At 36.9% G+C, this 144,179-nt stretch overlaps 5 protein-coding genes, 6 long non-coding RNA genes and 5 pseudogenes across 21 annotated transcripts; 10 read left to right on the plus strand and 6 right to left on the minus strand.

Annotated features, from left to right (window-relative positions):
- Positions 1–35,177: 35,177 nt before the first annotated feature.
- LOC147491848 (zinc finger BED domain-containing protein RICESLEEPER 1-like) lies at positions 35,178–35,648 on the plus strand. The gene has a single exon (XM_086567346.1). The coding sequence runs from the start codon at positions 35,178–35,180 to the stop codon at positions 35,646–35,648; it is 471 nt and encodes a 156-aa protein (XP_086423472.1).
- Positions 35,649–35,684: 36 nt separating this feature from the next.
- LOC147491849 (uncharacterized) lies at positions 35,685–36,532 on the plus strand. Its single transcript, XR_015197616.1, has 3 exons — positions 35,685–36,040; positions 36,139–36,209; positions 36,364–36,532. It is a non-coding gene; the product is annotated as an uncharacterized LOC147491849 (long non-coding RNA).
- Positions 36,533–49,822: 13,290 nt separating this feature from the next.
- Positions 49,823–54,401, plus strand: LOC147491850 (Pectin lyase-like superfamily protein). The gene is made up of 6 exons (XM_086569228.1): positions 49,823–50,961; positions 51,520–51,837; positions 52,065–52,185; positions 52,273–52,447; positions 52,591–52,661; positions 53,411–54,401. The coding sequence occupies exons 1-6, from the start codon at positions 50,944–50,946 to the stop codon at positions 54,100–54,102; spliced, it is 1,395 nt and encodes a 464-aa protein (XP_086425354.1). The 5' UTR covers positions 49,823–50,943; the 3' UTR covers positions 54,103–54,401.
- A 1,204-nt stretch (positions 54,402–55,605) lies between these two features.
- Positions 55,606–61,313, minus strand: LOC147491851 (40S ribosomal protein). The gene is made up of 3 exons (XM_086569231.1): positions 61,194–61,313; positions 60,957–61,110; positions 55,606–56,171 (listed from the first exon to the last, which is right to left on the minus strand). The coding sequence occupies exons 2-3, from the start codon at positions 61,102–61,104 to the stop codon at positions 56,029–56,031; spliced, it is 291 nt and encodes a 96-aa protein (XP_086425357.1). The 5' UTR covers positions 61,105–61,110; positions 61,194–61,313; the 3' UTR covers positions 55,606–56,028.
- A 1,599-nt stretch (positions 61,314–62,912) lies between these two features.
- On the minus strand, positions 62,913–71,078 carry LOC147491852 (uncharacterized). Of its 4 annotated transcripts, XR_015200177.1 has the most exons (6): positions 70,643–71,078; positions 70,273–70,428; positions 69,233–69,449; positions 68,218–68,331; positions 63,355–68,138; positions 62,913–63,132 (listed from the first exon to the last, which is right to left on the minus strand). XR_015200177.1 is itself a non-coding variant. In XM_086569230.1 (3 exons), exons 1-3 carry the CDS (start codon positions 69,517–69,519, stop codon positions 67,771–67,773), a joined length of 420 nt encoding a protein of 139 aa, XP_086425356.1. In that variant the 5' UTR covers positions 69,520–69,658; the 3' UTR covers positions 64,581–67,770. The 4 variants fall into 4 exon arrangements, 2 of the variants coding, with proteins under 2 accessions (XP_086425356.1, XP_086425355.1); XR_015200176.1 differs by having other exon boundaries at positions 70,273–71,076; XM_086569230.1 differs by lacking the exons at positions 62,913–63,132; positions 70,273–70,428; positions 70,643–71,078 and having other exon boundaries at positions 64,581–67,789; positions 69,233–69,658.
- Positions 71,079–71,888: 810 nt separating this feature from the next.
- LOC147491853 (uncharacterized) lies at positions 71,889–72,783 on the plus strand. The gene is made up of 2 exons (XR_015200437.1): positions 71,889–72,020; positions 72,400–72,783. It is a non-coding gene; the product is annotated as an uncharacterized LOC147491853 (long non-coding RNA).
- A 64-nt stretch (positions 72,784–72,847) lies between these two features.
- Positions 72,848–74,094, minus strand: LOC147491854 (putative cullin-like protein 2 pseudogene; annotated as a pseudogene).
- A 1,113-nt stretch (positions 74,095–75,207) lies between these two features.
- Positions 75,208–103,612, minus strand: LOC147491855 (pentatricopeptide repeat-containing protein At1g56690, mitochondrial pseudogene; annotated as a pseudogene). The gene is made up of 5 exons (XR_015198910.1): positions 103,582–103,612; positions 79,341–79,435; positions 78,640–78,734; positions 78,119–78,244; positions 75,208–77,946 (listed from the first exon to the last, which is right to left on the minus strand). The product of XR_015198910.1 is annotated as a pentatricopeptide repeat-containing protein At1g56690, mitochondrial pseudogene (transcript).
- Positions 80,056–83,698, plus strand: LOC147491856 (uncharacterized). 2 transcript variants are annotated; one of them, XM_086566332.1, is made up of 5 exons: positions 80,056–80,421; positions 80,868–80,941; positions 82,007–82,109; positions 83,172–83,271; positions 83,363–83,698. In XM_086566332.1, the coding sequence occupies exons 2-5, from the start codon at positions 80,904–80,906 to the stop codon at positions 83,494–83,496; spliced, it is 375 nt and encodes a 124-aa protein (XP_086422458.1). In that variant the 5' UTR covers positions 80,056–80,421; positions 80,868–80,903; the 3' UTR covers positions 83,497–83,698. The 2 variants fall into 2 exon arrangements, with proteins under 2 accessions (XP_086422458.1, XP_086422459.1); XM_086566333.1 differs by having other exon boundaries at positions 80,873–80,941.
- On the plus strand, positions 84,133–87,698 carry LOC147491857 (uncharacterized). 5 transcript variants are annotated; one of them, XR_015199771.1, is made up of 6 exons: positions 84,133–84,325; positions 84,809–85,112; positions 85,204–85,331; positions 85,706–85,897; positions 86,251–87,284; positions 87,607–87,698. It is a non-coding gene; the product is annotated as an uncharacterized LOC147491857 (long non-coding RNA). The 5 variants fall into 5 exon arrangements; XR_015199770.1 differs by having other exon boundaries at positions 86,251–86,372; positions 86,729–87,692; XR_015199769.1 differs by having other exon boundaries at positions 86,251–86,372; positions 87,041–87,692.
- On the plus strand, positions 87,739–88,939 carry LOC147491858 (uncharacterized; annotated as a pseudogene).
- LOC147491859 (uncharacterized) lies at positions 95,125–96,862 on the plus strand. The gene is made up of 2 exons (XR_015198713.1): positions 95,125–95,687; positions 95,768–96,862. It is a non-coding gene; the product is annotated as an uncharacterized LOC147491859 (long non-coding RNA).
- A 4,480-nt stretch (positions 103,613–108,092) lies between the features above and the next one.
- On the plus strand, positions 108,093–108,968 carry LOC147491860 (uncharacterized). Its single transcript, XR_015199162.1, has 2 exons — positions 108,093–108,683; positions 108,758–108,968. It is a non-coding gene; the product is annotated as an uncharacterized LOC147491860 (long non-coding RNA).
- A 658-nt stretch (positions 108,969–109,626) lies between these two features.
- LOC147491861 (uncharacterized) lies at positions 109,627–112,665 on the plus strand. 2 transcript variants are annotated; one of them, XR_015199164.1, is made up of 2 exons: positions 109,627–110,035; positions 112,254–112,665. It is a non-coding gene; the product is annotated as an uncharacterized LOC147491861 (long non-coding RNA). The 2 variants fall into 2 exon arrangements; XR_015199163.1 differs by having other exon boundaries at positions 109,627–109,751.
- Positions 112,666–131,879: 19,214 nt separating this feature from the next.
- Positions 131,880–132,851, minus strand: LOC147491862 (large ribosomal subunit protein uL18z pseudogene; annotated as a pseudogene).
- A 3,010-nt stretch (positions 132,852–135,861) lies between these two features.
- On the minus strand, positions 135,862–140,528 carry LOC147491863 (uncharacterized; annotated as a pseudogene).
- Between the last annotated feature and the right edge of the window lie 3,651 nt (positions 140,529–144,179).

Genomic DNA, 144,179 nt, shown 5'->3' on the forward strand with positions numbered 1-144,179 from the left:
GTTGGATATGAGGAGTTGCTTCATCAAGTCACCTTTCTCTCTTGTGAATTTATCCACTTCATCCTGATTCTTATGCAACAGAGCATAAGTCGTGGACACATCCATGCTAGCCTGCAGTGCCAGAAGAATTACAATTTATGTTTCAGGAGCTAGTGTATATAAACAAAAAGACAACCAGAAACGATGTAAGGAATTGAAGTACAAAATGGTTACTTTCAACATATGTCGACACATTCGTTCCAGGCCTGCCATTGCGCGAAGTACTCTTTTATGTTTTACTTTCTCTTTGGGAAGCCTCATAGATTCAACCAATCCCAAAGCAACTCTAGGGTCCTTAAGCGTATCTTGGTCAGTAATCAAGGGATTCTCTGGTAATCCAAGCACTCTCGGAACTGGAACAAATGGGTTTGGAGTAAGTTTAGAGTTCAAAGATGTCGATTTACTCTTTTTCCTTAAGCGAATGTCCTCATCTTGGGAAATTAGAGAAGGAGATTTCCTTTTATTCGACTCAATGGATGGAACACGGTTATTGTCAGATACAATACTGGTAGAGTAGGTTTGTTCCACATTTTCTAGGTTCGTTATCAATTCCGGATCGGATTGCATGAAATCCACATTTTCAATATCAGTCAAAGGGAACTCGACATTACTATCTAACCCCATAGTGTCACCACCCACTTCAACATTTGACTTATTTGTATCATAAACAGAAAGTTGAAGGTTCAATGTTTCCACTGTACTCTTGATTCCTGAGGATTGAACGCACTCTAGACTTTCAGTTCTAATGGGATTTTCATCTTCATCGAGAATGATAGCGTTGGAAGCTTGCCCAATTCCTCGTTCGGTATGTTTTTTTGTTATAGCCTTACTCACCTTCGGCTTACTCACCTTCAAGAAACGACGACAACCGGGGAGGAGGTTTATTTGATTTGCTTTCGGAGCTCCCCTTTTTAGATAGAATTTGACTTGGAAATAAGACCAAGGACCTTCTTTGCCATAAAGGCCTCCCTTGGGTACGAAGTTGTAGCAGTTTCGGGGTTCCCACCCATATACCCAACTCCGGGCTCCAAAGCTTGCAACTCCATTGGTGACATAGTCAGATACTCTGAGATTAATAATGGGTCTGGAACTATGGACGCAGGGCATTTCTCGGAGTTTGGGAGTGCAATAAGGGCTATCACAGCATCTCGTTCCATAGTAGTTAGAGACAGGAGTCCCACGTCCACTCTCTCCTTTGACAAAGAAAAGCCGGACCGGATCCTCTTTCGATTATTATCAAAGGTGACATCACCCCATTCACCACCTGTTACACGGATAGCATATTTACGCCAAGGTAGTCATCGTTGTTTTACCTTCATTATAATATGACGCGTTCAACTCCTGGTTTAGCAGAAAGAGTGCAGTCTCCATTATTTAGTATCATCAGTTTATAGAAGTATGATATCACTCCGCAAGTCACCAATATATTGTGCTTTCGTCCCAATATGTGCATGTATATGACATTGCGAACAAACCAAGGCATTACTCTGTTGATCGAGACTTGGAAGTACTCAAGGGCATCCGCCATATAACGAAGGCAAGGAGAGTTCGAGTCCGGCTTTCGCCAGCGATCAAGGAATATCAAAGGGATTTTCATCGGTTCTAAGGTTAAAAATCCATGGATATTCAATTTTGATTTCTTTTGGAATTGCAAATGTTTACAGATCTTTTCCAAATCTGAAATATCACCGAATGGGATAATATTCCAGTCAAAAGTGGGGATTTTAGTTTTCGGCGCAGTCGAAAGAGAAACATCGGTAATTGCTTTATAACCTGGAACTGCTATAGCAATTGAACCTGAAACGGCATTCCGAAACGCCTTGCTATTTAAAGGACCCGAAGCTGATGGGTGAGACATTGAAAGTAAAACTTTAGAAAGAAAAACGTGGCTGTTGACACCTTGACACCCAAAACTTCAAGTTCTTCTACACAAACCTTAGCACACTTTGGACTCAATCTCTCAATCAATCAAAGAAAGTACAGGTTCAACACCTTGTGTCTGGCAGTCTGCTAACTAACCAAACTCAAATTTATTGTGTTTGCTTCTAAAGATATTATCAATGGCGGAGACAAATTCAAACTGTTATGAATATTTTAGGTGCTTGTTTTCTTTATTTCGACGGAATCGATAAACGGCGCGGTAAACAAGATGCTTTCGAAAACACCTTGACCATTTAAGTGGTGGCCGCAAGCAAGCGTGTATGTATGAGATTGGATTTCGAAAGTAAAGTTTATTTGGAGAAATTATTACAGAAAAGTCTACCTATAAATTTGAGATGGTAATGGAGGCTAACAGGAGGTTTATATAGTGTTCAGAACTATAAAAGAGCTATACAAATAGAAAGAGAAAAGGAGTTCAGCGAAGAAATGAATTCTAGAAAGAGAAAAGGAGTTCAGCAAGGAAGCGAATCCTTCCACAAGTATAAAGATTCTTCCTTTATTCTCTCTTCCGGATGACTCAATTCCGGATGAGTAGTGGGCATCACATCTCCTGCTCAAGTATTCCCAACTCCGGATGAATGAGTGTGGTTTTGAGTTATTGCAAGTTGTTGCTTCATGTGCCGATTCACTGCCTAGCTTGTTCAGAACTAACTTTGAGTTTGTTAACTATGATTCATCTTCCACTGAGAATGACTTTGCGAGCCTCGTACTGCTCTTGTTGGAAGAGTTTCTTCAGTTGTTATGTTCAAATTATTTGATTCATCCATTATTTGAGTGGGGGCAGCAAGAGAATTGGCGAGAATTCGCGTTGGGCAAAACTCAAAGGATGAAGGAAGAAGTTAGCGAAGGGTATCTTTTTGTTATGTTCAACAGCTCAATTTCGCAAGGCCCAGCTCAAGTTTCGCAAGGCCCAGTTCCGGGTTTCACTTCCAGTTCCGGGTTGCACTTCCGAGTCAAGGTGATTTGATGAAATCTACCTACGTCCGGACCATCGACCATGTTAGGTCCCTTACATGAGCTAGTATTCTAGGTGCGGGTAATCACAAAGCATGGCAGTCCAGTTCCACAAGTTCCTAATGTCCAAGTCGGATCATTATAATATTTGGGATGTCCGGACTTGACAAATTTCAATTTCTTGAGCTAGCTCCTCATATACTAGGTTCGGCCTAATATGCAAGGTTCGGGGGGCATGGTCATGGCAGGTCTAAATTTACAATTCCTTGCACTGAAGTAATGTGAAATTTTGCCGATACATTCCACAGAGAAAGTCAAGGCGTAAGACATCGCGTACATTTTTACCCGGCCTTTTTCCTTAAGGGTTTGATTCACAACCCATGAATAAAAAAGGGGGCATCTGTGTGTGCATATTTTAGAAAATAAATATGTAACACGTGACAACATCTTCTTAAACGCTCGGGTATGGTCTTAGTGTGGGTAGGAAGTATCAGAACACACTTTAAGTCCAGTCCTGACTAACTCACCTCATAGGTTCGGGGAGTGAAATAAGAAGAGGAGGTTCGAATTGGTTGGAATAGGCTCTGGAGGTTTGAACCGGTTGGAGGTTGGAGAACCTGGAGGTTCGGAACCGGTTAGAGTAGTAGGCTCGGAAAACTGGAGGTTCGGATCTAGTTCGAGTAGTAGGCTCGGAGAACCAAGGCTCGGAGAACCAACTCCTGACTAGGAACACCAAATCCGGAACTACTAAGTTTGAAACTCCAACTCCCAATCCGAACCTAAAACATGTTTTTCTGTTGTTTAAGTCAATAAAGGAGACCTATTTGACTTGGGAAACATGGGGCTTCTAGAAAAGTCAAGATGAGACTTAATAAGAGACGGTCTCCTAGTTAAACACTAATTGGGAAACCTCATCTATTCATCAAGATGATACTTAACAAGAGACGGTCTCCTAGTTCAACACTAATTGGGAAACCTCATCTATTCATCAAGATGATACTTAACAAGAGACGGTCTCCTAGTTAAACACTAATTGGGAAACCTCATCTATTCTTATAAATAGAATAGCTGAACTACGCTTTGAGTTTGATTCCTATACACAAGATACGTAGGCAGCCATTAAAGAACGTGGTTCAACTCATCATCTTCTAAATCTCTTCTTCTTATTGATTCAATACTTCTAGTTGTTCTTTGATCATCAACAAAATATTTGTGTTTCTTGATTAGGAAAAATCATCACACAATTGTGTGATGATTTTTCCTAATCAAGAAACACAAATATTTTGTTGATGATCAAAGAACAATGTGAAGTATTGGATCAAGAAGAAGATCGAAGAGATGTAGAAGATGATGAGTCGAACCACGTTCTTTAATGGCTGCCTACGTATCCTGTGAATAGGAATCCAACTCAAAGCGTAGTTCAACTATTATATTTATAAAAATAGATGAGGTTTCCCAATTAGTGTTTAACTAGGAGACCGTCTCTTGTTAAGTATCATCTTGATGAATAGATGAGGTTTCCCGGCCAATTAGTGTTTAACTAGGAGACCGTCTCTTGTTAAGTATCATCTTGATGAATAGATGAGGTTTCCCGGCCAATTAGTGTTTAACTAGGAGACCGTCTCTTGTTAAGTCTCATCTTGACTTTTCTAGAAGCCCTATGTTTCCCAAGTTAAATAGGTCTCCTTTATTGACTTAAACAACAGAAAAACATGTTTAGGCTCGGAGTAGTAGTTAGAGCTTTGAGCCTAGTAGTTGAGCTCCGGATTTGGAGTTCATAGTTAGGAGTTGGTTATACGAACCTACTACTCCAACTAGTTCCAAAGCCAAAACCTCGCCGAACCTAGTAGTCGAACCTAGTTCCAAAGTTGAGTTTCGGAACCTTTTGAGTTTCGGATTTTGAGTTCACAGTTAGGAGTTTGTTATACAAACCTACTACTCCAACTAGTTCCAAAGCCCACGAACCTGCTTTGAACCTAGTAGTTGAGTTCCGGATTTGGAGTTCATAGTCAGGAATTGGTTCTCCGAGCCTACTATTCCGGCCAACCAGTTCCGAACCTTCAGTTCTCCGAGCCTACTCCAACCAATTCCGAACCTCCTCTTCTTATTTCACTCCCGAACCTAGGAGGTGAGTTAGTCAAGACCTAGACTTAAAGTGTGTTCTGTTCTGGTACTTCCTATCCACACTAAGACCATACCCGAGCGTTAAGAAGATGTTGTCACGTGTCACATATTTATTTGCTAAAATATGTACACACAGATGCCCCTTTTTTTCTTCATGGGTTGTAATTTAAACTCTTAAGGAAAAAGGGTAAAAAGGTAGACGCTTGTCACATCGCGCAATCATATAAAAAGCAGTGAGCAATATACCTCTATCTGTTCCTTGAAATTTTTATACAAAATTGACCATTATCGCAGCTAAAGGAACAAGTCCAAACATACGATAACCACGACTCAGACTGGTTTTATAATAAACTGAACTTGAACATATGAGGACTTTTCCAAATCATCATGACCCGGACTTGGATAGATAAACTCCATCTATATAGCACGCAAATATAGATCATTTATATCAAGCATAGGAACTGTAACTCTTTTTTTTTTTACTACCCGGACTTGGGTAAATCCAAACCAGCCTCATGATAACCCGGACCAGAGCACATGCCGCGTAAGACCCGGACTTGAGATTAAAAAGGAAATCACTAAATCAGCACATGTGATTTGACCCAGAACTAATTATCTTTGTTTTCATTTACGCACATCCGGACATGGGCTCACATCCCATAAGCCCATAACTGTTCACCTCCACTCCTGTTGGTAGGAGCTCTGCTAGTCATTATAATGATAGGAAGTCAGAGGAACCATAGTCGGAGCACAAGTTAGTCGACAGGAATTCTTATCAAGATAAGTCCAAGAGACAGAAGACTTGTGACACGTTTGGAAGTAATAAATTACCCCCACAGGATAAGGACTTTACCACTTTAACTTATCCTTATGAGGACATCTTTGAAGTTAACCAAGAACAAGATGTTCATGAAAGATCCTCCAGCGGTGAATCTCGATGCTAACATGTACTGTTTCCAAGTAATGTTACACTACTCTTAGCTTCTAAGAGACAAAATTTTCACAAATTTGGATCTGCTTCCACTATACTTGGGGCATGATCTATGCCAATCAATTCTCAATAAAAGTTATATTTCTCTTTTCAGAGCATTGTTTCTTTTATAATTTTCTGTTGGGATACTTTTTGGATGTTGGGTGAGAGATCCCATATGTTGGCCAAAGTTGTATCAGAACCTTTAGAAAGCTTTCTCGGGATGATGAGTGAAAGATCTCACGTGTTGTTCCACGTGTGATGGAGAAAGTTTAACTTAGCTTGGATTTTAATTTATCCTCCTAAGAGCAGTTCTAATGCCTTATGCTTATAAGTGTCGTTTTATGCATTAGATATCAGATCATTTAAGGGCTCTACATGAAATAATATAGGGGCACACCCTACGTTCCTACAAAGTCTTATTTCTTAACAAAACTAAAGGTATTTACAGGAATTGACACAGGGACAAACCCTATTTTCCTACAAAACCTTGTTTTTCTAAGATTCAGAATATGAATTTGTATAAAATATAATTCAACACTTTTATCATTTTCCCTCAACGGTTGAATGTGCAACCATCGTATGACAGAAAAGTAGGGCATCTGTGTATACATATTTATGCAAATAAGGAGAAAAGAACACCACTTCCTAGCTAGTCTGGAACTTCACGTTTGGAACTTGACCAAGTTCCAAACTCCACTTCCTAGCTAGTTAGGAACTCCACGTTCGAAACTCTACTTCCTAACTAGTCTGGAACTCCACGTTCGAAACTTGTCCAAGTTCAGAATTTCACTTCCTAGCTAGTTAGGAACTCCATGTTCGGAACTTGTCCAAGTTCGAAACTCCACTTCCTAGCTAGTTAGGAAGGAACTCCACTTCCTAGCTAGTCTAGAACTCCACGTTCGGAACTTGTCCAAGTTCGGAACACCACTTCCTAGCTTACCTGGAACTCCACTTTCTTATAAAATCATCACACAAATATTTTGTTGATGATCAAAGAACAACTAGAAGTATTGAATCAATAAGAAGAAGAGATTTAGAAGATGATGAGTTGAACCATGTTCTTTAATGGCTGCCTACGTATCCTGTGTATAGGAATCAAACTCAAAGCGTAGTTCAACTATTCTATTTATAAGAATAGATGAGGTTTCCCAATTAGTGTTTAACTAGGAGACCGTCTCTTGTTAAGTATCATCTTGATGAATAGATGAGGTTTCCCAATTAGTGTTTAACTAGGAGACCGTCTCTTGTTAAGTCTCATCTTGACTTTTCTAGAAGCCCCATGTTTCCCAAGTCAAATAGGTCTCCTTTATTGACTTAAACAACAGAAAAACATGTTTTAGGTTTGGATTGGGAGTTGGAGTTTAAAACTTAGTAGTTCCGGATTTGGTGTTCCTAGTCAGGAGTTGGTTCTCCGAGCCTACCACTCGAACTAGATCTGAACCTCCAGTTTTCCGAGCCTACTACTCTAACCGATTCCAAACCTCCAGTTCTCCGAGCCTACTACTCCAACCGGTTCCAAACCTCCAGTTCTCCGAGCCTATTCCAACCAATTCCGAACCTCCTCTTCTTATTTCACTCCTGAACCTATGAGGTGAGTTAGTCAGGACCTGGACTTAAAGTGTGTTCTGATACTTCCTACCCACACTAAGACCATACCCGAGCGTTTAAGAAGATGTTGTCACGTTTTACATATTTATTTTCTAAAATATGCACACACAGTAGTGTATCATTTATATGTAATGGCACTTTATGCAATTATATGTAATGACACTTTATGCAATACAGTGAAGGCGAGAGCAAAAGATGTATAAAAGAAACATATAATGCTTTTTCTTTTTCTTTTTTGAATAAGTTTTTGGGGTTAGGCAGACCCCTACCTGTATTAAACTCTTATATAAACTTGACCTCTTTTATCCTCCTCCACAATACATGTCAGTCTGTTGTCTAGAGGAGGAACAAAATAGAGGACATCATTTACATTTGAAAGTCTTTGCTAGAAAGTCTCTTTGCCCTATTACATTATCTATAGACATGTATGAACCTAATGACAGAAAAGTTAGCGAAAACCGCTTTAATCTCTTTGACTAGATTGACACAAGCAGTACCATGGTATTTTCTCCTTACCCAAGAGAATCTTGATAGACCTAAGAGAGTCTGATGCTACCTCCACCTTCAGAATGTTAATACTCTGACAACCATAGAGACCTTGCAATATTGCCTTTAGTTCTTGAAATAAGACAGACTTCATCCCTCCTGAACCCGAGAAGTACATTGTAATATTTCCCTCACAATCTCTTATTGTTCCTCCTGTTCCACACCGATCATCAGACACTGCACCATCAGTATTCAATTTGAACATATCTTGTTCTGGCTTTAACCATTTGCAAAACTTCTGAGCATAGTTTCGATATCTCACCATTATACCAAGTCTGTCCAAGAACATTCTATCACTATAGATATTCTTGACTTCATCCAATTGACTTTGTGCATACACTTTCATATCTTGAAGGAGCCTCTGTTTTACAACCTGAGCTGGTTGCCTTTTGTTTTGGAATCTTCTCTGGTTTCTCTCAATCCACACATAGTAGATCGTAGCACAGATATAGATTTTGGTGATCTCTGCTTGTAAAGAATTCGTGCTACAGTTACCTATAAGGTACCACTATTCTTCATTTGAGCTCAAAGCAGCAGGTTGACATCCTAGTAGCAATTTTACTTCCTCCCAAATGGTTTTACTGTATACACATTCAAAGAACAGTTGCTTTGAATTCTCCCTCGAGTTGTTGCACAAACAACATGAAGAGTTATTCAACACCTTTTTCTTGACAAGTCTGTCTTGAGTTGGTAAATTACCAGCAAACAATTGCCATGCAGTAAACGAGTGCTTAGGCATAACCATTTTCCCCCAAACCAGATTATACCATCTTACCCTCTCCCTAGGGACTCTCAAAGCATTGTAGGTAGATATAGATCTGTATGTACCTCTAGGATCTGGCGTCCAGATAATTCTATCTGAGTCGAGGAATGTGTTAATCTCAATGTTTAAGATTCTGTTTCTCAGTTCAGAATTCTGCAAATTATGCACAAGGGCATTCCATGTACCCGAGCTGATCAACTCATTTACCTTGGACTCCAAAGGCAGATGGATTTCATTCCTGGCATTTAGGTTTTCAATGAGAGGGCGTTGTGAGCACCATAGGTCATACCAGAGAGAAGTTTCATTACCTGTTGAAATACTATACTTAATGAACTTTGAAGCCACCTTTCTCAACTCAAGTAAGTTCCTCCACACCCACGAGCACTCCTTTGGGCATGGCATTGACCAGAAGTTCTTATCCTTAATATGGTGACTCCAAGTCCATTTGACCCATAAACTTTCCTCTTTAGTAACTATCTTGAATATGAGCCCACAATAGGCTGCCTTATTCCATAGTCCTAGATTCATGATTCCCAACCCACCTTCTTTCTTTGTTAGTGCCAAACATTCTTTACTTGCGTGATGCATTTTTCTTTCCATATCTGGGCAACTCCAAAGAAACTTCGCACAAATTTTTGAAACTTGAGATATAACTGTCTCTGGCAAGACAAAGGTTCTTGCCCAATACACATGGAAAGAGGAGAGAACTAAGTGAATCAATTGCAACCTTCCCGCATGAGATAAAACTCTTGTTTTCCAACTTTTGATTCTTGTAGTTATTCTCTCTATAAGAGGCTGGCAGTCTTTAATCCCCAATCTTGAGGAAATGAGAGGGAGACCAAGATAAGTTATATGCTCTTGAGTTAACTACGCTCCCAAGTTTGATGACATGAGTGTTCCTTCTTCGATTGTTAAACCCCAGTGATCAAGGAAGTCTTCTGCAAGTTTACCTTAAGGCCAGTTCCTTCTGAAAATTTCATGAGGATACCCTTTACAGCTAGTGCAGATTCCATATCACCTTTAAAGAAAACTAACAGGTCATCTGCAAAACATAGGTTCACGACCTTGAGCTTTTTACATTTTGGGTTAGCTTTTATAGAAGAATTAGTTAATCCCTCCAATAAAAGTTTGCTCAATCCTTCCATGACTATAACAAACAAGTAAGGTGACAAGGGGTCTCCTTGTCGGGCCTCTTTCCTTTAAAGTAGCTCTCGGGCTTCCCATTGATGATGAGGGGGGAGTAGCATAACTGTAGCCATAGAATGACTTGTTGGGGTATTCTCATCTTTTGAAGCATGACATGTAAAGCATCCCAATGAACAGAGTCATAGGCTTTACTAATATCCACCTTCAAACCATATCTTGGTGATGTATATCTTCTCTTATAGTTTCTTAGCAACTCATGAGAGAGGAGGAGATTGTCTTGTATAGATCTTGAAGGTACAAATGCTGACTGGTTGAAACCAATAAGGTCAGGTAATATAGGCTTCAATCTGTTGACCAGGACCTTTGCCACACATTTATAGGTAACATTGCAATAGGCAATAGGCCTATAATCATTCACCTTTCCAGGGTTTGGTACTTTAGGAACCAGCGATATAAAAGTAGAGTTAAACCCACTTGGCATGGTGTGAGAGCTTAGTACAAACTTTACTGCATTCATTAGATCTACCCCAACAATGGACCAACACTTCTTATAAAAGAAAACATTATATCCATCTGGCCCTGGGGCCTTATAGTTGTCCATCGAGAAGAGTGCTTCTCTAATCTCTTCTTTTTCAATCTGTACTTCTAATTGTGCAGCTTGAGCTTCAGTTACTGTTGGCACATTTGTGATATCTTGAATAACTCGAATATCAGCTTGAGAAGTATCACCTAGTAGAGATTTATAGTGTTCGACTATTAAATCCACTACTTTATCATGTTCTGAGATCAATAGACCTTCACCATCAGAAATTGTCCAGACTTTATTCCTTTGTTTTCTTTCCTTGAGAATGTTATGAAAAAAAGCAGTGCATCTGGCACCTTGAACCATCCACGTACAACCTGCTCTCTGTCTTAATTCCTCATACTCCATCTTCATGAGCTCTATATAAACCTCTCTTACTACCCTTTCTTCTTGAATAAGAGAATTATTCGCCTGGTCAGTTTGTAGTTTTTCTTGGACAGTGAACATCTTAATTCTAGCTTCTTCAGCTTTCTTACCCACATCTAAAAAGTTCTCTTGACCAGCTCTTTAGGATCCCCTTGAGAGTTTTCTGCTTTTGAGCTAAGATATAGACTGGATTGCCTATCACTTGCATGTTCCAGGCCTCAGAAACAGTTTGCATAAAAGAATTGTGAAGTGCCCAAGCATTGCAAAACCTAAAAGGGTAAACAAAATTAGGGGTTTCATACCAATTTAGTACCATCGATGAGTGATCAGAAACTCCTTTGAGTAGAAACTTTGCTTGGGCAGCTGGGAAGGAGTTGTACCACTCTTGGTTTACTAGGCATCTATCGATTTTGGAGCTTCTTCTTTCTCTACCCTTTGAATTGTTAGTCCAGGTAAAGAAGCTTCCTGTGTACTGTAGATCATGCACCTCAAGAGTGTTTACACATTCTAAGAAATCGTCAACTTCTCTTGGGTGAACTAATCTTCCATATCTTTCGGAAGAGGAAAGCACACTATTAAAATCACCGCTGATGCACCAAGGTTCATTAATAGTGTAGCTACATGACTTGCAATCACTCCACAAAACATTTCTTTCTCTCCTTGAGTTGCTAGCATAGACAATAGATAAAAAGAAACTGTTGTTAGTGGGAAGACAAGTGACTTTGCAGTGAATCATTTAGGCTGTTGTTTGCAGATGAACAACAGATACCATCCCAGTATCCCAACAAAACCATACTCTTCCAGACGGGTCAGAGCAGTAGTTATTTAAGTGAGCCCAAAACGGGCAACATAAGCTTCTAATCTAGTCATATCTACCTTGCCTCACTTTGGTTTCTAGTAGTCCAAACATACATAATTTATTCTCTAATCTTACTTTATTCACTTCCTTAGCCTTATTAGCTTCGTTTATCCCTCTTACATTCCATACTCCTAAACTACACATTTAAAGAACCAATGGAAGTTATTTCTTACTTGAGCCTCTTGCTCTATCTTATCTTCTGCCACCACCCCTTCCACTGTGAGTTGGTACTTGTTGTTTATTTTTTGTGGAATCGTGTGGCCTTTGCTGATCAGGGTATAAGTTCAGCACCGATTTCATCTTTTTACTCCTTATTTCAGTTACAGAGGTAGGAGCTAATTTTGCAATGGGAGTAATGACAAGTATCTCCTCATCTAGATGGTCCTCAAACACTTCATTAGATGTGTCTTGTATAGCTGGTTCCTTTAACACCGAGTTAGTTAACAAGTCATGTTGCATTGCAAGGAAGTCTTGTTTTTCGAAGAGTTATCGGGTCAAGATCAACACTAGAGTCTTGAGTGTCTACCCCTTCAGAAAATTCTATCTGTGGAAGGTTTTCTATATGCAGGGGTGGCCACATCGGACAAGTCCCCTCCGTCGAAGCATAAAGGCAATATTGTTGCTTGGGATGCATCAATCTCACTATTTATAGTAATTCTTTGAAGCAAAAGGCTCCACAAAAGTTACTAATGCATTATGAATTCCTTGCATTGTAAGCGTTCACACTTGTAACTTGAGTAACTTGAACATTTGCGGAGGTTGTTTTTAGCCCTTTCCTTTGGAGTTTCTTGAGTATCATCGCTGACATTGTAGTTTCTCCCTGCATTGGTATTCTCCCTATCCCGGTCTTCCATTTCTTCTACATCAGTAGACAATGCTTGGAATTGGTTTGAAATTAAGACTTCACATCTATTTTCAGTTCCAGTTATCCCTTCCTGATTCACATTCACTACACTCTCTATAGGGTTTGGATTTGTGTTCTCAAGCATGGTACTGTTTTCATTTCCAACTGGTAAACCTCCTTCAAGTGGTCGTTCCTCACCTTGAGCTTCCAGTTCCACAATATTTGTGGTTCTCCTTACCCAAGTTGTATTACTCTGTCTTGGCTGTCTTTGTTGTCTCACTTCATTCTTAGAACCATTTACAGTCCTCCTTACTGCAGTAGTAGTTTGTGTAGTAACGGAGTGACAATTTATGTCTTTGTGCCCCTTTCTTTTGCATAGTGAACAGGTAGAAGGAATCCATAGATATTCTATTCTAACTTCTGCTATGTTACCATTTCTCATATTAAATCTTAGAACATCAGGGTATTTAGCAGTAATTAATTGGCACCTCAATACAGACCTTTGCATAGTCCAATCTTTGTTTCTTTTGAGTTGCAGCATCCCAACAATGTGGTTTGCCTATCATGCTTGCTATAAGGCTGATACCTCTCTTTGTCCACATTTGTTTTGGAATATCCCAGAGTTTCACCCAAATCGGTAATGTATTCATATTCTTCCTTTGCGTTTCAAGTTCTTCAGTCCATGGTTTCACCATGAAAACTCTCCCTGCAATGAACAGTGGTCCCATCTCAAAAGCTTTTTGGCGATCCTCTTCTTCTCAAAACTTAAAGTAGAACACATCTTTATCTGTAGAAATCTCATAATCAGCTTTTGTTTTCCATGATTTTTCTAGCATCTGCTTTACCAAAGGATATGGTAGTCTCTTTTCTACAAAGAACCCCACCAAATGGTCTTTCCAAATATCTGCTCCCTCATCCAGAATATCTGTCGGGACGTCTACTACTTCAGCATTAGTATCCATCTCAATCCATTCTAGAGAGCTATCTGAGCATTCATGGCTCTGTAAACCAAACAGCGAGCTCCAAGAGGGTGGAGCATTGCTTGCGGTAGCCTAAGCGGCTTGATTCACAAGGACTCTATCATATCTACTACAACTAAACTAACCGATCATTTAAAGATCCCGATCGTACTAGCGAGGAGAACAACACTTTGTACCCGAACTCACACCTAAGAAGATGTGAAATTGTGCACAAATGTGGGATTCTCTCTGCTAGGGAAAAGGTATTACTTCACAAAGATGGCAGGGATTCTCACTCCCACGTTGTTAGCTTAACTAACAGTTGGTAGAAGGTAGAATCGAAGCTGTCTTTAATGGAGTAACGGGAAAAAAATGCTTTAAAAGGCAAAGAAATAAATGCGGTGAAAAAGATCTGTAAAACCTAGAAAAAACTTGCCATAAAAGGGAGGGAAATTTAAGTGATAGAATCGCCCTTTTTATCGCCCATGACGTCACTAAAGAGAATATTGGAAACGACACATAAGGACTACTACTACAAGCACTCTTAATATCTTGTTTGTAGATGGGATGCCATTATGTTCTAGCTGTGCAGTTGGGATATAATGCTTCTTATTTGGGCAATATATCACCTTTGCTAATGTGTTGATCTTCTTCCCCCTATCTGTTGGATGTGAATAAAAAAAACAATAAAGAGAGAAGGACAAAAGTAACAGGTAACAACCAAGGCGCGGATTAGGCTGTTCTTAAGGAAATATTTCGCCCCTTCTAGTGGTGCAGAAAGGCAACAGTGACGTCTTCCTCACAGAATTCAATGGTTAACAGCAGTCTGACTTTGCACTAGAACAGACTACCCTCTAGAACAACAATATAACTCTCTCTGGCGGCTACAGGAAGAAGAAAAGAAGAATATGACAAGTTATAGTTTCTATTTCTTTGAGATGTGGGTTTCTAATGAACTGTATAACCTCTATGGACGCATAGTCCTATATATAGAGCCTTGGTCAGTCATAGCAGTCCAACTCGCACAAGGACTTGGTCGGTCAAGAGACCAACTCACACTAGGACATTGAAACCGAAACTTGCAGCAAATTAAAAGCAAAACCAATTTTAGGCTTTTGGTTAATCCACTACCCACTAGACACAACAGTAAGCCCAAGCTCAAGCCCAAACCCGACCCGACTCGATGCGCACGCGTGTGGCTTTGGGTGAGTCCTCCCTCCTAACACAAAAGCATTTGTACCCTAAGGGCACGCCCTTATGGTAGAGGAATGTCTCTTATACTTTACTTGCTAGTGGTGGATAACCAATGTGGGGCTATCTACAATGCACTAAAGTGGAGAGAACACACTTTGTTCATCTCCACCACTTTGCACACACACACTAGTATTTAGAAATACTCATAGAGATTCCAACAATTCCCCACTATTTCAAAATACTAATAGTCCCCCACTATTTTGGAATAGGATATTACAAAAGAAATGGATTAACGAAATGTCAGAGATAATCGAAAAAATAATGCATAAGATGCTGGTGCTTTACGGGATTGAACTAGTCATAGGATAACATATCTTATAATACGTGAAAGTGGCGGATTAAAAAATTTTTGAACCAACATTCCTTTTTAGTAAAATAGATCACATGCACCCACACTGCTCTTTCATTATATGCCTGTTCTGCGGTGTTGCGCTTTTTGGCCCCTGCGCTATCTGTGTTCCATGAATGCTCTAGAGTACTTATCCGAATACTTATAAGAACCGACCCAATTCTACATTTATGTAGGTGGATATCCATCAAGTGTACATTGCAGTTAAAATACACTATCTCATAAAAAATAATGGACTATAGATTCCAATAAGAGTAAAATAACTCATCCTTTCTCATTGCAATTCAAGTTATACAAAGTAACAAAAAATGCTATCTAGTCATAGGGTGGGACATCTCAAAGAAAGACGATAGCATACCAGAGCGACGAGGTGACTTGTTTTTCCTTTTGAACCTACTTCATGGGATCTCCAATCACATAGGTGGGGTTACCGTCAGTGTCGCCCTCTATCTAAGGCAAAAGTCCCATCCCCCTTGATGTTTCAACCACTTGTCTCCTGTTAAGCGGTTTTGTTAGAGGATCGGCCAAATTTAACTCTGACCTCATATAATTTAGAGCCACAACTCCAGATTCCAACAGCTGCTTTATAGACTGTAGTCTCAAACGGATATGTCTACTTTTCCCATTATACAATTTGCTCTTTGCCTTTGCTATTGCGGCCTGATAGTCACAATGCATAGGTACAGTTGGAGGCGGTTTTGTACCAATAGAAAGATCTGCCAAGAGGTTTCTAAGCCACTCAGCCTCTGCACTTGTTTTATTTAAAGCAATAAGCTCGGACTCCATGATTGAATGAGCTATCAAGGTCTGCTTAGAAGATTTCCAAGCGACTGCACCTCCACCAAGAGTGAAAATATAACCACTAGTGGACTTGATTATCACGAGAATTAGATATCTAGTTTGCATCACAATAACCCTCTATCACAGGTGGAGTTTGTCTAAGACCTATGCCGTAATCTATTGTTCTCTCAAGTACTTGGCTAGTCTCTCTAACGCACTCCAATGTTCCTTGCTAGGACAATGAGTGTATCTGCTCAACCTGCTAACTGCATAAGCAATGTCAGGTCTAGTGCAATTCATCAAGTACATGAGACTACCAATAATTTGGGCATATCTAGACTGAAGGACACTATGTTGATCATTTGTCTGAAGTTCACTAGTTGCCTCATAAGGTGTCGACACAGGCTTACTATCATAATAGTGAAACTTCTTCAAATACTTCTCAACATAATACTCTTGTGAAAGTGTATAGCCATCACGGTTTTTGATGATTTTGATTCCAAGAATCACATCAGCTTCTCCCAAATCCTTCATTTAAAATTAGGAGGATAAGAACATCTTGGTGTTTCTCATAACATCAAGGCTAAGGCTAATGATTAACATGTCATCCACATATAGACAGATAATCACATATCTATTCACATCAAAAGATTTAAAGTAAATACATTTATCAGCATCATTTATGTGATATCCATTGGACATCATGACACTGTCAAACTTTTCATGTCATTGTTTTGGCACTTGTTTCAACCCATATAAAGACTTAACTAATTTGCATACCTTTTGCTCATTCCCTTGTACTATAGTACCCTCAAACTGCATCATATATATTTCTTCATCAAGATCACCATTCAAAAATACAGTTTTTCCATCCATTTGATGAATAAATAAATTATGAATAGCAGCTAGAGCCATTAGAACTCTTATAGAAGAAATCCTAGTTACAGGAGCATAAGTATCAAAATAGTCAATGCCTTTTTTCTGAGAGAATCCTTTGACTACTAGTCTAGCCTTATATTTCTCAATGGAACCATCTAGCTTCAGTTTCTTTTTGAAGATCCACTTGTAACGTATATGTATCACCCCAGGGGGTAGATCAACTATCTCCCATGTGTGATTAGATATAATCGAATTTAGTTATGAGTTTATAGCATCTTTCAAGAAAGGTGCATCTCGAAAACTGATTGCCTCATTATACGTCATATGATCATCATTTAGAAGAAACATGTAAAAGTCATCACCAAAATTGGTGGATTTTCTATCTCTTTTACCCTTCCGAATTTCTTGTTCAGAAATTTCAGGATCTGTTGATTGTTGTTCACTAGGAGCAACTAACCTCTCAATGCCAATTTTCAAAGAAAACAAATTCTCAAAGAAATTAGCATTTTTACTCTCTATAATAGTGTTAGCATCGACAAGGTTATTATCAAATTTTACTACTAAAAATCTATACGCAACACTATTATAAGCATAACCAATGAACATACAATCAACAGTTCTAGGTCCCAATTTTTTCTTTTTAGGTTCGTTCACTAGAACCTTTGCAAGACACCCCCACATTTTGAAGTATTTTAGGTTAGGTATATGACCTTTCCATAATTCATATGGTGTCTTATTCCTTGTTTTCTTGTTAGGTATCCTATTCTGTATATGGCAAGCAGATAAGATTGCTTTCCCCCATAAGTTCAGGGAAGCTCCAGAACTTACAAGCATAGCATTCATCATCTCTATTAGTGTTCTATTTTTCCGTTCGGCTACTCCATTAGACTCAGGAGAGTATGGCGGAGTAGTCTCATGAATAATGCCATTCTTGTCACAAAAGTCCTGGAAGGGGTTAGACTCATATTCTCCACCCATGTCAGACCGAAGTCTTTTAATCTTACAGTTAAGCTGGTTTTCAACTTCAACTTTGTACTTGAGAAACATCTCACCTACCTCATGCTTGTTTCTAAGTAAATATACCATGGTGTACCTAGAGAAGTCATCTATGAATGTAATATAATAAAACTTCCCCCCTCTAGACATGGTACTTCTGAATTCACCCAAATCCGTATGAATAAGAGTTAGTAATCCAGTTTTATCTCTAGAAATAGTTCTGCAGGGTTTCTTTGTGGCTTTAGTCTCATCACATATCTCACATTTGTCATTAGAAAAATCAGAAATATCAAACAATAAACCATATGCTTTCATCCTTTTCATATACTGAACATTCACATGTCGTAGTCTGCCATGTCATATATTAAAAGAGTCAAGCAAGTAAGCAGAAGCAGATTCATTCTTATTAATAATAATGTTGTTAAGTACATTCAACATGAAAAGACCACTGTTATTACAATAACCTTTCCTAACAAAACCCTCATTCTTCGTCAGAACGAACTTGTCACTCTCAAAAGTCACCTTGACACCAGCTTTTCCCAGTAAGGACACATAAATTAGATTCTGACAAATCTCAGGAACATGAAGAACATTACTAAGTGAAAGGGTTTTCCTTGAAGTTAACTTTAAAAGAATCTTGCATGTTCCCTCAACATGAACAGACCTTAAGTCACCCATATAGACATTTTCATCTTTCACTAGTATGTAGTCTGAGAAGGTTTCAACATCACCACAGACGTGGCGGGTGGAACCATAATCTAGTACCCAGTTCTTCTTCCCAGTGGCCATGAACACTTGTGACACCACAGAAGCAATAATATCATCTCCCTCAACTATATTAGCATTGGGAGGATCATCAGTGTCTTTCTTGTGCATGCACTGAAAAGCCCTATGTCCCGGTTTACCACAAACATAACAATTTCCATTGCCAGTACCACTCCTTTTCAAAGAAGTGCATTTGACCTTGAAATTCTTATTTTTGTTGTACTTCTGCTTTTTAAAGGTTTTGTTTGATTTGCTGGAATTACCTTCAATGATATTGGCTTTAGAATGGAATTCCTTAGACAACACATCATCTCGAGTCTTGTTATTTTCCTCTATGTGAATGTGAATGTGAATGATCACATCCTCAAGAGTCATCTGCTTGCGCTTATGCTTCATACTATTTTTATAGTGTTTCCAAGACTCGCGGAGTTTCTCAATCAAACATCCAACAAGAAAGGTTTTGGATAAATTAATACCCTCAGTTTTCAAATCATTAATCATCACATGAAAATCATGGATTTGAGACGTTACATGTCTATCCTCTCTCATCTGGAACTTTAGAAAAGTCCCAATAGAATATTTCTGAGTACCAGCATCCTCTATTATGTATTTTTTGTTCAAACTCTCCCATATATCATGTGCGTTATTATTTGAACAATAAATATCAAAAATTTCATTGGACAAGGTACTCAAAATAGCATGACAACATGCCTTATTCCCATTGAGCCAGGCAGCTTGATTTCTTTAGAAATCATTAGAACCCTCCACGGGTGTTGTATCAGTGAGATACTTTGCATAGTTGAGTACATCCAGTGCTGTGAACACCCTTTCTCTCCATCGCTTGAAGTGTGAACCATTGAAGGATTCAATCTTTGACACATTAGATAAGTTGCAAGCATTCAGTAGAGGTGCAACATCTCTCATAGTCGAAGTAACTTCCAAGACTCCAGAATTATTGGTTTCTTTGTTCGGCGTGTCAACTGGTGTAGACATCTTGATTCTTTCCTTAAGATTGTTGGATGTGAATAAAGAAAACAATAAAGAGACAAGGACAGAAGTAACAGGTAACAACCAAGGCGCGGATTAGGCTGTCCTTAAGAAAAGATTTTGCCCCTTCCAGTGGTGCAGAAAGGCAACAGTGGCATTTTCCTCACAGGATTCAATGGTTAACAGCAGTCTGACTTTGCACTAGAACAGACTACCCTCTAGAACAACAATATAACTCTCTCTGGCGGCTACAGGAAGAAGAAAAGAAAAATAGGGCATGTTATAGTTCCGGTTCTTTGAGATGTGGGTTTCTAATGAACTGTATAACCTCTATGGACGCACAGTCCTATATATAGAGGCTTGGTTGGTCATAGAGACCAACTCACACTAGGACACTGAAATCGAAACTTGCAGCAAAAGCAAAACCAAGTTTAGGCTTTTGGTTAATCCACTACCCACAACAGTAAACCCAAGCCCGAATCCGACCCGACCCGACTCAGCACGGGTAGGTGCGTGTGTGGCTTTGGGTGAGTCCTCCCTCCTAACACAAAAGCATTTGTACCTTAAGGGCACGCCCTTATAGTAGAGGAATGTCTCTTATACTTTACTTGCTAGTGGTGGATAACCAATGTGGGACTATCTACAATGCACTAAAGTGGAGAGAACACACTTTGTTCATCTCATCCACTTTGCACACACACACTAGTATTTAGAAATACTCATAGAGATTCCAACACTATCTTCGTCTGGATCTTCTGATGATTTAGATAACCTGGTTTTTTGTATCTATCTCTTCCATAACAGGTGAGGATTCCATATTGGGTATGGGTGACTCTTTCAGATCATCGGTATCATCCTGTTAGAGATGTTAAGAAAGACAATAGACCAAAAGGAACTGGATACGAAATCAGTGGATGATTAAAAACAAAAGCTGTTAGCAAAGAAACCATGCTTAAGGATTCAGAGGAATTTATTTCAGCATTTACACCAGAAGAACCTCGTTTGGATTTCTGCAGAGTCCGCAAGTTGTGCAAACCTTTCGTCACAAATCTTCTCTCATATGGTACATCAGGACTCTGAACACCCTATTCCTTTTGTATGATTTTTGGTGATGTGTTGAGAAAAGACTCTTTCATGGTTGCTTTCATTCTTAAGGTCGGACTCTCAGCACCATATTGGGGGTTTGGATTATTTTTCCAGGAACCACTCCAAAAACCTGTTAGAGGACTTGTATCTTTTGGTAACTCTGGAGTCTGGACTGCTCAATTCTTCCAGTTGATTCGCCTTCTTGCTTTGTGAGGAATGATGAAGCTGCTCTTCATCTCTGATTCCCTTTGTCGGTTGCAGATTCTCTCTGTCGATTACTTTACCACTATGTGATTGTGTTTTACTGGATGCTGGCTGTGTTTCATCACTGTCAGTGTCCCTCCTTATCTTTTTTGAATTAGGCTTTCCTCTGTGGCTCAACTCTTGTATCTACATCAAGCTCCTTAGACTCTGAACTCTTCTCCTTCTGTGAAGATGCAGTTTCTAATACTTCCCAAAGCCTCTGTCTCAAACTCGTGTTGGCTCGGTTTACTCTTCTTCTCTTTCTTTATCTGATACATGAGTTTCTTGTGCAGCTGCAAAGACAAATTCTTCTGTCTTTTCAGTGTCTCCTTGTTTCTCTTTTCTCCTCCCATATACAACACCATCAAATTTCTTCGTCTTTTCCGTGTTTCCTTCTTTCTCTTCTCTCCTTCCAGAAATTTGTTGGAATCTCTATGAGTATTTCGAAATACTAATGTGTGTGTGTGCAAAGTGGAGGAGATGAACAAAGTGTGTTCTCTCCACTTTAGTGCATTGTAGATAGTCCCACATTGGTTAACCACCACTAGCAAGTGAGGTATATGAGGAATTCCTCTACCATAAGGGCGTGCCCTTAGGGTACAAATGCTTTTATGTTAGGATGGAGGACTCACCCAAAGCCACACACGCGTGCGCGCCCGCCCACACCGCACCAAGCCGAGTCGCATCGCGTCGTGTCGGGTCGGGTCGGGTTCGGGCTTGGGCTTACTATCTAGTGGGTAGTGGCTATCCAAAAGCCAAAACTTGTTTTGTTTTTGCAGCAAGTTTCGGTGTCCTATCTCTAGTTGGTTTCTTCTTACTTATCTGTTTGCGAAACCGACTTAGAGTTTGAGGATGAGTCCTTCTCCCATCTGGAAACCGACTACCTTCCTCTATATATTGAGGGTTGTACGTTCATAGAGAGGTATCCAAATCCAGATGCAGAGAAACACTTTTCACTTCATCAGAACTCGTGAATTCCAGAGACAGACCTTCACACCACACGAAATCAGAGAAACAGAACTCGACCTCATCCTATTCTTTTTCTCTTCTTCCTGTCAGCCGCCAGAGAGAGTTATATTATTGTTCTAGAGGGTAGTCTGTTCTAGTGCAAAGTCAGACTGCTGTTAACCATTGAATCCTGTGAGGAAGACGTCACTGCTACCTTTCTGCATAATTAGAAGGGGCAAAATCTTTCCTTAAGGACAGCCTAATCCGTGCCTTGGTTATTACATATTAATTCTGTCCTTGTCTCTTTATTGTTTTCTTTATTCACAACCATCAATCTTAAGGAAAGATCAAGATGTCTACACCAGCAGACACCCCGCCGATCAAAGAAACCAATTCTGGAGTCATGGAAGTTACTTCGACTATGAGAGATGTTGCACCTCTATTGAATGCTTGCAACTTACCCAATGTGTCAAAGATTGAATCCTTCAACGGTTCACACTTCAAGCGATGGAGAGAAAGGGTGTTCACAGCCCTAGATGTACTCAACTATGCAAAGTATCTCACTGATACAGCACCCGTGGAGGGTTCTAATGATTTCAAAAGAAATCAAGCTGCTTGGCTCAATGGGAATAAGGTATGTCGTCTTGCTATTTTGAGTACCTTGTCCAATGAATTTTTTTATATTTATTGTTCAAATAAGAATGCACATGATATATGGGAGAGTTTGAACAAAAAATACATAATAGAGGATGCTGATACTCAAAAATATGCTGTTGGGACTTTTCTAAAGTTCCAGATGAGAGAGTATAGAGATGTAACGTCTCAAATCCATAATTATCCACTACAAGAATACTGAGCATTAGCCACGGCCATAGACTGTGGCTAAAGTCCTTTTGTCACGGCTATAGGAACATTTGACGACCGTTGCTAATAACTTTTGTGGCTAACCTTTTGCCACGACTATGGGCTGGGCAAAACCTGTTTTTGCCCACGGTTTTGGACCGTTCCATGGCCGTGGCTAATAACCCTTATACCACAAAGATTCAACCGCGGCCAATCTTTGCTATGGACCGTGGGATATGTTTTTTATCTAGATCTATAGTTTGGCCACGGTTCTAGGCCGTGGCAAAATGACTTGAATTGGGTAAAAAAAATCGGTTCGAACGCCTTTTTATATCACACACACACCTCGCCGTTCATATAAAATTCTACCATTCCAATCAAACCCAGCAAAGAATAATTGAGAATTATCCACAATTCAACATTTCATACATAATATGTACTTAACATAAGACTTTTTACATAATAGATCCAATTAGGAATGCTAACCTATATAAAAAGAACAAATATAGTACTCTTTTAAAATTTTACAAATACTATTGAAAATGACTCTAAAAACCACGAAATAGCCTAAACATCACCATTCCTAGCATCTAAACAACACCTCAACTTTTTCGAATCAAAGTTTGCATATTCTTGTTCGCTCTCTTGTACCTTTTCATGTAACTGCCTTAGAGTAGGCTTTGAAGATATAGCTACAACTGTTAAAAACCAATCATTAGAACTAAAAATTGTCAAATATAGCAAATATCAAATTAAAGAGAAACTACTAACCATTACATGTTGTAAATGTATATAGAATGTTTTTCTAATTAATCCCTGCCAATGTCTGCATCATAATCACTCATCGCCTCTAACTTCTTTTCTTAATTTATATTTCGAACAACCTGAGAGAGTAAATATCCGAATGAGATATAATAAAGGCCATAATCACGAAGAGTAGAAGTCATTCTAATTTATGATTCGTAGGGTTTCGTGGTGCATGGGGGTAATTTTGTATTTGCAGGATACAAACCAGACTCTACTATAATAAATACCAAACAAGGGGGTGTGCTTTGTAGACATTAGCATGTGTACTTCATCCAAACAAAGGCTACAAAACTTACATTAATTCTATTGCAAACAACACTCAAGGTTTATATAAGAACTCCTAAAGCAAGATTGACTCCTTTCTTGATCGGTGTTTGACTCGATATATTACCGTAAAAAACAGACATCAAGTCTTCAAACAGGAATTAGAATTTGAGTGGCAAAACCCCCTTGCTCCAATTCTAATTTGTTTTTTTAGTATAAAGAAACCCTGGAATTAACATTGGCACAATAATAAAAAAATAGAAAAATAGAAGAAACAAAACTATAAAAACTCTTTAAGGCCAAAATGATAGTTGAGCCTAAAGTGAACATTTTAATCCTTTATCTGAAAAGAAACAAAAGAAACAAGAGATTATAAAGATAATTCTAATTTCCCCGACACAAAATTAACAACTATTTTCCAGAATTTGAATTCTATTTTTACCAACTCAAAGATCGCTCACATATCTAGCAAAGAAAGATATCATATATAAAGGAGACCTAGTCAATGGAGTATCCAGAATTGGAACACTTGTAGCTTCGGTCCAATCCCTTCATTGAAGTCCTTAACACACTTTGTTTACATACTTCCAAGCACTTCCACCAATAGTGAAAACTCCACAAAATAATTTTCAGCGATAAAAAGTAAAAAACGCTTAATCAACCCAAGGAATTGAGTTCTTATGACATATGCAAGTGAACAAGTGACTTGGTCCAAAAGGACCTCAGTCAATGGCCAATATGAAACCAAAAATACTGGACTTGAGAATAAAAAAGAACTTACAAAGAGCAAAATAGTGTGAGTTATTATGCACAACATATAAATGACACAATCATAAAAGTCAAGCAAAAGTCTACAAGTACTTTCTGTTAAATCGAAGTCCCACTAGAACACCAACCAATTAGTCAAGCTCACTTCTTTTCGTGATTGAAGTAGGGGTTAACTTGGAATAGTCAAATTCTACAAAAAGATGCATTTTACTTTTAGGCGCAAGTGCGCAACTGTGTAGCGGAAATCTAAAATTAGACGTGTATAAGGGTTCAGCAATGGAATCAGATATTATTATCTTGGCCTAGGCTAATTGAGAAGTTAAACGGTGGATTGGTATTGACACTTCTTGAAGGATATTCCAAATTGGTTAGTGTGATGGCAACAATCACTTGCAAGAGCATCGAATAATGTGCTTGCTTGTAAGTCATAACATATAACTAGTGAACACAAAGATAATAATATACATTTAATATAAATGAAGGGCGTATGTTGAAGGAAAACCGCTGTACGCAAAACATTATCTAAAAGCTCAATGGGACTACAAAATATCGCTAACTAAAGGAGTGGACTAAAGCCTACAGCTAAGTTAGCCATAAGAACAACTGCATAACATTTCTAATGGTTTTTTTTTATCCGTTATCACAAAACCCGCCAAAAAATTTGGTAGACAGAGAAATGATAAAAAAAAAGAGATTGAGCAATTAAAAGGTACCCGCAAATGATCGAATTCATCTTTGGAATCGCGCGTAAAGGCCCGACAAGTTAGCGAAGAAATTTACCAGATGATGTCCCGAGCATCTACTTTTACAGATTCTGGTCTCGCAATGCTAAGAAAAAGGCGCAGTCTAGGTCATTCTTAAATGTCATTGAGTTGTGATAACTCAATCTCTATGAAACCGAGAAGATTGTTTTAACATAAATAAAACCACCATGGTCAACTCAAAATAGAACATCGAGGAGAAAACATAAAAAATTCTCATACTTGACTTGTTATGAAGCATTTTTCCATTAAGGACATCTTCAAGAAGGAAAAATGCGAGCATGAGAACTAAAAAGCCGAGAAATGGGTAGAGGATAAAAAATTAAGAGATTATACTCGGCCAAGGAAAGAAGGTACACGGCTAAAGGAGAACAAACCTACATGGCTAAAGGGGAACAAACCCATCATGGCTAAATTATCGAAATTTGGTGGCTAAAGGGGATCAAACCTAAAGGATACATAATCACATTTGTTGGCTAAAAAGGGACCAAACCTTAACATTGGTGTGATGAAAAGCATTGGTGGAGCATACTCAAGGCTAGATAGTACCTAAACCTACATAACAGTTCATGTGTTAGTAATTCAATCACTAATTGTTCTTTGGAATAACAAGGTGACAAGGATGCCTAAATATGAAATAAACATAAGATCTTAATGTTGATAAATTCTATGCTAGACTTTGAGCGGGTCATTTGAATACCATCACACTGGGTCAACTTCTTCTAAATCAGCCTACATGGCTTTGAAGAATATTGGAAATGAAGTAAGATGGAGTAATCTTGTAGCATATAAACTTCTTGTGCCTAGTCACTCCTGCAGGGTTAGCAAGAGCTGTCCGGGAGTCTTCCCACTCAAAAAAATACTGGTCAAAAAAAAGGTGTTCTGACACATTCTATATGCTGCTTTGGTAACAATGAAAGGGAACTCAGAACACCTATATTTTGATCATCCTTTCTCTTAACAGTTTCAAAGTTCTGGGTTTGGGTAGACGCAACGCAACGCAATTAATGAACCGATCTAATTCACTCACATTGCTCGAACGAGAGGTCAACTAAAGCTGGAGAATGGCGTTTCTATGTGCCACTATAGCAATCTAAAAGATTCAAGAAAGGAGACGGCTTTCTCATAGTAAGGTGGAAGTTTTAGAAGAACCAACAAAGCTGCGGATTATACGGCTAAAAACTCTGGTTTAGGTGATGAATGTAATATGTACTACACAATTCCTCTAGATTCTAATTTTGTATCTTCCAGGAAGACGCAAAGGGAACTAAAATGTTTACATACTTCCAAGCACTTCCACCACTAGTGAAAACTCCACAAAATAACTTTGAGCAATAAAAAAGCAAAAGAAACGCTAACCAACCCAAGAAATTGAGTTCTTATGACATATACAAGTGAGTTGAAGCTGCGCAGCTTGATCAAACGGCCTCAGTCCAATGGCCAGTATGAAACCAAAACTACAGGACTTGAGAATCAAAAAGAACTTACAAAGAGCAAAATGGTGTCAGTTACTATGCACAAGCACAACATATAAATGTCATAATCATAAAAGTCAAGCAAAAGTATACAATTTGTTAAAAGCGAAGTCCTACTAGAACACCAAACACTGTTTACATACTTCCAAGCACTTCCACCAAGATGTAATTGGAACACTTGTAGCTTTGGGTCCAATCCCTTCATTGAAACACGACCAGTAGTACTTTGCTTTTTTGCTTTTTTTACACCTGAATATGTAAATAGAAGGTTTCCCTGCATCCAGAATTTCAGCCACCACCTCCTTCCTTGCATACATGCATGGCCACCTCTTACTAATATACTAGCATGAGGTGTTCGCACACCACATAGCCCCATACCCATGTCACTTTATCAACTATCCCTTATACTTATCAAGGCCCATCACACGTGCTTGCACACCAAGCAAACCAACTATTTACTACTAAACACAAGCACAAGTAGATCTGAGTGTACCACAATCATGCAACTTAACAAAATTTTACCAAATTAACAATAAACCAAGTGAACCAAACAAAATTGTTATACATCTAAAAGAGCTAATAACCAATACCCACCAAAAACGAGACTTGGAATAAAACGATTTTCATTCTAAAATGATGCGGCTCTAGTCAAAAAAATAAAAATACTACAATACCCTAATCACACATAGAAAATTGTCAATTTCCTTTAATTAATTTCTAGATTACTATAAGCTCCTCCTTAGCAGAATTTATAAATTAAAATGATTATGAATTTGCAAATAAAACAATGTATCAAGAGAAAGGATGCCTCATTAGAAATAAACAATTGATATTCTTATAATTGAGGTCTTAAAACGCGATTAATGACCAAACCTTAAGCAAAACATACTTCTTTACAACAATTAAAATCAAAGAACCCTAAATTAGCACCTAACATCAAAATAAGTAAAAAAAAAAAAAAAAAAAAAAAAAAAACAGATATAAGAGTGCAATCAAACCCGGGTCAATTGACTCTAGCGTAAGACAGAGAGTGTGAGGGAAAAAAATTAATGTTTTTCCTTGATCTTCAACCTTGGTGAGAGACAAAGAGAGGGGAGGAGGAAAGTTCTATTACATGAGAGAAGTGAATAAAAGAGAAGTATTGTTTATAGAAGAGAGAGAAGGAAGACAAACCTTGTTATTGCTTTAATATCGAGTTTTCTTTCAAACAACTCGAGTCTTCTTCTTCGATTGTTGTTGCTACTCTTTATTTTCACGATGGCTTCATGAGATCTTAACGGACATCAAAATCCAAGTCTAATCCAACGATGGACGAAACAAATGGACATAGCCGTAGCCAAAATGGAAACTAAACCCAACTACCCAAACAATACCCCATGGCCACTTAAAAATTTTTTGGGCCGTTGGACCCTGGCAACAGCTGATGACTGTGGCTAAAGCAAGATTGTACCTGTGGCAAAAGCTCAATTTTCTTGTAGTGATCATGTGCTAATTAATGATTTGAAAACTGAGGGTATTAATTTACCCGAGACCTTTGTTGCTGGATGTTTGATTGAGAAACTCCGCGAGTCTTGGAAACACTATAAAAATAGTATGAAGCATAAGCGCAAGCAGATGACTCTTGAGGATGTGATCATTCACATTCACATAGAGTGAGGAAAAAACAAGACTCGGGATGATGTGTTGTCTAAGGAATTCCATTCTAAAGCTAATATCATTGAAGGTAATCCCAACAAATCTAACAAAACCTCTAAAAGCAGAAGTACAACAAAAATAAGAATTTCAAGGTCAAAGGAACTTCTTTTAAAAGAAGTGGTACTGGCAATGGAAATTGTTATGTTTGTGGTAAACCGGGACATAGGGCTTTTCAATGCATGCACAAGAAAGACACTGATGATCCTCTTAATGCTAATATAGTTGAGGGAGATGATATTATTGTTGTTGTGGTGTCACAAGTGTTTATGGCCACTAGGAAGAAGAACTGGGTACTAGATTCTGGTGCCACCCGCCACGTCTGTGGTGATGTTGAAGCCTTCTCAGACTACATACTAGTGAAAGATGAAAAGGTCTATATGGGTGACTCAAGGTCTGTTCCTGTTGAGGGAACAGGCAAGATTCTTTTGAAGTTAACTTCAGGGAAAACCCTTTCACTTAGTAATATTCTTCATGTTCCTGAGATTCATCAGAATCTGATTTCTGTGTCCTTACTGGGAAAAGCTGGTGTCAAGGTGACTTTTGAGAGTGACAAGTTCGTTCTGACGAAGAATGAGGGTTTTGTTAGGAAAGGTTATTGTAATAACAGTGGTATTTTCATGTTGAATGTACTTGACAACATTATTATTAATATGAATGAATCTGCTTCTGCTTACTTGCTTGACTCTTTAAATATATGGCATGGTAGACTAGGACATGTGAATGTTCAGTATATGAAAAGAATGAAAGGATGTGGTTTATTGTCTGATATTTCTGATTTTTCTAATGACAAATGTGAGATATGTGCTGAGACTAAAGCCACAAAGAAACCTTGCAGAACTATTTCTAGAGATAAAAATGGATTGCTAACTCTTATTCATACGAATTTGGGTGAATTCAGAAGTATCATGTCTAAAGGGGGAAAGTTTTATTATATTACATTCATAGATGACTTCTCTAGGTACACCATGGTATATTTACTTAGAAACAAGCATGAGGCAGGTGAGATGTTTCTCAAGTACAAAGTTGAAGTTGAAAACCAGCTTAATTGTAAGATTAAAACACTTCAGTCTGATAGTGGTGGAGAATATGAGTCTAACCCCTTCCAAGACTTTTGTGACAAGAATGACATTATTCATGAGACTACTCCACCATACTCTCCTGAGTCAAATGGAGTAGCCGAATGGAAAAACATAACACTAAAAGAGATGATGAATGCTATGCTTGTAAGTTCTGGAGCTTCCCTGAACTTGTGGGGGGAAGCAATCCTATCTGCTTGCCATATACAGAATATGATACCCAACAAGAAAACAAAGAATAAGACACTATATGAATTATAGAACGGTCATGTACCTAACCTGAAATACTTCAAAATGTGGGGGTGTTTTGCAAAGGTTCTAGTGAACGAACCTAAAAAGAGAAAATTAGGACCTAGAATTGTTGATTGTATGTTCATTGGTTATGCTCATAATAGTGCTGCATATAGATTCTTAGTAGTAAAATCTGATAATAACCTTGTCGATGCTAACACTATTATAGAGAGTAAAAATGCTAATTTCTTTGAGAATTTGTTTCCTTTGAAAATTGGCATTGAGTGGTTGGTTGCTCCTAGTGAACAACAATCAATAGATCCTAAAATTTCTGAACAAGAAATTCAAAAGAGTAAAAGAGACAGAAAATCCACCAATTTTGGTGATGACTTTTACACATTTCTTCTTGATGATGATCATGTGACGTATAATGAGGCAATCAGTTCTCGAGATGCACCTTTCTGGAAGGATGCTATAAACTCAGAACTAGATTCGATTATAGCTAATCACACATGGGAGATAGTTGATCTCCCTCCTGGGGCAAAACCTATATGTTACAAGTGGATCTTCAAAACGAAACTGAAGCTAGATGGTTCCATTGAGAAATATAAGGCTAAACTAGTAGTCAAGGGATTCTCCCAGAAAAAAGGCATTGATTATTTTGATACTTATGCTCCTGTAACTAGGATTTCTTCTATAAGAGTTCTAATGGCTCTCACTGCTATTCATAATTTATTTATTCATCAAATGGATGTAAAAACTGCATTTTTGAATGGTGATCTTGATGAAGAAATATATATGATGCGACGGTGGTACTTATAGTACCAGGGAATGAGCAAAAAGTATGCAAATTGGTTAAGTCTTTATATGGGTTGAAACAAGTGCCAAAACAATGGCATGAAAAGTTTGACAATGTCATGATATCTAATGGATATCAAATAAATGATGCTGATAAATATATTTACTTTAAATCTTTTGATGTGAATACATATGTGATTATTTGTCTATATGTGGATGACATGTTAATCATGAGTCCTAGCCATAATGTTGTGAGAAACACCAAGATGTTCTTATCCTCCCAATTTGAAATGAAGGATTTGGGAGAAGCTAATGTGATTCTTGAAATCAAAATTATCAGAAACAGTAATGGCTATACGCTTTCACAAGAGCATTATGTTGAGAAGTTTTTGAAAAAGTTTAACTTTTGTGATAGTAAGCCTGTGTCGACACCTTATGAGGCAACTAGTGAACTTCAGAAAAATGATCAACATAGTGTCCTTCAATCTAGATATGCCCAAATTATTGGTAGTCTCATGTACTTGATGAATTGCACTAGACCTGACATTGCTTATGCAGTTAGCAGGTTAAGCAGTTACACTCATTGTCCTAGCAAGAAACATTGGAGTGCGTTAAAGAGACTAGCCAAGTACTTGAGAGGAACAATGAATTACGACATACGTTTTAGGAAAACTCCACCTGTGATAGAGGGTTATTGTGATGCAAACTGGATATTTTATTCTCATGATATCAAGTCCACTAGTGGTTATATTTTCACTCTTGGTGGAGGTGCAGTCGCTTGGAAATCTTCTAAGCAGACCTTGATAGCTCATTCAACCATGGAGTCCGAGCTTATTACTTTAGATAAAGCAAGTGCTGAGGCTGAGTGGCTTAGAAACCTCTTGGCAGATCTTCCTATTTGTACCAAACCGCCTCCAGCTGTACCTATACATTGTGAGTGTCAGGCCATAATAGCAAAGGCAAAGAGCAAATTGTACAATGGGAAAAGCAGACATATTCATTGGAGACTACAGTCTATAAAGCAGCTGTTGGAATCTGGAGTTGTGGCTCTAGATTATGTGAGGTCAGAGTTAAATTTGGCCGATCCTTTGACAAAACCGCTTAACAGGAGAGAAGTGGTTGAAACGTCGAGGGGGATGGGACTTTTGCCTTAGATAGAGGGCGACACTGACGGCAACCCCACCTATATGATTGGAGATCCCATGAAGTAGGTTCAAAGGGAAAAACAAGTTACCTCATTGCTCTGGTATGCTATTGTCTTTCTTTGAGACGTCCCACCCTATGACTAGATATCATTTTTTGTATACTTTGTATAACTTGAATTGCAATGAGAAAGGATGAGTTATTTTACTCTTATTGGAATCCATAGTCCATTATTTTTATGAGATAGTGTATTTTAACTGCAATGTACACTTGATGGATATCCACCTACGTGAATGTAGAACTGGGTCGGTTCTTATAAGTATTCAGGCAAGTACTCTAGAGCATTTATGGAACATAAGCAACACAGGGGCCAAAAAGCGCAACACCGCATAACAGGCATATAATGAAAGAGTAGTGTGGGTGCATGTGATCTATTTTACTACAAGGGAATGTTAGTTCAAAGATTTTTTAATCCACCACTTTTACGTATTATAAGACATGTTACCCTATGACTGGTTCAAGCCCGTAAAGCACCAGTATCTTATGCATTGTTTTTTTTTATTCTCTTTGACATTTTGTTAACCCATTTCTTTTGTAATATTCTATTCCAAAATAGTAGGGGACTATTAGTATTTTGAAATAGTGGGGGATTGTTGGAATCTCTATGAGTATTTCGAAATACTAGTGTGTTTGTGCAAAGTGGAGGAGATGAACAAAATGTGTTCTCTCCATTAGGGGTGCAGATGGATAGCCAAATATCTTAATCCGATTCGTATTCGTATTCGAAAAATAGGATATTATCCGAAATTTTTGGATATCGGATTCGGATAAATTTTCACATCCGAACAGATTTCGAATACGGATATGGATGCTGGTACTATCCGTCAGATAATATCCAAATCCGATTTAATTAATATAAATATATTATTATATTAAAACTATAAAATATAAATACAAATTTAATTTAGTTTAGGGTTTTTTTTCTTTCTCAAAGACTCAAGCCTAATCTCAACGCCGCAACCACCACTCCTCTTCTCAAATCCCAAATTTTCAAATCTCAAATTCTCAACGCACCACTAGACACCACCGCTCCTCTTCTTCTTCCTCAAAGCACCACCACGCAAAGGTATGTCAAATTCGCAAATCTTTTCCAATCTTCTTTCTTTTTAAAACAACATTCATCTGTGTCTTTAATCACCCACACTTCGAAAGTTCGAATACACTCAAGTAAATGAAAAGCTAGACTGTGCTCCCAAATCAAACATGTGAACCACTCCCAGATTTTGAGTTTTGACCCAACAAGTGCTTTCTTTACACGAAAGCATTAGTGCCCAGTCGCATAAGAGTATAAGACCACAATTTTCATCTATGGTTCCATCAATTTTTGCTTTTCCTCTATGATTCGGTCTCTTCTTCAACAATATAAACTTATGAAGTCTGCAATTAGCAAAAAACTGCATTTAACATTAAATTTGACTACAAATTTGAGTATTTTTCTGAATTCTCGGACAAGGTAAACATACTCATAGTGGTAGTTCACCTTAAATGATGAGATATTTGACGTCGGCTTTTTTTTTTTTTTTTTTTTTAAATATACAGGAGTCCCGAATTGAATCACAATCATGCACAATTAGGGACGTACTTATTCTGTGTTATGATCTACTCACATTTTTTTTTTTTTTAAATTTGGAATGAGTCCAAGAATTATTAACCATGAGAGAAAGTGTTCAGTGTTCACTATCTCACAGTGTTAAGACATTTTCGAGTGATTTTTGTTTTGATGATGGTCCCTAGTAAGTTGGCTATATATACAAGACTATACACAATTATATCATCAGAAAAAGGGTATGCTACTGTTACTAAACATATCATCAAATCTGTGATATTGTTAGTCATCTTACAATATCAATTGGAAGGTCCACTCTAAATTGTATAAAGTTACTATCACAATATGCATTTGATCAATTGTCGAAGATGGTTGTGCACTTGGGCTTCTTTAGCATTGTTCTGGAATTAGATGTGTTGATAGAATTGTCCCTAGGAGTTACCTACTTACCTCAACTTGTTTTATTAGTTGTCTGGTACTGAAAAAAGTGAATGGCATTTTTGGCGATACTCATTTGTAATTTGTACAATTGAACAGTTTTTCTCAAGATGTTTCTAGAAATGTTATCCATCACCGAGTCTTTAATATTGACTCTATTTATTGTATTATGTAGGCGGAAATGGCTACCCCAACTGGCGATCTTTGCATCAGCTCCTTCACCTAGTGGTAGTGTGAGCCATACGCCTATCAACGAGCCTACGCCTATTGATGCCGATATTGAGGCTGCTAGTATATCATCGGATGAAGAAATAGCTCCTGCTGAAAGTCCTGATCCATTGAAAGGTAAACGTTCAAAAGTGTGGCTAGAGTTTGAAATTAAAAAATTAGGAGATGGAACCTCTAAAGCTTATTGTAAACATTGCAAAAAGAGTTTTGATCCTAGTAGTAAGTTGGGTACTACGCATTTGAGAAATCATTTGAAAGCTTGCAAGATAAAGAAACTTTCTACTTCGGGTCAAAAGCTTTTGTGTAATTCATTTAGCGCAAATGAAGCTCCAAAATTAGCAAGTTGGAAATATAACCCACGTACAAGTAGACTTGACTTTGCACGTATGGTTGCTAAGCATGATTACCCTTTTCTTATGGCTGAGCATGAATACTTTAGAGTTTTCATAAATGGTATTTGTCCTATGTTCAAATGGGTCTCAAGAACCACTGTTCGAGAGGATGTCATGCAACTTTACAATGAGTCAAGAACTGAGTTACAAGATTTTTTTGATAAGTTACCATCAAAAGTTAGTTTTACAACTGATATGTGGACCCCTGACTATCAAAATATTGGTTATTGTTGCGTTACTTGTCATTATATTGATGATGAGTGGGTGTTGCGAAAAAAAATCATTGCTTATCTTACTGTCCCTACACCACATAGTGGTGTTGTTCTTAGTGAGGTTATCAAGGCTCAAGCGTTGGCATGGAATGTTGATAGAAAGTTATTTGCCATAACCGTTGATAATGCTTCTAACAATAATACTAAGGTAGTGGAGCTCAAGGATTGGCTTAAGAGGAAAGGGGTTTTATGTCTTGATGGTAGTTTGTTTCATATAAGATGTAGTGCCCATATTTTAAATCTTATTGTGCAAGATGGATTGAATGTGATTGCTCCTTTTATTGTTAAGATTTGAGAGAGTGCTAGGTATGGCAAGAATTCTCAGAGTAGGCATGAAAAGTTTTTGAATGCATTAGCTCAGACAAGGTTAACTGGGAAAGGGGTTTCTATGGATATTCTTACAAGATGGAACTCTACTTATGACATGCTCTGTAGTGCCATCCGATTGCGTAGAGCCTTTGAGCCCTTGGCAGAGTTAGCTTCTGACTATAAGCATTTACCTTCTCCTGAAGAGTGGGAAATGGGAACTAAAATTTGTGAATGTTTGAAAGTTTTCAATGATGCTACACTTCATTTCTCTGGCGTCCAATACCCAACTGCAAATTTGCATTTTAAATATGTTTGTGATATTCATCATGATATTCTTGAGTGGTTAGACTCTGATTTTTATTATATCCGTGATATAGCAAAGGCTATGAAAGAAAATTTTGATAAATATTGGAGCGAATGTAATTTATTGATGCGTTTTGGTGTTATACTTGATCCTTGCTATAAGATGGAGTTTATTGAGTATGCTTTTACTATGATTTATGGTAAGGAGTCTAAAGAAGAAGAAGATGTGAAAATCTTCTATGGTTGATGTCGGATCATCTTCTAGTATGTTGAATTCATTTTCTGGTGACCAAGGGAGTTCTAAGATGGATGAAGGTTTTCAAAATTTCACGAAACAACGTTCGGAAAGTTCAAAAGTTCCGAAAACAGAGTTGGAGAAGTATCTAGAAGAAGATTTATTTCCATTTGATGCTAATGGGAAAGGTTGTGACATATTGGTTTGGTGAAAAAACAATGGTCCGAAGTTTCCTATATTAGCAAGGATGGCACGTGACATTCTAGCAGTTCCTGTGTCGAGTGTTGCTTCAGAATCTACATTTAGTTCTGGTGGTAGAATAATTACCGACTCTCGTTCATCATTGGGTGTTGATTCTGTGGAGGCGTTGGTATGTTTGAAGGATTGGTTGCCTAAACTTAATGGTAACTTCCTTCTTTTGAACTTTATTTAAGAATATATTTATATTCAAGAATTACATCATGTCTAACTTTCTTTATATCTTAATTCATTTATGCATTAGTACCGATTGTTGTTGGCTTGGATGCTTGACTTGTGATAGAACAACTTTTAGTCTCGACACTATGAAACAAGGTAAGAATAAGACTAGTAAGGTTAATTTATATCTTGTCTACCTTTTTAAGTAATTAGTGATACATATGTTTCTTTATGTTTTCGTGAAGTATTTAATTATTTATTTTCAAATATAATCTCTAAATGAGTTGGTCGTGATTTTACCTCTATGCAGGTGTTAATGTGTTAATTGATTGGAACCATTTTGGATGCGAAAAGTGTTGTATGGGTAGGGGCCAGATTTCTATGTTTATGTAATAGAGATTATCTCTAGTTTGTAATAGATTTCTATGTTTGTAATAGGTTATGAGTGTATTTTCTTTAGTTAGAAGTATTTTCTTAATTAAGAGGTTAAACTGTTGAAGTTTGTTTAACAGGTTGATGTGGTGAATGAACTCAATGAAGCATGAACTGATAAACTGCTGCTATGTTAATGTTAATTTAGCTTTTGACAGGTGGTTTGTTTAACAGCTTTTGACAGGTGGTTTGTTACTTTGTTTAACAGGTTAATTTAGAACATGATTTGGACCTTATCAGGCGATAAGGTCCATGAAATCACGAAAGCCCATCACGAAATCATGAAATCCCAGAAAGCCCATGTTTAGTGATCGATATCGGATATTATCCAATATCCGAATCGGATATCGGATTCGGATATTATTTTATACATCCAGTCGGATTCGGATTCGGATTTGGATTCGGATTCGGATGTAGGCATATCCGAATCCGAAACTATCCGTCTGCAGCCCTACTCTCCACTTTAGTGCATTGTGGATAGTCCCACATTGGTTAACAACCACTAGCAAGTGAGGTATATGAGGAATTCCTCTACCATAAGGGCGTGCCCTTAGGGTACAAATGCTTTTGTGTTAGGAGGGAGGACTCACCCAAAGCAACACGCGCGCGCGCCCGCACCGCACCGAGGTGAGTCGTGTCGCGTCGTGTCATGTCGAGTCGGGTTCGAGCTTAGGCTTGGGCTTGTTGTCTAGTGGGTAGTGGCTATCTAAAAGCCTAAACTTGTTTTATTTTTGCAGCAAGTTTCGGTGTCCTATCTCTAGTTGGTTTCTTCTTACTTATCTGTTTGCGAAACCAACTTAGAGTTTGAGGATGAGTCCTTCTCCCATCTGGAAACCGACTACCTTCCTCTATATATTGAGGGTTGTACGTCCATAGAGAGGTATCCAAATCCAGACACAGAGAAACACTTTTCACTTCATTAGAATTGGTGAATTCCAGAGACAGACCTTCACACCACACGAAATCAGAGAAATAGAACTCGACCTCATCCTATTCTTCTTCTCTTCTTCTTGTTAGCCGCCAGAGAGAGTTATATTGTTGTTCTAGTGGGTAGTCTATTCTAGTGCAAAGTCAGACTGCTGTTAACCATTGAATCCTATGAGAAAGACGCCACTGCTATCTTTCTGCACTATTGGAAAGAGCGAAATCTTTCCTTAAAGACAGCCTAATCCGCGCCTTGGTTATTACCTATTAATTCTGTCCTTGTCTCTTTATTGTTTTCTTTATTCACAACCATCAAAATCCACTACCCAAATTCACACAAACATTACCCAGGTCCTAAAAATACATATCCAAGTAGAAAAAGTAACAATTAACTTGAGATCAAATCGAAACTCAATATATAACAAATTTAACCTAAAAAAAAAAGTTTTGAGATAAGTCCACTTACTTGTTGACTTAATCGCCTATCGATCTCCATTGAGTCAACAATCAGTCGACACTAGAACAATCTAGATCAAAAACATTAAATTCCATTAGATAAAACAGTTGAAACATTTAATTTAACAAGCAATTCAGATGAAATTTCACGAATTATCACATTAAATACTAAACTAAACAAGTACCCATTTTATATAAAAATTTACAGATCTAGTAATAAACAGCTCAAATTTTTTATCTAAACAGAAAAAATCGATTAATTATAATTGATTAATCAGAATGAAGAATACGTAACGGATGTGATCCCCGTTTCAAATTGAAGCAAATGAAAAAAGAAAATGAGGAGAGACAAGTTTTTTTCAGGGAGGATTGAGAAGCGAGAATAATTGGCGGGAAATTTTCATTTTTCATATCCGCACTCTTTTTCGTCCACTGTCTTCTACATGGGCCCATAATAAGAAGCCCATACATTACAACACAAAATACCTGTCATACCCTCATACTTCGGCTCTCGTGTGTCTTGGCGAGTTGGCAGCATAAATTCGTGTTTGGTAACATCTAACATGAGCCATGCCCAATGCATTGGGAGACATAATTATAATAATATACTACGCAATTGCAAATACCAAACACATGTATCTTATGCAGGCTCACATAGCTTAGTTCTCACCCAATGGCCGCCGGTGCCCCAGTAGGAACTTCAATGCAGCTTTAAGAAAAAAATTCCTTGGACTTGGTGTTATTACTTGTCGTTGATGGAGTCATGGAGAGCTGGTTCACCTTGACTTGAGGGTACTTATTTGATTTTGCAAATCAAGGTTGGTGCCTTACAAGCCCTATGGAGGACCACTTCTTGGTGCATGTAAAATCTCAATTAGTTCTTAGTTTCACGGGGATTTTAGGTTTTATGAGATTTAAATTTTTTTATTATCTGTTAAACTATAAATAATTACCCGTTGCAAATGCATATACACCCCACATAATATCTTGGAATAAAAACATCATGATTTGACACAAAACAACATTTCAAAAAAGGGGTTTATGATGCATTATTTCTCTTAAGGGACTTCAACATTTTTTGTTTGTTTGGTCTAGAACAAAACCCGCAGTTTTGCATATATATTATCGTCGGAAGCACTCCAAAGTGGCTCTTCCACTCTTGATGAAATCTTGATGGATTATCCTGGTCAAATATGCAGAAGATGAGTCGTTACACGTACTGTTAAAGGTTAGTTTGTTTAGGTCTATTTTCTTTTGAACAAAGCAGACGCAATATAAAAGACAAAATGGATTTACATGACATACGCGCGTCTCACTTTCAAACCTCCATGAGAAATGCTTTATGACGTTATGAGAATGTTTATTATTAGTGTGATGCCCCTGCTTGAGTAGTTCACATGAAGGCTCGTTGTGAGATAATGAGGTTGTTGGATTAATATGCAAAATGGTCACAGAATTTTATAAAAAGCCAGTGACCAACAGCTTTTAGGATCGACTACAAAGCCAGTAACCAACAGCTTTTAGGATCGACTACAAAGCCAGTAACCAACAGCTTTTAGGATCGACTACAGTACGTTCAGAAACTATACATATTGTTGGAGTTATCCTTCACATGAGGAGAAAAGGAATTCTGTTTGCGTGCACAAGCCTCAGCGTGACCCGCGCTCAGAATAGGCTTGCCCAAAGTGCGACCCGCACTCATGCCTTGGTCGACCTCCAAGACCTCTTAGCGCGACCAGCTCGGCTTTGCGCGTAGCGACCCCCTTCATGCCTATTTTTCGGAGAATTCTATTTTTTGTGGACCACGAGTTTGCAATAAAGGTTGATGTTTTTGGCAAAACCTAACTAAGTCAGAAGACACGAAAATACACAGCACAAGAGAGAGAAACCAAATCTTGAAGGCAATCAAAATTGAGAGATAACTTTTACAGAGATACAAGCCTGTAAAGAGAGAGGAGTGATCTAGTAAGGTGAGAGACTGCAAGGAGTGATTGTAATCTTCCTTCCCACTTTATAAAAGGATTAACTCTTGTAGAAGTAGGCACCATTGGCCGAACCACGATATATCCTTGTGTTGTGGTTTGCTTTTACTGCTTTACATTATTATCTGTTGTTAATAGTTGTTTAGCAAGTTGGGCATGTTAGTTTGGTTGTAGGGAATATTGAGATTGTTGTCTTGAGTTGAATTGTGTTCAAATACAAGTTATCTATGTAGTGGGGAATCGATTGGTATTGGTTTTAACCCCCAAAGTGGTATCAGAGCCAGGTTAGATTAGCCTAGGATATTATCCAAATCTTGGTTGGAAGGTGTTTGACAAAACTCCTGAGAGAAGATTTGAGTTTAAATAACTTGTAGATATGGACAATTTCGTGAACACTCGCATGATGGGTTTGAATAGAAAGAACTACACCATTTGGAAAGCCAAGATGAAAGACTTATTTTATTGCAAGGACTTGGCACAACCCATTGAGAATGGAGGAGAAAGACCAGAAACAGTTATTGCGGCTGAGTGGAGCAAGCTTGACAGAAAAGCAATTGGGTACATTCAACAGTGGATTTACGACAGTGTCTTTCACCATGTATCCCAATAGACAACAGCTTTAGGCTTATGAAAGAAACTCGAAGACCTTTATAAGAGGAAGTCGGGCAGAAACAAAGTACTAGTCGTTAAGAAGTTTGCCAACACGAAGTATCAAGAAGGTTCTTCAATGTCTGAGCATCTTAACGAAGTACAGAATACCATCAATCAAATGCATTTGATGAAGATTAATTTGGGAGACAAAGTTGAGGCTTTATTTCTATTAGGCTCTTTACCCGAAAGTTGGCAGACGTTAGCAGTCTATCTACATGGAACAACCAAAGATGGAATCGTTACCATGGAGATGGCTACCGCATCTTTGTTGAATGAGGATACTAAAAGGAGTTCAAAAGGCAGCTCCTCTCACTCAGAGATCCTTATCACAGAGAAACGGGGGAGAGGTAGAAACAGGAAACCATCTCGTTCTAGAGGTGATGACAAAAGTAAATCTAGGGGTAAAGCTAGAACTCCTAAGGCAGATAGGCAATGTTACTATTGTGCCACCAAGGGTCACTTCAGATATGAGTTCAGAACACTGAAGAGGGATGAAAAGAATAACTGTGTACATGAAGACATGGTGCAGAGGAACGAAAACACAGACAGAGATATTACCGCACTAGTCGACGACCTAGTGAGAATTGTGTTAGATTGTGGTGTGTGCTGTCTTAGTACCTCATGCCAGGATACAGAGTGGGTGATAGATATAGGAGCATCCTATCATGTCACACTGCACAGGGAATTCTTTACTACCTACAGCTGTGGTGAATATGGTGAAGTGAAGATGGGTAATAGTGGTGTCTCGAAGATTATAGGCATTGGTGATGTTTATGTAGAAACCAATGTCTTGACACTCAAGGATGTAAGACATGTCCCTGACATGCGACTAAGCCTAATTTCGGCTGGGAAGTTAGATGACGATGGCTTTGTAAACTCGTTTGGTAACGGGGTATGGAAACTGAGCAGAGGTTCCATTGTAGCATCCAAAGGGAAGAAAACTTGCTCTCTTTACAAAACCACAAGCTAGTTTGTGTAAAGTAGAAGTGAATGCGGCAGAAGAAGAAGCTTCCTCCGAACTGTGGCACAAGAGACTGTGTCATATGGGCGTAAAAGGGATGGAAGTTCTTGCTAAGCAAAAGGCCTTACCAAACTTCAAAGGTACACATTTAAATACATGTACTCACTGTTTGGTAAGAAAGCAACACAGGGTGTCTTTCCAAAGATTCCCGTCTCACAGAAAGGACAATGTCCTTGAACTAGTGCACATAGACTTATGTGGTCCTATAAAAGTGAAGTCCCATGGGGGAGTTTTATACTTCGTGACCTTCATTGATGATGCGTCAAGAAAGGTATGGGCATATAGTCTAAAGACCAAGGATGAAGTACTTGGCGTGTTTGAGAAATTCCATAGCATAGTGGAAAGAAAGACAGGGAAGTTGTTGAAGTGTATTCACTCAGATAATAGGGGTGAGTACATTGGGCCATTTGAAGAGTATTGCCAGAGTCATGGGATTCGTCATGAGCAGACCGTTCCCAAGACACCGTAACAGAATGGAATAGCATAGAGAATGAACCATACCATTGTAGAGAGAATGAGGTGCATGCTATCTCACTCTAAGCTACCTAGAACCTACTGGGTAGAAGCAATACGTACAGCTGTGTATGTGATCAACCTATCACCATCAAAGCCTCTGAATAGTAACTATCCAGAGAGAGTATGGTCAGGCAGAGATGTTGATTATGGATACTTGAGGGTATTTGGGACATTTGTGCATATTTCGAATGATGAGAGATCCAAGCTTGATGACAAAGCCAAGCAGTGCATTTTTCTGGGTTATAGAGATGAAAAGTTTGGTTGCAAACTCTATGATCTGATAAACAAGAATGTAATCTGAAGAGAGATGTTGTGTTCTTAGAAGACCAAACTATAGCAAACTTTGAGGAGGGTGATAAGCTATATATAGGCTTTCACTAATGATCTAGTTGATTTAATTCAGAACTAGAAGTTCCTACTGTGGATCATCGTGCAGAAGGCATTAAGAATGTAGAGAACCATGAGTTTGAAGCTCATGATGAGAATCCTATTGCTCATGATGGGATAGAACCTATTGGTATAGAAGATGCAGATGAAGTGCATGAACCACCACCAGAGCAAGCAGAAGTGCATCCTCCTGAGGCACCAGCAGATGGGGCAAAGAGGTCAGATAGAGAGAGACTAGCTTCAACCAGGTATCCACAACATACGTACGTTTTACTATCGGATGGTGGAGAACATATATACTATCAAGAGGCACTTGAAGGTACAAACAAAGGGAAGTGGTTGAAGGTCATGCATGACGAGATAAATTCTTTGCATAAGAATCACACTTATGAGTTAGTTGAGAAACCGACAGGAAGAAAAGTTCTCAAGAATAAGTAGATTTACAAAGTCAAGCATGAGGAGAACAATCCACACCAAGGCACAAAGCTCGCCTTGTTGTGAAGGGATTTGGTCAAAGGAAAGGTATTGACTTTGATTAGATTTTCTCTCCTGTAGTAAAGATGACTTCTATTCGGGTGGTATTGGGTATGACCGCAAGTATGAACCTAGAGGTTGAGAAGCTAGATGTTAAGACAACTTTTCTTCATGGAGACCTTAAAGAAGATGTCTACATGGACCAACCAGAGGGGTTTGAGGTCAAAAGCAAAGAGCATCTAGTATGCAAGCTGATAAAGAGCTTGTATGGGTTGAAGCAAGCACCAAGACAGTGGTACATAAAGTTTGATTCCTTTATGGCGAAGCAAGGATACAAGAAGTCTGCTTCCGATCATTGTGTGTTTGTTCAGAGATTTCCAGATGGAGATTTCATAGTGCTCTAGTTGTATGTGGATGATATGTTGATAGTTGGCCCAAACATTAACAAGATATCCAAGCTAAAGAAAGACTTGAGTAAGTCCTTTGAGATGAAGGATTTAGGTCAAGCAAAGCAGATACTTGGAATGCGGATCACTCATGACAGAAAGAATGGGAAATTGTGGCTTTCTCAAGAGAGCTATATTGAGAAGGTGTTGAAGAGATTCAACATGGATCATGCGAAGCCAGTCAGTTGTCCGCTTGGTGGCCAGTTTCGTATGACCAAAGAGATGTGTCCAAAGGGTGAGCATGAGCAGAGTCAGATGGAAAAGATTCCTTATGTATCTGTAGTAGGCAGCTTGATGTATTCAATGTTGTGTAAAGCATAAACAGTTTGTAGTTCTATGTGATAGTCATAGCGCCATCCATTTGAGCAAGAATTCGAGTTTTCATTCTAGATCCAAGCACATACACATGCGTTATCATTGGATTAGAGAAGTACTCGCAGACAAGCATTTGTGTATCGAGAAGATTCATACCGATAAGAACAGGTCAGATATGATGACCAAAGTATTACCGAAAGATAAGTTTGATGTTTGTTGTTTGCTGTGCTACCGCCGAAATGGTAGCAGACTCCTCTTGTTGATTTGGAAATTGCATGGAGGTATCCCCCCTCACTGTTCGGGAAGAGGAGATTGTTGGAGTTATCCCTCACATGAGGAGAAAAGGAATTCCGCTTACTTGCAGAAGCCTGAGCGCGACCCACGTTCAGAATAGGCTTGCCCAAGGCACGACCCGCGCTCATGCCTTGGCCTTGTCCAAGGCGTGATCCGTGCTCATGTCTTGGTCGACCTCCAGTACCTTTAGCGCGACCCTGCGCTCGACTTGGCCTTGCCCAAGGCGCGACCCGTGCTCATGCCTATTTTTCAGGAGAATTCTATTTTTTGTGGACCATGAGTTTGCAATAAAGGTTGATGTTTTTGGCAAAACCTAACTAAGTCAAAAGACACGAAAATACACAGCACAAGAGAGAGAAACCCAATCTTGAAAGCAATCAAGATTAAGAGATAACTTTTATAGAGATACAAGCCTATAAAGAGAGAGGAGTGATCTAGTAAGGTGAGAGATTGCAAAGAGTGATTGTAATCTTTCTTCCCACTTTATAAAAGGATTAGCTCTTATAGAAGTAGGCAACATTAGCCGAACCACGGTATATCTTTGTGTTGTGGTTTGCTTTTACTGCTTTATATTATTATCTGTTATTAATAGTTGTTTAGTGAGTTGGGTATGTTAATTAGTTGGTTGTAGGGAATATTGAGATTGTTGTCTGGAGTTGAATTGTGTTCAAATACAAGTTATCTATGTAGTGGGAAATCGATTGGTATCGATGTTTAACCCCAACACATATAACACCCCGTTTAATTTTATATATTTTCCTAGTACAATAATGATAATAATAATAATAATAGTAGATAAAATAAAAAAGGATAAAAATTAGTGGAGATAGGAAAGGTAAAGAGATAAACCTTCATCCCCTGTTTTCGGAGGGTTTTAAAAAAAAAACGTACAAAAGAAAAATAGGAAAGCACAAAAAAAAGACGGAAAGGAGAGTAACACGAATGAGTGGTTGCTATCTGAGAGTGTTTGAGAGTAAAAAGAAAAAGTTTTGAACAAGGAAGATCGACTATCTTATTCGCGCGATAGTCGACTTCCGTTTTTCGGATTCTTTCGCTTTCGAAAATCTAGCGGTTCAGTTAACAAACAGTAAATAGTCTGAACATGTTCTTTTAAATTTTATTTGATTGCTAATCATATGATTCTATTAGTTATTTAGTTATTTTATATATTGAAACCTTGTGATGAAAATATTGATTTGATAAAAAAGATTTAATTGTCATTCATGCGAACTCAAGCCTCACTTTGGGTAGGCATAGATATGGTTCCTCACTTTGGCTCAGCTCACTTTGGTTATGCATAGATAGTAATGTTCTCTGTAGTCAATGGTGACCGACATATATATATAATTTTTTTGATGAAGTACTACATCTAAATAAAAGTTTGGAAATAACTTCTGACGCCAATCTTTTTTTTCCTGATTGTTATGCTGTGATGAGTATGTTGAATTAGTAGATGCTAAAACCAATGTTTTAAATTTGACTTAAGCTAAGTTGGTTATGTCAGCGAATAGATTTTATATTACAAGGGTTTGGTTTTAGCTCCTAATGGTTTGTAGGACTTTGTTTGGTGGTTGGAAGTGTTTTGTGCTATTGACATGCTCTATAGGGGTTTCATGGGTTGTCGGAGGATGATGAATAGATGTTGGTTGGTTTGTTTGAAAACTGTTGAATGGTCGTTGATGGAGTCGAACTCGATTTTGGGTAAGTGAGAGGAATCGAGTTTTGATTGTATCAAAAGATTGGGGTTTTCATGAGGGTTAAAACCGAACAGTTTGTAGTGGTGGCGAGTGGAGGTTTGTGGTGGCTGATTCGGTGGTGGAGGGATCTATTTGAGGAAGAAGAAAGAGAATGCGATCCGGTGGTCCCTGTTTGGGGTTAAGTTTATTAGATATGTTGGTTAGATGGGCTTGGGCCGGTTTTCATTTTATGTGGGCTGGTCCTTATGTTTCCAAGTGGGTCGAGTTAAAAAAATAGGTATGTTTTAGACTTTTAGGCTTGGGCCTTTGCTCTGGTTTTTTTTTTGGTTAGTTGGGTTAGGACCATGGGGTGAACTGTTTAAAGCATGGGTTTGGATTAGGACCTGTTTGGATGACCTCCAGTTTAGGACTGTTGACTGTTGGGTTTGACCCGTTGACTGTCGACCTTTGACTTGTTGACCAAGTTTGACTTTTAATTATTGGCTAGGATTAGGTTTTCTAGGATGGTCTAGGGCTATTCGGGTGCTTGGCTTTAGGCTAAGATTATAATTTTATATAAGTGTGTACGTGTATTAATTATTATGTGAAATTATATTCTTACTATAATTCTTTTATGATATACGACGCTATGACACTTAGGCATTGTGATTATTAATAACGCGTGAACAATGAAATACGAACAAGATACTTCCTTTTACGCTGAAAGAATTTATACAATACAATTCAATAATATTTTCAATGCAATGACCACACCTTTTAGAACTCTCGACACCTCAAGATTTGGAAATGAGATATTATGACTGGTGATGTCATGTGATAGGTGGGCATTTATTGAATGTGCTATAAATTGCTCAATAGTGTTATAAAAAGGTATTCATTGAATATGACATGAATGACCCGGGTATTCATTGAATGTGCCATAAATGACCCGTTAGTGATATGATGGGTATTCTTTGAATATGGCGGGAATGACCTAAGATATTCATTGAATGTGTTATGAATGACCTAAGATTTTATGCCTAAAGAGACTGTGAATTTTGTATATGGAAAACCCAGAGATGGCTGTGATATAGTGGTACTCGGTGGGAGAGATGCACACAGGATGTGTGATTTGGCAAATGTGTAGAGTGCAAATTGTGGAGTAAGTACTAAAGGGTGGGTGAATAAAAATTAATCGGTTTAATTAATAAGAGAAATTGATTTGGTTATGTGGGTGCGTACTTGAACTTGTGTTTGAATACATATAGATTAGTTAAATATGTATATTAAGAGTTTCTAACTTTCATTTGCAGGAGGGTAGGACTTACTAATATTTTGTGGAGGGACTTTGTCCTACCCTTATACAAAAGCGGTTATCGGTAAAATTTAATTCAATTACTGAGTTATTAAATTGAGTTATTATAATGGAAATCTTGCTTGGAAAGAAACTATGTCGGTTGAAAAGACGGAACAACATGTCTTCCAAGTTGAGAATGGTTAAGTAGGAGTACATTTAAAGTGTTGATTTTGACAATTAAAGATTTGAAATGTCTATATGTTGTTAATTTACTCATACTAGCAAATTTCATTTTGCTGACCCATATTTGCTTTGTTTTGGCAACGTGGGTGTGTTCTTGAGAACATATGTGGAAGACAGTGGAACCACGGCGTTTGATTTGGATTCTTTCCTGTAGCAGTCCGTTAGTTTCTTTTATTAGGTCTGATTCTTTTTGAAAGTATGTAATAATGTAGTTTATATATTCAGTATGATATGAGAATATGGTATTGAGGACTTATTATTAATTCTTAGGGTTTTGTTTGATGATTTTTGAACGGAAGATAGCCTATTAATAAAGTGATGGCGGATAAATATTTGAGATTATTTATTTTAAATTGATTTTTTTATGATATGGGTTTTAGTGTTTATATTGTATCCACCCCATCATAGTTTGGGTTTTAGACAATTGAACATAGTGATGTTTGAGATATTTATATTTTAAATGTTCCCTTTGTAATTGTCTAGAAATTCGAGTTGTGATAATACATGTATTATCTGATCCTTTCAAGAGATTTGATTGACTTCATCTAATTTTGATATTCTTCTCCCTAGGGTGCTTTTCCATTTTAGTGACATCTTAATGGGTACTCCATCTTAGTTAGTCCTAACTTTATTACTAAATGAAGGAATTTATAAATGGATTACACAGAATTGGTATGAAAGCGTGATTAAGATTCATTCATTTTTGCTTAGAAAGAGGAAATGTTTTTGAGATTTGGCGAGGTATGACGAAATGATTTTGTTTGTAATGTGCTAATCCAACTCTTAACATTTTTTAATATATGAATCAAGTGTTAGCTGAGGCCTGAGAGTGGTGGCAATGGAGGCATGCAAAGTTTCATGAACTTGGGTCTTGTTCATTATAATATATAAGCTTCTTTTTATCACTTCGAGTTATGCCTTCCCCGTACCATAATCCACAGTTCACATCCAGCATAGAGAAATCAATGCTCCGTTATGCCAGTTCAGCCAAACTATCAAAGCATGGACCTTATTCTCCGTTATGCCAGATTATCCGTTGCCTTTCACCTGCATTTTAAAACCTTTTTACAATCAGTAACCAACGAACAAGTGTAAAAACTGGTTTTGCAACAAAAGTTCTACATTAATAAAGTAATGTACGGTAGAATTCTGTGCTATCAAAGATATGTTTTGGTATAGGGTAGGTCAAAGAGTTGGACTGGGGGAGTGAACAATTGATTGATTCTTATTTACCAAAAAAAAAAAGAGTGATCGTTTGTCTTATTCATGAGTTTGTATAATTCCATGACCTATTTAAGCGACCTTTTGCAGGACCACAATTAATCAAGCCCCTCATTGACTAAACGAGTCCCAGTACCAGTGCCACGTTCCAGAAATGTACTGTGGTGCCTTTTTAACACCTTCCTGAGCGAATTTGCCATTGATCGAGTCATAGGCACATAGCAGTATATGTTTTCCTTGATCAATTAAATCGTAAAATTTTTGCTGCCAGTTAGTGACATTGGCATATCACTTCGTTGCACAAGTGCATCTAGCTTGAAGAGTTGCTTCTGCTTCTCTTATCATAAATACCTTGGGTCCACGCTCCACGGATGCGATTGCACTATTGCAGGTACTGTGATTCATTTCAATCGTGAGTTCATGAGTATGTCAGGAACTCAAGATACAATGCATATATGCCTATATGGTCACATGAAAGTGATGAAACAAGCTTTTACCATTGAGTGTTCAATTTTTTAATCTCAATTCAGGTATATGATACTAATGGAATCACTTATTGGAGTTTACCATAGAGAGGGATATCGAAGACTGGTGTTTGAGATGCTGCACTTGTTTGACATGTGGCAGCTGTTGCTTTGTTGACGAGGCCTTGGATCCCCAACTGGGAAACCTTTCTTCACGTGTCAGGACACCTAGCTTACTTGTGTTTCTCTTGTCCTTCAGTCAAATCAATTTTGTTCCCTTCTTTTCAGCATTTTCTATTCATTTATTTTTATTATAGTTTATCTTTTTGTTGCCTGAATCACACTCTTGTTATAATATCTATTATTTTATTTTCCTTGGACTAAATTTTTATATTTTATAAAATGAATCTTAATTTATGTGGGTTCTATGGAATTGATTTTTCATTTAAAACTCATAGCAATAAGCAAAATGTTCATGCAATTGTTGCAAACATTCACTTTGAAGGATATTTTGCTATTAAACCTGCAATAGTAGTAGCTAGCTTTGTGGCAATGCATTTTTTTTTTCTTCTAATAATACAAAAGGTAGTCTCCAAACAGTGGGGAAAATGAATTACACAGCTTTCACAAAGTGTTAAAATTTAAGACTGGTTGATTTTGTGTAAATTATAATTTGTTTGGACTTAAGAGCATACCAGTGTACCACAAATGTTAACTGAGTTGGTCAAGTACCCACAGTTCCAGGGGGTCTCAAGCTGGACTCTCCTTTGTTGATCTTGGTTCCTTTGTTGCTCCTAGCTAGCCGTTGGATTATAGGCTGGTTCAACACCCGAATTCGTGTCCCCACTTAGTGTTGAGATCGATCCAGTTAGAGATTAAGCAATGGTGTACACCAGTAGTGAAATGAATAGATTTTTTTGGGGGGATCCAATAAGTTGACTAAGTGAAATTACCAAAAATCAGATGTTGATAGTTATGCATTTTATAAAATCATCCATAGTTTTTATCATTCTTATTTGTATATGAGCACTAGTAAGTGTTTACAAATTACAACTAAAGAAGAAAAAATGTGTAACAATGACTCCACAAAATTTTTAGATTAAGTCATGTGTCGGCCATTTTATTTTTTCCTTCAACCAAACGTGGATGAGTATGGTATCCTTGAGTCCCTGGGCTACCTTTTGAAAATTATACGCTAGTTGTCAGACTGTCAGCTTGCTAAACACAGACCCTCGCCTATTTTCCTTAAATAGTGAAGAGTCTTTGAAGTCAGTCAGTTGATGAAATCAAGACAATTTATTAAGGAATTTGACCGTTTTCATAAATTGGAATTTTTTCTTAATTTTCCATACTACCAGTTGTAGTTAAGTTTTTTTGTTACAACTGTTATTTCAATGATAAGAGAGAGAGAGAGAGAGATTTGACGGATTTTCCAACTTAATCTGTTAAGATCGTGTGTACTACTACTACTAGGAGTCTAGGACACATGAGATTCCATGCAACTCCTGGTTATACAAGATTTTAACAACCAATCTTTAGTTGGTAACTTGTAAGTAGGAAGTAGTAGAGTCCAGAAACAGCAACCCTCCTCAAATATTAAAATCCCCCACACAAGTTCTGCAACTCAAAGTCTGTTTCTTTCATTGATTCCGTCGAAGTTTTATGGCCTAGACACGAAAACTCAATTTGGGTATCTTTTCATATTGATCAGAGAGTGAGTAAATGTTTTGTTAGTTTTTTTGCTTGGTGAGAGAAGGTACACACGAGGGACCTGATTTGGGCCACAAGTGTTTGCTTTTTGGCGGGCATGAATTGTCACTTTCAATGATTTGTTTTTGGGTGGTGCCTCTCATAGAAAAAAAACATCCCCCATCTCTACTAATCACACTCAAGAAGACTCACTCTTGTTGTTTGCTGTGGTGATCACATTCATTCATTCAAGGGTGTCTGTTTATGTCCTTGGGATAGCTTTTATTACTAGACATCAGTACATCACCATAATATAGATAGAAGAGTAGGTAAGTAGGTGGTGAGAGTTTTTGTTTCAGGTCTTCTTCTGCTTAAGGGGAGAATAATAGATCTCAGTCATATATGAAGAGATCTGTAGCTGTAAGTATTCTAATTTACTCTACTGTTTTCTGTCTTTTCATTAAGTCAAGATTGGATCTAGGCCCAAATTTAGTTTCATAACAACATGATATAAGATGGGAGTAGGTATACTTGAAGAACTCAATAAGTGCTGCAAGACATAATGTTGGGATCTATAATGCAGGAAAAAATTGTTTCACTTTTTCTTTATGGATATTGGTGGAGGACTGGGTTTTGTGATATAGTTTATTGAGCTACTTCCTTTTTTCATTTTCGTTCTTCTTTATTTATTCTTGTTTGACAAAATGTAGTTCCTATGACCAGCCTTTTCTCTTGATCCATGAGTTCTCTGGCTTGGAATCATGTGAAAACTGCAAAACCAACTATCACTTTCTTTTTAGTTGGCATCTAAATTTTAGACATCTGGTCTGCTAATGACTTTTGATTGACCAAAGACAAACTGTTCCTTTCATGTTAGAATGTGCTGTGATAGCCAAATGCCAGTTAATTCACTACAGAGGTTGAGCTTAATTGACAAAACTTAGAATGTGGTACTAACTTGAACTAAAATTCTTGCAGCTGCTGGAAGTGCTACTGTTGCTCACATTCATCAGCAAAGCTTCATGGGCGGTTGGAGGCAGCTCACCCTGCAAACTGATAAGTCCGCTGGAAGTACGACCACACAGTGTTTCCATCACTGAATTTGGGGCTGTTGGAGATGGGGCTACTTTAAATACAAAAGCATTTCAGAATGCCATCTTCTATCTTCAGTCATTTGCCGACAAGGGTGGGGCCCAGCTTTTTGTTCCAGCAGGTCGATGGTTAACGGGAAGCTTTGAACTCATTAGCCATCTAACTTTGTTGTTAGATAAGAAAGCTGTAATTCTAGGATCAGAGGTGAGCTTTTACTTTCTTATTTGAATCGCCAAAATTGAATTGCCTAGGTATGCTTTGTGTGGAAATGTATCTGTTTGGTTGATACACATAACTGTTACTTTTATTTGCACTATATATGTGCTTGTAGACATGGATACTAATCCTTTTTCAGAGAATCACTAGACTCTTTGCAGTCATGAGGTCTTCCACCAATTAAGACTAACATTGACTACTCTGCTATGTTTCAGAACTCAAGTCACTGGCCAGTAGATGATCCTCTGCCCTCTTACGGACGTGGGAGGGAGCTTCCTGGTGGAAGGCATCGGAGCCTCATTCATGGCCACAACCTGACAGATGTTATAATAACAGGTTAGTGACATGGATTTGGAGCTAGCCCCTCCGAGCTCTGGCGTTGTCCATAGTACTTCTTTTTGACATTGTGTGTTTTGCGGGAAGGTGATAATGGGACAATTGATGGGCAAGGGAGTGTGTGGTGGAACTGGTTCAGGAATCAAAGCCTGAATTATACTCGCCCTCATCTGGTTGAGATGCGGAACTCAACTGGTGTTGTCATCTCAAACTTGACTTTCTTGAACTCGCCATTTTGGACCATCCACCCTGTATATTGCAGGTTTGTGTCTTCCATTTCTCGTACTTGTTTATACTCATTTTGGTTTCTCTTTTTCGTTTATCTACATTTTCAAAACAGTGCATGAATGGAAACTTTTAAGTATTGTGAGGAATTATGAGATCTGTTTTTTGCTGGATAAACAGCCGAGTTCTTGTCCAGAACGTCACAATCCTAGCACCTCTTGATTCACCAAATACAGATGGGATAGATCCAGGTGAGCATCGCAACAGGTCTGGCAACTTTTCTTTCTCTTTAGTTTACAATGTCATAATTCAACTGATTCAGTATTACGATGTTGTGCTGTTGGCAATAGTCCTTTTGCTGCAAAACGAATTTAGGAACTCTAAAAAGTCGCTTAAATATCAGAAACCAGTAAACACCTGGAAAATCAACTCTAGAAGAATATGGTTAGGATTCCGAACTACTTGGGAGACCCTCAAAGTACATGTCTATCTAAAATAAAACATCTTTACTGTCTACTAATTCATTGCTCTATGCAGTGAAATTACACACTGGTGCTCAATAGTGATTTGTTTCAGACTTTGCAGTTCTTAAATCATTTTCAATTTGAAGTTTGAACCTCATAATTTATCATAAATACAAAATTTTGCATTAGCGTGGATGGTGTTGATTTCGAACGTGTCAGTTGAAGGGGGTGAAGTGTGTTTGTACTTCGTAGTGATAAACAAGAGTGGTTCCCAAGAGATGTGCTATTGCTTCATTTTCAAATTTCATGCATGTAAGCTGATCTACTCCAAATCTGTCTAAAATCCAATAATAACAATGTTTTCCTCCAGTTTTCAATTTGCACAACGACAGTGTACTTTCTTTACAAACATATAAATTGACCCGGGAATGTACCATGCATCTAAGATCACTTTAGAATTTTGCTTAGAAGATGCTTCGTAGTGATATCTTTTCCAAACTTCCTGGAGTTTAACCATGTAGTTTACATGCTTCCAGATTCTTCTGATGATGTTTGCATTGAAGACTGTTATATAAGTACTGGAGATGATATAATCGCCATAAAAAGTGGGTGGGATGAGTATGGAATTTCATATGCTAGGCCTAGTTCGAACATTACAATCCGCAGGGTTGCAGGAGTAGCGGGATTGGGTGCAGGACTTGCAATTGGGAGTGAGATGTCTGGTGGTGTATCAATAGTTCATGCAGAGGACCTCCAGTTCTTCAATTCAAGCAATGGTATCAGAATAAAGACAGCTCCAGGGAGGGGGGGTTACATAAGAAACGTTTATATATCCAATGTGACCATGACTGATGTAAAGATTGCCATCAGAATTACTGGCCAGTATGGTGAGCACCCAGACGAATTTTATGACCCCAATGCTCTCCCCATAGTAGACATGATTACGATTAAAGATGTCGTGGGGACTAACATCGGCCGTGCTGGGCTGTTAGAGGGTATAGAAGGGGATAATTTCCTCAACATTTGCCTATCCAACATTACATTGACGGTAACCAAAAAATCTCCTTGGAATTGTTCATTTATTCAAGGCTATTCTAGTTTAGTTTCTCCAAGGACTTGCGAGCTCCTCAGTGAGAGCATTTATCCCCGGCATTCTTCAGATTGTTACCTTCTATCCAGTCACTTGCAGAGCCCTGGCCGAAACATATCTGCTTGTGTACCAGGATGAAGTGGGACCACATTGTAGCCAGTGGCGCTATGATGTAAATATCACTCCTATAGTGAATCCACTTCAGCTAATTCATTCATGCCAATTTTCAGTGGAACTGCCTGTGGTCTCATCAATGGTCCGATCTTCTCGGTTCTAACACAAAAGCTGAATGAAGTTACTGTCCAAGTGGTTTTCAATTTGTAGATGGTCTTGAGAGATGATTCTATTTTTTTTTTCCCTTACCTATGTGTGTAGCAACAAATGAACGAGTGATTTATAAAAGAATAAGATATTGAAAAGAAAAGATTTCATATTTCCATCTAGTCTATTATGGGTTTGGGCAAAGAACATGCAGTATATGCGGACGTATGAAGTTATCAATTATAATCAGATGGGATGATCAAGAATCCTCCATAACGGAGGAAGCAGAAGTATGAGTTGAATTTAGATAGACAGAACTTCAAAGTAGAAAGATCAAAAGCGTTATTACCAACACAATGTTCTGCAGTAGAACTTCCTTTATGTTCATGTTACCCATTCATCTGAAGTCAAGATGCTACAAACTGTTCCTGATAGTACAGTTATGTTGTGCTTGGTAATGTCCTCTGTACTTGCCCGCGAAGGCAGAGTCCCCTACAACGTTACCACTTCAGGACGTGAATTAGCCTATAACTTTTTTTCTTAGTAATCATGTTTTATGAAGGCGAAAGAATAACATAATATTGTGTTATCAAGCGAAAAGAATATCTGCACTTGCCATTCATATATGGCCTTCCCATGATGCACACTTTTATGAAGTAAATTTTTGTATAGAAAAACTTACAAATAGGCCATTCTAATCTACGGTTTTGGAGACACAGGAATCATTGCAAAATCTGGCTTTTGATTGGACTTGATCAAACATCACCTCGTATACAACTAAAAGAAGAAACAGGATTGATGTTGACATCACCAGATTGGGGAAGCTTGGGGGCACCACTGCACCAGAAATAAGGATAAAATGATTTTTAATCCTTTTGTCTATCCCTTCACCATTCTCTGAATGAGCATTCCCTTTTACTCTTCCACTAAAAGGAACTGATATGACGCCACTAAAACAAACTTGCAAACTTTATGCTGTCCCTACTGGCCAACTTACTCTAATGCATGATTGCATGAAAGCTCTTGGCGACGGCTACTTGAGCAATCAGAAGAAAATGGAAAAGCACTCGTCTGACTATCTTTAGTGTTGTACTATCTACTAAGTTACGCATGATCATCGTCCATTCAGTCAGTTTCTCTGCCTTTACAGGCCCAACGTCCCTTTATTCTAGAAGATCGGTGAAAGGGTATGCCGGATTTGAACAATTGGTTGTAGGTTTTCCATAGTTTTAGTTTTGACTTTTGAATGCACATGTTCATGCAGAACCTATATATGCACACTTTAGTGTGCTGTCTTTTCATCCAACACTGTAGCAAGTTTGATAATGAACTAGTACAACACAAAAGAGGAAAAGAGCAAGTACTGACAGACACTGCACATCTCGACAAACTGCTTTATAAACCATTAATACCAAGTTAGCGTCTTCCCCTTTTTGTTTTAGTGTCACATCATGTGTTACAAATTATAATGGCCAAAATTCAAAATAGCTATGCCACCTTTCCCGAACTAATCAAGAGTTCAAGACTACAACTAAGAGTATATAACTCATGGATTGTAGTAATACACAGTTCAAAGAATACTGAACATGAAGATGGTTCCTGAAACTAATTATAACCATTTGTAACAAAGCTACTGACAGATGTAGCCTACGACAGATAAACCCAAGGTCCTTTGATTATTCAAGGATTGCTGCAACAACAGTATCCTGCTGCAAGATATGAATTACTAACACTTGATTTCAAATGTCATGACTCCCAATCCTTGTGCCGTATCAGACTTCCATTCCTGCATTCCATAAATCTCTATTTACCTTTATCAAAAGCAGCTATGTTCTGGGGCTCACACTCGGGGCTGAAGAGGCGGACCAACAGCGCAGAGGTTGAGCTTACAGATACAGCTCCACAAGCAGCCCACCTTAGAGTCCTAGGAATTGTTATTCTCGGACCTGCATCACATCAATTAAAAGCTTAGATTCTAGAAATTTAATTATTCAGATAAATTATTACTAGGAGCTCATACCAGATTAATTATGAGGGACCCGACTATAAGAATACAAGTTATATCTGTTTCGAACTTTCGATAAGTTCAAATGCTTCTGTGTATAACCCTATTTCTCATTGATGTACACCAAGCAGATAGGGGCAGCTGCAGGCAATAAGCAAGAATAAAAACCTGTTCTATTAGACACGGAAGTCAAAAGTGTAGCCATACCAAGATTTGGTAATACTGAATTGCTTTACAGTTGAGAATTTGAGCAAACAACTGACTAAAATGGTTCCAATGAGAATCATGCATATATCGAAGGCTACGGCATCATCCGGATGGGTCTAAATCCAGTGTATCCTTTCACAAACTATCCTGATGACTAATCTAGTGTCCATTTTCCCTTTTACTAATGATTATCTTCACAATCAGCAACAGATAATCTTCCATAAGAAAATCTATTAACAATGCTTACAGGAAGACAAAAGAGACAACGTACATTGGTTGTCCAGAGTGTATCCTCAATGAAAACTAATATATCACCTTTCGGGCTTGACATGCCCTTCCTGAATAGCAAGTTTCCTATTAATGTGCTTTAAATTGGATCTAAAATGGAGTTATAAGTTTATACAGCTTCTACAGGAAGACCCAAGCAATAACCTCAAGACGAAGCGTCCAAGCTTTTCTGCCAATCAATGAACTCCTCAATGTTCCCTACTCGTAATATTTTGAAGTTCTACATCAATTTTCAGCTAAAACTTTGCTCCAATACATGACTAAACGTTCTGGAAGAATTACACCTACTTCCACGATCGATATTTCCTTCTTGAACTGGAACTTGGTAACTCGTGACATTATGCATAAGAAACAGGGTTGCATCTATTGTAATATATTAGTTGCTATTTAGTTGAGTTTTATGATTCCCTTTGGCATAGAGAGAACGTGGTATTGTAAGCTTGTAATATAAGAGGTCCCATGGCAGCAATATTTCCCCTGCACCAGCAAATTTTCAGACAAGCCCTCGCGGAAAAAAGTACTTAATACCCTCAATCTTAAACAATCACACGAATATCATTTCAAGAAATGAGCTCTATCTAGGAAACCAACAAATGTAATGGGGATTAGGAAACTATGGATCCTTACATGGGAAGAAACGAACTAAGATTTTATAGTAGTACTATTGTAGTAGTAGTGGTAGTAGGAGTAGGAGTTTGTTTGCGTTACTCTAAGGATCTGTGGAAAATTCATCTAGTAGTAGCAACTAAGAGAATGAAAGTATAGACATTAGAAATGGGTCTAGAAGAACTTTCTTGCTAAACATAAAAGATGGGATGAAGAGAAATGCCGAAACAAATAAAATTTGGTAAAATGATGTTCAAAAGCGGCATTGGGGATAAAAGGATTTGTTACAGATCCTTAAAGATGGACAAGAAGTCAGACACTTGTTAAAGGCCAATTCACCCCAAAGCTCTAACTGATGGAGAGAGGCACTTCCACATTAACAAGAGTTCGTTTCTCAGGTATGACTTGTAGTTTATTGTTACTTTTGATTTGTTGGATCATTCATCTTGTGATGTTAACTTCTTTTCCTTATCTGGCCAAATATAATAAAGGTAACATATTTTAAAGGAGCGACATATAATAATACATCAATAGAATTAGAGAAATTGTTTTAGCAAGATAGGTTTCAATGTTAAACAGTTTGAAGCATGAAGATCTGCGTACAAAAAGTCATAGAACCTCTCATTCATAGTCAAACTCACTTTGAGATGAGCACCATTGCTTTAGATAGTGCTCATGTGAATTTCAAGCAAGGTGAACAAGGATGACCGATTCTACTTGATGTGGACATCAATTAGGCCCAAGCCCAAATCTTTTTGGATGCGGCCAGGCTGCTTCAAAGTCCTGTTGGGTCTTCAGTGAAGTCCTTTGGGATAAATTATAAATCCCAAATGACAAGGATGATCAAAACAAACCATCTATCAAATGCATATTCAAAATGGTCAATCTAAGAGCATATGAAACCGGCAAATCAATATCCTTTTTGGATGACATATGGGTGGGGGAGACCTCAGTTAAAAAACAATTTGGTGGAATTTACTTACCTGCTCATTTTGGAGAGGTGTAAATGGCGTGGATTGGAATGTGTAACTTAGTTCGTTTGATAGTAGGAGTTCTTATGTCTGTAATCCAAGGGGTATGAATATTACAGTTTAAGGGGGAGTGTTAGAAATATGTTAGTATTAGGAAAGATATTATATTTTGTGTTCAAGCAAAGAAGTTATTTTATCCCCTCTTATTCTATAAATGTCAGGAGTATTGTTTTCTTCCTTATTTTGTATATTGATTTTTTTGAGACCCAGGTAACTAGTATTGTTGATGTACAGTAAAGAGATAGCTACGTTACATGGACACGCCATATTTTAAACATAATCCGTGTCAGATACGTATCCACGTGTCCGTGTCGACACGAACACATACCTCCGTTTTTAACATTTCGCCGTGTCAGACACTTCGTATGCGCGTGGCCCATTTACCACCAATTGTGATAATATCTAATTATGGCCCATTTAATTCCACCCCAGACTGATGATAGTTTGTAATAGGTGATTATATATCCATTTCTTATGTAGAATTCAACTCCAAAGTAGATTTTGACTCCATAAAAGCATTTTCCTTAACCTAGAAAAAACAAAGAAGTAGAAGAATGAGTTTTATCCACAAACTATCATATTTTCCATCAAACTATCTTCTACTCAGACCAGTAAACTTCTCTCACATTTGTTGGTATAACAAGAATTAGCAACGCCTTGTATACCCTCTGTAGTCTATTCAGGGGTACTGTAAAGAATCACAATTCCAATAGATTTATACTGCTTGCGCATCCTTTGAAGCATCCAAACTTCTGTGAACAAAATGCGACCAGGGGTTATCTATTAATCAATGCTGTTATCATGTCTAAATCTTCAAAATGAAACCTAAAGAGATCATTGCTGTTTAAGAACCACTCCCAGATAGACACCCCTAGGCCCCATACACCGAAGACGACCACCATCTACACCTACTAAAAAGAAGCAAAGAACAATCTGAAAGCAGTAAAAAACAGGGAACATGAGCAAAGAAACTACAACGAAAAAAGGCAAAAAAGAAGCGAAAGGCACAGTTTTAGCACCACGCTGGAGTCCAGCAACCCCATCAGCATATAATCAGAACTCCACCCACATAACAACCCCACCCCCACCACCCCAAAGCCATCTACGAAACAGCGACACATCAGACCACCTCTCCCCACCCCAGCAGAGAGCATCCTGTATGAAAACTAATATATTACCATCCAGGCTTTGCATGCCCTTCATGATAGCAAGTCTCCTATTAAAGTGCAGTAAAGCGAGATCTCAAATGGACGTGCAACTTTGTTCAGCTTCTACTGTTGAGATCCATGCAGTAACCCCTAAACCAAACATTTCTGCCAACCTTTTTACATTTTAACATTCCCTACTGCTGATATTTTGAACTTACACCTCAATTTCAGCCCAAAGTTTGCTCCAAGACTAAACATTTCATAACAAATTTTAAGGAGGGAATTTGTATCAATTGAGGGGGCTTTTTGGGTGGTAAAAAAGTGAAGGCAAGGCTATGGCAGGGGGAGATGGAAGAGCACTGGCAGAAAGGACGAGGTTCAGGGATTACCAATCAATATTTGTAATACCTTGCTGACTAACAATCAAGGGAGGTATTCTGAAGGGTTGACGACGTTCACAGAGCCTGGGAGTGGTGTAAACAGCATTGAAAGTTGGGAGACGGGGGGAGGGGAGGGGAGGGGAAGGAAGCTGGGATAGTAGGGTGAAGATAGTGTTTGATTGGGGGAGGGTGTGACACTAAGGTCAGTGAGTGTGACGAGGATTCATCCTTTTAATAACAATAATAATAATAATGAAAACAAAAATAATAATATGGAAATATTAACAATGGCAATCAGGAGATGCACAAAACTTCTATCAGAGATTAACCAACTTGAGGAAAGCGTGATCCGTTTTCTTTTACAAAGAATAGTTGAAGAATGATTTGAAATGGCTTCAACCCTAATATTGCTTATTGTTGACAACGTGTTGAGTTAACAGATCCACCTTTTTACAAAATATATGTTTCTTCAGCTGAGTGAAAATTTTATTACTTGAGACATAAATTAGAACGAAAAATTGGCAAGACAATGTTCAAAAAGGCATTGGGATAAGAGAATTTGTTGGAGATTCTAAGATAGGGACAAGAACTCAGACACGAGTTAAAACCCACTTCACTCCACAGCCCAAACTGATGGAGAGAGGTAGAAGAGTCTATACAAATGGGAATCTAATACTATATGCTCCGTTTCGTTCGCAACATTCGTTTGCAAGTTGCAAACAGAATGCTAAATGCATCCTTTTGCACTGCATATTGTTGCACGGCATCTAACTTCGTTGTCCATTATAAACAAGTTGCAGTGTGCTTACATCACTAAATTTTGTGTGCTCCAAATGGTATATTACACCTCATGGCACTGGCAAAGTCGCCACATATAAGTAGTGGGTGAGAGAGGCACAAGACATTCTCTCTTATTCGGTCTTTTGGCATTTCTTTCACCCTCAAACTCAGGCTACTTTCCTTACTTCTTTTAGCCTCAAAGATGAAGGGTGAAATAAAATGGCCAATGTCAATAAACAATTCCATTTATTAATTAACAGTAGAAAAAGAAAGGTGGGGAAAATACCATAATGTAAGCGACAAAGAATCCAGAAGGACATTCCACCACCAAAAGTGAAGATGCCAGCAGTGTGTCTCATTAACCTCGAACACGGTTTGCAGTCTGCCCTGCTTAACTCCCCTTCTGAAAAGCCCATCCACCTTCTCAACGCCATCAAAATCTGCAAAAAGAAAATTGCTGGTGGTTAAATACAAAGATCCTTCATTGAAAACCAAAGACTATCAATGACTTAAAATCAAGTACCTTTGTTCGTCGGATATACAGAGAAAAGTTAATTCAATTTAGAAGACATTATTATTTCAGAAAGACTGCCGGTTGAATTTATAAATTAATCTGTAAATATTTTATAGTTGTTTTATAATCAAATTAGCCTACTCGCGTAGAGATTTGCCCCGAAGTGTTTTCCTTTACTTTGCGTGCGTGTCACGGGCTTAAAACGGCCCACTTGTAAATAAAATAAGCCCAAGTGGGAACTGACATCAGCACTCGTCTTGAACAATTGGAAGTTGCAGGCTTCACATAGTTTTGACTTTTGAATGAACATGCTCATGCTCATGCTCATGCTCATGCGCTTTAGTTTGCAGTCGTTTCATCCAACACTGTAGCAAGTTTGATAACACAAAAGAAGAAAATAGCAAGTACTGTCATACACTGCAGGAGTGGCGGAGCTAGGAAATAGAATGAGGGTGAGCCAACCCTGACTACAAAGTATACAAAAAAAAAAAAAAAAAAAGTAAAAATCAATTTTTAACTAATTATTCATAACTCTTATTTGAAATTTTTATTTCACCCAAAATGAAAAGAATCAAAACTGAATGTTCCGTGCAAATCTCGCCCATTAATGTTGTTTATGGATAATAACTCTAATTTAATTAGTTTTTGCATCTCATTTCTTATTTTCTTAATCCTCTCAGGTGGTTCTAGATATGATTAGGATTTACTAATGCATGTCACATAAAGTGATGCAATTGTTGAAAAGGGGGCTCTATTTTTTGTTGAAAATATTATTGATATAGGTCTTGAACTATAGTGGGCCGGTATTATTTTTTTTTATAATAGGATTGATATTTTAAATATTACTAATATGGGTCTCATCATCATGTTAAGTATTTATATTTGATATAAGAGTCAACTAATTTTACAACGGTCAAAATTTGTTTGCTTCATAATTGTAAACGGTCAAAATTGACAACATTCAAAATTTGAAATTAGTTAACTCCATTTGCCAAATCATCAAATTTTATAAATACTTAACAACATACATGACGAGTACCCATAGTAATATTTGAAATATCAGAACTGAGTACTCAAAGTAATATTATCAAGTGGGAATCAATTCATTTATTTCATTCCCTTTAAAATTAAACGAATCCTCTTCAATCAGCGTAGTTAACATTTTGAAGCGATAATATATAATTCGATCATCTCCGCCTTTTGCATCGAATTAGCGAAAAAGAACCACTTGACAAAATCCAAAATTACAAACACAAATTAGCCCAGGTTCAAATTTTGACAAATACCCTTTTTTAGAATACAATATTAAATCAAGACTCAAAAGACCCAATCTCTAAGACTTGTTCTTCTTCTATGGGTGCTGGTAGTGATGCATGATCTTGAAACTCTAAAACATCAATATCCCATAAAATCCATTATTGAGTAGTAGTTCTATACTTCTATGTGGAATGTCATGAGTAAGAGAGTTTCCCCAAGGTGATAATAATAAAGCACGATTAGCTCTTAAAAATTTCCCATATCTAGTTTTCAACTTAACTTGAGAACCATCTTTAATAGGTTCCCATTCAATAGAAGAATCTAAACGTCTTGGTTAAGTTTGTGTAACTTTACAAACAGTCGTGTACTTGCGCCATAACTAGTTAATAGTTTTTTTTTTTTTTTGGTCAAAGTGAGGGTACGCCCAGGTGTATGCTGGGCCCCCCCTGGCTCCGCCACTTCTGCAGCACATTGAAACTTTACTAAAACTTGATTTCAAGTGTCATGACATCCAATCCTTATGCCGCATCAGACTTCCATAAATCTTTATTTGCCTTCATCAAAAGCAGCTATATTCTGGGGTTCACACTCGGGGGCTGAAGAGGCGGAGCAACAGTGCAGAGGTTGAGCTTACAGATACAGCTCCACAGGCAGCCCACCTTAAGAGTCCTCGGAATTGTTATTCTTGGACCTCCATCAACATCAATTAAAAGCTTAAATTCTAGTAACTAAACTATTCAAATAAATGTATACTACGAGCTCATACCAGATTAATTATGGGAGACCCTACTATAATAATACAAGTTAAATCTGTTTCGATAAGTTTCGCTAAATACTTGTGTATATTCTAGTTCTCATTGATGTACAACAAGAAGATAGGTGAAGCTTTCGGGCAATTAGAAAGAATAAAAACCTGTTAGATTAGACACTGAAGTCAAAGGTGTAGCCATACCAAGATTTGGTAACAGTGAATTGCTTTACAATTGATAATTTGGGCAAACAACTGACCAAATTGTTCCAACGAGAATGGTACATATATCCAAGGTCTACGACATCATCCGGATAGGTCCAAATCCAGTGTATCCTTTCACAAAGTATCCCGATGACTAGTACAGAGTTCGTTTTCCCTTTTACTAATGATTTTCTACACAATCAGCAACAGATAATCTTCCATAGGAAATCTATTAACAATGCTTACAGGAAGACAAAAGACCAGAGTGTATCGTATCTATCTTTCGGGCTTCACATGCCCTTCCTTCCTTACAGCAAGTTTCCTATTAACGTGCTTTAAAGTTTAAAATTGGATCTTAAATGGAGTTATAACTTTATACAGCTTCTACAGGAATAACCACAAAACGAAGCGTCTAAGCTTTTCGCCAATCAATGAACTCCATAATGTTCCGCACTCGTAATATTTTGAAGTCCTAACACATTTCTTCCAAATGTTACTGTGCAAATAAAATCATAATTATTGCCATTAATCAGAATCCATTTAGCAAGATACTCTAGCTTATAGTCCAAAAGGTTGGACTAAAGTTTAAAATTAAACCAGACATGCCAACATATGCTGTTTTAGGGCGCACATAAGACTAAAACGTGCATACCCTTTTATTCCCCCTCCTAGATCTGGCCGCAGGGATCCAATACCTCAAAAATTGCATTCTTTGTGTGGTGCGCCTCTTTAAAGTTAAAACCATATTGTCACCTTTGATAGTCTTAGGAAGAGATGTGTTAGGGAAATTCTATTTTAGTTGTTGTGCACTTTGTTTGAATGAGGGTGAGTCTATGCATCATACCCCTTTATGGTGTCTTTTCTCTTGGGGCATTTGGAGTAACTGTATTTGCATGTCAGGGCTTCCCTTGGCTCGGTGAAAGTGCTAGTTGCCTATGAGAGTCAAAGGAAAGGGAAGACGTGTTTGGAGCATGATTTGTTTTGCACCTTTGTGGGGAATTTGGTTGGAAAGAAATTGCAGGCATTCCGAAGGAAAGGGGAAGACTATGGAGGAGGTCGCCGTGTTTATCGAAGGCCTTTTACTCTTTTGGTCCAAGGTGCAAGACGAGAGGAGGGATATACCTTTCAGCCATTTAATGTTTAGATGGGATTCCTTGTTGTGTTGATCAAAGACCTTTTCTTTGTAGTTTCTTGTTCTTTGTTTTTTATTTTCTGTCTTTCTTTGATTTCTTTGTTGTTGTACTAGTAGGACACCTCATCCTACTTTCTTTTGATTGGTTTCATACTAATAAATTATATTTTCCGATCAAAAAATAAAAGATCAAGACGTGCATAATTTTAGTGCCTTAAAGCACACCCCCTATATCTAACTGAGTCTGCCTTTATCAAGGTTTTAGCTCCTCAAAAGCGCTGGATTCACTACGGTCTATCCCAAACAAAAGTTATACATCATTTGGAATGCTAACTGAGCCAGCTTCGCTTAAGGTTCTTAATGTCTTTGATTCACTAGGCCTATCCATTCAAAACTGTACAACATCACTAAGAATATTAACTGAGCCCGCCTAGCCTCAGTTATGGTAGTCTATCCAGTCAAAATTGTGTCTCACTAGAATGCTAACTAAATCCACCTCATTCAGGGTTCTTAGCGCCTAAAACACGCTGGATTCACTCGTCTAACCGTATCAAAATCTTAAATCACTAGAACGCTAACTGAGTTCGCTTCAATTGGGGCTCTTAGCTACTCAAAAACGTTGGATTCACTCCTGTCTATCCTAAACAGATTTTTTTTTTTTACAAAAAAGAGTTAAGCTGGGGTTAAGGCTGGGCCCCACCTGTTTTATTGAGAATCAACTTGTTACATTTGGAGTTCCTGAGGCATCATCCTCATACATACCTTCCCTCAGAGTATAGTCATTAGAAGGAGGTTCGACAAAAACACAAGTTCTAAAGCCTCAAGCCTAACACCAAATCTATTCAAAGTACAACATTACTAGAAGTACCTCATTCCACCTACTTTCCTTTCGAGAATTACAGAAATTGTACACCATTAAAGTGCTAACTGAGTTTACCTCAATTAGGATTCTTAGCACGCTTGAAAAATTCGGGATTCACTCCGACCCATTCAATCAAAAGTTGTGTATCAGTAGAACACTGCCGGAGTCCACCTCAGTTAGCGCTTAAAATGCGCTGGATTCACTCTGGTCTCTCCCTATCAAAATCATAAACCACTAGAATGCCAAATAAGCTGGATTCACTACGATCTATCCTAAACAGATATCGTACACCAATAAAATGCTAACTGAGTTTGCCTCAGTCAGGTTTTTTAGCACACTTGCAAAGTATTGGATTCACTCTGGTTTATCCCAACCACAATGATGTAGCATCACTAGAATGCTAACTGAATCCGCCTCAGTTTTGGTTCATAGCACGTCTACAAAGGACTAGATTCACTCTAGCTCATCCCATTACGGAAGGACTACACTCAGTTATTTGATACTACTAAGCAGCAAAGCAAAGGACAGAATAGCAATGCAAAACAAGCAGTGATATTCCAATAACTAAATCATGTTAAGAAACCATGACTGATCAAGTCATGCACAGGACAGAAGCACAATCGCCTCCTGCAACTCCAACGCCCATACAAAAGATCTACAAAAACACCAAAACAATGCCGCCATGGAATATCTTTTCTCTTCATTGCTTACTTCGACCAAGAACCCAAAACGACACCTCCGCTACAAGCTTCGTAAAGTGAGAGTTCATAGTGCAAATTTCACTATTAGAGACAAGGTCGCCACAAAACCAATGTACTGTCCCCCCTCCAATGCCAGGATGACTTTCAGAAACGAGCATGCACTACATTTCCCTCCCACTTCAACCTCTCTATATCATCCGACTCAGGCTTCAAAGCATAATTTACAGCCCTCATCTTCGCTGCATACCCAAATATCGTCTCAAATCGCTTTTACTATCAGGAACCAACCTTACCAAGTAGCTCTTCAAGAAACTCACATTGAAGTCTAGTAGTTCATTTCCACCAAGTAGTCCACCAGATTTTCAAAATTGAGCACACACGCCTTCGGCTCAAATTCAGGCACATACACCTCTTGATTCAATTTAAAGCTAACACTAACACGCCTCTGACTACAGGCACATTGCTGCAAGCGGCAATTATTAACAGGGAAAAGCCTTACACGTTTATTTTTACAATAGTTGAAACCTTTTATCATCGTACTATCACCACACAGACAGCGTTCTAGTGAGATGTCTGTCTTAAACTGAAGCTCGAAAGTTTTTCACTAAGTTCACAACCTATTTGCGGGCAAACAAAACCTTCACAGGCAAGTCCAAAGCCTTGGTTATTTCTGGCCACATAAATCAGCCGAAGCTAAAGCATTACAAGACTACCCATCATGTTAATCTCTGCCACAACAAGCTGAATTCTACCATGACAAAGAGGCAACTGATTGGTACCAACCTTTCAAGGATTACTTCCATCAAAGGCATTTTACATAACAACAGTAACCAAGCACTTAAACTTAAGAAACAGGAAAAATGCTTCCGCTTACAGGATAGTGTGAAATATGGCCAAACACTAACGACAACTTGTTAAGATGCTTCCAACAAATTTGAACCCACCGTAGTTCTTGACGCTGCTTGTGGCGACTAACACAAAGGAAAACACAAACTCTTCCCAAAATTTGCTAAGCATTTGGTACTCCTAACCTGCAATAGAAGATGACACCGCAAAATTTGTTAAAAAATGCAAGTTGTGTCAGCTCTATGGCTGAGACATACATTCACGGGCCAATCCGCTATATCCAATTGGCCTCTTCATGGGCCTTGTTTTCCTGGAGATTTGACCTCATTGGACCCATCAATTCGAAAATCATTCAAGAAACACATATGGATCTTGGTACCACCGGATTCTTCACAAAATGGGTCGAGACCATCCCACTCACTGTCTCCAACAAAAAGACTTTTGCTACCTTCACCAAGGAGCACATAATAAGTCGCTTAGGTAACCGCAAGCACATCATCTCTGATGGTGGCATCCCATTTGTCAACCAACACATAGCTTACATGTTAGAAGACTGTGGTATCAAACGTGCGATCAACACCATACTCTCCCAAAGGGAATGGCCAAGCTGAACCGACTAACAAAACTCTGCACAGGGATTTTATATGTACAACGGTCCATGAACAACCAAAGGGATGGCCCACCGCACCGAAACACCGAAACAAAAGGCTACAGAGATAGCCCACTTCACCTTGGTATATGCCGCAAATGCCGTAGTGCCAGCCGAAATCATCATACCATCAGCACGCATAACTTCAGAGTCCAGAAGCTGGTGTCACTCATACCATCAGCACGCATCACTTCAGCGTCCAGAACCTGGTGTCCATGCTCATGCATCAGGAACACTGGAGGTCAAGTTGCAGAGAACGCATGTCTTTGGTTGCAACTTGGAAGACTACTAATATAATGATCCATGCAAGCTTATTTTTCAGATGGAACCTGTAACCTAAAGTAGGGTATCTACTATCATACGGTATATACGGAATAACTATATATCCTCCGTGATGGGTAAACTAGTTCGTCGCTGTTCTCATGATGGGTAAACTACTTGGGTTTCTGCTCTATCATGTTTGCACTAGAAAATATTGGACTCTGGGATACATGAAGAGCTCATTGTCATAGACCCAACAAAATAAGATTTCATAGTAAGCAGCCAACAGAGCACCTGACCAGATGTCAGCTCAAAAAAATCAGCATTAGCATAGCTGTGAAGCTGATAGATGCAAGTATTTCCTTATAGTTACCTCTGGTTAGGCACCATCTGGACTGAATCTTCATTCATATTTGAAGTATTTCTGATCTGGTGCTGATAATTCAAGTTAGGTGCCACATTTTGGTGATAAGGAAGATTTAGAACCCTGCAGCCGAAAAAGAAAAATAATAGATATCAAGTGTATCATACTATGAGACAACAACAAACAAGTACATATCTAATATTTACAATGTTGGATACTAACACGCTCAAAGAATCAATAAACTCTATTAAAGCAATATAATCGGAAATATGTATGATGTGATTACACGGTAATGAATACCCTACTTGCTTTACAGTTCTACTAAAGTTGTCTAAAAAAGTTTAAGATAACTTAACATATAACATCCAGAGCACGACATTAGTGACATATTATACATGTTATATTTCAAGTATCCAGCAAGGAGAAATGGATATAAAGTTCATTGGAGTATCCAAAGTAGTAAAACTTAATGGTTCAGAACTTCAATCCTTCTAAAGGAAATGAAGTGTTGATTTCTAACTTAGCTGAGGGAGTCGGGAGTCCTGAAGCAAGGTTGCTCCAAAGTGACTTGGAGGTCACAGATTTGAATCGCTGAAACAGCCTCAAGCAGGGGAAAGCTCCTAGACCCTGCTCAGGCGGGAGCCTTGTGCCCTGAGCTAGTCCCTTTATTACTAACTTAGCTGATTCCTAGCTGAGCTGCTGAAGAGTAGCAAGTTTAATCTTTTTTCTTTTTCTTGTTTGATTTCCCCCATTAAAGGTTGCATCTTTAATCAAATTACAAATAGCATACACAGCGAAATCAAAGAGGGAGTACTTAGTAGTAAACTGGAAAAATGGTCAAGAAGCACAAGTAACAGAACAACAGGTGATATCAAAGTACCATTAGAGCATATGTTCAGAAGGTAAAAGCATGCTTTGTACTTTATTAATTTCAAATTTTACCAAATCTTCCATATAGCTCTAGTATTAGGAAGCAGATAAAGGTACTCTTTAAGATAAATACAAAGTACCACTACGTACATACCGTATACAATGATTGCAATAACCCCAATCTTGCACAAGGTCAAGTCCCCATCCACAGCATCCCATGCATTTCCGTGATATGGATGATTTACTACCACTTTCAGCAGGTGATTTCGCAGAGAGCATCATGGCACCCCGTTGTGATGCATTCTGCTCGACTGATTCTGGTTTATTCCATTGTGATACATGGGTCTTTGTATTGTAGTAATCCCTTTGACCTGCAGAGACACAAAGAAGAATAAAGAAAGAATATATTTCGGTCTTCCTTGTTTGTGTATGATTTGACATTCCTCGTTTCCTTCGGGTTATCACACATTAGAAGAGCACATTCGAAAGTTATGTACTTCTTTTTAAGGGAGCACAAAGTGTTTTGGAAAATTCATCTATTGTTTCTGAATTTACATGGCATATCTTTGTTTTGACTTTCTAAATACCCCTTGAGTTGGAGTTCTTTTTTTATTCTTTTTCCTTTTTCCATAAATCAAGAGATATTATCTTATTGTCGCTTGCCATGACATTTACAATCGACATATCTTGAGAGTTAGTTTTTCCAAGAAACAAGGAATGTTCAATGTGTCAACCTATCCAAGTCCTTCTAGATGAAATGCTGAGAAATGTTGCGAGAAATGAAATTCTTGTTCATGCATTAACCATTTTATTCTGATCTTGGGGTGTAAACCTTTAAAGGCTTGAGACACTCCTAAGACAATGAACTTGATAGTTCTAGAGGACTTCAAAAATTAACCTATAAGGTAATTACATTGACACTCATACTAGCACATATTTAATTATTGATTACTTCTGAGTCCCTTCAGATTCTCAGCCAGTTTAGCATCTCCCAGTTTTCCCCATATTGCAATCAAACTTATCTCCTCTTCATAGAACTATTCAACTCAAAATTGCATTATGGCTTTTTATAAACTTGCAAGGGGGGAAATGAGACAAATCTAACATCCGGAAAATTCTTTTTCCTACATTCATCATTTCTTAAAAATAAAGCAATATAAAAAGTGAAAAACATAGGAGAACTCAAAATCATACCTGTTGTTTCATCCAAAGCTTCCTTCCAATCTGGTCATAGATGTAACGTGGAGAACGAGAACCAGTAGCAGTCTCCAAAGGACTTTCCCATTGGCTTTTGCTAGTATTTGGATTATAATAAAATACAGAGCCAGTTGAACGGTCTGCTGCTTCAATCTACATGAGAAATGCATAACATGGAGCCCAATCAGTCAGGTAAAGAACAACCACCCACTAATAACCACATTAGGGGAAAGAAACAACAATAAGGCGCAATTTTCCAATTTAGATATTCAAGAAGGATCTTTAAGCAACGAGATCAGCATGCACAAAGGCTTGAGATAGAAAAAGGAACAAAATCACATGTGAGCACTGAGCAGAACATATATACACATTACTAAAGCCATCTCCAGGGCTTCCTGGCCAAAACTTGGTGTCTTCAACAAGGTCACAAAGGTATAAGCATAGTCTACATATCTCAAGAAACAAGTAAACGCGGAAATCAAATATAATCAACTATAACTACTCTTGTTTAGCTGTTTATAAATCTAAAGATTCTTCACGTTATAAGCCCTCTTAGCAATTCGGGATACGGCAAAAATACGGTACAGAAATAATTCAAGAATTATTTAGTGACTAAAAAAACGGTACGGATAAAAAAATTCACAATACGTTAATTAATTATGAGGTGTTTGGTTGCAAAAATTCAGAAGCCAAAAATTCGTGATATTTTGTTAGTAAATATTTATAATAGTTGTCATTCTCTACAACATAACAAACATATTCAAACAGTTTAGATACGAAACATTAAAACCAATTTAATGGTCCACATAGGTACTTTCATTTACTTGCTCTTGGCATAACAATTATACACACTGTGGTATAACAATTTAAATATTGCCCAAAAATATGAATGGGGATATAAAGTACATAAAAATAACAAAACAAAACATAATTTTCATTCAATTTATTTTTTTTAATTAATTAATTAATTATTATTATTATTTTTTAACAACCAACGAATGGATTTTTGAAAAATTGGTCAAAAACCATATTATACTTTTCAAGACAAAAAATCACAAATTATTTCGAACCTTTAAAACATTCGGAAGTATTAAATGTATGGCCCTTCAAAAATTCGATTAGCGAATTGCTAACAAGAGTTATAAGTAATAAACTATTATTTAGTACTGATCACAAGTTTTTGGGAAAAGAGTATAGGGAAAAGAAAAACAAATGATTTGTTACTCAAAGCCAATGCCAAGTCCAAACTACAACAAAACAACTGCTCCAAGGAGCTTGAAATTTTGATGATGCATATAAATATGCTAAAGCAGGGAGCCAACATACAACTATATTGCAAAACATAGAGCTGATCTGTAACCAAAAAACTTGGAAACAGGTGAGTAGTTAAACTCACCCACCCAGGAGGTAACTTCGTTCCAACTACAGTTTTAGCAAATTTTGGGTTTAATCCCCTGGTTGATACATAACCAGCATAAAAACCCCCTCATTACGTACTAACCCATAAAAACCCCCTATTTTTTTAAAATATCCAAACTGACTAAAATACCCCCCACACATAAAACCCTAGATCTAAAACTTATATTCTCTCTTTCTTCTCACCATTCTCAAACCCTAGATATCCTGCAAAAATGACAAAATAATCGAAAAATAAGAGAGAAACACCCACCAAAACAAAAAAATCGAAAGTTTTCATCTCACAAACAAAAAGGAAAGCAACTACTAATAAAAAGACCAAATCGAAGGTAAAAATCATATTTTTTTTTAATTTCGTTTGTAAATAAACGAAATCTAAGGTGAGAATCATATTTCAAGTTGTCTAAAATTGATATTAGTTGATACTCTGTAGTTGATATGAAGTTCACACTCTGTAGTTGATATGAAGATTTGAATTTGTATCATATTTACATAGCCTGTGCAAATTTGAATGTAAATTCATATTTCTATGCTTGCTTTCATCAGTACTGTTTTGGTTACAATAATAACTATGTAAATTTACATTTTCGTATGTTTATTTGCATAGCTGAATTTGCTGTGTAAATTTGTATTTTCATATATATGAAAGTAAATTTTGAAATGTCAGTTTAATAGACTTATTTATTATTTTCCCCTTTATTACAACAGGAGGTAAAACCTACTAGCTCTACCAAGGTGTTTTGTTATACTGTTTTGTCTATGCTAACACTTTTTCAAGAGTTCAAATGAAGAATTAGAGATGTTCATATTGCCAAGACGAAAGAAACTCTTTTTGGACAAATTTTTTATAGTTTTTGTTAAAGAACATTGAAGAGACTGAGTTGAATGAGGAGGAAGGACATTGGAGAGACTGAGTTGAATGGGGAGGAAGAGGCAAAGAAAGAATATCATGAAATGATGTGTTGTGTTTTATTGGTGGTCCGGTGGATCGCTTTGGGATACTAATTTTGTTTGAATTAAGGACGTAAATCTTTGATCTTTTATGTAATGTCAGTTTGTCTTTGAATTCTGAATGTAACTTTTGGATACTAATTTTGTTTGAATTCTTGATCTTTGAATTCTGGATGTAATGGAAAAAATGAGCCTGATGCGTTTGTCAGATTTCCATAGCCATGTCAGAAAAAAGTTTATCAGAATTCATATTTGCATATGTAAGTTCAGATTTGCATAGACTGTCGCCTGTTAGATGACAAAAAAAAAAAACGTTTGTGAAAATCCATGTGTATATGTAAATTCATATTTTCATATATGTATTCATATTTACATAACTTGTGTCACCTGTTAGATGTCAGAAAAAATGTATATGAAATTTCATATTTGCATATGTAAATTCATATTTGCATATAAATTTTCATTGCATAGCCTGTGTCACCTTTCAGAACTCAGATGTTAGAAAAAACGTCTATAAAAATGCAGTGATATTGCTATGTAGTTTTAAGTTTGCATAATACAAGGTCATCACATACAAAAAAAATGCGAGGGTTTGAACATTTGGTTTGGGTGAAACTTGTATGATTATAATGGTGATTCATGAGTTGTATTTGTTATTCATCTTTGTGGAAATAAATGTAGTCCAATATCAAAAAGAAAATGTTATTGTAAACCGTACTTTTTTCATTTTTTCAATAGCCATTATCCATCTTGAACAAAAATAACTCCTACATCACATCTTATGCGGGTTAAAATTTTCATAGGTTAATCTTTTGTGTAATTAAGATTTTCATAGCATACGTCCGATATTATAATTGTTTTATTTTAATAATCTACTACGAAAATCTAAATTTTTATATGTAAATACAATTTTGCATAGGTTAAACAACTATGAAAATTCAATGTGCCTACGATCAAAACAATGTGGTTAGATGAAAAAAGTAAACGAAAGTGTTCATTTTCAAGCTGAGAGCGTTCATTTTCTAGACACTGCCTTGTCTGTAGTTTCACATACAACTGTTGTTGCACTCTCTCCAAAACCTTCTGTTCACTGCTTGAATGCAAGTAACTCAAAACCCTGTCCTTCTCTAATCTCAAACACTCCTCAACCTTCAAAATATACAGTTCACAAGAATCTTCTTCAATCCACTTATTCCCCTTCATACAATAATAAGTAGAAGTATCATCAAGCAACGCTGCTTCAAAGTCATTTTCATAACAATACATTCCCCCCATCCCCATTTCAACAAAAACATCCAACACATCCTTCAACAATGCTCGATCAATAAGCTCCCCCTCTTGCTCACGGTTAATTAAACAAATTACAACATCTTTAACATTGACTTTGACTTTTTCATACACCAAATCTTGGAAGCAAAGTAGCCCAACAGTTTTAAGTGGCTCTAATTTCATCCTAGTAACAAAAAAACGATCTAGGTAATGGAAAAAAGGTATAATCCAATTTAAGAATTTGATTTAATGAAAAGGGTAGAATGGGAAATAGAAAATTTCGGGGGATAAGAATTAGACCACAAATTGCTCATAATCTAGAAAACAGGGAGGTTAATTAGCAAGGTGTAAATAATAGGGAGGTTATATGGGTATGTTCGTGAGGGAGGAATTTACATATAACCGGATTGGATTGAGGGGGCTGAAGCCCATTTTTAAACAGTTTTAGTTGATTGAGTCTCAAATTTATGAAATTTAAACAGAGAGTCAATTAGTGACAAAACAAATATAAGTCACAAAAGAGTAAATCTTAAACAATTACAGAGCCACATTCAGACGGACTCTACACAAATTCATTTATAAAGCCAACTGCTAAAGGTGCACTAGTTAAAGTGAACCAACTTGATTTAGGGATATCCTATATGGCAATATGTAAGGAGATGTATCAACTGTCTAGCAATGCATTACAGGTAAATAAGTTGTGTGGTTAACCTCTTTCATACTTTCTTTCTAATAAATAAAACCAATTTCAAACATTACAAGATTACATATCTAACCAAATTTTGAGCCATCATATATACACTTGTACCACATTCAATATGGTTAGAACTTAGAAGTACAAGAAAAGGTAGAGAAATTTGTAAGAAAGATCTCCATTTTAAGAGATTATCTTACAAAAGTATCAGCTCATGAAAAAGGATTGTGTGACATTGGTGATTGGAACCTCGCACCCTATAAAAGAAGCTTGTTTTTTCATCTTTCTGACTCCTTTGGAAAGTGTATCCATAACTTGGTTAAAGTTTCAATGGCTCTCTATCCTTTAAAAGTAGTGTTAAAAGTAGATAAAGTAGAAATTTAAAAGTCGATAAAGTCAAAATTTAAAATCTTATATCTCTATTTTAAAGTCTATTATAAAGTAAAATTAAAGAGAAACAAATTTAAATATTTCTTTAAAACTTTATCGATTATAGAGTAAAATAAATTTATTTTAAAATTTTACTTTACTTTATCGACTTTTAAATTTTACTTTATCGACTTTAACACTACTTTTAGAAAGGATTGGAGAGCCAGACTTAACACCTTAATGAGTAGTTGAGTACTAGGTGTAACAAACTATTGCTGGTACCTTGATTAGTGTATCATAAGTTACCCCTCACCAATAGTCACTGCATGAGCATAAATCATCCTTGAAATGATTAAATCTATTGGCATCCCTCAATATGATCTTTCGGTCTGTTATCTTTGCAATCAATTTAATTGCCGAATGACAATCCCCAGTCCCCACATACACGGAGGTTCTTCATTACTCGAATAGGCATTCCTTCAGGAACCTTCGATAGCCCAAATGCTACAGCCAACTTTTCGCTGTGGTGACCCAAGTTATGTGCCTTGCTCCTCATCGACATCATGCAACACGAAGCTACCATCAGGGGAATAGCCAGCATCTCTTAACATGCCACCCAATTTCTCCAACATTGCCATAATCATTGTTTACTCAGGGTGGCTCTCACTATCTCCTCCTATAATATGGACTTTCTTCTAGACATCAATCCAGCTATAACCAGGAAACTTTCTCACCTTCCTTATCCTCATACATGTCCTCAGCTCTTCAACATCTTCTCATCTCCTTTTCCATGCATAAATATTAGATAGTAAGATATTATGCCCAGCATTTTGGGGCTCAAGCTGAACAAGTTTCTTAGCAGCTACTTCAGCCACCTCCATGTTCATGTGCATTTTGCATTTCCCTAACAATGTGCCCCAGATAACAGCATCTGCTTGAATGGGCATTTTCTCAATCATGATCAACGCTTTTTGGACGAGGCCCGCTCGGCCAAGCAGATCAACCACGCAAGCATAATGTTCTGCAGTTGGCTCCACTGAATACTTTGATCTCATACTCTCAAAAAAATTCATTCCATCCTCAACTCTCCCTGTATAGCTACACGCTGAAAGAACGCCTATGAAGGTAACATCGTCGTGTAACATGCCTGCAGAACACGTCTTGAAAAACTTGCAGGACTTCACCCCCTAAACCATGTTGTGCAGAACACTAATGAAAGAAGGAAAATTTGGCCGAACTCTTGCTCTTTGCATTAGAGTAAATATGTTGAGTGTTTCCAATTCATACCCCTTTATCATTGCACTCCATGTCCCATCATCTTTTTCTTTCATACTATCAAAAAGTTTTATCGCTTCATCTAGCTTCCCATTCTGGCCAAACTAACCCAAGAATCATTGCATTACAAGCAACAACTGACTTCTCAGGCATCCTCTTGAACAGCTCAAAGGCTTCATCAATTCTTCCACACTGTGTATAACCCGTCAACATTGCCATCCAAGACACTTCATTCCTCTCCGGCATCACCTCAAACGTCTTTCTAGCAACATCCACTTTTAAATTCTTTGTATAACCCGTTATCATCGTAGTCCAAGATACCACATTTTTTTTCGGCATGGTATCAAAAAGCTCCCTCGCTTCACTCATACGCCCTTCTTGCCCATACCCAGCAATCATATATTAGTCCAAGTAACAACATCCTTCTCCTCCGGCATGGTATCAAAAAGCTCCCTCGCTTCACTCATACGCCCTTCTTGACAGTACCCAACAATCATATTAGTCCAAGAAACAACATCCTTCTCCTCCGGTATAGTATCAAAAAGCCGTCTAGCCTCATTAACCCTTGTCGCTCAAATAAGACAGCCCAACATAACAGTCCACGAAACAATATTTCTCTCAGGCATTTGCCAACATAACAGTTCTGATATTACGTTGAAGCAGATAGATTTTCAACAACTTTTAATCAACATGTCAAAGTATATGCTATTGTCCGAAAGTTGAGTGATGTCCATACTAGTATACTTCAGCAACTAAACTATATATTTACTTCCTTAATAGTATATATATTTTTTTCCTGTGCTAATGGAATCCCTCTAAAAATCATTGTGGCTGTATTTTACATAAGAAGAAGAAACAAATGGGGCGCCAAAACTGTCACGTTAGAGAAACCCTCCAAATTGCATCTATCTTGCTAAAATAATTGAGGTTCATTCTTCAGATTCAGAGAACTTCAATTGGCACAACTTCTCCAAAGTTTGTTACTCATTGTATAACCAGCAACCAGAATGCAGTAATGTTCGTATGGACCTGAAGCGTATACTCAGGGTGATGGGTTTGATGACAAAAAGATACACAATCTCTCCAGCACATGATACACAAAAAGATCCTCTAAGAAGCTCCACATTATCATCCACACATGTTTGCTAGTCATAATGACAAACTAGTCTGAGTCTTGGAAGCAGGAATTTTCTCTTGCACAACACACGATAACACGAAACACACTTAATGATTCTGCAGAAGACATCCCTGAACGTTGTCAAACCGAAAAATTACATGACAACATTGCATTTTTAAAGTTAAAATGTAGCCAACTGATATGTACATGTACTCAATGTTGTGCAAAGCCTTAGCCTGCATCACCTAGGCCATCACTTCCACCCCTCCTCTTGGGTATGGGAGCAAACTGAGAGCTTGGTCTCTTGGTGTGCCCTGCTGCTTCAGCATTCTTGCACAAAACAACAACAGGAGATGGGTATAGGCGTTGCTGAGAGAGGGGGCCCTGAAATACTTAAATTTGAAGCTTGTCACTCAAAGATTTTTATCTCATCTAGCATGCCTAAAACTACATCCTCCCATCCTCCAACACGAGCACTGTAGCTGTGTAACATAGGGTATATATTATTGAAAATATAAGAACATGTGTTCTTTACTGCAGCCGTGGTATCTGCTGCTCGTGGTTGTCTCCTTTTAAACCCCTGTCAAATCAGTAACATTACTGAAAGAACTAGCTCAAATGGCCAAAGAGAAAGTGTTGAAAGTTGAAACATTATTTTCATAATTAATAAGATGTTGGTTGCCCAATAAAAAAACTAAGTTCTTTTTTGTACGTACAAAAAAGAGACATATTGAAGGGGCATCATAACTCACCAGCTACCACGTGGAGCGTCTGAATAAGAGGTTGGATCCATGGGGTCCAACTCATCGTCCTCAGCATGTGAACGTTTCTTGTAGTCTTTTTTATTGCCTCGTCCCATTGGGGATTTCGAACTAGACCTAGAAGTCCAAAGTGAGATCAATCAACAGAAGCAAGACCATGTATTTAACTTGTTTCATTCTGACAATGCTAATTCAGACACTTCACATTATGTTAAAATGAAATTTGAGTTCCTACTTTAATGTGCTTCGCCTCATGGCAAAAATGAAAAAAGAAAAATGTCCAAAACTGTGTAAGCATTATGTTCATTTGAGAATCCTAGTTCCATCAACGGATGTGGACGAATTCTACGCTAGACCTAGACCGTACGTACAAGCAGTCTAAGGTAGAATCATAATGGCACGGTCCTTTAATCAATTAAATGGTAGCCCGAACTCTCGTTTCCTTCAGGACAGCAATGACAACAATTCACAACTTTTTCTCAAGGTTAGGAGGTTAACTTCCACAAACTTACCGCATTTTGGTAAGCTTTCAAAGATGGTAAAACTTTGGTGTGATCACATGCTCCAGTCACAAAGAACCTAGTAAGGTAAGCATTCCCTAAGTTATCTGTCAACAAGAAATTCAAGTTATTCAATCATGCATTTTGATTGGTTATTCCAATCGGGTAAACAAGTAAATAGGAAAGTGTGTCATTCAACAACCTTGTGCATGGAAAGATAATAAACTCGAATTTTCAGTATGAAGAAAGATGATGGTTGAAAAGATAAAGTAGACAATTTGAAACAAAACAACTAACAAACTTGTGCATAGTATCTCATTCAAAGTTCAAAATCTCAACGCCCGCCAAGAGGCTGACCCTTAAAATCTAAGCATATATATCACTGATGTAAGATTGTTGCAGATTGCAAAAGTTTACAAAGGAAAAAACCTGATGCCGAAGCAAAAATGCCGACACGCGTTATATCAAATGCTAATCTCTGAAAATCCGCAATCATGACAAAATTTGCTGCTTTATACTACGATCCCACTCACAAGCTATTATATAGTACATGTGCAAACTTCAATATATGAAATAATACAAGGAAGAAAAATTTAAGAGACAATGGCAAAGATCAAACATGACATGTTCATGCATAGTGTATGTCTATACTTTCACATCATACAAAGAAAAGAAATAGCATACTTTGTCCTGATTAGGGTATGGAAACTTACACCATGAGTTTCCATCCTTATATTTACATCCAATGCAATGGCTTCCTTTACATGACGAATACTATCTTCTACCATTTGTACCTGATTATCGGTGCCTACAAAGGCAAAACGTTAGCATGAACAAATATGGGAGGTAAGAGGTTCATTTGCACGTGACAGGTCTAGGTTCAACAAATTCATATATCCGTATATAGAAATGCCTCATATCCAAATTTGGAACTGTCTGCCAATGGCATAGAGCAATGTGATTATAGTTTCATTCATCGCTTTTTTATGTGTACTTTTGTTTAAAAAAAGGATTAATAGGCAGACCTTAGGAAATTACAATCTTACATAAACCTCTCCTCTTACAGCATTTGCATTTATCTCAGTTAACACACTAGTGATAGGAGGACCATATTACAGATAAAACTCTCATCAACATGCAAGGAAAGCCTTACTTGAAACAAGGTCACCAATAAAATCCAACCCAAACAACTTTGTACATAACACATGGTACTAAACTGGTGCATAAATGGCTAGATGCAGCTTCCAGAATCTAGACTTTCTACCAATCAAATCTTATATATAATGGGAAAACTTGCCCCCGTTATTAGTCCCCGTATTACCGGTTTTATACCAAACTTTTAAATCAAAAGGGTACCCCAAAGTTTCACCCCCTAAATTTTCGGAAAGCTTTAAATAAAAGGGTATGTTGGTCATTCTATGTACAACGGTTTTTTTTTTTTTTTTTTTTTGCCACCGTTTCTAATCCAAACAGTGCGGTTCCAGTCACCGAAAAAAAAAACAATGCGTCTCCTCCACCAAATACCAAAATCACAATTTCCATATTCAGTGTCTTCAATTCTTCCCAATAAAACTTAACTTACGAGAAGTGATTGAAGATTGAAATATTCCATTGCTTTAGTTATCTGGATCAAGGCTTCCGATCCAACTGTAACCTCTAAAGTCGCACCTCCAATCAACTTTATATTTTCCCTTTTCACAATCTGGATAGCAGTTTGAATTCATGCAATTGGGGGTGGCTACTTTTTTCCTCTCCATTTTTCTCTTTCTATAAATCTGCTCTTCCAACCGGCTGGTAAGATCAAGTTTCTGGATGTTTTCAGGGGCATTTATGTATTAATTATGTCAGGGCGTATCATCTATTGACATCATGTTTAATATTTTCCTTCATGTTCTTCTCTGCTTTCAAATTCAGTTATTTAGGAAAATTTTATTTTAGTTTCTCTTATTAGTAGTTTATTTATTTCTGGGGTAAAAACATTGAGTACGGTGTTGATGTGCACTCCTAGAGTAAGACAACTACGAATACATTTATGCAGTGTGATGTCCATCAATTTTGTATAATACACCATTGGTCCTTTTTTCATAGCTCTGATACTAATTCATGTAAATCTCTCTCCATATATCCCACTACTAATTCTTTATATTCTAATTACTCCATATCCTATATTTTCTTTCGTGTGTCACTATCCTGTGATTTATGAATAACTAGCATTTTCATTCATTCTGGTTTCATTCAAGTCAAGAGGGACAGAACTGGAGTATCATTTGCTTGATATGATGGAGTGCTGTAAGATTCAAAACATAGATTGCAGGTAACCCCTACAATAATTGCTTTCGGTGGACATTCTTAGAGTATAGCAGCAGAAGCTGCGGTGACCCTCAATGCAAATGACCATGACAGTACATGAAAGTATGAAACTATTGCTCTCAAACATTCACGCATGATTGCACGAGTCACAATTTTGTGGCTGATCTGCATTGCACATTGTAATAGTTACAATATTTTATTTATGCATTTGTTACGGTGTTTCTAGGTGTTTGATTCTTGCATTACCATCTACGTATACACACAACACGGGGACTTAGGATGCCATTTTTGGTGGACAATGGTTACAGATTGGATGAGTCACTTTAACCACCTCCAAGAAAACTCCAAAGAAAAAAATCAAGTGAGTGTCCGTTAAAGTGAATTTTTTTGAATCTCTAGACCCAGTACGTACTTTTACTGATTTGTAAGTGATTTTTTTTTTCTTTGGGTTATGCTTTTCTATATTACTCTCTGTCCTTCGCGGTAGTTTGTATGGATAATTTCTACTTTGGTTGGACACTCATACTTTTTAACTTATACAGTTTACACATATTAGTAATTTGTGGAGTTCTAACGTTAAACCCTATTCAAATGTTAGATTTCTATGAATATAAACGGTTAATTGTTTTTTTTTTTGGGTTGAAAAACACTGAATTGTAACATTTACTTCATTCTCTTTTGTATCTTCCTACCACCTTATGCAACGTTATTTTTGTCTTTATTTTATTTAATGCCTTTCTTTTGTTGTGATATATTATACTTTTGTCGATGACTTATAGTTCGTGTATTTATATGCCGGACAAAATGGTTTCATACTGATAATTAGGATTTTTGGAAACTTACATGTTGTGTGGTAAAATAGCTCACCTTTATTCGGGTTTTAACATTAGCACATCTTGCTTTCTCAATACATATTTAACCAATAGACATACAAGGTTTAACTTCATATGGATTACACAACACAAGTTTGTTACTGTCAACCACTTCTCCATATATAACTTTTCTTAGGATCAGCTTCATTTAATTTATGGTTTTGAAATTTTGTTGATCAATGAATTTTGATTTGCAGATTTCTTAGGAGTAAATTTTGGTTAAAAGCATTGTTATTTTGGGGATTGATACTATGTACCACATTTAGCTGTATTAAAACTTTGAGAGCATCTTCGTATCAGGTACACCTTTTTAAAACCAATTAATTTCTTCGTTCGTTAATGTTCTTTTTCATCGCGTAATATAGGAATTTTTTCCGGATAAATGATTTGATAAAATGGCATTGCTACTTTGATATACATTTATAAAAACCAAAGTGCAACTTGCGACATGATTATTCTAACTAGGGTAGAGAATGGGTCGGGTTCGGGTCGGATATGGTTGTATCCGAATCCGTATCTGAATTTTTTCATTGTATCCGAATTTGAATTTGAATTCCGTTCCGAATTCGAATATGAATTTCTTAAGATATTTCTATTCAAATCCAAACCCAATATCCGATCGGGGTAACACTAAAAATTTGAAAATGTACCCAAAACCAGTATCCGACCCGAAGCAAAAGTTAATATGAAAATAGACCCGAACCCGACCCGAATTCATCGGGTTCGTGTTCCAATTTGGGTCTACCCGACCCGATTCCCTACCCTAAGTCTAACAGACCCACGATTTGAAGGATTGGATAATATACAGTCGGATTTTTTTAAAACATATTAGGCAATTGTGAATTTTAGCACAGAAGTGGTGCCTCTTAATTTCTTTTCATGAAGGTCTTACTGGAGGAAGAAAACTCTAAATTAATTTATGCAGTGTGCTAAAATTTTATGAAGTAGAATACTAAGTGTAGAATAACTAAGTTCTTTTACATGCTAAAATAGATCTCTGACACTTCGTTAGACTGATAGTGTAACAAAATGGTTCTCAATTAAATGTCATCCTTTTATTTTAGCATTTACATTTGTTACAATTGTAGCAAGAACAGATGGATTTTGTGCATGTGAACCCTCATGTATTTTTTTATTTGGTGGTTCTTTATGCTATGGACAATGCATACCGATATGTCTCAGGTTATCAGTGTGGGTTTTGGATTGATCTCATTAAATTGAGTTAGCACAAAATCATGGTGTTAGGCAAGAATGAATATTAAAATTAATTGTCATCAGCTTTTCTCGTTTTATCTTTTGTCATTTTTTTAGTAGCTTTTAATGCAAAGAGTATTTGACTTAATTTGACCAATCATTTGCTAGGGAAAGACACAGTTAAAGAAACTTAGATCTCGAATCCAATTTCCCTTATTGCCATGTGTAGAGAAGTTTTACTACAATCCGTACGATCCCATTTCTTTTGGTAATCGATTAATTGCTCTTGATATAATAATCAGAATTACATTTTTTTTGTTTTAATGTTTACGAATCACTCTAAATTTTAATGTCTACAGGAATTACTTATATGACACTCAAGGTTGCTAGGTACTCGGTTGCTAGGTACTCACTCAGGGTTACTTATATGAAGCTTCAGGGAGAATCCGTCCTATCTTGGATTCTATCAACTTTAGAGAACACTCAGTGCTGATACTTTTAGTTTTGTACATATTAAGCAATGGCACAGGAAAACCTGGTTGGCTTCTTCATTTTAAGGCAAATCAAGGAATTCATTGTAGTTTTTAAGAACTCGATTAGGAACTTACTTGAGCATACTTGATTTCTATATAAACAAATCTTTCAATTTTATGCAACAGATGCAAATCAATGCAAGTATTTTCTAAAGCAGTAAATTATATGATTTTGCTTGAATTTTTCTAGAGCATTCTAGATTTTATCTACCCAAATCAAAAGTCATTATCTTTGTAACACGTGCATAGCACGTTGTAGTTGTCCATTGATAAGAAAGCAATGCTGGGCATGAAAAATAAATCAAGGATACATTGTTCTCTAAATGATGCGTGGAAAAAATAGAGGTAGTTCATTTCAATTTTAGAAAATGGAGAGATACATATCTTATATCTTATATATAATGGGAAAACTAGCCGCCGTTTATTAGCTCCGTATCTTCGGTTTTAACCCAATGTTTTGCTCTAAAATGGTACCCGAAAGTTTCACCCACCAAATTTTCTACACTTCACGTTCGAAGGGTAAATTGGTAATTTAAATCATTTCCCAAGACTATAAAACTCAACGTGAAAACAGATAGAGACACTGTTTCGTGGTTTCTCGACCAAAAAAAAATTAACCGTTCGTTCGTCTTCTCCGTTCCTTCCCAATTAAAACCCGTCAATCGCCCATCAACTTTATATTTTCCCTTTTCACAATCTAGATAGCAGTCTGAATTCATGCCATTGGAGGTGGCTACTTTTTTCCTCTCCATTTTTCTCTTTCTATAAATCTGCTCTTCCAACCGGCTGGTAAGATCAAGTTTCTGGATGTTTTCAGGCATTTATGTATTAATTATGTCAGGGTTGACATCATGTTTAATATTTTCCTTCATGTTCTTCTCTGCTTTCAAATTCAGTTATTTATGAAAATTTTATTTTAGTTTCTCTTAATCTCTTATTAGTAGTTTATTTATTTTTGACTTAAAAACATTGAGTACGGTGTTGATGTGCACTCCTAGACTAAGACAACTACGAATACATTTATGCAGTGTAATGTCCATCAATTTCGTATAATACATCATTGGTCCTTTTTTCATAGCGCTGATACTAATTCATGTAAATCTCTCTCCATATATTCCACTACGTTGATACTAATTCATGTAAATCTCTCTCCATATATCCCACTACTAATTCTTTATATTCTAATTACTCCATATCCTATTTTCTTTCGTGTGTCACTATCCTGTGATTTATGAATAACTAGCATTTTCATTCATTCTGGTTTCATTCAAGTCAAGTGGGACACAACTAGAGTATCATTTGCTTGATATGATGGAGTGCTGTAAGATTCAAAGCACAGATTGCAGGTAACCCCTACAATAATTGCTTTGGGTGGACATTCTTAGAGTATAGCAACAGAAGATGCGGTGACCCTCAATGCAAATGACAATGACAGTACATGAAAGTATGAAACTATTGCTCTCAAACATTCACGCATGATTGCACAACCAATTCTATGAAGATGACCAGTCGATCAGAAAAATTCCGAAACCAGTCGATTATTCCGGTGGCATTCTTTGCTTCGTTATAAATGAAAGTGAGTAAATACAACTCTTCGATACAATTCTCTGTTTCCAATTTGTAGGAAACCACACTAATTTTTTGCACCGTTTCAACACCGTTTCCAGATTTTACAAAGAATCAGAAAAATTCTGAAACCAGCCGATTATTCTTCGATACAATTCTCTGTTTCCAAGGTTATAGGAATCATCGGTTTGAGAAGAAACATAGTTCAGATCTACTTATGAGGCTTCAGGTACTTTCTGTAAGATTCAAAACATAGGATAGCTTTCCTTAGAATTGTTAAACACAAGATCGAAATGCGCTCACTTTCTACCGTCAACAGTTTTTCACTTTGTTTTTTTGCATTTAACAATTCTTAATCGCTGTGAATTTGTTAGTCTTAATCGTAATAATCAAATGCAAAGGTATCGACTGCCCACTCTTCTTTAGATCGTCTCTTTATATTCTTTTTGGTTTTTTTTTCAATTTTATGCCTTCAATTCGACCTTAATTTGGTAATACTAATGGGTGTTTCAACAGTCATGTTCCTTATATTCTTCGTTTTAGAGTTGGTATCATTGCTTTCATATTCATTTTTTCTTAACAGTCACTATTTTTCTTAATTAGGGATTTTTCACGATGGCGCCCTTTTACCCACCAATAATATTGTAAGTGTTCGCCTAAATTGGTGTCTCTTCATTTGAAGCCTTCAAAGAGGCAATATTTTGTTGCTCTAAATCTTGAGCAAGACACACGCAAACAAGAGAGGTGAAAAAGGCTTTACGGGTCTCAAGAGCTTTTGTTGTACAATGCTGACAGGTAAATCTCGATTTAAGTTTAAATTTACTTTTTTTTGTGAGATAATACTTCAAAATTGTTGATAACTTCACTAATCTACAACATTTACATCAATAATATTGGGTATTAAATAAAAAATAATGGGTATGTTAATTGTCTGCTCTTCGTCGTCTCCATGGTGAAAATTTAAGGTTCCCACCTTCTCCAAGTGTCTATTCAATATCCCTTTCTCCCGATTCACGGCGCTTCAGAGAGGTGATTGTACAAAACAAGTTTGTTACTGTCAGACACTTCTCCATAGCTTTCCTTAGGATCAGCTTCATAGAAACTATAGTTTTGAACATTTTTATTAATCAATGGTTTCTGATTTGCAGATTTATGAGTGGTGAATCTTGGTTCAGAGCATTGGTATGTTAGGGATTTCTACTTCGTAGCAATTATACGTGTATTAAAATCTTGAGAGCCTTTTTCCAAAAACATAACAACTTCGTATCAGGTACGCTTTTTTTAAACCAATTAATTTCTTCGTTCTTTATTGTTCATTTTCATCGTGTAATATAGGCATTTTTACCGATTAGTTATTTGAGAAAATGTAAATGCGACTTTCATATACGTTTATAAAAAACAAAGTTCCCTTACAACATGATCAGTCTAACTCACCCGTAATTTGAACGATTCAATAATATACAGTGAGATTTTCAAAAACATTAAGGCATCTGTTAATATAAGTGCTAAAGTGGTGCCTCTTTCTTTCATGGTGGTCTTGCTGGATTTTCGATAAAATAGAAATGGCATCATTTTATTTTAGACAAAGGGATTTTGCACCAGCTTAAGAGTAATGTGCACCTACAGGTTTGAGAATTCAGGAGAGATGTGTACCTAGCTTAAAATTCGGTAATTCGCACTCTTCTTCCCAAATAAAAATTTATTTTCTTCGTAACACGTGCAATGTTTTTTTACTACCTTAACTTAAAGTTCAATGTTTTCTTTATCAATTTTATGCCTTCATTTTGACTTTAATTTGATAGTACAAAATTGTTGTTTCAACAATCATGTTCCTTATATTCTTCTTTTTAGCGTTGGTATCATTGCTTTCATATTCTTTTTTTCAACATTCACTATTTTTTTAGAAAAGATTGTGTTTAAATGTTACCTGGGGGACAGTGGAAGCCAGGTGGCAAATGCAAGTGATATATGAAACCCCGCCACTAGAAGAGGAGGTCAACGAGTGGGTGCAGTCATCGACGCATGCTGGGCTATGAATGCCAAGCCACAAACATTTATTGGTATTTTGTTTATTAATTTGCAACTGTGAACGCCTCCGGTTGATGTGCGTGAGGAGACTCAGGATACTAATGGGGGAAGAGGTGCATGAAAGTCATCTGGGTGCCTCCAATTAATGGACAAGGTGAAACTATGTTTCCTCCTGAATATACTTCTTCTGATCCAATACCAAATCATACTAATTCCTTTAGTTGTCTGAATAATATTATTCTATTTTCTGGTCTTGATGAGTTTGGAAATGAAAAGCGTCCAGCCCAAGCAATTCTTGATGGCCATTTTGCTGCTGGATCTTTAGAGTCAGGTGGAGGCAATGGGGCGACAAAGAGTAAGCGGGACAACTAATGTGGCAGTTTTGCTTACTGCCCTTCATCTCTAAGTTTGTGCATTTTGTCTAATTTTATTTTATTTCATTTTTGTGTTTGCTCATATGTTTCGACGAAAAACAGACTGGGGTTGAGGCAGGAATCATCCGCGATGGATTGGGTGCATATGGAGAGAGAATTCTTGGTTCGAGCTCGAGTATGTGCAAAGCAATGTATGTATCTTGGTCGATAAAATATTTCCGAGTGCATTAGGCAATGGGATATACAACCGAGTCAGGAAATTTATGGGAAGTAAGATATACTAATTCTTCTTTTATCCTTTGATCGGGTAAGCAAGTACTTTCTCGATCCTCGATTACTACTTCAAGTGAATGGACAATACGTGAGGAACAAGCTAAAAGTTATTCTTTTTCCTTTTTTACACCGAGTAAGCACAAAGTGATTTGGAATTTCTCTAATGCTGTTTTTTTTTTTTTTAAATTTCTCTTGGGATTTTGTTTTATTCTTTTGTTAATCCGCTTTTGACTCTTCTATTCAGGGCCATTGGACAAGAATAATCGAACCGATGGGTGGCGGACTTCGCCTATAAACCTCCGACTTTTTGACATAAATGCTCCTGACCTGTACATCCCTCTCATGCCATATGGTACCTATGTGGTCCTTGCTGGCTTCACATTAGGCCTCATTGGAAAGTAAGACTGCATAATTAGGGCCATACAATGTTTTTTCCCCTTATGAATCGTTTCCAATGTTCCTCATTTCCTTCATGTGATGCGAGGTTTAGTCCGAAGCTTTGAGCCTTCGGTTCACAAAGGGACTACTTGGATGGTTTCGCAGAAATCTTGCTACTAAAGGTATCATTGTATTCATTGGGGAGTGGGGAAGCGCCGTTGTTGGACATTGTCGCATATGCTGGATATGCTTTTACTGGGATGTGTGTGCCTATTATGGGAAGGATCATGTGGAGTTACTCGTACTACTTTCTCATGCCGTTTATGTGCTTATGCATGGGGGTTTTCTTGGTGAAGACTGTGAAGAGAATTATATTTGCAGAGATAAGGAGTTATGATTCCAGCAAACAGAACTACGCTTTGCTCTTTATGGCTTAGGCCCAGCAAATGTTTGCAGAGGACATGGAAGGATGGATATAGATGGAGGAAATATGGCTAGAAGGCTGTCAAGAATAGCCCTTATCCAAGGTTTGTTAATTTACTACATACACACAGAGTTAATGAGCACTTTTGCCCCCTTTTTTTTTTTGGTCGATAAGCGAGGTTTTTAGAGAGGTCCCCAACCCCTTTTTAACAGTGCAAGATTATCTTTAAGCTATGTAACTGTATATATACTTATTTTTCTTCGAAAGTAAGATGGATTTGATCCATATAGTGAAACCACCACAGTTTGCTAACCGTTTAAAACTGATATGGTTATTAGTAAAATATTTCAGTTTGATATATATGTAGTGTTTGTAGGTTCTAAAATGGATGTAAGATCATTTATCAATGAACTTCAATCCTTATCTAATTTGAATATATATACTTCTATATATGCTTTAATGTGAATGCAAACACTATGATTGATAGTCTGATGCTAGCTAGAATTGCATTGCATCATATCATAGATCCTTCAACAAGGTAATGAAACTTCAATTAGATGACTTGAGTCACTAAGAATGTACCCCTACAATTTCTCTCTTCCTTATTTCCTTTTTGTTTTTCATTTCATTGTCTAACAGGCCTTTGTTTGGCGTTCGATTAGGAAGCTATTACTGATGCACTAGCCGAAGTGCACTGTGAAGAAACGTGTAGAGATATCATTTCAGAATCCATCAATTGTGATAACCACATATGAAGGCCAACATAACCACCATTGCCCGGCAACACGTACTGCGAGGAAATGCTTCTAGACTGCTGGCTAATCCGATGTTCACTTCAACGCCGGGGAATCAAGTTTTCATCAAGAGCTCTTGATGCGGGTTCCTCGCGACTAGGTGGTGGGTGAGGATGCTCGCTTTCGCTATCGGCGTCAAAGACATTATTAGATTTATTTTGCTCACGAGGAATGACAAAACAGATAGGAACATAAGCACAGCAGGAACTCCAAACCCCCATTTCCATCCAAAACGATCTAGAATGTAGACTATGATAGTCATTGAAATTAAAATAGAAAGTCCAATTGATGCATAATACCAGCTGAAGTAACTCTGTAAGATTCTCTTATAATTTGGACTGTCTTATTTTCTTTTTAGTTGATCTGCTCGAAAGGCCATGGAGCAAGGTCTAATGCTGCCACTTCCTATGGCCATCGGAACAAATGATGAATATAGAAGTGCCAACTGCCTTGAATTTGGGGATTCGCTTTGTTTGTGGCCGATCTTTGGAATCATTGCTGTTAGCCATAGTAGAACTACTCCCGGCGAAGATATAAAACTGGATTAATAAATAAAAAGAAATTTTCTTTTTGTGCACTTAAAGATGATCGAGCTCGACCAGATCATAGTATAATCCGGCTACCTATTGTTCGTGTTCTAAGCAATTTTTTATCCTTGGAATTTTGTTATAATCAACTAGCTTTGTAAAGGCATTTTACAGTTCTAGATTTAATAAGAAGTCATGCACATTTTTAAGGCCAATTGAATCTAAAATGTTTGAACTTCGTAACATTACTTACTTCAGTGTATTGATGAATTAACCAAAAGTTAATATGCTAAGTGAAATCAAAATAATTGGAGTTCTGCACAACTATATTTCCGCCAATAACTCTATACGTACTGTACAGGAAGGTTGTCAAGTACTCAAGACATGTTCTAAGTATATCCACGATTAACCACCAATCCATACAATTATTGGCATTCTGTATGGCGAACCGGTTACATAATTTTCTTCTTTTTTTTTCCTAAAGGAAATGAATGTAATTAATTTGATTTCTTAAAATGGTGATTTCTTTCTTAATTGTTGCCAAATGTCAATGAAAGCTGTACAAACTAATGGCAATAAGTTTCCACCCAAAAAAAAAAAAAAAGAAGTAAAGAATTTAGAGAAATGTTATTTTAATACATCAAACAATATTTTCATGATGCCACATTTCATATATGAAGGCTTGCTTCTAAGAAATTTCTCGGCTCTCTCTACTTGAACAGTTGGAACGAGCAAGTGGATCTTTTTTCGTTTTTATTTGGAGGCACCCAGATGACTTTCATGCACCTCTTCCCCATTAGTATCCTGAGTCTCCGTACATCAACCGGAGGCATTCACAGTTGCAAATTAATAAACAAAATACCAGTAAATGTTTGTGGATATATTATCCTCTACAAAATACGATTGGCGTAACACATGTTCTCTGCAAGTTGACACTTTATTGCCACACTAACATACTGGATTTTTGTAGTATAAGTGGGAAATGAATTGTAACAAGAACTATGCTCTGTGCTCTAGCCTGACAGTTTCTTCCGTCATGAAATCAAATGATGGGAAATTATATCTATGGCAAAAAGATAAACATGATACAAAAAATAGAATAAGCAGTTTATTTCAGTTTCAAAGTGGGTCTATCGGTATGCATGTAACAACTCGAAAGTTAAACAAGCATTATGGGTATGTAAGTCAGGTTCACAGAAAATCTTATTTTTCTTAGTTTGTAATACAATAGAGTATTCAAGGCATATAATATTCAAGGCTCAATAAAAGAAAGAAAGACTTGGATAATAAGGTATTGGTACTTAAGTAGACAAGTTCACAAGAATGTTCAAAGATTTAAGTTTCGGATTTTAAATCGATTGCCTGGTCGAGTTCAATGAGATTTCTACTAATGAGGTATATATATTCACCACGCACGCTGGTGGCTAACCATTTAGAATGCTAAGGTGTTTGAATCAAGGATAAAATTGTACTCATGTGAGGTAGGCTTAGGCTTGCTTAATATATTTATAAATAAACAAATGTAATCACTAATAGCTCAAATTTATTTTATTGTTCAAAATTTTCTATTACATCATTTAGACTCCCAATAGTTTCACTTACAAATATAATCAGTAACATTGTCTACATTTTCGGATCCCGCATGCACACTTATGTGCAATAGAAAATGAAACTTATGACTGTAATAAAAGTTCAAACGGTAATTTTTTCAAAATAAAAATATTATATCATGACACGGTAATTTTCGCCTTAGTAGATACAAAACACGTTGTGCAAATGAGCATTTTTGGTTTGGGCTTCTCTTCCAACTTTTAAATTTGACTCCGGAATACTAAATGCAAGGAAACCTTTAAGGTTCTCATCCAGAATACTAGATTGGGTTTTTATTCAACATGACACCTCTGACATACAGAAGTTCTGTCTATTGGATGCAATATTAGAGTTTTTAATACCAGTCCAACATTTTTTTTTTTTATGAAGAACACTAACATTTTTCCCAATACACCAGTCTGTATTATGGATGTTTCTATAATCAAAGTTGTTGCCGCTTGAAAAACTGATTCTATAATCATCTACGCATAGCATAGTGAGTGTGCACAATGGATAACACTTTTAATGCCTCTGAACTCCTTCACTATGCACTCTGCACCTGCTACTAACTACTCACTATATTTAATTTGACTCTCAAAGAACCAACATTCCATTGCATTATGTTAATCAAGACGAATTGAAGCCCGACATGTGCCAACGAACTGCATGTGGAGTTGGTTGATAATAACATTTTAAGAATGGGAACAATAGTCAATGCAAGAATTGATCAAAGTATTGTGCGACTAACGACATGGTTAAACAGATGTAATTCAGCGATGCAGCTAGCATCCATAATTTCTTTCTTTTGTCGCCTCCATACAGATGATTTGAAAAAAATCATCACTCCATCATTTGAATCATTCAATCTCCATACACATGTAATAACATCCACATTATATTGAAAGTTTTAAATGGTAATCTTGCCACATAGACATCTTACAGAAAGTTTTTATTTACACATTCAATTCACTCCACATATTATATCCGACTTAATAGATCTATATATAGAACAAATATTAACAGTGTCCAATGTTTTTTTTTTTTTTTTCTAATTGTTTCTCATTGTAATCGTTTCTAAATAAATAAATAGAAAATGACTTTTGTTAGCTAGCTACAATTTCTTTCTCTATCCAAGCTACTTATTTAAACCAACCAAAATATTTAGAACGACAAAAAAAAAAAGAGCTGATGGATTCGATAGATCATTTTGAAGACAATGATGAAAATAATGTTATTTTTCTTACATTTTTTTTGAGCTATTTTATTCTCCAATGTAAAATAACAATTATTTTGCACACCATTATACAATATTCTTATATCTTACAGGTAATACACTCATATGAATCCAACAATGTTCCTCAATCACATACAGATGCTCGACAAGATAATTACACAAACAGCAGCACAAAGGTTAACTTCATCAACATAATACCTATTTTTTTGGTAAATTAGTTTGTAGCATATGGGCTAATAATTATATATTGACTAAGTTACAGGCGGTTAAATGCCTTTTCGAATATATTTATTCGCAACATGACAGCGCGGCAAAAATCAAAGTAGACAAAGAACACAACTAGCATATTGAAGTGTTTTTTCTTATTGAAATTTAATGTCAGACATCGACCTGTATTAATATAAACCATGTTACATAATATATTCATTCAACAAATGTAATATTTTACCAATTTACATACGTTCATTCTTTTGATTGTCTCCACCCCAATTTTCTTTTCTAGCACGTGCAACGCACGTGCCCGTTTACTAGTATATATAGTAGCAAAGTTCAAATTTAGTAATGATTTGGAGGGGCCAATTCTGATGAAGTTTCAGAACAATTTGCACGAAACTAGGAAAACCAGTTAGTCAAAATATATACAGTATATATCTTAAAGACTTAAAAGAAGGATAAAAAAACAAAAAATGCATCTAGAACAATATATAGTTGCATTAAAAAATTCATTACCATCGTGATCATCATAATTTACAATTCATGTATCAATTGATTCTGAACACCTTTGAGTCAGAAAGTTTTGGGCAACTACTGCAAGGATGATCTCCATATGGCAGGGAGATAATGTCCACAGAGTATTTAACTACTAGTGAATGCCTGCACCAGTTGGCACTCTAGACACATTGCTTTTGAACAACACCCCAAGAGACCATCTCTATAGTAGCATTGGATCGATGATATAACCATTTTCAACAGTTTTATACTTCATAATCATTTCATACGCATACTCAAGTGAGCTTAATTATTGCAATTATATGCATTTCATTTCTCACAAACCAACTCATTACACATACCCTTACACATTCATTAATTCAATATATATCAGAATGAGAATGATGAAAATAAAGGGAGAGAGTCTTCAATTAAGAGCATCATCATTTTTTTTTTTTAAAATGAAAAAATCCAGCAGAGTCTCCTTTGTATTTTTAACATTTCAAAAACCTAAATCCTGTCATAACTTGAAAATCAAACAATACAATTCTCATAGATCAACCATACCAAAATATATAACTTCATATTTATACATAACACAAATTACTTCTAAAACTAAAAGACAACTCATTAAACATTAAAGAAGACTTTGCATAATTTTTCACCTGGGGCTAATTCTAGTAACGAAAGGGAAAAATAAAATAAAATAAATACTCCACGCCCACTAATCGAGTTCCTCATTTCTCTCATTCTTCCCTCTATGCATACTGTTCACACCATTCTGCTACCATATGGATAAATGCTTATTTATGGAGCAAAGATTACAATCATGTTCTTTGAAAAATTATGGCAATTTAACTTGGTACCGCAAAACAAACCACATACACCGCGATTTTTTTTAGACTTGATACATTTAGCATATTGTTTACAAAAGAGATGGTTCTCAAAATAAAATAATCTCTATTCTTATTTTTAAGTATCCACGCTATCATAAAAAAAAAAAAAAACTATCATAAAAACTTACATAGCATATATATTGGATACAACATATTCTTTAATTTCTAAACCAATAAAAGTAACATTCTTTAATTTCTCACTCGTCTTTTCTCATTGGTATCGATGTCCTTAGAGAAGAACTCCTGGGTATATGACATTTGTAGTACAATTTATTACATTAGGTGGAAGAAAAATGGATATTCTTTTTGAAAAAGTACATCTGGACATGGCCACATAGAGTTGCCCATGACTGAAAACCGGTGTCCTCAAATCAATGCCAACATATTTCACTGACTGGCCTTGCGACTTATTAATTGTCATGGCATAAGCTAGTTGAACAGGGATTTGTCGCCTTGATAGTTTGAAAGACAACTTTGAATTTGAGGGAGCCAGAGATATTCTTGGGATGAGTACCGGATTTCCAGCTTTCTCTCCAGTCAAAATTTTGGATTGAAGGACTTTACTCGCATATTGAAGCACCATAAGTCGTGTCCCATTGCAAAGGCCATCTTTAAGTGCTATGTTCCTGAGCAACATTATAGGGCATCCAGGTTTTAACTTGAGATTGAAAGGTGGTAAGCTAGAAGGGTCGAGGGAGTTCAGAAACTCGGTGGGATAGTGAGCCCCACTTGGATTATCAATATCATTTTCGATGATTTTATCTGCAGCCAAATACTTAAGTGCTTTACCTGTAATAATACGGAACTTTCTCAAGGACATTTTGGTAATATCGCCATGGCAGGTAATGTTTATGGTTTAATTATTAGTATTTACTTGTTTAATTTATTTGGTTAGTTACACAAATACTTTAAACTATATTACTATTTGGATTATGTATCACCTGTTACGTTAGTGGGCCTATTCAATTGTACTAGGCCCGTTCTTTATTTCAGGCTTGCTATATTGTTTTGGGCTTTGTCTAGTGTTGTGGTTTTCTGGGCTTGTTATTATGTTGGGCCGTTTTATTTTATTGGGCTTGCTTTTGTCTTTTGGGCTTTTTTCTTTTGTATTTGGTTTTGGGCCTGGACACTTAGAAAAGGAGGTCGGCAGGAGAGAGAAAGGGGAGGGAGTTTGAAGACTTGAGGGATGATATGGGAGTCGGGGGTTTTGTGGTCTGAGTTGGTTGACGATGTTATAGAATCTTTGAAATCTGATAATGAAAAGCTTGTTGGGGGGAGGAAGGAAAGAGGTGGACGGAGCTATGTTTTAAGAGTGGGGAGAAGATAGCTTGGAGAAGGGACGAACCCACGCCAAATCAGGTGATTGCAATCTCCTCCATATGCAAACAAGGTAAGTCAATAAGGGTAAGTAAATTTTAATATTCATAGCATGTGTACAGGAGAGAAAGGACGTTCAGAAAAAGAAAGAAAAATGAGACTAGAAAACATGACTTTTCTCTTGGTAGGTCTTAGGTAATTTATGAGTTGTCTTTGTCCTGTTCCTTGATTTCACATGGTTCGTTTATTTATTTCTGGAGCATGAAGGTTCAAGAAATACTTCCTGACCTTGTTGGCTCTAACCTTAAGATGGGGGTTTTATTATTCACTGCTATTTGAATACCATGTACAAAGATGTGAAAGGACCTCTCCACCTTGCCGGGGGTTAATGAAGAAATTGAGTTATATGATATGGAAGAAAGGATGCGTTCAAAGAGTTCACACCCAAGGAAATTTGATCGAGTCGAGCTTGTCGATACTGATAAAACCAAGATCAAGAAGCCACTTCAAAGCTATTGCCGATCAATTTCCATGGGCTGCCAAAGCAGTTAATGAACGGAGAAAAAATTAAAGTGCGGGTCATTTAAATACAACAAATATGGTATCTAGGAAGCTAGCTGAACATGGGAAGTTCTTCCTGAATCTTTGGTGGTTTAAAAGGTGTCAGGTAAGTAAACTTTAATATTGTATATTGTATACATTAAATTTCATGTATACCTTTAATTACAGTTTTTATTCTTGATTTAATGCGATTTATTTATATACAATTAATTAGTTATGTACAATTATATTGATTAAATGTTTTCATTATGTACAGTGGGTTGTTATGATAGTGTTAATTAATTTTATATTAACAACGTATAACGTGCTGTGTTGATTCTGAGTTAGCATTAAACCCGACTGTTCGGTACTATTGTAACGTTTTTATAAGAAAACGTTATTGGCAGGTTCATTTTATGTTATGACGCAGAAACCGTAGATAGTTATAGCTGTTTAAATTTGTGTTTTGGTTACGGTAGAACCGTGGATTGTTGTCAGCAGAGAAGTATGAATAGAACAAAGGGTAGAGAACCCATGTCGCTTTCCTTATCGGAATGACTTAATCCATTCCTATAGATCTTTACATCTCAATATAGTGGAGAACTACGATTGGCTTGATCCCTAAGCGGGTACGTAGGCAGCCACCCGGCTCAGCCGCTTCCATAGGAAAACCCCTACCCCTTTGAAGAACCGGATGTTTTTATATTCTTTTACCGTTATTTAGTTTGGATATGAAAGGTATATAAGTGTACGTGTTATGCATAGAAAGATTAATTTATCTTGAAGGCTAATGCTTTTCTTGGGTTTATGTTAATCGATGCACTAACGATGATTTAATAAGCAAACGGTAAGTTTTTGTAAGCGACTAAAGGTAATGCGTGTCAACCTTGTCTTTTGTATTCAATTTCTTTTCAAATTGATTATTATATATTGACTTCAGATCTAATGTTGATCGTCGGAGTGTAAACGGACGTGGGGGCGAAACAGAGGACCCTCCATATCGAGATCTATAAGGCTTAATACATATTAAGGAATCAAGGCGAAACCTTAAAAGGAGCGTCTTGGAATCATATGGGTTGTTCAGTGACCTTAATATCGGTTACAAGTTGTGGCTTCCTATTTCTGTATATTATATTGATTCCTTTTTGGTTGTACATAAATAAGTGTAGCTTGTATTGCATGACTTTAATTTATATATGATGTCATGGAGGGTTGTGCATATATGTGAAAGACCGATCTGGGGTATGAGATTGGTTTTACCTACTTGACTACTTGATTTAACCGGCATTTGTCGAGATGGTTAAGTAGCGGTGCCGCGAATCAATATCTTTAGTAGTTGGGTTTACGGTTGAGGTTTTAATATGATATATGGAAGTGTTTTATTTGATTTTCAGGTTATGACAGGTTTTAGGTATATGAAATGTTGAAAATACAGAGGAAACTCTGCCGGTTTTTTTGTAGAAAAAATATATGATGGTTTATCGTTGATTTTATATTAGTATATTGAATGTGGTCTTTTAACGCCTCGTAATATTTATTTAAGATTTTGGGGCGTTACATTACCAGGGAACAAATTCAGTGCAACCTCATTAATTGCACTCACATCATCATTACGGGCAGCAAGAATAGTACGATCAGTTAAGAAATTTGGAGACGGTGTGTCTATAACATCCAATTGGGGATAGACAAAGAAGATGAGTTCTTGGATATTGGTACACTTGCGTATTCCATTCGACAATTGTACACATTCTTTGGGATTCGAACCAATCTAAATGAATTAAAGCAAAAACTGAATTCATTAGTTTCTAAAATAGTTCGTTTATATATGGAACTAATGGAGAAAAAAACATTCTAATTAGAAGGCATTAGTAGCACACCTCCAACAAAAAAATTGGCGAATTCGACATTCTCGGACTCTGCCATTTCAAGCCGCATGTTCTGTACCAAGTGCAAAACTTCTAAATAACTCCAAAGGAAAGAGCGCCGTAGTGATGCACCAACAAATTGCTCTCTCTGGCCTAACGGTATAACAGACAGTGTTTGTCGAAAATCACCACCAAGAACTGTAGTGATACCACCAAATATCTTGAAGTGTTCTATCCACAGCCTCAACACAGTATCTATGTTGCATGGGCACCTCGTCCCAAACAATTTGTTTTGTTTCTTTAAATAGGTCAGCAAGGTCAGAATGTTTAGTGAAGCCGCAAAAAGTGGTATCCATCACATCAATTGGAATTTTAAATGTAGAATGAGCAGTGTGTCCACCAGACAATAACAGAGATGCAATTTCCGATGATGACAATAAGACCCATGCTGCGGCATGCCTTTGCAATTGTATTATACAAAAAAGTTTTCCTTGTACCAGGTGCTCCATTCAAAAAGAAAAGTTTATCCTTGTCACCAAATACTGAATCAGTCGTCACAGCAGTATAAGCATGAAGTTGTTCGTCATTAAGACGACTCACATCAACTGCAGCCTCTTCTCCTATGCCTTCATGCTGAAGTTGGCGTTGCTCCCAAATAAGCCTATTGCCAACAATTTTGCTCCAATCCTCTTTTGGCTTTGGCATGGGAGGGAAATTTTCCAATGTCTTCCCAAATTCTAAAAGGACTTGTTCCACCAGATATAAGCCGTAATATGTTATTTGCTCATCAGTTGGATCTGGGATGCCGTGCTTTGTTCGAAGCCAGTGTCCAAGATCATCACATATACTCGATGCAAATTTGCTCCAAAGTAGATCTGGTCGTAACGGATGACACTATAAAAGAATTACACAAAATAACCTCCGCAGTTGATATCCAGTTTTCATTATCGCCGCCTCTTCTAGGCATTGTATCCACTCATCATTAGCTTCTAATAGCCCACAGGCAATACATGTTTCTTTGTATGTGTTGTACACGGTATCACCGACTTTATAAAGATATGCAAAGGAGGTAGGCCCTTTTACAACAGTAAGTAGCAAGCGTAGATAAAACCGCTCCCCGGCATTGGGGCTTGCAAAATACATCCTACCAATGGAAGGTCCCTGAGTCCTAGGAGTCCACTCTTGAGAGTCTTTGTGGAAAACATAGTGTCGTGGAAACTCTTGATAGGTATATGCACGTGCATCTGGATCTTCAGCACAACGCTTAAAGAAAGCTATCAGTGTTGAAGTTTGGTCTCTGGCTCGGGCAAGAATTGCATCTATGGGCTCTTTGCTATTGAAAACAACCCTATGCATACCTTCCAAATAAAATGCCAATCGTTGGACACTTGGAAACTCTTTATGCATTGGATTCTGAAATAAATGTCATGCAGCTTCTGTTGGTCCAATGTACCTTGCATCGATATATTGCTGAATCTCATCATTTGTTCCTGCCGCCACCACTGTTGCTTTGTCATAGCCTTTGTAAATGTACTTATTAATATATTTAACAGCTTGACACGATGCACAAACTTCAACATTGATATGGCAATCAAACATTTCAGACAGATATGCATTGTAGGGAACAACATCTCCATTATCAACTTTAACCATTTTATTCTTTCTCTTCACAAAATATTTCTTGCCAGTGTCGCGCCTTCGGTAAATGGAGTATCCTTTTTTATCCATAATTGTTTCCTCCACAAACTCTTTTGGATAGCCTTTGGTGCATCGACCATTTTCCATACATGAAGCACTCAGATCTTGATCACCATAGGGGCCATGAACTAGGGGTGTAAAAACGGCCCTCAAGCCCTCGGCCCGCTCGACCCGACCCGGCCCATAGACAAAAAAAGCCCTCAAATTTAAGCCCGCATCCAATTTGAGGGCAGGGCCGGCCCGACCCTCATGTTTTGAAGGGAGGGTAAGGGCCTAGATATGGAAACATGAGGGCGGCCCTCAGCCCGACCCTCTAAAGCCCTCACAAAGCCCGTATTAAGGCCCTCATTGATATTTAGATTTTCTAAACAAAATTACGTATAATACCCTTAGGGTTTTAAGTTTTACTTATTATTACATAGGGTAGAAATGTAAATTTCAAGTATAGTAGTTGATATAATGAAGTCTTGTAATGAAGGTTCTCTCTCTTGTAATGAATATATTGTTAGAATATGTGAATATATTCTATAGGATCTGGTACCAGTATTATATGGATATATCTCTATCCTATAGAATATATTCATATATTCTATTGTATATGTTAATGAAGTTTGATAGGTTTTCAAGAATTTTTGTAATGAATATGTTAATCAGTTAATGAAATCTGATAAAAACCAAATATGTTAATGAAGTCTAAACAAGTTGTATTCAAGAGTTTTGAATAATTGACAAGTTGTACAGCCCGGCCCATAGACCCGGCCCTCAGGCCCGGCCCATAGTTTTCTAAAAGGGGCTGAGGTGAGGGCAAGGGCTGTATAATTCAAGTGTTGGCCCTCACAGGCCCGACCCTTATAGCATAAGGGGGCTGGGCCAGCCCGGCTCGGCCCATTTTACACCCCTACCATGAACCATGCACTTCTTCACTATTTCAAACAATGCAGGGTGGGTGTCGGGGTCTAGGAATTCAACACATACAAATTTATCCACTTGCTCACTGTTTCGGATCTTGTCATCATGCACAAGAAATAAAAGGCAATGCATGTGTGGAAGACCGCTCTTTTGAAATTCAATGGTATAGACATATGCAACTACCCGACCGAAGATATCATTCTTCAAGATTTCTTTCATAATTGCTTTTCGTTTCAGCTCGAATACCCATGCAACTATTTCAGGCCGAAGTGTCGAAGTTTGGTGTTCCTTGAGCGCATTTTTAATTTCCTGCCAATTAGGGTTTGCAGTCACCGTAAGAAAAATATCTGGGTGCTTATAGTGCCGGGTGATAGTCATTGAATCCTGAAAAATCTTGTATATGTGCCTTGAACTTCCAACATGTGAGGAAGGCAAAATGAACCGTTGGCCAATTTGATCAGGACTTAATCCCTCAAGTGCAACATCTATCAAGCACTTGTACACATCTAAACGGATGGTGTCTTGATTTAGTCTAATGTATCGCAGTCGGTTCTGTTCATATGTAGCCCAAGCATCAACCAAAAATTCATGCAACAATTTACACCCCAGCAAGATAGATGAGTACTTCGTGGGTCGTTCAAACAAACGATAGGCGTAATACAATAATTAGGTGAGTCTTGCATTGCTTGGAGCATTTCTCTTGACGTCCCACAACTTCAAATCAGGTGACCAACCCAAATCCCCATAAGGAAATATAAGAACATAATGCAAAGGCAAATAAGCGGGATGACATTCGCTTATCCGTTCTAACTCATGCCCTCCTCTCAAGCGAAGTACAATATCACGCATGGCATCAACCTTACTCCCATCTCCAGGCAATATCACCGCGATCTCATCAGTTGTCGAAAGATTGTACCTTCATCTATCCGAACGCGGATCATAGTGTAGATGGACCGGAACATTGTTATTCTCAGAAGCATTTTCAGTTAAAACCTCAAATGTTTGCTTATAGATATCACAAAACTTGTGGGTCTGCAGAAGAGTTTCTTGTACAGTTTTCAACACTTCCCTTGACAAATTCGGGTTGCGATTGTGGCGGTGATCCAAAGCAGCTAGGGGATCATAAATATAAAGTTGTGAAAACTTAGGTTCCATCCTCGGATCAGGCAACAATGAACCGATTTGGTGCCGTAACTCCCCATGAACAGTGAATGAGGTAGAACCACGTCCATGTAACACACGATCGTTAAATTTACAACTAAGACTGGTAAAGGCATTACACACATTGTATTGCCGAATCTGCTCACGGAATAATCTTGCATGTTTATTAGATCCTTCGAATAAATATTTAAGTGCCGGAGGCAATGGAGAAAGAAGCGGTAGCTTAATTTTTCCTTGTAAACAACAAGTTTCAAATAAAGGTCGGTTGCGCCTTGATTTTGATAAATGTTCATCTTTCCAATGAAGGGCCGAACAAAATGGACAGAGAACATCCATCTTTCCCAGAAAGTGGCGGCGATTTGGAACAGGAAGCACATGGACTCTATGAGGATTAATAATTTCTTCTTCACTTTCATCAAATCCAGTCATATCATGATCACTGCAAAAATAGATCTATGATATATCACGTTTTACGGTATGTTGAAACCTAATATAAGAGTGAGAATTTAAGCAATTGACTTACATAGTGTTATCCTCACAACTTTGCATTGTGACATCTTCCGTGGTAGATGAAGAGGACCCAACTTCATACGTTGACCTTGTCTTCTTAAAGGAATCTGATATGTAATCAGATATAACGTCTTTTTCTCTCCGTCTCCGATTTTGTTGTGCTATAGTCCTTTGATCGACATCTTTTTCTTTTCGAAGACGTTGTGCAATAGATCTCCAATTAGGAGGTGCAATAGAGCTTTGATTGGGAGGCACAATAGATAAGAGATTGGGAGGCGCAGTAGATCTTCGATTATGAGAAATAACAGATAATACATTAGGAGCCGCGGGAGATCATCGATTAGGAGGCACAACAGATAACCTATTAAGAGCCGCGGGAGATATTCGATTAGGAGGCACGACAGATAACCTATTAAGAGCAGTGAGAGATTTTCGATTAGGAGGCACAACAGATAACCTATTAGGAGCCGCATTAGATCTTCGATTAAGAGGCACAACAACAGATAACCTATTCGGAGCCGCATTAGATATTCGATTAGGAGGCACAACAAATAAAATATTGGGAGTCGCAGTTGATCTTCGATTAGGAGGCACATATACCAGATTAGGAGGCACAACATTTCTTCGATGTGGAGGCACATATACCAGATTGGGAGTTTCAATAGGATGACATGCTATGGAATTGTTTGGGTGAACTACCGATTCCCTTCCTCTCTCTTCCATGTGCTCTTTAACCATGATTGCCTAGGAAGCGTCAATTCGCAAAAATTTGGAAACACGCAAAGTTAAAGAATCAAAACGGAGTTTTAATCAAAGAGCACGGTGAAGACTCAAAGTAGTAAATAGTAGAACACCTAATTGAAAAGCACTAAAATACATTGACTTTCAGATATATTTAGGAATTAACATAGAAAATTCTAATTCAATTAAGTCTATTTTTCAACTTTTGTTCTTTTGTTTAAAGTGGTTTTAGTATACCTCTCATTTTATTTACATTCTCCACTATCGATGGTTTCTAGTCTGAATTAAATAAGTCTGCTTTTTAGCTTTTGTCATTTTATTTACATTCTCCACTATCAAAGAAGTGGGAGAAAAGAGAAAATAGTCGTAAGAATTAAAAACAACCCCAGCACAAAGTTTTAAAAAATGGTTCACATTTCTTTGATACCCATTTCTTAATTTGAAAAGAAAAAACAAATAAGCTAGAGGGTTCACATTTCAAATTCAATAAGCTAGAGGGTTCAATAAATCACCTTAAATGGCTTCAGATCTCTCGAAACAATTCGGAAAAGCGCCACCACGAAGCTAAAAAATGGTACACATTTCTTTAATACCAATTTCGTAATTTGAAAATAAAAAACAAATAAGCTAGAGGGTTCAATAAAATTCACCTTAAACGGTTTTAGATCATCAAAGTATCAAACCAAACAGTAGCAATAGATTGTGGAAGTGGAGCTATGGTCGTCCACTCCTAAACTGGATTCCAATTGAACATTTCGATATTAACTCTCTGAGATTCCAAGTGAAAGCTGACATTGTACATTTCAATATTGACTCTCTGAGATGCTTCTACTGTATAGTTTTATGCCTAATAGTGAATAACCTAAGTCTGTTTTTAATATCTAACAACCCGCAGACTTCCATCAGTAACATGCCTTCCCGTCCATCCACGAACCACTACCTTATTCTCATACTCCTAAACTGGATTCCAGAGCTCTTCCTTGTTTTCTCACCAAGAAGCAATTAATGGCAGTTGAATTGGTAGTCTCTCCATTTCTTCAAGTACTATTTGACAACCTCAACTCATTGATCCAAAACGAAGTTGGTCATTGAAGATGCAGAGGAGAAGCAGCTGACGGAAAAGGCGATCAATAATTGGTCAAGTATAGCTGTTGTTCCTTCTTCAATGACTACTGAATCAAGAAGACATGATGATTCACTTTTTGGGATTTGGGGATTTTGGAATAAAGGAGTTCGAGTGCTCGACGATGACGATGACGATGACGATGACGATGACGATGACGAGAGAAATGGTGTAAAACCCCAGCGATAAATGGTGTAAAACCCCAGCGAGAGAAGATGTTTTTTGGAAAAAAAAACCTAAACTAATTTTTTTTGGGCTCGAACCCATGCCGTTAGATCTTGCTCAAAATGATTCCGACCATCCTTTATTATAATTTTGACTTTTGGTGCTCAAAAAACCCCTATCTTATTAGATAGATTTATGATTATGCTACCAAACCCAAACACAAACAAACAATAGTGAAAGATGTGTAGAGTGTTAGCTGTGTAGGCAGGGCCGGCTCTGGGGCAAGGCCAACTAGGCGACCGCCTAGGGCCCCCACTTGTTGACAAAAAAAAAGGCCCCTAATTTTCTACCCACTATCTAATAAAGCCCATATCCAAACATTAGATTGACCTAAAGAAATAAAAGCCCAAATATTAGATTGACCCAAAACCAATTGACCCGGCCAACTGATTTAAAAGCCTTGACCAACAAAAACAATACCAATTCAAACAAGATGCGGTCGGTCTCACGGAAGTTTTCTATTTCGGTATTTTCTATTTTTAAAAAAAGAAACTAAGGGTTTAAGGTTAGTTTAAAAGAAACAGAGAAACTAAGAGAAACTAAAAAAAAAAAAAAAATAGAAGAGAGAACCTAGTCTTTGAAGAGTTACAACTTACAAACAAGATCGCTTTTGAGGTGCTCAATATACATACTTTGTATGTTCCCTTAACCCTTCTCAATTCTCTATTTATTGTTTTTCTTTTTAAATTGGATGAATTTGATTGAATTGTTTGTAGCAATAATCTTATATGAATTTGATTGAATTTTTTTTTTATAGCAATAATCTTATATGAATTTGATTGAATTTTTCGTTTTATGTATGCTATATTTTGAATGACTCAAAAGTTTGAAAAGTGTTCTAAGCTAGTTGTCCGACTTGCTAGTCTTTGTTGTTCAGAAATTCTTTGAGTGGCTTTTAGTATCATGAGTTAGAAAATATCCATCGGGTAGTGCTAAGAGAAAAAGAAGCAAAAACAAGAAGAACTTGCTCAATCTCAAGCGGGAAAGTATTCTTAAATTTCTTTCTACTAGTGGACAAATAGAGACTTCTAATGAAGATGTTGAGCATGAGGAGCTTGAACATATAGTGAATATGGAACATGACGAGAGGGGGAATGATGAATTTGAAGAAAGATCAAATGTTTTGAAGAGGAGATGAATAATGTTGAATTAGAAGAGAGTAAATAAATGAAGATGAAGAGACAATGAATATTGAAAGTCAAGAAGAACCTAATGAAACTATGAATGAGAATGGAGAATATGGACCGACAAACTATTTTGATCCAGCAAATTGGGATAAGATTGATCAGAAATATAGGGATTTCTTGGTCGAAAAAGGTCCAATAAGAGACAATGTTACTGATTTTCCTAGAGATAATGAAGGTAGACATTTTTCAACCTTCCACTACGTGCGACGTATGGATAATGGTTTGAAGCAAGATCGAAAGTGGCTTGTTTATTCTCATTCGGTGGACAGGGTATTTTGTTTTTGTTGTAAGTTATTCAAGCAACGAGGAAGGCTTTCTCAATTGGATAGTGAAGGATGTTCAAATTGGAAAAATCTTGGTGAAAAGCTTTGAGCACAAAAGACACTTGAATAGTTGGTGTGAGTTAGAAAATAGGTTAGGAAAGAATGAAACAATCGATAAGAGTGTGCAGCAACAAATCAATCGAGAAAAAGAACATTGGAGACAACTATTATTGAGGATACTTGCTCTTGTGAAAGCTCTTGCTAAAAATACTTTGGCATTTCGTGGGGACAATGAGAAGATTAAGGAAGAAAAACAACGGCATTTTTTGAGCATGATTGAAATGATTGCAGAATTTGATCCAATATTGCAAGAGCACATCCGGCGTATTGAAAGTCATGAAATTCACTATCATTATCTTGGCCACAATATTGAGAATGAACTAATTCGGATGTTAGCGGTGGCGTTATTAATGCATTTTTCTTTTGGGTAGATAATCCATGACATTCTATTACTATAAGAGTTATCATAATTTTTTTGCAGGTGAGGTGAAAAATGCAATTCTTAAGAAAATTCGCTAAGTACTTTTCAAGGTTATTCTTGATTGCACTCGGATGTAAGCCATGAAGAACAAATGTCATTTGGTGATACGATGTGTGGATGTCTCAACAAATCCAGTTAAGATTGAAGAGTTCTTTTTAGAATTTATGAAGGTAAAACCATACATCGGGTTTGGGACTCTTTAATGAGCTGAAAAGCTGTATTGAGCACTCTTCAACTTGATATTAATGATGTAAGGGGATAAGGCTATGACAATGGATCTAATATGAAAGGCAAACACAAAGGCGTACAAAAAAGATTGCTCGAAATAAATCCTAGAGCTTTTTATACGCCATGTGGTTGCCATAGTCTAAATCTTGCATTGTGTGATACGGCTAACTCTTGCTCTAAAGCTGTGTCCTTTTTCGGAGTGATGCAACGTGTATATACATTGTTTTCTTCTTCTACAAAACGGTGGGAAGTTTTCAAAGAACATGTGAAAAAAGGTCCCAATCTTACTTTGAAGGCATTGTCACAAACACGTTGGGAAAGTCGTGTGGAAAGTGTTAAAGCGATTAGAAGTCAAGCTCCACAGATAAGAGATGCTTTATTAGTTGAATTAATGGATACTAGTGATGATCCGAAGACTAAGAGTGAAGCTGAGTCTCTAGCCACACATGATATTGAAAATTTTGAGTTCTTGATTGGTATGATTGTTTGGCAACGATATTGAATGGTGTTAATGTTGTTAGCAAACTCTTACAAACCCAAGATATGCAGATTGATGTAAGCTATTAGTGAACTGCAAAGGTTGATTTCCTTTTTGAAAAGTATAGAGAAACCGGATTTGAAGAAGCAATGATAGAAGCTAAAGAAGTTGCAAGTGCTATGCAAATTGAGCCTATTTTTTTGTGGCATTATTTGTAGAAAGAGACAATTTGATGAAAATGCGGATAAAGAGGTGCCACAGTCAGCTGAAGAATCATTTAGAGTCAACTACTTCATTTTTATTGTTGACCAAGCTATTTCTTCTCTTAAGAGTAGGTTTGAACAGTTTCAAGTATATGAGAAACATTTTGGGTTCTTGTTTAATTTGGAGAAGTTGAAGTCTATAGACAGAGATAGTTTAAAGGCTTCTTGTGGCAACTTAGCAGAGTTTCGAAACATGACAACCGATATTGATGGGACATAGTTATTTTTGGAATTGCAACTCTTGAAAGAAGCGGATGATGCAAAGAAGGCAATTGAAGTGCTAAACCATTTGAACTTAAGGGCTAGTTGCTTTCCAAATGCATGGATTGCATTCGGTTGCTTCCAGAGAGAATTTTTTCAAAGTTGAAGATGATTAAGTCTTACCTTCGATCGACCATGTCGCAAAGATAGATTAAATGGATTAGCTATGCTATCTATTGAAAAAGCTTTGGTGAGAGGAGCTTGCCTATGCAAATGTAATAACCGATTTTGCGCCTAAAAGCGTGAGACGGGGAAATTTTCGATGATATTTTACTTGATGTAATTAGTTTGTGACTTGGTGGGGTTAGATTTCATTTTTCCTACTTTCAAAATAAATAACAATTTTTTTTTTTGCCTAGATAATTTTCTTCTTTCTTTCTTTTGTTAAAGCTTAAGGCCCCGCTTTGAGAGCTCGCCGAGGGCCTCTCAAATCTCAGGGCCGGCCCTGTGTGTAGGATAGGTTCCTTGACTTGAGCTATTCTTCTTTCAAGCATTGGTAACTGACAAAGTATCTTCTTGTTCAGACCCTGTGCAACTCTTTTTGATAGAACGCTTTTGTTGGAAGTTGGAACACAACAACTCTCAAGGACTTGAGGTTTACACTCTTGCTAAACAGTATAGAAGATGGACACGTATATCAACAGCAGGTTTTTGTTAGTTGAAATATATCCGTATTATACAAAAAAAAAAACCGAAATTTATTACAAAAGACATCTGATATATCGTCTAATCCGACATTGTGAGCCTAAATCACTTATCCCACGGTCCATAATCATAAAAAAATCGAAGTCTTTAACTAGCTCAGGCGCTCAGCCCACCCGCATATCAATCAATAAAAATCAATAGAGAAAAAGAAGGGAGATGGCAAGTAATGCGGCGGTACCATTCTGGAGAGCAGCAGGGATGACGTACATAAGTTACTCAAACATATGTGCGTCACTGGTTCGTAACTGTCTCAAAGAGCCTCATAAGTCTGAGGCCATCAATCGTGAAAAGGTCCATTTCTCTGTTTCCAAATGGTCCGATGGTGTCGCTGAAAAACCCAGTATGTTTCTTTCTCTCAATAGTCAATTCACATCTACCAATCTTTAACTCATAACTTCTTTTGCTGCTTTTCAGCCCTCCGTTCAGATGATACATCTGAAAAATGAAGCCAATTCTCATGGTGCAAAGGAGGAGTCTTTTACTTGGTTAATAGCTTCATTTTCTTTGGGAGATGACAAGTTCATTGTAATAATGTCATTACTTTTACTTTTCAGCTAATTTCACTATGTTGCCATAGGAAAATCTTTTCATTTCATTTTGCTTAATTAAGACTTGAATTTTCTTATGTTTGCACATATACTTACATTCACAAGTTGTGATGGTGTATGAATGGTGGCACTTTAATAGCTGCCTCACTATCGTTTTGACTGTTGCACCAAATAAGCGTCATGTTGGTATCAGACTATCCTACTTAGTGCATAAGCTTCCACTATTTAAAGTGTATATGCCTCCATTGCGTATTCTCAAGTGAGATCAAAACGTCAGGGTTACAGGGTATGAACGATTAAATTGAACCCAGGCACCTAGCATCATTGATTAGTAGCGTTTGGGTGACCATGTTAATAGAGTTCCTAATGATGATATTCAAGAAATCCAGAGGGCCAACATATTTATCATGTCTCTGTATGTTTTAGACTAGTAGTTGTGGTGATCGTACAATCACGGTCATTCAACCTCTAATCTATGGATCCTAAATAGAGTATCTGGGTCCACTCTTTTGTGTAAAAAAAAAAGGAGTAGGTGAGAGGGTTGGGTTTAGTGAAGAAGTCTTGCTCGCTCATGGCCACCTTGGAAAACTCGAAATGGTTGAAAGTGACGATCACTTTAGCAGCTGCAGCTATTTCAGTTTTTTTTTTTTTTTTTTTTTTTCCTCGAAATTTCTTCAGCTCATATGGTTATGTAGCACTAAAATAAAATAATGTATATATTGGTGGAAATCATTGCAGTTTATGTTTACAAGAAGAAATCGAAAGAGTTGGAATTAAAGGTGAAGGATCTGGAGATATCTCTTAAGGCTTCTATTGCTAAATGTACTGCTGAAAGGAAAGGTAGAACTAGAGCCCAGCAGGTATATTTGCTTGTTTTTTCAATTTTCATTATTATGAGAATGATAGAGGTGGGGATTGTCAGGTTAATGTATGTACCCCAAAGTTGAAATTGTTCAAGTTTGTAGGTCCGTGTTTTGCGCATGTTTGGTTGGTGAATACTCCTTGTTTAGTTAGTGCTGACCTTGATGTGTATCAAATTAAGTATTATGGGATTGATAAAGATCTTTATCTTGAACTTTTGGTGAGAATTATGACTGGGATGGCATATCTCAAAGCTGTAACTATGTCCGGTTCACTTCTAAAGGTACACGATTTGACCATAGTCTTTTGTTTTTAACATTTACTTGAATATTTGGCTTAGGCACTTAATTATGAGATCAAATTAGTTAGGTGGAATGCTGGACTTTTTGACCACTGCATGAAGTAGGACTTGCCTTTTGCTCAACCTGTAATTGAGATTAGTGTTTTCTAAGGAGTTAATCGAGCGTGCTTCTATGGGATATTCTGAAGTCTTAGTCTCAATATCCTCAACTGGAAGGTCATCAGCATTAAACTTAAGTCAGTTGTACAAGATAAGAATGATTATTAGAGGTAGGAAGTGGGTCTTCTTCGTTGTTGGTCCAATCATTATCCAAACTTATAGTATCCGCCTTGTATGTGGCTTCCCCTTAATCTGTACAATATGAGCTAACATGAGGCCTAAACCCGTATTGCAAATGATTAATTGAATGAGAAAAATTATAACTCTACTTATGTATTAATAAAGAATAATCAAGTGAGCGGAGCGAACGTTCTGGGCTGAGGGGGATTCCTCATCTCTTTGTCCCTCTCCCTCTCTATGCCCTCTCAATCTCTCCCCCTCCCCTCTCCCCTCTCCCCTCCTCCCTCTCCACTCACGCCCCCACTGCATAGCAGTATACTAGTTAGATTACCCTGAGCTGCGAAATCCTCACCCAAAAAGATAGTGTGGCAGAAGATTTAGAAATGTTTGTGGAATATTTAGTATAACTAGATGGTATGACATACATACAAAAGATGTTCACTTTTGGACATGTATGTTTCTGCTTTGAATTGGACGTGCTTTGAATTAGATGATTAAAATGTTGGTAGTTTGATTGAATTTAGTGGAGATTGTCAGGCTTTTTTTGTTTTATTTTCGATGAACTATCAGTCTTCAATTATATGAATATATTTACCATTTTTCTGTAACATGTCCTTCACGTTTCTATATCCGTATCTACCTTTTTAAAAAATGTCGGTCTTTGTCGGGTCATATCCTTGTCATGCCAGTGTTCGTGCTTCACACTCAAAGGAGGGCGTGGCATATCTTGTAGCTTTTGCTGTCTTTTTTGTCTTTTCATTTTTATTTATTTTTTTTATATTTGTCTTTTCATTTGACTCTTTGAAAGAGCATGGCAAATTTCTCATCGTTTTTTTTCATTGTTGGTATATACTTCAGCTTCACAAAGGTGAACCCTTGACTTACTATAAAATATCACATCCTCACAAAAGCAAGCCCATGACTTTATTATGAAATACTACATCCTCTGAATCCGCCTCTTTGGATGCACTGTGTGTCAACTTTGAACTATCTAATGAAGAATGGAAGAGAAGTTTGGCAACATTGGGGTTCAAGGTTTCATTAATTTAGCCTCTAAAATTATAGCATGAAGTTCATGTCCGTGCATGATCTTTTACTATATGCACTCCATAGCATCTTATTTATATTTGTGGATTTTTGTTGCTTCTTCTCCACCTGTGTTTTGTCTTGCTATTAGTCTATGTTTGAAAAGGCATTTTTGGTATCTAAATCAGTTATGTCAAATTAGGTGAGGCGTAAGCTTCAAGATTTTCCCTAAAAATATGTATTGGGGGATAGTGGTGTGCAAGAAACCTGAAAAAGCGAAAGGAAAAACTAACCGAGCCGAACCGGGTAGTTTCAGTCAGGATTCCCTTAGTAGTCGGTTTTGAAAATTTGAATACTGCATTGCTTTTTTTGTCTTAATTTTTATGGTTTGTATCAAAGCTATGCAATACTACTTAAATGTAGAGAAAGTTAACATTTTGTCCTATATCTAAATGCATAGTATGTAATTTCTACTTAATGTTGGCACATCCAATTAGTGATTTAGCACATAGAAAGCACAATCTCACCATTTGTTTTTTCCTTCAACTGATTTGAAATGGCCGAATTATGCGGATAATATGTTTTATGATCTTCACATGGTCACTCCTGGTTGATTGTTCTTGACTAGCAGAAAATGTCAACTACTTTAACCTGGTTATGCTACTACAGTGTGTCAGTACAGCAGTACTACTAGTTTGAGTCTCAGTTGTGGACTTGTGGCTTCTAGTTACTTCATGTCTCTTTTCATGTCTAAATATAAGTGATTGCACCATTGATGTTTTTTTTCTATTTCAAATTTGATTTATCTACTTGGTTAGTAAGTTTTATATTATCTCTTCACTTCTTTAAATTTTAATAAGCAATTATGACTTAATTTTTCTGTTATGAAATGCAGGTGAGGCGGGTGGTGCAGGGTGTTGATAGCGTGGAAAACAAGAATTGCCGTTTATCTGCAGGAGTACTAACAAGTAGTTTCTTAGTCTACTAGTCGTCATTACTAGTTGTCCCTGCTTTTTTGTTGATCAGTGACACTATTTTTGGTCGGATATATTTTGGCAATGGTTTGAAACTTGGAAGAAAATGTCAACAGTAGATTTGGATCCATTGGTGGTAATAGGAACTATAAAATGACTGATTGATTCTCTATTAAGTCATTTGGAGTCATTTTTTTGAAATGAACCGTATGTATCTATTTTAACTCATGGTTTAGTGGTATATTTCCATGTATAGATGATTTTACAGAAGATTTTTGTATTGGTGGGTGAGTCTTAAAACTATAGATATATGGCTCATTGTTTAAAATTCAATTCACTGTGTTGTTTAGTCCTTGAGACACAACTTATATTTACTGTTTTTCATTTGATTCAGCACTATTTATGTCATTACTGTTACTGAAACTGTTACATGCATACCTCCGACAAGTCCTTTGTTTTTGAGCGCAAGAGCTAATGGTTGGAAGAGGTTTGGTACTGATTTCTCTGATTTATTTCTAATTATTTTACGTCATAACAGTCCAACAGCTATTCCATCCCCATTGTCAATCGAGGCATTGATACTAGTAGTAGTGATTTTGAATTGATACTAGGGCGGGATTATTGATCATTGGCTATGCTAGTGATACTCCCTCTTATCGATCGCATTCAAGACACCAACAAGCATGTTTGCCAACATACCATTGGTAAGTAAAATGTGTTTCCAGGTCTTGTGGGCAAGCAAGTAGGTAAAAGAAGCAGGTTTGGGTTTTGGGTTTAATCTCCTTGCTATAAAAACCGGTCTATTAAAAACTTTCCGTATGCGAACAAATTCACAAAACCCCCAGTTTTTAGAAAAATATCACAAAGATGGAAATACTCCTGTACTATCTTCTTCTTTCCTCCCTTTTCAACTAGAGAATTCTAGTTTTTTTCTGCTTGTATAGAAATCACTTGAACATAATACGAAATGAAATAAGATTAACATCATATTATGATAAAATATCATGATAAAATTAAATGAGGAAAGTAGTAGATGTGACATGGAAGGTTGTAGATCTGGTTTTTTTATTACGTTTTCGAGATTAAAAACAATTTGAAGATGATATCATTTGAAAAAAATTGTTCCAATCATAATTTCGAGATGCAAAAATAAAAAATTGACTTCCACATATCTATGAAAAACCAATTTTGCATAGCAAAATAACTTTACAGAAAAATCACCATGTAAAATAAATTTTCATAGAAACACAGTGTGTAAAAATAAATTTGCATAGTAGTTACTATGTAAATATAAGTTTTCATAGCTCCAGTGACTATGTAAACTAGCAAGATGCACGTGCAATGCACGCGATGTTAAAAAGAAATTGGCGTGCAATTATTTACTATGTCTGCAATTGTGTTTTGAGGTGCAGATTAGTAACTTTTCTTCTATTGTGGTTCAAATGTACACATTAGGCGTAGTTGGTATACTACAATGTGAATCTAACAATTGGATGAATATACTAATTGAACTGAAAATACGTATATAGATATTGGCAAGAAATGATAACTTGCTCACGTATTGTCTACTGAATCAATATGACGTTTAAAAATAAAACAAAATAAGCAATAATAATATCTTGGAAAAAACAGCAAGAAAAGTGAAGAGATGTAATGACACGATCACAACGCACAATAGAAATATAAGATCTCACATGAGGTATAGGTCACGTTGATTGTTATTAAATATAAGAAGAACTGGTGTTTTTGTATATCAAAATGTTTGGGCACCATCGGTCCTTCTTAAAACATCTTTGCGGTAGCATCAATTCAAGGTGGCTTCCATACATGAACCACTATTTGGTTACTTTGATGTACAGTTGACGTTTGGTGGTGAACGTCTACCAGGAGCATTAATTCCATTTAGTAGCCATGAGTAGCCAAGATTGAAGGCTCACTTACGGAATCCCACTTCTTGACCCTGTCACCGAATAGTTTGGAACAAAAGTCAGCAAAGTCGCAAAATCACCCCTGAAACAACAGGTAGAAATTCATTAATCAACAAATAATTGAATCTATATTACGGTATGCTTCCATGTGTTTTCTGCGTATAGTATGTTTAAGGTGCGTTAGAGGCTAACAATGTTGGCTCTAAGCTACTTTTTCAGTTATTGCAAGATATTCTTTCTGAGGTTTTAGAAACATAATGTCCTATGAAATTAAGAGGGGCCACAGCTACTTTTGAATCCCTTTAATAATTCTTGGCTGCCTTCGAGGTTATATTTCTAACGTAAAGTCAATTGCTTTGTTTATGTTATCCAGTTGTAATGCTATTAAATTGGTAGTAGAAGCGACCATATCCGTTCAGAGAAATGTGTATGTTTGAAAGTTCAGACGGTAGATGCATTTGTTCCATAGCAGATGTTCTTATTGGTTCTTATTGTTGTTCATTTAAATTAATGCATAAAAAGTTAAAGTTAGATACAACAGGGATGAAACAAACTAAATCAAAAAGAAATATAACTTACCGACATTGCTTCAAAGATCAATGTCACTGGTCCTAGAAACCCATGAAAAATCGAATTAATTTAATCCATCACCTAACCGAAAATAAGTAGATGAACGTCATTCATAGCCTCCAAACTATCAAGGGGAAAAAACAGGCCAAACAACGAATCAATGACCCTATGAATAATTTGATTAAACAGCACAGGGAAAAAATTAAAATCAAAAGCGCTAAAACAAATCAGGAAAAAAGAAATTGGTTTGGTGATGCTACAGGGGTTGCTGAATCTGTTGCTCAAGTTATGTAAGGTGCATCTACAATCGCTAATACTCTTCTTTTACTGTTCTTTTGCATCATTTAGTTTTGACATTTAGAGAATCGGAGGTGGTCTGACAGCTATATTAATGAAGTTGCAACCTCGACGCCACATAATATGTTGAGCTTGTTACTAACAAAAATAAGTTGTAGGACTCTATCATTTTCCCTTTATCAATGGTGAGAAGCATAGTATGTAGTAGCGGGAGAGCACGAATTGAATGGTTGTGGAACTAAGACCGAATCGGTAGATGCATTTGTTCCATAGCAGATGTTCTTATTGGTTCTTATTGTTGTTCATTTAAATTAATGCATAAAAAGTTAAAGTTAGATACAACAGGGATGAAACAAACTAAATCAAAAAGAAATATAACTTATTCGACATTGCTCAAAGATCAATGTCACCGGGTCCTAGAAACCCATGAAAAATCGACCACTAATCCATCACCTAACCGAAAAAATAAGTAGATGAACGTCATTCATAGCCTCCAAACTATCAAGGGGAAAAAAAGGCCAAACAACTAATCAATGACCCTATGAATAATTTGATTAAACAAAGACAGGAGGGAAAAATTAAAATCAAAAGCTAAAACAAATCAGGAAAAAGAAATTGGTTTGGTGATGCTCTGGGGGTTCTTGAATCATTTGCTCAAGTTATGTAAGGTGCATCTACAATCGCTAATACTCTTCTTTTACTGTTCTTTTGCATCATTTAGCTCTGACATTTAGAGAATCGGAGGTGGTCTGACAGCTATATTAATGAAGTTGCAACCTCGACGCCACATAATATGTTGAGCTTGTTACTAACAAAAATAAGTTGTAGGACTCTATCATTTTCCCTTTATCAATGGTGAGAAGCATAGTATGTAGTAGCGGGAGAGCACGAATTGAATGGTTGTGGAACTAAGACCGAATTGTGTTTGACCATGTCGGAGCCAAATATGTAGCTAGCCAATCCATGCGGGACTCAACTTGAACAATAGTCTAGGAATCTACACGAACAATCTAAAAACCAATTGAATTCTCCTACGGCAGATCAGATAGACTCCTAGATGGAGTTCAAAATGAGAAAAAATGACGTTTAATTTATTGCCACTATCCTTACTTGCCAGTTATATTCTTCTTGCAATTGAAATCGTTTATACTCCATGCTTGTAAGTTTCATCTGCCAAAGAGTTCATAGCAGAAGGGGCATGAAGAAATTTCAACACAGATTATCTTTCATAAAATTTATTTTCTATTAAGTGAGAACTACAACTTGATATTCTCTTATTTATTCGAAAGCATTTCATAATTACTCGATTCCTACACGCTTGACCAAAGCATTTGAGTTGTTTATAGGAAAAAGATGCTATGGCTCTTGCAGTGTCGCAATATTCCTACCCATTTCTTTAGATCAGACTAATTCCACAACCACCGTAGGATATTTGGTAGCTTTATTGACTCTGTAGTATCTACAACTTCAAATATTTTTTCTAAGGTTTTGTTTATGTACTGCTTTAGGCTTCCAAATATTAAACTTTTCATTAGGTTTTCCCATGTAAATCTGCAACAGTGTAGATTAACCTTATTTATTTTATTTGCAAAAGTTAAACTTACATTTTTGTTTCATTTGGCTCCTAAGACTATGTAGTGTGTATTCATGGTTACTGATCATTTTTGTGTAATCGTAAAAGCATTTTCTCCAATTTATTATCCATGCTTGTGAGTGTTTCTTACAAAAATTCACTTAGCAAGGAGCATGGAGAAAATTTTGGAAATGACATTTCTACTCGGTGCATTTCCGCAATGTCATTACCGTCTAACATTGACACACCAGCAAAGTGTATTGCAATAACTTATGGTATTGTTATCAAATGTATAAGGTCCCCATGACCCATATGCATTTCAAATTTCGGTGGGAAAGCCGAAAGCATAATGCAATGTCGGTTTAGAGGACTAAATAGAGCATGGTTTTACTCCAGGTTGAGATGACTGTAAAACTAAAGTAGAAACAAAAAATCGACTGGCAGAAGAGCAATAACATAGAACGGTGAGTACTGGCAAGTGGAACTTATTAAATGCAAATTAAATTGATATGTTTAAGACCATAAGATGGAAAGGCTATCACAACTGCAATCAGAACTTGGTTATTTATCTATAAATCAATGGAGTTTCCTTGTCCCATGGTAAGTTCTTATTATAGCAAGGGAGACACGGCATTCAGTGGGAAGAAAAGAAAATACGAATTTGGGCCTAAGACTAGACGATCAGGTATCTACTCTCTAGGAGTCTAGGTACATTCTCAATGCAATGAAGACTAAGTGTTAAGAGTCATTGTCTAACACTTGGCCGCATTGGGGCTCAAATACGGGGTAAATGACTATTCGAATTCCCACACACCCGTTATCATAATGCTTGATTTCATCTTTGAATACCACCAAGTCTCATCAGCTAATACTATGCTGAATTTTATAGTACGCAGACTGTAAAGTTAATGGAAGTACTGCTCCATATTTTTTGTGAAGATATGGATGGCCCGGACTTTATGAATGGCAGCCATAAATTCATAAAAGCAGTAAATAATAAAAATATAATGTAGTGTGTAATTGTGAATCATGTAACAATTACTTTGCGTGTATATTGAATCCAAAATTTGTAAAAATCAAACCACTCAAATTAACAAATATACTTTAAACACATAATCTAATAAATCCCTAAAACACCCAACTGACATATAGAACGACAAAAAATGGAGTATCCCACATAACAATCACGCAAAAAATCTCAACTCTCACATCAAAGTTAACATAAAAAAAATATGGCGGAGAAATAATGGTTACCTTAAGATTCGGAAGCAAGAGCCCTGACAACACCCCTATGACCGTGAGGCCCAGTAATCAATTATATAGTATTAGTTATCTTCTCAACCCTTTGAGAAATTTCACAGACTCACCTGATCCCGAATCTTATATTAGAGTGAGGAAATCAAATCCTTGCAGGAAGACAAAATTCGTAGCCAAAACACAATGAGGATCCTAAGTTAGTTTCCTCATGTTTCGCCCAGAACAAATTACTTCATCCACAAGTAGCAACTGGGAAGCAATAATGAGGGGCTGCAAAATAAACCAAAATAGTTATTACACATTCATAGTAGTATGGTACATACACATAGTTGTAAAATTCCGTTTATATGTTTCACAAACCTAGAGTTAATAAGTTGGCGCTTCACGTAATAGTTGTCAAAGATTCCCTCCATTTCGGGATTCAGTGGTATGTAGTCGGAATTTCATAAGAAAATGCATTGTACAGTTGCAACAATGAAGTCTCCACATAATTTCTTCTCAACAGTAAAATTATAAATGCTATTATATCCTCCAATGAAGCATGCTAAGCATCAACAACTCAAAACATCTTTTGTATTGACAAAGTTATTGATCAAATAAGAACATTAATAGGCACGAATAAAACTGAAACAATGGGTAAGAACTAAATTACAAAATGAACAAATGGATACTAATAAAAATGAAAGATAAAATTTGAGTGGTACCTGTTAATGGATCGTAGTAACCCAAGACTTCAAGATGTTTGCCATCTGCGACAAGTACTATCAAGAACCATAACTCTGTAAAACGGTCTGTTCCTACATCCCAACCTTGCTAATCTTATCTTAACTGCCATTTCAATAAGCTTCAGTTTTTGCTACTTCAATGATAGTGAAAGGATCGGCAGTAGAGAGACAATCAGGGATATTTGTTTGTTTGTTTGTTTGTTTGTTTGTTTGTTTGTTTGGTTTTTTTTCCAGTTTTAGTTTTTCTAAGAGAGAGCAAATGATGGGAGATTTGGGAGAGAGAAATTGGCGCATAAGAAGAAGATGAAAAAAGAAAAGAGACGGCTGGTTTTCTCGTATTTAATTTCGGTATAAATGGTAATTATTTGGGCAATCAATGATGGGTAAGTGGCGAACAATTGAATAGGTGTGTATAGTTGATTTCCGACTTGAATTTACACATACGCCCTTAAATTACTATATAATCTTGAGGATATAGATGGTAGTAAATTATGAAATGACTAAGTAGTCATTCTCAAAGGCATTGAATAATTGATTTTAATATTTTATTAAGGGCATTTCATGGTAGAAAAAAGGTTGGTCTAATTTAAAGGTCCATGTTAATTATGGTATACTATACTAATAGAGATATAATATATATATATGACTATGTAAAAATACATTTACATATATTCTGTCAAGTGTCGGGAAATTTTCAATTCCAAAAGTTACTATGTAAATTTAAGTTTTCATAGCTTCAATGACTGTAAATATAGTTTTACATACTAGATTTTGGACCTGGGCATACGCCCAGGATCTTTAAGATATTTGCTTGAAAAAAGCTTCATTTTTTGTGCACAAATTTTGAAATATTTTGGAAATCAATTGGTAAAGGTATGTTAAACCAATTAATTATGATAAAACATCATAACATTGCAGACTTAATATTGATTTCTTGGCATCCATAGCAAAAAAAAAACTCCTATGAGCTGCTCTTAGTACATTGTACACCACTACTATCTAACGTATCGTCTGACAATCAATTTTTCATTTCCATTTGCTCCGTTCGATCCCGCTTCATCAATTAAATTTCTTTAACTTTTTCTAATCCAAAAACTATTATACAAAAATATTGTTGCAAAAGGAATTCTACGTGACATGGATAATATTTTTTTACTGGGAACAGATATATGGAGTATGGACATATTATTTAGACACTGCACCTACGTAAATACCTTGCCCAAAAGAGGAAGTTTCACAATAAGTTGAGAGTTTATTTAGATGATATTCATGATAGGGTTATATACTAAAAACATTACTTTTGTATTAACTCTAATTCTTCATATTTTGAATGAGAATCATATGGGCAAATGTTATGCATATTATATATATATATTATTAGTTATATGCATGCGTCTAATACTTTATGTTGTAGATGATATGGTGTGTGGTGACATACAGAAGATTATATCATCAGTACCTTATAATGTATAAGTAAACGTTCACAACCTAGATGGATTTGGACAAACCATTGGTACGGTTGTAGTATAATCTGGTATTAGTCTATCTTGACTACAAGATTACATTAGTACACTTTGTGTGTATTGAATAGGACCAAGTGAGGTTGTTTATCTTTATACTGACTATATAAGAGAACAAACACCTCTATTATTATGGATGCTTGTCCTCTTAATCCGGATATAATAACAAGCACTTACGTGCATTGTACATTGCTTTAAATCATCAATGAGTGAGATTTATTTGTGAATCAACAAACTCGATGGATTGGGTAATGACATTGTATGTAAGGTGTGCTGTTGATTATAGAAGGAATCTGTGACCCGCAGGAAGTCGGGTTGATGATGTCCCCTTGAGGAGCTCATAAGGATTGTCATGTAAACCCTGCAGGTGGATTTAATCCAACATGACAATGAGGTTGAGTGGTACTACTCAAGGACATAAGAAGTTGATTAATGTAGTTGTTAGTAACTTGACTTAATCAACGGGCATTCGATATTTTAACACGGGGAGATCAACGAGCATATAATATAGAGCCCATAACCGTAATACATGTAATTTGGGATTAGGGCGGTAGTGCAACAATGGCCTTTAGTGGAATAAACCATTAGTTGACGGACTTGGGCCTTGTGTTCTGGGCAAACATGGGAAGCCCAAGAAGCCCAAGCCCGTCAGGAGACCTAACCCTAATTTTTCCTCATGGTCCCTGTTGTAGCCTATATAAAGAAACCCTTTTCTCTTGGCCGAAATGAATAAAGTGATTGCGCAAGAGAGGCCTAGTGAGAAAGAAAAGGTTGGTAGATCATTGCCCACACAACGTCCATTCCAAGGATATGAATACAACCGAAGATCAAGATGTTGCTGATTTGTAGAGCTTGGATTCTCAGAGTTATCACAGCTGATCAAAGGTATGATTCTAACCAAAATCGTTAACACCCCTTATTCCGCTGCGCATGGGTTTTCACGGTTTGTAAATCATTCGATACAACCATAACGGTTCCTACACTTCATACCATGGATTCTAAACTTGCATGTGTTGACGCTAAAAACTATATCATCAAAATAACATATATTCCTTTCCTTGTAGACCTCCACCATCCATTAGAGATACAACAGTAACAGTCCTACTGTAATAGTAGGCCTTGAGTGCTTGATTGTACGCTTAAGAGTAAGATTGTCAGATGCACACCCTGTTGCTGCACTATATAATCTATATGGGATTTTGCAATGCAAGAGTTTCCAAGTTGCCCATTATGCCTTGTAATCTAGGGTGTATTTCCCATGAGATGCTTATTCCACCACGTTTTCATTACTCTCTTCTTGATGGCTTCATGGGCATCAGATAGCTTCATGGGCATCAGCTTTGTTAAAATCTCCTTTAGAGTGCCAAACCCCCTCCCCTCTAGAGGCTTTTGCAAAAAAAAAAAAAAAAAAAAAGATAGATCCATCATGTTGTTGCTGAAGGTGAGCATTTGTTAAAATTGTATTCCGACTCTAGGGACTCTCTCATATTTTTCACCTCAAGGGAAAAGACTTCACTTGTTACAAAATCACAATATAAATTTACAGATAGGGAAAGCAAGGCATTTAACAAATATAGACAGAAGAGATAATGTGACCTAATGGGCTAATAAATGTGAGTACCTTTTAAAAAAAAACATAGACGGGCTGGGTACATGTTAGATTCTACTTGAGGAACACATTATAGATCTTCTAAGAAAAGTATGATCTTAAGTGCTCTCCTCGACATAGTGACAATACTCACTAAAAAAAGCCAAACTGATCTAATACATTGAGTATGTAACGCATATTTGAGTATTAAAAGAATCTTTAATAACACTATCGAGAATCGAACAATCCAAAATCTTAATTTTTCATTTCTTGTTCCCTATTAACATTATTTACTCTAAAAGATTAATTGTATTATTCTTGCTTCTAAGCCCTTAAAACTCCTGCTAGTTATGTCTTCTCGATTGGTGTTGAGCAGACTTGAGCAGTACTCTTTTTATCTGGAAATAATATCATGAACCTACAACATTTCTTATAATTCAAACTATTTATACTAATCTGGTATAATGGCATAAATTTTGTCGAAGGATTTTAGAGACAATGTGTGTTAAGCATATACCACACCTCATATGTAATTCAATAATATACCGAGCTACTATGAGATTCCCAATCCATCCTAACAATGCACCCCCACAATCAGAATCCTTAAATACATTAAAAAAAAAAAACCGGGATGAAAACTTTCTTGAAACAATTACGTGAAATTCACAACGACATGAAACAATTACGTGAAATTCACAAATAAAATCGATAACAAACGACATAAATATAGTTCAATCAATGTAAGACTGTAAGAGTGTGTATGTTCACAGTTCACCTCTCCATATCATCCACCAGGAGTGGAGAGTGGACAACTTTTGAATTTGTATCATTGAGGATTATGAGAAAGTCCTTTCTTTTACAAATTTACCCAAGTAAAATTTGATTATATTGTAAATTGGTATTATATTTGGATGTACATTTAGTTCATCTCATTCTAAAGTTAAAGTCTGGCTCTACTTTTAAGTAGTCCTGTATACATTTTTGTGTGAGTTAGTTATATACTTCTATTGGAACCCAATATGATTATTATATATAAAAAAAAAAAAAAAAAAAAATCGAAACCAGTCACGTTGTAGTAGGAGATTGTAGATAAATTTTTGATCATATAGGCAAATAGAGGAATGCTAGTAGGCACCTTGGACTCTTGGAGCTGGGAATAATTAAGAATGCATGATGCGCATTTTGCATTCAAAGCATACTAAAGTGCATGCTGCTAGCATTGGCCAATGGCCATGGGGAAATAAAATTCTAAACAAAATTTAGTCCAATTGGCTAAGTGTGGTAGAAATGTTAAAAAGGTGCTGCACTGATGCGAAATTGAGTTTGCACTCAAAATTTGTTGTGCTAATCGGCTCACCTTGGAATAAATTTCTGGCTCCGCCACTAATTATAAAGGCAATTACATCATGAGGTATTGGTAAAAAGCCATTGGCACTACCCAGTTAAAATCAAATATTAAGAGAATGAGGCATCGGTGAAAAAAAATATTGTATAGTTGAGCTCATAATCTTGCTTAAGTTTTCCGCTTACCACATTTCGTAACGTTGGCAATGAGGTCATACTTGATGGCATTTTAGTAACATTGAATTGGCAATGGCCAATGACATATATATTTATAGAGGCAATGTTAACATTTTCAGATGAGAGAACAAACTTTCACTAAGAGCAAACTAGCTATCCTCTAGTACAGTCTAGAGAAAAAGAAAGTTAACAATAATGTTTGACTTCTTGATCCCCATATCTGGCATTATTGTGTAGTGCATTGATCAAACCAATTTCCCTAAAACATGTTTTGAGTTTGGAGAAATAGAAACTCTTATGTAACTCTTGATTAATTAATATTAATTCTTAAATTTCTGGAATATATATATGGACATGATTTAATAGGTAAGGTGAATAGATATGGGTTTCCAAATTAAGATGATGGAAACGTAAGCAAGGAAGAAAATAAATGATATGGCTATATCCTCAATGGAGATGGTTAAACGAAGTTAACGAACTCCAAAACTGGTGACTCCAATCTAACGCCATATCTTCACCATCAGATCCCGTCTAATCCAACGAATACAATATACCCGCCACATAACAAAGGTCAATTTGGGTATGTAATAAAAATCTCTTAACAACAACGACAGAAATGGGGCCAAAGGTCAATTTGGATATGTAATAAAAATCTCTTAACAACAACGACAGAAATGGGGTTGGGTTTTCTTTTCTTCCTTTCACTCTTCATCTCCATCCATCTTTCGAAATCTAATCATCAATGTTACGGGCAGGAGTTGTATAGCAGGGTTGTACATATATATGGATGTCGAAAAAATAGTAAGGGACTAAAACACTTATTAGTTATTTCTCATTTGATTCAGACCAGATTGTACTTGCAACGATCAAACTTAAAAAAAAAACTTGCACAAATCAAAGCTCAAAATCAAACACCAAGACATCATCCATAAAGTATTATCAATTTTATGCGAAACACTTGGATTTTCTCACTTCAAAGTTTAGTCCAAAAATTCAGCATTCCCTAAGATCGAGGGTGAGGCCATATCACATAAAAAAAACTTCCAATTTCTTAGGGAACTTCATCACTTTAAAAATTGAAAATTTGATTCAAAGAGAAGCAAAATAAATTTATAAATTTTATGCATATACTGAATTTCGCAAGAGAGAAGGATGAGAGAGAAGCCGTTCGGAGACTGGAGAAACAGTTTTGGAGTTCGTTTAACCATCCTTAAATATATAAACTTTTTGGTCCGACAATAATGGGAATTACTAAAATTTCTCTAAATCGAGAGTGAAACTCTTTCAAATAACCTATTTTTTAGCAATTTTTTTTTTTGGTAAAATATATAGGAAGTAGAAACACACTCAAACTCTCTAAATAGGTTCCATGTGGCATTGTAGGCTATTAAAAAAGACTCTATCTCATATTAGAGTGCCACCTAGGAGGGAAAAATTCTTCCTTTAGATTTCTACTTTAGTATATAGATAGTAGATTTATGACTATGTAAAAATACATTTATATATAGTTTGTCAGGTGTCGGAAAATTTTTAATCCCAAAAGTTACTATGTAAATTTAAGTTTTTATAGCTCTAATGACTATATAAATATAGTTTTACATATATATGATTGTGTAAAAATACATTTACATATATAGTCTGTTAGGTGATGAGAAATTTTGAATCTCAAAAGAGTAAAAAAAGAAATAAAATAAAATGGGAAATAAAAACAGACCAGATTTTATCTCTTTTTTAGAAAACAGGAAGGTTATTTAATGAGACCTAAATAATAGAGAAGTTGTGTATGGATATACTCAACCGAGTTAGAACCAAGGGGTTGAGCACTTGAGCCTCATTTCTTGGTAAAACAAGAGCGAAGGATTATTTGATAAAATGGATGAAATGGGGGGATGCACCCCGATCACGATTTGACTGGGCATCTTATTTTGCTTTATACTAGAAAGCTATTTACAGATGAAGGTTGGACAAACAATTGGAAACTGCTAATTGATTTTTGCTGTTTAGTCATGTAGGATGTCTGGAGCTCTATATGAACATAATATTGCTACTGTGTCAGTTTTAATGGGTGCTCCTAGCTAAGATCTACTGGAAACGCCGCATACAAACGTTTGAAATTTGTTTTTCCTCGATTTTTCCAACGACATTAGGTTAGAGAAGACGTGACTACCGATACTCTCAATGGAAAGTTCTAGACATGTTGAATTTTAACATGCAAACTCTAGGACATCCCAACTATCCAAATGTTGTTTGGACTACGGATTCAGAACTTCGATTCCATCACGAGTACTTTTTCGTCATGTGCTGAAGTGATCACGCACATGAGAACAAGGCGGCCCTTGTTCAATCACTTAGGGTGTGTTTGTTATGATGGAAAGGAAAGGAAATACTATGGAAAGGAAAGGAAAATAAGAGTGGTCCACCTTTTCCATAGTTTTTAAGGCGTTTGTTTACCCATGGAAAGGAAATGGGCTTTTCCATATGGAAACAAATGGAAAAGGTTTTGTGTCTTTAGCTAACCCCTGAAATTTTTGTGGAAAGGAAAGGAAAGGAAATAGATAAATAGGAACTTACTACTAATACACTCCACTCAACAATACAATTATTCCTTTCCATAGCTTTTGCAAACAAACATGATTATTCTTTTCCCTAGTTTTTACTTTCCTTTCCCTAGTTTACCAAACACATACCATTTAAAATTATTTCCTTTCCATTCCATTCCATTCCATTCCATTCCATAGTGGACCACCCATTTTATTTCCTTTCCTTTCCATGAGTTAAAATTTAACAAACACACACTTATTTAACCAGGCAAACCAGCAGTAAGAAGTTTCTCAACTCAACCCATATGCATAAATAAAAGCCTATCCAAGTTGTGGAGAGAATCATGGTTGTTGTATTTAGGATCGTCGTATTTAGGAATGCCAATAATATTGGCTGAGTTGATAGAAACCAAATTGCGTACTCGAAAGAAAAATAATCTTGGCAAGGCACTCATTATTCAGTTAATAAAAGAAAAATGAGGATAGAGAATTTTATTGCCTGCTGAGCGTGCAACAGTATCCTCGACTGACAAGAGGATCGTGTTTTACCAGTGGAATCCAACATAAGAATATAAGATGCTTCAATCAGAATTAAGTACTTGCTAAAATCAGTGACTGCGATAGCAGACACAATTTTAACAGACCTTTTAGCTATTATCAGTTTCTAGCTGGTACACAGACTTCTAAGTTCTAACGTACATGCCTAATAGCATCGTGAATGCATTTCCATTTTTAGTTGTGACACCTCAGCAGTTTTTGTACTTCAAAATTTCTAAAATGAAGGGAAGAACTAGTGCATTTTGGACAAAATTTGATTTTTAATTTTGGACGGGAATAGTTGTTCCGTGCCAAATTACAAAAGCCCAACAGTCCAAAAGCCCAACGGTACAAAATCGAGCCATTTGAAATTTTTTAATAAAAAAAACGAAAAAAATTCTGGACAGCAAAAGTAGTCCCGTCTCACTCATGGACGGGATAAGTTGTCCTATGCGAGTCATTTCTATATTTCTGGGTAATTTGGTTCCGGATTTGACAATTGTTATTATGAAAACGTTGTTATAACAGCGCGTTGGGGACGAAAATTGTCAAATAAATTGTCAACTGTCATATTAGAAATCAAATCTAACTATAACAGTCCCAGAAACAATAAAGAAACCCCGAGCCTAACAATGCAAAGTATCTCAAACTCCAGCCCTTCAAGGGGGAAAATGTTTTCCATTCTAATTATACTAAAGCACTCTAAAGTAATAAATAGGCCAGAGTAATACGTGAAAACCACTACAAGGAAGTTCCATGGCTTGTTCCGCGGATTTAGAGTATATAGACGGTCAGAGGGTAATTGATCAAGAAAGAAAAGAAAAAACTACTAAAATGGGTATCAAACTTTACACTTTTTGACAATATAGGGACCAAACTTTTTTTTCCTGAGAGTTTGGGGATCAAACTGTTGATTTTTGCAATGTAGGAACTTCCGTCAAATTTCTCATACACTGTTTCTAAATTTGTATTAATTTTTTTTTCGAAAAATAAAAAACATACTTACGCATGTCTTTTATTTTTCCAAAAATAAAATAAAAATAAAACTTAATACAAATTAGAAACAGTGTGTGAGAAATTTGATGGAAGTTCCAGCATTGCAAAAATTAAACAGAAAAAAAGTTTGGTCCCTATATTGTCAAAATGTGCAAAGTTTGATACCTTTTTAGTTGTTTTTCGGATAGAAAAAAAACAAAGGATAAAAATCATACCCAATTACAAGAGTAGAAGTAGATTCGCCGCGACTACTAAAAATATGGTTTTTTGCCACGGTCAGTTGTGGTGGCAAAAACCCAAAATTCGTGGCAACATGTGTTTTGCCACGAAAAAACTTTTAGCCTCGCTCGAGGCAAAAAAGGGTGTGAAAAGAAGTTTGTTGCCACGACTTTTGCCACCGCTACAAGAGAGTGAACATTTAGCGCGACCATGTCGTGGCAAAACATTGTTTTTTATTTGAATTAATTTAATTGTCAAAATAAATTAATTTCTTTTTTGTCCGTGCACGACCGCTGCAAAAAGTATTTATTGCCACAAGTCGTGGCAATAAATGTTTCTCCCGCCATTATTTTTTGTTCTTTTTTGCAGCAAATGGCCGTGGCAAGACATTCTTTTGGTTTTTTTTTGCAACAAATGGCCGCGGCAAGACATTATTTTTTTTTTTTTTTTGCAACAAATGGCGGCAAGACATTATTTTGGTTTTTTTTGCAGCAAATGGCGGCGGCAAAACATTACTTTTGGGTTTTTTTTTATAACAAATGGCCGTGGCAAAAAGTGTTGTATATATAATAATAATAATAATAATTTGTGTACTAAAACCACATAGAACTATGAATGAGAATCTAAAGTGAAATTTCATTTCACATGAAAGCTACATAAACCAATTCCAATCACTACCAAAAATAAGAGAAATAACAATCCATCTTTCGAGTATTTCGGTATCACACAAACAAAAGTATCAAACTATCTACACAAAAAATTCTTGTGATGAAAGTCCAAAATCCAACAAGATGCGATAATGCTAATAGTACCATATTCCGCCTATTAGCGCCAAAATCGCAAAAACTATGAAGTTTCGGAGTCAATCATGCATGTACAATAAGCCATCGTTGTGCATTTATTTTCTGAGTAAACAAACAACAAGAAAAGTTTAGAAATAACAAGAAAGACATAAACCGAAGACAATAATTAAAGGTTTATCACTCCAACAGTGCTTAGTCATCTACCAAGCTTAGCATATGCTTCATTAGTGTCGACTCTATAAACCAAAATGTTCACTATAAGTTTTGTAGCTATTTCATACCTAAGATCCGAAAGACCAAGGATGATAGCCACTCCCTGCCCTTTTTTTCTCACCTGCCCAAAAGAAAAGGAACAAGTCAAGACCGATCACTACTTGTAACATATCTAGAATTCTAGATTCTAGACAAAACAGAGTAGATGTAGATGCAATTCCATTATTAGAAACTGAATAATACAGATATATAATATTATAATATAGCAAACACATGGATTATGACGTAGTTGACAATACCCAATAATCGGCCTTAAACCCCATCAGTTATTCTACTTTAAGTAGTTGAAAACAAGATACTACACAAATAATCAACGCAAATGAAACAAGATACTCTTTTTGCATGCGACTTCCGTAAATGAAAAACAAAAAGGTAATTTATACAAAAAAAGATCAAACTTCTTCTTTAGCCAAAACACTTTCAAATCGAAACAAAACTTAGGAGGCTACCCAATCTCATTATCGGTCGGCTGATCGGGGTTATAAAGGTGATCATTTCAGTAAAAGAATATATATTACTTTGCTTCTTTGTATTATTGTAAACTATAATAAAAGTATTGCTCCATCCCCCCTTTCTTAAAACCAAGATCAACCAGACATTGCAAACAATGCCTACTTATTAATCAGTCTACCCAATAACTTCTCAAATTACCAAAAGTTTTTTCAATAAGATAGGTCAATTGATGAACAAAACAATAACCGCACTTCAAAGTAAATCCCTCAAAGTTCAATAGCTCAAAGGAATACCTAGACTAGAGAGAGTGAAAGGGTAGTGTGGTCTTTTCCAATCTTTTAACTACTTATAGTTCGGAAGTACAGCTTGGAGGGAAAGCTGCCACTTTTGGCAAACTTTGACTGATGCTTCCCGGCGAAGATCGCCGTTGACTAAGGATGGAAACGTCTTTGGAGCCAGGTGGAACTCCAAATCTATTACCCCCATCCCCAGCTGATGAGGGGATGACAAATCGGGATGAGGCTCAAATCCAGAACCTTAGCTCCACCGGAATGCAAACATGGAGCTCACTTTTTACTAAGAGTAAGAATTCTAAACTTCAGCCTAACCTTACTAAAAGGTGTATCCTTTGTTTTTCGGATGGAATTGCTGAGGTTCCAAAAAGAAATCATAACTGAAGGAATAGATCTATGGAATGAATACGTAGTAGGCTTCTTTGTGGAAAAGAGGCTGTCGTACCTTTTTGTTAAGGATGCTGTCTAGAAACAATGGAAGTTAACAGGCGATTTTACTATGATGGCAGATAAAAATCTTTTCTACTTTAAATTTGTCAATGATGAGGATAAACAACGTGTTATAGACCATGAACCCCGTTCCTTCTTGGGTAGAATATTTGTTGTGAGACCATGGACTCCATCAATTGACAAATACAGAAATGGGATCAAAGCTCTTCCCATTTGGATTCGAGTGGATCTCCCAAAACATCTGTGGACTAAAAATGGTATAGATTTCATATCTAGCATCATTGGAGAGCCCATATGCATGGATGATGCTACAGCAAGAAGAACCCGAATATCATATGCAAGAATCTGCGTAGTTGTCGACATAGAGTTTAAGTTTCCGTCCTTTTTATTCTGTCAAGATTGGTGAGGGGGATATAGTAGACATTGGGCTAGATTATGAATGGGTTCCTGACTTATGCACTAGTTGCAAGATTTTTGGTCATTCTGATTCAAAATGCATAAAAAACAAAGAAGTGAGTGCACAGAATCCAGTCATACAACCACAGATGGCTAGAACACAGGTTCAGAACAAACCAAGGAAACAACATATGAGATGGACGCCAAAAAAGAATACTCTCCTCACAGCCGGACAAAAGCCGCTTAGGGGATAAAATGGAACAACTGTCACTAATGATGGTCGACCGAGGATACTCCGGTTATTATAACAGAAGAAGTTGGCCAAACACAAGAGAGAACTTACAGAGAAGTGACTGAAGCCCTTGAACCTACAGTTAGAGGTTCACAAGTCGTAGTTCATTCTGAGGTACAAGCTTCAAACAGATTTGTAGTACTCATGCCAGCAGAGGATGAAGGTGTGCAGGAATCTGAAACTGAGATTGAAAAGCAAAATAACATGGAAATAGTTCCATAAGTGGCATCCATTTCAAGAAATGAACAAGAACTGTTACAGGAGGACAAATTTGAGGAGGTTAGAACTGAATTTGAGCCATCAAAAGTGGGTTCTCTGAATACAGAAGGAGAAGAAGGAAATTCTGAAGATTCTAAAGAAAAGAAAGTTTACTCAATCAAGAGAGGAGAAATTCGGCAGGAGGATAGCTACTCGGTAAGTGAAGAGGAATTCGAGAAAGAATATTTTTCAAACCACCTTGATGCTGAAGAAGATTAAGAGGTAGCTGGAATGTTAGAATCTCCACCAATAAATGGTATTAGTGTCAAAACTAAACAGCTAATAGAAACCACTGGCCTCTCTAGTCAGACAGGATGGCATAAGGCCAAGAGGAAGTCTAGAAACAAGGCCAAAGGGGCAGCCAAAGTCAGAAAAGATAATAATGAAGAAAAGGAAGAGAATGCAATAGGAGAGAGTATCAACGCCATTGCAAGTACACAACACATGCGTAAGAGCAACAGAGCTGGTGCAGAAAAAGGGACCAAGAGTGGGTCAGGAATACAACCCCAACTATCTTAATGATTAATTTAGCATGTTGGAACATGAGAGGGTTTAACCAACCCTTCAAACACATTGAGGTAAGGGATTTGATACGCAAGTATGATATAAGTCTGATGGGGTTGATCGAAACAAGAGTGAAGAACAGCAAGATGGATGAAGTCCCACGGGAAACTCTTGACAAGAAACAAAAATGACAAAAATGCATAATGGATCAGGTGAACTATCTCTAATCATCATCTGCTCTGCGGTAGAGAGTTCAACCGCATTCAATCCCTTTTCTTTGGACAGCTCTATCTTGATTCCACTTCAAGTATGGATCCGTTATTTTGCTTTTTCTCTAAGATCTGTTTTGACAAATCGATGCTCCGTGTCGGGCGGAATTGGGTATTGAGACATCGATCACCGAGATTTGTTTCATGCCAGCGCTTAATAAGTCAAATCACTTTCTACCAACAAAAAGGCGGGGTTTGATAAACATAGGTGCTTTCAAACAGCGGTCCATTCAAAGCAAAGAAAGTAGATGTCCCGGGTTGAATAAACTTCTTGCTTCTTCGATCCTACGATCTCACAAGAAGGGAATGCAGCAGCCCGTATTCGCTTTTACTTCCTCCCTGCGGAAGAAGAGCGGGCTTGACAATCAATCGGCTTCGATCCGAAGGTCTCCTCTCATCATATGTCGCCTTCTTCAAGTTGAACCTCTTGTGTGCCTTCGAGCCTCTTTCTCCGATTTCTATCTTTGTTGGATCGGCCACGAATACCAGCATATACCTTTCATGCAGTTCTTCTATCCCATCGCCTTCAATGCCTTTCTTGATGTACTTTCGAGAGAAATGGGTCCGTACTTCTCGGCTCATCCTCTATTAGTGTCATCATATAAGCAGCAACATGGCCACCATAGACATACTTTCGGTGAACCCCTGCATCCAACTGCTTATTCTCTTTCTTAAATCTAGCAAATCTCTTGTCACTGTGAGGAATGTCAAGCCCACCATCCAATGCACCCTTAAGTGCACCAGTTGTTGTTCTAATAAGGCCTACATCAAGCAATGCACGGAAAGGCCTCCTGGAATCAATGAGCTCAATAGAAAAATCTTCCCCAGTTGCCTCAACATTTCCCTCCTACTCCTCATCCATCTCGAGTGTTTTCAGGACACGACGAGCCAAGAGAAGGCCAGTGCAGTAAGCTGCAGAGTAATTGGTGAGACCAACATCAAGCCCATATCGGGGCAGTTCATGGGCATAAGCTGATGTAAGTATCATATCACCAGCAATACTAGTAGATACAATCTGAGTAATTATATCTTTGTTGGTAAACCGCACAACAAAACGATATTTGGGTGTCCCGTACTTGTTCTTGTCCTAGTTGATAAGACGGATACGAGCCCTGTAATCCGTCTTTCCAGCTCTCCTTCTCCTGAACTTGACTTGATAACGCTTAAAGTAAGCCCTCGACTTTGTGGGTTTGATGAACACCATGGTTGGGTTTTCGGATATGCTCTTTCTTCTGCTGCCGAGAAGAGAATGAGAGTGAGAGAAAACCAATACAAGTTGAGTGTAGGAACACCCAGCGTCCCCAATTTCTTATAATTTGATCGAATAAAAGCGAGAACCATGGCAAATGATCGATATGTGTGGCACAGGGAATATCTAGAAGTCAAAGACTCTACGACAAGAGTTTTACAAGACCAGTTTTGTTCCCCGATATGCCCACCAGATCCCTCGCATTCTTCGATGTTATTGAAATTGGGTCATCATTTTCTTCATGAAGAAAGCCAGCAAGTAGCTTAAACGAGACTGCGATAGCAGTTCAAGCACAACCCTGCTCTAGCACCTCTTCCCAATTGAGTAGGAGTACTGAAACTTCAATCCAGAAAAATGGGTTTATTGAGGCTCAGCAACATCTCACTAGCCATCCAAGATTAAACTCAAGTTTCGGAAGTGAAATATCCTACAGAAATGGTTTCTTACATGGATCACGGTTAGAATCTAACGCAATGCAGGATCGATCATCCTACTACTAAAACGTGACAACCTCGTTTTCACATTTCTGAACAAAGACACCAGAGTAGACAATATTATCTCAAAAGTCAAAACATAGACAGCACTCAAAAGGCACCAAGAGTCAAAACAAGAAGCACACAGTTGAATACAATCAAGCTTAGGAAATTAAAGGTCTATTATTCAGAACAACACTTCCATAGTTCCCTTCTTGTCTCATAATAATCTATCAAAATGAACAGAAAAAAGGTCAATCAACATTTAAAATGATTTGGGTATCTTTTCTTTTAATCCTAATATATATTCAACAACTCCGATAGTTCAAGTTTGTGCAGCACTCTGGTGGGATGGTAAGAACCTGAGCTCAAGCTATTATAGAATGTTTAAGTAGTTACACTATTATAACATAATAACCACAATGTATGTAGAAAGAAAAAACAAACAACAACAACCAACAATAATAGGTTTGTTTCCTACAAGAAACTGTTAGATTTAGTAGAAATTTTTACAACAGTTGTTAAGTAGTAGCACTAATATAACCAACCCTTGTAACGATCAAATAGGAACTCTAGCTTGCTCTAGACTTGGACACCAGTGTATATCGGGTTCCTGACTTGAACTCTAAGCAACTACTTAAATACTATTTGGACTCAAAGTTGCAAGTACTTGATATTAAGCTCAAAACCACTTCCAGAACTAACCAAGTTGCCATGAAATCTAAGCTAACTACTTAAACAAATATTTGGACTCAATGGCTTAACAATATGCATCCAGGAAGGTTTTTTAACAGGGTGAAGATAACTACAGACTCTAAGAGACCAGCTCAGATTATAAAGAAAAAGAACATTCATAGACAAGAAACTAAGCATGTTTACCTACCTATGTGATACCATTTGGGCAAAATTAGCCACCTTTTGCATAAGTCGTGTTTCCATGTCCGCATCTCGTGCATCCAACTGCCTCTTCATCTCATCTATTTCATGTAGCCTTTGCTCATCTTTCTCTTGTGCTTGCCTCTTAATCTCTTCAATCTCAAGTCGTCTTTCCTCCTCCTTCTCTTGTGCTACTCTTTGCATTTCAGCCAACTGGCTTTCCAAGTCATTCACACGATTGTCTGAAGATAGTCGGGAGCCAAAGTAGCTGGTTGGGGTTACACCTCGTCCCTTCAACCTCACACGTCCATGCCATTTCTAGAGGCATCACTTCCTATAGATCTCATCCGAGAGGTAGTTGTGTCCCATGTTCATCTATACCTGCTAGGTCTTTCATTTTGTGCTTCATTATTCCAAAAAAAAAAATTACACACTGGGATATTAAATACAGCCGAGTATGATATTTAAACCTGAAGCTATTACTAAGATGAAATTGTTACATACAATGTATTCTCTTGATTGATCATCAAGAGCGTCATGCGTTTGTGAACTTGTGTGAGTCCTCACAAAAGATCTCCTAGGGAAGGGGTGCTCCACCTCGACTCTAACCAAATATAAAGAAATTTATTAATTGTTAATCACTAGTCAAATTCAATGCCGCAGTAGGAAAATAAAAATAATAAGCATATGTACCATTATCTCTTCAAACTGGGGAAAACTTATTCTTCCAGCAGCATGCTTCGCTATTTGCTTAGCACGGTTAGCCCTATTACATTTAGAAATTGCCTATACAAAAAGATCTCCTAGTTAGTATTGTACCCTATAAAAATACTTAAGCTAAACATTACACTTTTTCTTACTTGATGCTCCGAAGTATCCCAAAACTCCATAAGTTGAACCCACTCCTGTTGCGATAGTTGCTCTGGCCTATGGCTTATACGTTCTTCATATGTGGCATAGCGGGTATAAAAGTTCTTTTTCCATTTACTCTTTTTGTTTCTGAATTCGCCCCCGAAATCGAGCCAAAGTGGGCTCCTTCGGGTCTCATCAAGTTCCCATTTATCCTAAAACGAGACAAAAAGATCTACTAAGAAATGAAATAGGCAGTTTTTAAATTAGTGCAAGTGTGTGCAGATCCAAATGTCCATACCTTAATGTTATCCCATAACCACTCTTTTGTCGCCTACATCTTGGAGCTCCCAATTTTTTTGTTCAATCAAATCGGCGTGACGTTGCCATTAATACTCCAAGAGATTCAGAGAACAAGCTTGGATGTTTCGAGGTCCCACTGGTTGTCCGCCTTTCCATACCAATTCCAACTTTGAGCCATTTGGTTGGTCAAATACCTTAAGAAGGGTAGAAGTGCCCCTTACCCACTTTCCAGCTGTACACAAGCCCAAAGCTTCATTAATTAAACATAAGACAATAATGAACTTGAATGTTTAGTTAAACTTACGCTCTCGTCACCATTAGGATCCTCTCAAATCGTTTGACCATTGCACCTGTCTAAATCGTCACATAAAGCAATTCATCAAGTAAATCCATCAAGGAAGACACTAGATAATAACCACTCCCAAAACAAAAAAAAAAAATAGCACAAAAACGAGTTTGTTCCCAAAAAAAAAAAAGACAAAAATGAGTTTGTTCCCACAAAAAAATAGCACAAAAACTACATATAATCATCGTCATCATCATTGTCTTCATCACAACCATTATCAATGTCTTCATCACAATCATTATCATTGATGAAGTCTTCATCACATTCGACACTGTCAATGATATCTTCATCAATAGTATCCGCAACAACTTCTACTCCATCAATCTCACTCCTAGTCCAACCGTTAATGTCGTGGTGTGTTGTCAACTATGTTATCCACATCTTTCTGCATGCAAGACGTGTTATCTTCAGTCGACTCAACTACTGAACCCATATCATACAAGTCCCTTGGAAGCGTCTTTAACACAACTCGCCAATTATCATCCAAATTATCTTGGAGATAAAAACTTGTTCAGCTTGAGATGCTAAAATAAACGGTTCACTTTCGTAGCTAAGGTTCGTGTAAAGTTCACGATGAGGTGAACCCATATTCATCTATTTTCATTCCTGCGAAGTCATAACATCCCACCAATCACACTTGAACATAAACACTCTATTCTCCTTGCAATAACGAACTCAACTATGTCATTCAAGACACCATAATAACCCACACTACCGGTCACGGGTTCATGTCTTTCACATTTCATAAAGCTTGGCGTTTCTGCCGATACAAAAACTCCACTATTATGAGTTTTCCTTCGCGGACTCACGAGCTTTTGTGTGAAATCTGTATCCATTTGCAATACAACCCTTTGAAACAAGAAGCAAATCGACTAGGACCATATGCTAAACTCGAAGTTGCTTTCGACCAACTCCCCATCCTTTTTCATTTTTTGGACCTATTAGGATAAGGAGAAAAAAAATAATGTTGAACTTCAAGTAAACATAAGCAATCAAGAGCAAGTAGCTCCAATCAAAAGAAAGAAGACAAAAAATGGCTTCTTTTGCAACAAACAACATGGCAGAATATTGGACTTTTATTACAAGGTTTGAGGCTCATACCTTAACACTCTATCTGAAGCAGAGAATATAAATTGTTGTACATGAGTAATTATTATAAGGTTTGAAATTTTGAATAGCCCTAATAACTTTACCACTATTGATAACACAACTAGATCAAGTAAAGTCATTATAGTAGATCGACATTAGATCAAGATATACTCTGAAGCAAAGAAAAAGAGCTATTACAACTAATTACTCGGTAATGCAGAGAGACATTCTCTGTCTTCCACTCTCCAGGACCCAAAAGAAAAGGAAACAACTAATGCAGGAGGGAGGGGGAGAGAGATTTACTAACATCTTCCTATTTTTTCCTTGTTCTTTGTATTGGACAGACTAATTACCAATGCTCTAGGAACATGCAGCTAAATTCCAAGTAGAATAAACATCCCTAAATAAGAAACTAAATCTAAACTGTACTAAACATCCTCTAAATATCCCTAAATCAGCTAAACATAAATATAAATAAAACAAGTAGAATCCTTCTTGAGGCATGTTACTAAATAGTGAAATCATATTGCTATCTACAAAACTACTTTGGAAAAAAGTAAATAGAGTACATAAACTGATATACATAATCTAACTGCATACAATTAACACTTACTTGGTTTTCAAACCATTTACCAAACCGTTCATTATGAATACGGTCCACATTCCTAGCACTTCCCCGCCGCCCGAGCTCATCCCTAATCACTTGTTTGTGTTTCCTGTACAAAACATTATTGCATTTATGACATAGGTTTATAAATAATATTTCTTTTAACTAAGGCACAATTTCAATAAAGTGGACTTACTCAATAAATGGTACCACTTCCTCACAATTGATTAGCACATACAAACGAGCTTGTTCCCACTCATCGCCCTGTTAAAGTCCTAAACGTTCCTTTCCTAAAGCACGCATGTATCTTGAAAAAATAGAAAAGCGTCCATCCAATCCAACAACTCGAACTCTTCATTCCTCCCCTGTTCGGGTTGAACTTAGTCTCCATCCCATCATCTAAGTATCTTGAGCAGAAAGTCAAGCATTCATCGACAAGATACCCTTCGCAATGGATCCCTCTCCGTCTACTCTTATTACTTAACATACTTATTCAAAGTGTACAAGTACCTGAATAAATATAAAAGATGACAAAATTTAAGTTCAAATTTTAACAAAATACAAACAAAAGTAACCATTACTATTATCTTTACTTTTACATGACCTTTTCGATTGGGTACATCCATCGATAGTACACTGGTCCAATGAGCTTAGCTTGACCAGCTAAATGAATAGGCAAGTGCACCATAACATCAAAAAATGATGGAGGAAATATCATTTCCATTTTGCATAGTGTGACAACAATCTGGTACTCAAGACGTTCCAACTCTGCAACCCATAATACTTTTGAACACAACTGCTTGTAGAAATTAGAGAGTTTAACAAGAACTAATGTAACTTCCTTAGGTAAGATTCCACGTATTGCAACTGGAAGCAGTTGCTGCACTAGAACATGCCAATCATGGCTTTTTAGGCCAGGTATTTTGCATTCTTTCACCTGAACATGACGCGATATATTTGATGAAAAATTATCCGGAACTTTAATACCTTTCAAGAATTGACAAAGCATCCTCTTCTCAGTCAAGGACAAGGTAAAGAGAGCAGGGGGGATATAGTATTTGTTACCCTCTTTAGCTATCGGATGAAGTGACTTTCGCATACCCATTAACACCAAATCTTGTCTTAACTTCAGGTTATCCTTTGATTTCTTCTCTAAATTCAGCAGTGTCCCAAGCCAACTTTCACTGTTGTTCTTTTCAATGTGCATGACATCTAGATTATGGAGTAAACAAAGGTATTTCCAATATGGGAGCTAAAAAAATACACTAATCTTCTTCCAATTGTGTGGCAAAGAATTATCCTCTCGACTTCTCTTTTGTCCAATAACTTTATGATAACCGTAAAAATAATAGAATCCTAAATATTAATGTTAACAACACTAATACGTAATCCTACCGTTCTTACATTTAAATCAATTCTTCTTACTCTCAAAACAAAATCATGCAATATAATGAGTAAGGATTCGTCCACTCTTAACTCTCAAGACTTAAATTGAATTCAACTAATCAAACCCAAAAGGAACAATGGTGAGAGTAATGATTTGATGTAAAATTTCTATACTACCATTCCCAACACAAGAACAATAATAACAATAAGACATAATTAAATTAAACTGAAATTAAAACTAATTTAGAACTAAGATTGTGAATAACTAATTATGAATTTAAGACAACTAAATCTAAATAAGAATTTAAACAATAATCTAAATTAAAATGAAGAACTAATACTTTATTCTAAAAACTAAATATGATTCTAAACTAACTAATTGAATGAATGTAAAAAGACTAGATCTAGTTCTAAAAACTAATCTAGATCTATCTTTTTCTAACCCTAAACTCCATTAACATTAGCTTCCTAACCTAACTACCATTAACAAAGAGTCAAGCTTTTGTTTTTATACTTTCAGATCCAAAAATCGTGCATGGGCTTGGAGCCATGTTTTGGGCCGGAAAATCGGGCCCAAAACCCAATTTCTTTAGTCCAAAATGGGCTCTTCAGCTGCAGTTGACTTCGACAGATGTTTCGTCCACTTCTGCTCCTCTGATTGGGCCAAGGCTTGGACCATTAGAAATCTCTTTCCGAGCCGGTCGTTTTGACATAAGATACTCCCAATTTCGAGGTCTGAGTCCAAAGATACGGCCTTTGAAAGTTCTGCTGACTTGTGCACTATTTCTGCCCGTGTTGACTTTTCAGCTTTTGACCGGGCTTTACAAAGGCTTTGTCTCTTTGAATCTTAGCCTTTATTCACAGAACTCCTTAGCAACCGACATTTGCTCCTCTATCTCGCTAAAGTGGTACATTTCTGCACATAATAGACTTTGAAGCCTGAAATACATAAAAACACGTAATCAGTATTAACTCTTAATTATTACTCACATAATTGGTCTAAAAGTATGATTGTTAAGGGGTTAAAACTACAGTTTTGGGCTCTTATCACCTTATCACTATTCACCTTACCAAATGTGATTTGGTCGAATCCATCTAATTGAGCAAGTACATCACTTCCAGTAAAGGGGCTTGGGGCAACTCCCATTTCTGTCTTGTTATCAAAAGAACTCTTATTCTTTCGATATTTATGATCAAGTGGTAGGAATTTACGACTTCCCATATAACAGAACTTTTTCCCATTTTGCAACCATTTTGAGCAAGTCTTCTCATGGAAAGAGGGACAGGCAAGTTGTCCTTTAGTGCTCCATCCGAACAAATTAGCAAATGCTGGGAAGTCATTAATAGTCCACAAAACAGCTGCATGCATTTTAAAATTCTGTTTTGAAGAGGCATCATACGTCTCAACTCCCTTCTCCCACAACTCCTTTAACTCATCAATCAATGGCTGCAAGTACACGTCAATGTTATTTCCAGGACTGCTAGGGCCAGGAATTAGCAATGACATGATGAGAAAAGGTTGTTTCATACACATCCAAGGCGGCAGATTATACGGAACTAGAATAACGGGCCAAGTGCTATGAATAGAACTAAGACTACCAAAAGGATTGAAGCCATCACTAGCCATTCCGAGTCTGACATTGTGAGATTCTAAACCAAATGAAGGATATCTTTGGTCTAAGCTTTTCCATTCCTTGGAGTCAGCTGGATGCCTCAAAGCACCATCTTTCGTACGATCATCAGCATGCCATCTCATATCTTTAGAAGTTTTTTAGCATATAAATAATCTTTGGAGTCTTGGCTTTATAGGAAAGTATTGCAAAACCTTAGCAGCCTTGTTCTTAGGTTTTGCAGATGAACTAATTAACTCTATTTTCTGTACACTCCGAAGTCGTGATCCATCTTGACTCACCACATACATCATAGTTATCCTTGTCCATGACTGGTTTATTATCCTTCCAATACAACATACAATCATTAGGACATGCGTCTATCTTAATGCACTCCATCCCAAGATCCCGAAGTTGTTTTTTTGATTCATAATGATTCTTGGGCATATTGATGTCATTTGGAAGTGAATCATTTAATACCTCAAGCAACATGTCAAACGAATGATTACTCCAGCCGTTAAGACACTTTACATGAAGCAATCGTACTAGAAAAGACAATTTTGAACTCTTAGTACAGCCAGGGTACAAGGGTGTGTCTGCTTCCTTCAACAACTTGTAAAACTTATGTGCTTCTTCATTTGGCTCATCCGTTCGAGTGTCACTGGAACTAGACTCATTTGTATTCGAACTAGGTGGTATGTCATTGTCTATACCAACCATGTTTTGAAATCCTAATGCATCTTGCAACATTGTATGAATATCATCACCCTGATTAGACTCGGTATTTACCTCCACACTCTCCCCATGCTTTGTCCAACGGACATAACTCCGTAGTATACCACGATTCTTTATATGATGTTCCACTATATGTTTAGGCAATAACATTAGATTAAGGCATCCTACACATGGGCAGTAAATCTCACCACCAAGTTCCTTAATTCGATTATTCCAAGCAAACTCAATAAATTTCTCACAACCAAGTATATACTTACGACTGCATCTTCCTAGAGTCGGATCCATCCAACTTTTATCCATTTAAAAACTGAACTACAACTACATAAAAAAAAAAAAAAAAATAAGACAATCTTGTTCAGCAAGAATATCATATCCTACATCAAGTTCAAAAATTAATATTTTCACTAACATATCCTAACATAACATAGGAGAACCAATAAAAAAAAGACTGTGACAAGGCCATATTAACTGTCCAAATGTGGGATTTACCACCAAATATTGGTCTCACATAATTGAAGAAAGCAATAGCCATGAAAACATAACTAGAACTCAATACGAGGAAAGCTAAAGCTTTAAATTTGAAAAGTCGAACTTTTTATCCAAAAATAACATAAATTGGATTAAAACCTCATATATATATACAATATTCTAACAATAGAAAAGTCGAATCAATTGATCAACTATTCTTACGATATTTAGATTTAAATAAAATAATGAAGTGCTTGACTTAGTCACCGGATCGTTGATGGGGTTGAGCGGGAGCTTAGATCGAGGGAGAGAGATCTTAGCGCCCTAACTTGAGAAGCTCCCACTTTGAGAGCGCCCACAGAGCTTATATATACTAGTAATTTTACTAATTAATGAAGTACTGAGTAACAAATGCTAGTTATCATACTTGATTTTTTCTTGTGTGTTCTCAAAGTAATTAATAAAGGATTAATAAATCAAATGTTTGATAACAAAGTTACAAATGATTCTAACCAAAATTTTTTTTTTTACGAAGGATTGAAAAAGAAGTAGAATTAGGAGAAAGGATAAAAACATAATTACCTATTGAGTTGGCTGTAAAACTGAGAAAAATAAGTTATACTACACTAGTGCTACTATGAGATGGGGAGTATAGTATAGTGGTACAGGTCTTCTTCCTTAAACCTTCTTTACACTTCAGAGACCCAAAAATTTCATGAACGACAACATCTCGACAAAAACCCATTTCATCAATTATGAGAAACAAAACTCGCTAGTTCGATAAAATCGTCATATTCTCATCTCTTCCAAATTTTTTTGTTTTGGATTTTGATTAATTCATCTTCAATATTTTGATTTAAAGTTGAGAATCTATTAAAGTTCTTCAAATTAGTGAATGGTTTGTATAGATAATTAGATTTGTGTTTTACTCTAGCGAAAAAACTCATCTAAATGGATGATTAGAAATGAATTAACTGATTCTTTTAGTGCAAAGAGCGGTTCCTTAAATCCAAAGCGGTTTTGAATAGCTTTTGATCTAAATCCACCAAACCCAGGGTTTGAGTCACGGGAGCTCCATACCATCTACACGGTTTATGTGACTAAGAGTGCTTCAAATCACAAAAAAATATACGATTTCTTAAACAAATCTCTAAAATAAAATGTAGGGGAGAAGATGATGGATTACCTGAAGGTAAAGTAAGCAATGGAGAAGGAGGCAGAAGCAGTGAAGAAGAAGAAGGCAACTGGTGAAGAAGAAGGCAGCAACTGGCGGTGAAGAAGAAGGTGGTGGTGAAGAAGAAGCTAGGCACTGGTGCGGCAGCCGGTGAAAAGTATTTGGGTTTTCGGTTTCTTCTTTTTCTTTTTGTTATTTGAGATTCAACTTTCACCAAAATAAACGAGCGAAAGAACCGCGGGAACGCTAACATCTATTTTCTATTTTCTGATTTTTTTTAATGAAAATAATTATTTAATGTTTTAAATAGCCTTTTTGCAGCCATCGACACCAAACACTTAATTAAAGCCACGCGCAAAATTTGTTCGCTATGAAAGGTCTGACTTAAAGCCACGACCACATTGAAACGGTTGCAAAAAATGCACCTTTTGCAACAAAAGGATAATCACGAGGCAAAGAGGTACTTCTTGCCACATATTTAGTTTGTCGTGGCAACAAGTAAGATATAGCCACCAAACCCTTAGCCGCGGCAATATGTCCGAGGCTAAAAGTCACTTTTTTGGTAGTCATAGTCGGGGTGCAAAGTCTAACATTTTTTTCCTTAAATTTATGTCGTTTGAGTATGGTCGATGCCATCTGACTAAAGAGGCAGTGTAGGCATTATCCTTTTCAGCTCACAGAACCTTACCTAAAGCCCACCTAAAACGTACATTACCGGGAAAATATTTCTAACCGGTATCATCTCTCTCACGCACTCACCAAAAAACCCTTCGAACGTTTCTAATGAAAAAAACTCAAAACCAAACCTTTTCTCACCGTTTTAATTCGAGTTTGGACAATTAAATCACCACATTGTTGTTAAATCACCACATTCGAGTTTATCACAATTACATCAAAACACTGGTATGCTATCTTGTGTAACCGCCATTGTTAATCTCTTGTGCTTTCATCAAATACCAAATACTACAGGTTTGCTTTCTATTCATTTTAATTAATTTTATTCAATTTGCCAACAATGAGTTTGTTTTCAATTCGAGTTTGCCAACAATGGGTTTATTTTCAATTTGAGTTTGCCAACAATGGTTTGGCATGTTTGTTAGAATATTAGTAAATCTGTGGAAGTGTAAAACTATTGTGGTTGGATGAATAAAATACCTTCAATGGTTGTTGATGAATAAAATATTGTGGTTGGTTTGTTGGAATAAAATGAGATTGTCGTTTTCTATCTCCTTTGGAACGGAGCCCACATTGGGTTTTTATTGTGAAAATCTAGAGTGATTGCCGTTATTTGGGTCATTCTAACTAAACGACATTCTCCCTTTTTCTCTCTGTCAAGACTACCTCTATATAGCATATACACTAAAGTTTGTACTTCATTCTGTGGCATAATGAGAGTGAGAGTTACAACGGATACGCTTGT

Source organism: Coptis chinensis, chromosome 6, assembly GCF_015680905.1.
Source record: "Coptis chinensis isolate HL-2020 chromosome 6, ASM1568090v1, whole genome shotgun sequence".
NCBI lineage: Eukaryota > Viridiplantae > Streptophyta > Magnoliopsida > Ranunculales > Ranunculaceae > Coptis > Coptis chinensis.

Bases quoted from the DNA above. Each gene is read 5' to 3' on its own strand.
- LOC147491848 (XM_086567346.1), top strand. From the start codon at position 35,178: ATGGATATTCTTACAAGATGGAACTCTACTTATGACATGCTCTGTAGT.
- LOC147491850 (XM_086569228.1), top strand. The intron at 51,838-52,064 runs GTGAGCTTTTAC...GCTATGTTTCAG, and splicing joins CTGTAATTCTAGGATCAGAG to AACTCAAGTCACTGGCCAGT. The intron at 52,186-52,272 runs GTTAGTGACATG...TTTTGCGGGAAG, and splicing joins GACAGATGTTATAATAACAG to GTGATAATGGGACAATTGAT.
- LOC147491851 (XM_086569231.1), bottom strand. From the start codon at position 61,104: ATGGCGTTGAGAAGGTGGATGGGCTTTTCAGAAGGGGAGTTAAGCAGG. The intron at 56,172-60,956 runs GTATTTTCCCCA...GATGTGATGCAG, and splicing joins TCTTTGTCGCTTACATTATG to GTCCGAGAATAACAATTCCT.
- LOC147491852 (XM_086569229.1), bottom strand. From the start codon at position 69,519: ATGTCAAATCATACACAAACAAGGAAGACCGAAATATATTCTTTCTTT. The intron at 68,332-69,232 runs GTATGTACGTAG...TTTCGGCTGCAG, and splicing joins TATTGCAATCATTGTATACG to GGTTCTAAATCTTCCTTATC. The intron at 68,139-68,217 runs GTAACTATAAGG...ACATCTGGTCAG, and splicing joins CAGATGGTGCCTAACCAGAG to GTGCTCTGTTGGCTGCTTAC.
- LOC147491856 (XM_086566332.1), top strand. From the start codon at position 80,904: ATGATGGAGTGCTGTAAGATTCAAAACATAGATTGCAG. The intron at 82,110-83,171 runs GTACACCTTTTT...ATCATTTGCTAG, and splicing joins TGAGAGCATCTTCGTATCAG to GGAAAGACACAGTTAAAGAA. The intron at 83,272-83,362 runs GTAATCGATTAA...TAATGTCTACAG, and splicing joins GTACGATCCCATTTCTTTTG to GAATTACTTATATGACACTC.